The 130,668-nt window shown below is 45.9% G+C and overlaps 3 protein-coding genes across 6 annotated transcripts; 1 reads left to right on the top strand and 2 right to left on the bottom strand.

Moving 5' to 3' along the window:
- The first annotated feature begins 37,372 nt into the window (after positions 1-37,372).
- Positions 37,373-110,846, top strand: DNAJC11 (DnaJ heat shock protein family (Hsp40) member C11). 4 transcript variants are annotated; one of them, XM_072731146.1, is made up of 19 exons: positions 37,477-37,567; positions 57,357-57,387; positions 58,997-59,377; positions 60,127-60,216; positions 62,191-62,320; positions 64,400-64,473; positions 71,236-71,337; positions 92,957-93,085; positions 94,037-94,159; positions 95,722-95,795; positions 98,609-98,798; positions 99,402-99,487; positions 99,859-99,975; positions 105,899-106,054; positions 107,123-107,192; positions 107,643-107,700; positions 107,834-107,976; positions 108,762-108,891; positions 109,309-110,846. In XM_072731146.1, exons 5-19 carry the CDS (start codon positions 62,233-62,235, stop codon positions 109,332-109,334), a joined length of 1,566 nt encoding a protein of 521 aa, XP_072587247.1. In that variant the 5' UTR covers positions 37,477-37,567; positions 57,357-57,387; positions 58,997-59,377; positions 60,127-60,216; positions 62,191-62,232; the 3' UTR covers positions 109,335-110,846. The 4 variants fall into 4 exon arrangements, with proteins under 4 accessions (XP_025860890.1, XP_025860891.1, XP_072587246.1 ...); XM_072731145.1 differs by lacking the exon at positions 58,997-59,377 and having other exon boundaries at positions 37,472-37,567; XM_026005106.2 differs by lacking the exons at positions 58,997-59,377; positions 60,127-60,216 and having other exon boundaries at positions 37,399-37,567.
- Positions 110,847-111,710: 864 nt separating this feature from the next.
- On the bottom strand, positions 111,711-118,397 carry THAP3 (THAP domain containing 3). The gene is made up of 5 exons (XM_026005107.2): positions 118,249-118,397; positions 116,007-116,199; positions 113,124-113,183; positions 112,683-112,781; positions 111,711-112,382 (listed from the first exon to the last, which is right to left on the bottom strand). The coding sequence occupies exons 1-5, from the start codon at positions 118,320-118,322 to the stop codon at positions 112,137-112,139; spliced, it is 672 nt and encodes a 223-aa protein (XP_025860892.1). The 5' UTR covers positions 118,323-118,397; the 3' UTR covers positions 111,711-112,136.
- Positions 118,398-119,421: 1,024 nt separating this feature from the next.
- PHF13 (PHD finger protein 13) lies at positions 119,422-127,214 on the bottom strand. The gene is made up of 4 exons (XM_026005108.2): positions 126,789-127,214; positions 124,307-124,408; positions 122,528-123,062; positions 119,422-122,104 (listed from the first exon to the last, which is right to left on the bottom strand). The coding sequence occupies exons 1-4, from the start codon at positions 126,825-126,827 to the stop codon at positions 121,878-121,880; spliced, it is 903 nt and encodes a 300-aa protein (XP_025860893.1). The 5' UTR covers positions 126,828-127,214; the 3' UTR covers positions 119,422-121,877.
- Positions 127,215-130,668: the final 3,454 nt, after the last annotated feature.

Here is a 130,668-nt window from a genome sequence, read left to right as displayed (position 1 = left end):
ACATGTCCAGTTGCTCTGGCAAGCCTAACACAACCGGATGACGCATACAATTTCTCAAGGTAAGAATGGCAATATTGAGACCTTTTTTCCCTTGTGCCAGTTACAAAGTTTCTCTGCAGAGGAAAACAGTGGTAAAAATGTCAAATGATGTTATTTTTTAAACACTAGTCAAGTATGAGGCTCACTTTTTCAATGTTTGTGTGATCAGGATGAAACCAACTGTTCTTTTGGCTAGCATCAACTCATGTATCACTCTTTCTAAACAGGATATAGGGGAAACCCTACTAAGCTAGCCTACCTTACAGTTTGAAATGCATAAAAATTCAGTCTTTTCTCCTTGGTGTGATAAAAGTTTGAATCCTTACAGCAATCCAGCTGTCCGCTCAATGAGACACTCACTGCCAAGCTTACCAAACATGGACTCAAAACCACAAGGAGTTTCCTAACCCTCCTTACAGCCCCACAGTCTGGTGGCCCATCCATCTAACATGACTGTCTTGCCATTCACCAATACGTTCTCAGGTTTTGAAGGAAAACAGCTATGCCAAGAATTTCATATGAGCAGTCGGTGCTGAGTCAGCATTGATTTGGCATATAATATTTTCTTATTGGCCTGATGAGACAAGTCACCAGACTATTTCCCACCTTCCAGAGCCGGAAACCCTCCATGGGAGAGACAGTTTGCCTGCCCCAGTGCACACAGAGAGTCTGTGTCAAAGGCAAGGAGAAAATTCTCTCATTTCCCATGCCATTCCTCAGAGGCTACTTTCTCTGGGTAAAAATAGTCCCGAGTTATGACAGGCTCTGGGAAGAAGGAGGGAAAGCCTCTGTTGGAGCTCTCCCTCATCCAGGGGCAAGCTGAGGCTACATCTGGACACAAGATGAGGAAGGGTGGTTCAAGCATAAATAAAAAGGAGCATGTGCCCATGCAGAGGGGCAATGAGCTGCCTGGAGCCTAAAATGGTGACGCTCAGCTGAACACGACACTGCCCCTCCAGCATGCCTCCAGCATGCCTCCAGCAGCGAGTTGTATGGGCCCCAATGCCAGACCCGGTATGAGGAGGAGGCAAGAGAGGTGGCCTCGCCCCTGCACTGCATAACCTGGCAGCAAGCACCTCCTCAGTTTGCACCCAGGCCTCCCCAAAACACAAATGAAACACTACAGAGGATTATTGGACAAGACAGGCTGGAGCCAATACCAAGCACAATGCTTTGAATCATCACATAGTTAGCAGTAAATGTGCAAGATAGGAAACGGAGAGAAAATTTGAGGGAGTTTGCTTCCAAACTCTTCTTTGACCATCAGCATTGTGTATGAAGAGAAGTTCTCAGCTTCCCTCACTGTTCCCAGCACTTCTTTGTAATTTGGGAACATCTGTGAAAGGGGCTGGACCAATGGCCTGTCTCAGCCAAAATGACACAAGGGCACTGGGCATTCTGCAAGCCATGCAGCTTCTGTGATCTTTGGTTTCCTAGTCCAAAGAAGTGCATGATACCTACTGTGGCATCCCATGAGCTGTGAGTGTCAGAGAATACCTGTAAAAGCTCTTTTGAAAGGGATGCTGGGTGGTTCAATGGTTGAGCATCTGCCTTCAGCTCAGGTCATGATCCTGGGGTCCTGGAATTGAGTCCTACATCAGGTTCCCTGCAGGGAACCTGCTGCTCCCTCTGCCTATGTCTCTGCTTCTCTCTGTGTGTCTCTCATGAATAAATAAATAAAATATTTTTTAAAAAAGTTATTTTGAAAATGCAAGATATTTCGGGGGCACCTAGCTAGCTCAGGTGGTAGACCGTGCAACTCTTGACCTTCGGGTTGCAAGACTGAGCCCCATGTTGGGTGTAGATATTACTTAAAAACCAAGTCTTTGGGGATCCCTGGGTGGCTCAGTGGTTTGGCGCCTGCCTTTGGCCCAGGGCGCGATCCTGGAGTCCTGGGATCAAGTCCCGCGTCAGGCTCCCGGCATGGATCTCTGCCTCTCTTTCTCTCTATGTCTCCCTCCTGTATCTCTGCCTCTCTTTCTCTCTATGTCTATCATAAATAAATAAATAAATCTTTAAAAAAAAAGTCTTTTTTTTTAAATGCAAGGTGTTTCATAAAAATGGGAGGCGCAAAGGTTGCTATTTTCTCTCTATTTTTTACAGATCTCTGGCCAGCTAGTCATTTTCATTCCAAACTGTAGAACCCCTATTGGAGGTTACAGGAGTTTAGGGAGCAAGCCCTGGAGACTCAGATGGAGCCTTTCAAACACATTTTACTTGTTTTTTCAATATTACTTTCTATTGGTGTTTACAAAGCCTGTTTAACACCATGCTAAATGGAACCAGCCTGCCTGCCTTCTGGGCTCAGAAAACAAAGAGGCAGCACAGGCTCATATGTAGTAACCTTTGAGTAAAGGGTAGCTCAAACTAGAGCCACCAATGATATACTTATGATTCGTGAGAAGAGATGTTTTTCACAAATTCCAAACACTAAACTCCATTCATTCAGCTGTTTTTTGTTCACTCACTGACCTCCCAGAAACTCCAAAGATTGTGTGGGCCATTAGAATTAGGGAAGGAGCTCCAAGCTGCCCTCTAGAGAGGGAAATTGAAGGGTACCTGTATTAGGGTTCTCCAGAGAAACAGAACCAGGAGAGAGAGAGAGAGAGAGAGAGAGAGAGAAGGAGAGAGAGAGAAAAAAATTTATTATGGGAATTGGCTCATGTGATTGTGGAAATGAAGAAGTCCCATAATCTGCCATCCACAAGCTGGTGACCCAGGAAAGCCAGTGGTGTAATTCAGGCTGAGTCCAAAGCCCTGAGAACCAGGGATCTATGGGTTAAGTCCCAGTGCAAGTAACAGAAAAGATGAGCTAAGATGTCCCAACTGAAGCAGGCAGATAGAAGCAAAAAGGGGCAAATTCCTCCTCCCTCTGCCTTTGATTCCATTCCAGGCTTCTGTAGATGATGACACCCATCTACACTGGGAAGTGAATCCATGTTACTGAGTCTGCCCATTCAAATCCTCTTGTCACTGGGAAATACTCCCACAGACACAACCAGAAATAATGTTTAATCAGGGCATCCCCTGGCCCAGTCAAGTTGACACATAAAATTAACTATCAAAGTAGCCAAGCAGTTACATTATGAGTACTCCAAGAAATGTCACACTGAGTGCCGGGGAGAACAAAGGAGAGATTGCCTCCATTGGAAGACACCAGGGCAGCTTTACAGGAGAGGGTTGCCCAAGACGAGCCTTGAAGGCTGGATGGCATAACCATCCCATAACATTGTGATTGCCTTCAGAATGCTTGTCCCTCTCTGGATTCATTCATTGACCCCACAAATATTTGTGTTTCTATACCAGCTCAGGCCTTGATGATATGGTTCGAATGCCCTGCCCTTACAGAGCGGAAGATGGGCAAAAAAAGAGAAAACAAACAGTTACAGTTTGCAATGTGATAGGTGGTCTGAAGTCAATGACACAGGGAAATAGGACAGGGAATGCCTCACTGGGCGTGTGGGATAGCAGGTGGAGGTGCTGTTCATGCTGGAGCTGTGATCTTCTGGAGGCAATGCATACCAGGCACAAGGAATAACCTGTACTATGGCCCTGAGGATAGAATGAGCTTGGTCTGAGAAGCTGATATGAACACCAGACAGGGAAGAAAGGAGCTCGAACTCAAGGATACTTTTTGGGATCCTGATAAAGAGCTCAGATTTTATTATAAATGTAGCAGAAGTCTATTTGTAGGATTTTCAGCAGGGGAAATCATATGATCTAAACATTTAAGGAGCTAGGACTTTGTTTCTCAATGGTTTTCGACCATTTATTGAACTAAATTGAATCTCATCCACTCTCCCAATCTAGCCATAAGACCTTGACCAAATTCCTTCACTAACAATTGTCCTGCAGAATCTCCTTTGCACCTAATAGGCTTGAGCCCAGTATATGTTACATGAAGCTCTGGATTGCCTCCCTATGATAGGTAGATGACGGCTTGGGCGCTTTCTGGTTCCATGAGTTCCATGCATGAGTCTGTGACCTCAAACCACTGAAACGGTCATAGATTTACCCAAGCTTCTCCTGGTGCTCAGTTCCAATTGTATTATAACTGCTTATTTTCCTCCAGAATGACCCAGACCCCTCCCTTGACTCTCTGCCACAAAGGGAAAATTAACAGTAACATAAAAAGTTAAGAAGGTGAAAGAACATTATCACTCTTGTCAACAATAAAATCTGCTGCTGATATTCAGTTGTGAAGACAGGCACATCTATTATTTATAGAATACAGATTGTTAAATATTAAATACTTGAACCTAGGACAGTGTGAGGGTAAAACCAGGAGTGTGAACTTGTCAAAATCATAAAAATGGTAACTCTTTGCAAGGGTGGAGTGCACCTACATTTATGACCGCTTTTATTGCACTATAAATTAAGGGGGGAACCTATGATGTGTCAATTCCAAGTTCTAAGTGATATGCATTATCTTTGGGATGGCATCTGTTTAAGTCTGCTGCACAAACAGCTACTGGCCCACCTGCCTAGAACTTTTAACTATTTTGGCTGGGAAGGTGGGGAAAGATAAGGTTTTCTTCCTTACTTATCACATGAGGAATTGGCAGACAAGTAAAACATTTAATGAGTTGGCAATTTTTCTCATATTACTTGCATGTCTGATCTAATATTTGCCCAAAGGTTTGTGTTGATGAAGGCAGAAATACTTTCTTAACAATCTTAAAAGTCACGTGATGACAAATATCTTAATTTTTATATGATTTTGATGTTTTCCATTTACCCTAACTTATTTCTGGCCTGAATTTTTCATGCAAATTTTAAAAACTTGAATCACTGCCTTTTGCTTTATAATATGAAGTGAGACACAGTGAGTTCTGTCACAATCTGAGCATCCACTCAGCCTATCCCTAACGCTCATAGGTGTAAAAGCTTGAATTCTTGATTTACTGCTCATAATAAAATGATTTTTCTGTCTTCTTGCAAAGAAGATTTGCACATTCAATTTGTTTTTCCTTTTAAAAAATGTGTTGAAGTTAGCCAAAAAATTTCCAGTGAAGCACCTGATTCAAATACAAATTCTGCCCACTAAAGTAGACTGTCTTATGTTTAATAAGTACTCAGCAAGGATTATGCATTAAATTATCTTCCTCAAAAACTTGCTGATAGCCTTATCAATATTTGGCTTAATTTTAATGTTAAAGAAGCAAATTCTTAATATTTGCAGTTTAGGAGGACAGGAAACCTATGACTTAATTGTATAATAATTTTAACCTTGATTATCCCTTTTTCTGATTGAACACTATACAATGATATTAAATTCAAAAATTAATCTACCCTGCAGGATGGATAATTAGTCAAAAGCAGGGAAAAGTCACAAGAAATTAACAATGAAATCAATTCCTTGATTTTGTGTCACACCTCTTTCTCCTGGGCATTCTGAGGCAGATTTTCAATATGAGCTCATTTCCTTCTTTTAAATTCTGCTGAAGTTATATTCTAGAAAGATCTAGACTTTTCCTCTTAGAGATGGGAAAATTGAGTGAAAGCAAAGTTCCTTGGTGACAGGAGGGAAAATCAGAAGAAGAAATTATTCAGAAAGGGTTTAGCTAGGAAGGAGGGACGAGCCAGAGATTGGAAACAGCTGAAATTACTGGCAAAGAGCAGGAAGTCCAAGTGGTTAGAGGTGGAACAGAAAACTGCTTTCAAAAGCTGCTGGGAAAATAAAAAATAATAAAATAATAAAATAAAAAAACAAAAGCTGCTGGGGATCTCTCAAGCAACCATCCAGTTTATTTATTTATTTTTTTTTTATAAATTAAATCTTTATTTTTTTATTTATTTATGATAGTCACACAGAGAGAGAGAGGCAGAGACATAGGCAGAGGGAGAAGCAGGCTCCATGCACCGGGAGCGTGACGTGAGATTCGATCCCCGGTCTCCAGGATCGCGCCCTGGGCCAAAGGCAGGCGCTAAGCCGCTGCGCCACCCAGGAATCCCAACCATCCAGTTTAGAGCAGGAAAGCAGGGAGTTCCAGAAGGTGAAAATAAATGGTGTAATTGAGAGCTTGAAAAGGACTCAAGAATAGGATTAAGGCAAGTCACATACAAAGAAAGAAAGAAAGAAAGGCCATTAGACCTTCGAGGCAAAACAATAGGAAGAATATAAGAAATGATCGTCAAAAAAAGAAGCAAACAAAATGTGTCATAATTTTAAGCAGTTGATGGAATATAATAATTCTAATTTTTTTTAATATTTGGAAAAATGGCACACAGTTCACTCTTGGTATCAAACACTCCTGAGGATGTCATCATAATGTAAAGCCACTCGTTTTTTAGCTTTTCAATTCAAACTGTAGATACAGCCCCCAAGATTTGGTTGAGTTGTTAGAATGCAAATATTACCCTGTTGTTGTGAAAGTGCAGCTAATGGATATAACAAGGAAGGAGGGAGGAAAGGATGGGTATAAATATCCTTATCTGACAAAGTGAAGGATCAAGTAAAATTGTGGATGATTGATGTACAAGAAATCAAGACATAAGCCTATTATTTAAAGTTAGGAAAATGACTTTTAGAAGATTTAATAAGCATATATTTAAAGATTTTTTACTTATTTATGTGACAGAGAGAGCACAAATAGGTAGAGCAGCAGTTAGGGGGAGAGGGAGAAGCAGGCTTATCACTAGCTGAGAGCCGGACACGGGGCTCAATCTCAGGATCCTGAGATCATGACCCAAGCAGAAGACAGATGCTTAACTGACTGAGCCACCCAGGTGCTCCTGATATTTACATTATATTTTAAATCTTCTACAGGAGTACCTGGGTGACTCAGTTGGTTGGGCATCTGCCTTCTGTTTGGGTCATAATCCCCAGGTCCTGGGATAGAGCCCCCCACATACACCAACTCACCCTCCCACACAAAAGCCCAGGCCTAGATGGCTTCACTGGTGAGTTCCACCAAATGTTTAAACAAGAATTAATACCAATCCTTCCCAAACTCTTCCCAAAAATAAAGCAAGAGGAGATATTTCTCAACTCATTCTGAGACAAGCATCCCCTAATACCAAAACTGGATAAACACATAGTCCAAAAAATCAAATACCAATATCCTTGCTGAAGATAGATGTAAAAATCTTCAACAAAATATTAGCAAATAAAATCCAGCAACGTATGAAAAGGATTATATGATGAAGTGGGATTTCTCCCAGAAATGCTATGTTGGTTTAACATGTGAAAATCAACTGTATTAATAGAATAAAGGAAAAAACTACATAATCACCTCAATAGACACAGAAGAAGCATTTGACCAAATCCAACACTCCTTCTCTTAATAGCACTTAACAAACTAAGAATAGAAGGGAACGTCCTAAAAGAAGAAGAAAAGAAGAAGAAGAAGAAGAAGAAGAAGAAGAAGAAGAAGAAGAAGAAGAAGAGGAGGAGGAGGAGAAATTCCTCAAGCTGGTGAAGTCATCCATGGAAAGCCCACAGTTAACAGCATACTTCATGGTGAAAGACTGAACACTTACCCTCTATGATTAGGAGTAAGACAAGGATGGCTATTCTCACCACTTCTGTTCAACATTGAACTGGAAGTTCTAACCAGGGCAATTCTTCAAAAAAAAAAAAAAATCTAGATCAGGAAAACTATTTAGAAGTAAAACTATTCACAAATGACAAATGATATGCTCTTATATATAGGAAATCCTAAGAAAAACACACATACACACACTATTAGAACCAATAAACAAGATCAGGATATCCTGCAAGGCTGCAGGATACAAAATCAATATATAAGAATCAATTATATTTTTGTACACTAACAACAATTTGAAAATGAAATTAAGAAAACAGTTCTACTTACAACTGCATCAAAAATTGAAAGCTACAAAACATTATTAAAAGAAATTAAGGATGACTTAACTAAGTGGAATCCATGCTTATGGACTGGAAGATTTAATATCATTAAGATGGCAACTTCCTAAACTGGCCCACAGATTCAACATAATCCCCCAGAGGTCTAAATGTGAGAGCTAAGACTATAAAAATCTTAGAAGAAACCATTGAAGTACATCTTCATGACCTTGGATTAGGCAATGATTTCTTAGATATAACACTGAAAGTATGAACAGCAAAAGGAAAAATAGGTGCATTGGTCTTGGTCAATTTTAAAATATTTGTGTTTAAAAGGACACCATCAAGAAAGTTAAAAGACAACCCATAAAACGGGAAAAAAATATTTGCAAATCATATATCTGATAAAGATCTATTACTCAGAATACACAAGGAATTCTGACACCCCAACAATAAACAAGCAATCCAATTATAAAGACAAAAGACCTGCAGAGACATTTCTCCAATGAAGATCTATGAATGGCCAGTAAACTCATGAAAAAAAATGCTCAAAATCACTAGTAATTAGTGAAAATGCAAGTCAAAACCATAGTCATAAACCACTTCATATCCACTAGGATGACCATGAGAAAAAAGACAAATCTTGGGTTGGTGAGCATGCGGAAAATGAGTAGCTGCCAGGGGCTGGGAGGAGAGAAGAGTGAAGGGCTGACTGCTGATGGAGATGGAGTTCCTTGGTGGGGGCCAAAATGCATAATGTGCTGGCTTTAGACATGGTTGTGCAACTTTGTGAACATGCTGAAGAAACTACTGAATTGGGGATGCCTGGATGGCTCTGCAGCTGAGCACCTGCCTTCAGCCCAGGCCATGATTCTGGAGTCCTGGGATAGAGTCCCACATGGGACTTCCTGTGTGGAGACTGCTTCTCTCTCTGCCTTTTTTTTTTTTTTTTTATGATAGTCACACACACAGAGAGAGAGAGAGAGAGAGAGAGAGGCAAAGACACAGGCAGAGGGAGAAGCAGGCTCCATGCACCAGGAGCCCGACGTGGGATTCAATCCCAGGTCTCCAGGATCACGCCCTGGGCCAAAGGCAGGCACTAAACCGCTGCGCCACCCAGGGATCCCTCTCTCTGCCTTTCTCTATCTGTGTGTCTCTCATGAATAAATAAATAAAATCTTAAAAAAAAAAAAAAACACTGAATTGTACACTTGAACAGAGTGAATTTTTCAGTATGGGTGTGCTAGCTCAAGAAAGCAGTTATAACCATAGAAGTCAGAAGAGGGCAAAGGGGAAAGGCACCCAACTTTTGCATAGCTCTTGAACAGCCCCCCGGATGTGCCTAGAAATTGGGGTTTGCACTGTCACTAGTGATCTGTATGACTTTAATTGTAAACCACTCTTCTTCTGTGTCAGATCTGGGGGTGGGTGAGCTATAGGGTGAATGACTCCTATCTTTCTAGTTAGGAGTCAAAAGATAAGTGCCCAAAATTGATAAATCTAACAATAGAGGCGTAATCCTAGAGCAGCATGGGGAAGCTCCAGAAGAATTAAAACAAGGAACAGATGAAGTCACTTTGAGGAGAGGGCTGGGGGATGTTAGGGACAAGAGCTGCTTTTCAACATTATTTCTGTTCTACTCATCTGTTGCTACATGTGTGTGCATGTGTGTGTTATTTTGACATAATGGGGAAAATAAATTAAAAATGCAAGCATTTTGGGATCCCTGGGTGGCACCAGCGGTTTAACGCCTGCCTTTGGCCCAGGGCGCAATCCTGGAGACCCGGGATCGAGTCCCACGTCGGGCTCCCGATGCATGGAGCCTGCTTCTCCCTCTGCCTGTGTCTCTGCCTCTCTCTCTCTCTATGTGTGACTATCATAAATAATAATAATAAAAAAAATTTTTTTTTAAAATGCAAGCATTTTTTTCCCCAAAGCTCCTGGAGGTTGAGGCCAAAGAAAGGGAAGCTTTCAAAGGTACTTATGGGATACAGAGATGGAGCTTCTAGACCAAGCTTCTTCCAGGAAACTGTTCTCTGTGCTGAAATCTTGTCTGCTGCTGCTCCTCACTGCTGCCTCCCGCTGTGGCCAGATGACCCTGTCTGGGCTCCAACAAGGGTAATGACCGACAGAGACTCTTCCCAACCAGCTGAGATATCAGAGACTGACACTGTCCAAAAAAAAAAAAAAAAGGAGCAGTGAAAAGAATTAACTGTAAAATTAATTAAATGTCATGCATCAAAATCACAGCAAGATTGGAACGAGAGCATGGCTATGGTTTAAGCAGTCAGCACCCAACTTTTGCATAGCTCTTGAACAGCCCCCCGGATGTGCCAAGAAATTGGGGTTTGCACTGTCACTAGTGATCTGTATGACTTTAATTGTAAACCACTCTTCTTCTGTGTCAGATCTGTTGTTTAGCTAGTACACAGCTCAGAGAGCTCTCCATTTGATCCAACATTCAGAAGGAAAAAAAAAAAAAACAACAACAACAGCATGTAAGGTAATTTTGTCCCAGATCTTCCCCTCCAAGTCATGAACATAATAGATTTGACTTTTTACATCGTGTGCCCCCCTAAGAAGCATAAAAGAAAGGTTACACTGGCAGGCAGCTAGAAAAGAGTTTAATTAATCCCAAAGTGTGCGCTTCATTTGGAAAGTGCATCACAAAAGAATCCTGTGTTTACTGAACTAGATCCTTAGGGCCATTATCTCTCCACCAATGGTGAGATTTTTCTGAGGGAGCCTTGTCCCTTGTGGTCTGGAAGGTACTGCCATTAAAAATAAGATCCACACAGGGAACCAGAAATGAAGATGCTGAGGATGCAGGCACTTTCCCCTTGGCAGAGGTAATTGGCGTCCTGATATTTGTGGAGAGATCTAAACCCTAATCCTGGAGACTTTGATGGGGCCAAGCCAGCTTTCCCCAGACCATTCCCACGAAGAAGAAGCCGAGGGGTGGTCTATGCTTGGTTCCCTCCTCGCTTGCTATCCCTTTTTTGAAAGCAGAGCTGCCCTGTGTCACCAAACATATGGTAGGGCCGGTCAGAAACTACTTGCTTAAAACAAGAACAACAACAACAACAAAAAAATGTAGTTGTGCTTTAGTTTAACATTACTATTATTAGATGAGTGATTTATTTAAAGGCTTAGGATGCTAGACATGGATGAACCTTGAAAATATTATGCTCACTGAAATGTGCCCATTACAAGAAGATAAATCCTGCATGACTCCACTCTGTGAGGTCCCTAGTTAGACTCACAAAGACAGAAGGAAGAAAGGTAGGGGCTTAGGGGCTGGGTGGCAGAGATGGGAGGTGAGTGTTTCACAGAGACAGAGATTCAATTTGGGAAGATGAGAAAATTCTCATCTCACAGGTGGTGGCGATGAGTGCACAACACTGAATGGACTTAATGCTAACAAACTGTATACACTTAAAATGAATAAAATGGTAATTTTATGTGATATATACTGACTACAATTTTAAAAAATACATTTTTTTAAAGTTAGGGCTCATCCTATTAAAAAATAATATAAAAAATGAATAAATAATAATAATAATAATAGTAACACAGTGTTGTGCTTTAGGCTAGGTGCTTATCTTCGTGCTGATTCCAGAGGAGGCTTAGAAGCCAGGGCAGGGGACCCTCTGTGGGCATCTGAGGGCAGACCCAAACTCTCCTGGAGACTGGGAGGAAGAAATTTGCCCTCTGCTCATGAGTAATGATTGTGGTTTTCTGGCAAACATTAAGGAGGAAGGAACTACAAATACTTATCGGACACTCTGCCAAAACTCCACAGCGCTCAGAAAGTACCAGGCCAACATGCAGAAGCACTTTCAGAGTGAAAGGGATCAGACTAGACGCCAAGGTCAAAATCATTTCACACCTTCTCCTCCACTCTTGAGCAGCTGGGGCACAGGAGGAGGGACCAGGCACCCAGCGCAGCCCCGGCCAGCTGTCCAGAACCACTGCCCAGGAGAGAGGAGGCACAGAGGACTGGCAAGAGCCCCCAGGCGTGCCGGCCAGTCCCCACTCCCACCCAGCGGCAGGGCTCGCCGAGTGCTACCAGGCAGTGCCTTTTCTGCTTGCCAGCTCCCAAAAGCTAAGAGAGAAAGAGCAACATAGACATTTCCCTGATGCTTCCTCCAAGCTGCTAGAGTCAAGCCCCAGACACCTGCAGAGGGGGTGGGAGAGAAGGAGACAGAGGTGTGAGGAGGGAGCCCAAACAGGGTCTGGCCCTCCAGACCCATGCTTCTCAAACTTTGATGTGCAGGTGTTCGCCAGGGGAGCTGGTTAAACTGTGGTTTCTGGGGCACCTGGTGGCTCAGTGGTTGAGCATCTCCCTTGGGCTCAGGTCATGATCCCGGGGTCCTGGGATCAAGTCCTCATTAGGCTCTCTGCCAGGAGGCTGCTTCTCCCTCTGCCTATGTCTCCGCCTCTCTCTCTGTGTCTCTCATGAATAAATAAATAAACTCTTAAAATAAAATGTAGTGATTTTTTTGTTTGTTTTTTAATTTTAAATATGTTATTTATTTATTCAGGAGAGACACAGAGAGAGAGGCAGAGACATAGGCAGAGGGAGAAGCAGGCTCCATTCAGGGAACCTGATGCAGGACTCGATCCCTGGGACCACATCCTGAGCCGAAGGCAGACGCTCAACCACTGAGCCACCCAGGCATCCCTAAAATGTAGTTTCTGATTCAACAGGTCTGAGTAGGACTAGAGACCCTGATTTCTAACAAGTGCCCAGGTACACTGATGCTGCTGGCCCAGGGACCAAGCATGAAACAAAAGCCCACCAGGCACAGGCAGCAAACTCGTTTTGGGGTGGGGTGGGGTTGGGAGTAAAACTAATGGCAGTGGGCTATTCGGGTGTGATGAGCTCCTGGTTTGGAAGGTGAAGGCTTTCTAAATTCTGAGCTTGTCTGTGCAATTGGCACTGGAGCCAATGGCCCATGATTTTGTATCTGCCACATGTGAGAATTTTACTCAGTATAGGCAATGCGCAGGAACCCCACGGGTGTGGGGGTTAGTGGCACACACTAACCACTAGGGGAAGTGTGTCACTGCAGAGAGGGTACACACTGACCCAAATGGGTAAGTCAGGGTGTGTGACACAGGGGTTCAAGCCCCAGATATTACTAAATCATGACCACAGACACCCTGTTTCCAAGCACTTACGATGTCTAGAGGTCAGACAGGCTTGGGGGAGGGGGATCCCCAAAAAGCAAAGACTTTAGAATCACTGATGAAGCACAAACGGGACATTGGTCCTGATGATGCTAGCTGGCATCATAAATTTCCCTTTATCTAAGGATTAAAGTCCACTTTCTAGTAATTTCACAAAGAAATGCCATTTTAGGGGCAGGGAGGAAGGATTGTAAAATGGATAATGTGCAGCCTGAGTTTCAGGCTGATGGAGAATGGAGCAGACACAGCACTGAACCTCATAGGAAGAACTTGCTGATCCACACCGTGGCTACAGCCCTAACTCCACCTAAGATCTCACGCAGCTCCCAGATTACCAATCCTGGACCTGGGCCAGGGCGTAATGGATCATAACTATAGAGTAAGTTATTCAAATTATGATCATTTCAGGAACCATTTTTTATGAGAAAATAAATTTTAAATAATAGCATTTTAAACTTTTTATGGTTACATTTGTCATGTGACCTGAGACAAGGTATATTTTTGCACTAAAATGGGACACATTAATTATCTCCAAAGTAATACTCAGTAACAACATCAGCAGGATGAAAGGACAGGCTGAGCCAGGAAGCCATTCCTTCTATCTGAGAGACGTGAGTGCACACACATGTGCACACACACAAAGGATAAAGGTAGGACGGTTTGGCCCTTGGGTCCAACATAAGTCACTGGAAGGCAGAGGAAGATTGCACACGGGCAGTGGATTTAATGCGGGCCCAGCAAACCTCGTAGTGTGTGTTTGTGTGTGTGTGTGTGTGTGTGTGTGTGTGTGTGTGTGTGTTTGCTTTGCTTGCTTGCTTGCTTGCTTGCTTGCTTGCTTAGGAGTTAAACAATTAGTTAACTTTGGCCATATGATCCCCCAAACTCCTAGAAATGGAAAAGAAATTTCTATCTGCTATGATTCTCCACCTCTCTCTCCATATTCCTATGGAAGCCCAAAGGGTCTGAGCCCATCCATCTATTGTCTATGCAGGCTATTGGGGGTCTGGCCACAAACAGTTGGATTGTGTGAACAGGTTTCCTGGCAGGAAGGCACATAGGAGGTCCACACAGGAGCTTTGGGCCCTGGGAGGAAAGATAGGAGGCTTGTAAATAATAAAAATAATGTTTTGTATAGTGCTTTACAGTTTACAACTCCTTTTCCATATATTGTATCACCTGCCTGAGACTGGCTATATAATTTCTGAGGCTGGTGCAAGATGAAAATGCAGAACCGTATTTTAAAATTTTTAGGAATTTCAAGACACCAACGGCAGAGCATTAAGCCAAGCACAGGACCCTATGTGATTGCCCAGGTCAGCCGTCTGTGAAAGTGGCCCTGCTTCTGCTGAGATTCAGAATTAGCCATTTGAGGCATATGTGCTACCCATTATCTCCAATACCCCAAGACTCCTCCAACTTCCCCTCCACCTCCTATCCCTCATCCCTCCACCAGTGCTTTCAGCTGCAAAGTACAAACACCCAAAGCAAATTGGCTTCGACGACAAGGAAATGTATTGGATCACATGACTAAAAGCCAAGAGAAAGCTTGGGCTTTGGGACCTGTCTAATCTGCTGGCTCTGGCTCAGTTTCCCCACCTTGCTCTGGGTTCTGCCCTCATGGGCAATGACGTCATCCTCAGGGTGGAAGCAAGAAGGACTGTATATCTGACCTCTACCAACTGTTCACCACAGTGCTGTTCGCTGACCCAACCTTGGATTCTTAGACCAAGAACTAGCAGGAATGGGGGAAGTAAAATTACCTTAACTGATTTCAGCAGCCCCTTCACCACCCTGCTGAGGTTCACCCCTGAACCACATTGCTGTTGCACCACAATGGGTATTGTAGAGACAAACTCACACGACGCACCAGTGCCTGCCCATATGCTTGGTGAAAGCTGTCATGAGCAGCCACGTTTTCTAGCATATGGCACTGACCTCTAGCCATATTTGTTGGGGACAAGGGTACCCACACCTGACAACCAACCATCCATTGGCTACATGTTGCCCTATAGAAAGATGGGTTGGACCAGATTGTTGCTCTGGGCATTTGAAGGAAAAAACTACAGGAGCTCGAGAGAAGGGGGGCCAGTTAATGTTTAAATTGGAAGTTTAAACATTACAACATAAAAAGAAGTCAGAGAGGCCACTGTGGGTCTCGAGTAACTGAAATCATGAGCGGGAACGGACATCAGCAGAAGCCACAGAGCAGAGATGTTGAGTGAAAGGCGAGAAGCAGGAGGTCAGGAAACGGAGGCGCTGAGTAGCCTCCAGAAAGAAGGGCAGAGTGAAACCCACAAACACCTGCTCCTTAGAGCCCGAGGGCAGCCCTGCATCCAGGGGAACTCTAAGTCTGCGAGCTTCACGGGTGCTCTTTGCTATTCTTCCCTGTTCTCCCAGTGGGTTTTTCTCACAACGAAGGGAGCCCTGTCTCAAACAAGGGATCTTAGATGTATGTAACTGCACTTTTCAGCTAAGAGGAGAAACATACAAGAAAAGAGCCCTCAGAATTCAGAACTCAGAACTCGAAGGAGAGCCACTCTGCCAGGCTTTGGGGATGCTGCAATGAACATGGGACGGGGGGGGGGGGTATGGGGGGACGTTCTCCAAGACCTCACTGTGTAGCCTTGGGGGAGGGGAGGAGGCAGACAGGTAAACAAGTTATTATACTGTGGTGTGATGAGCATGACAGGGAAAGGAAGGAAATGATTAAAAGGTCCCCAAACTCTGCCATCTCTGAGGGAAATGTCCCCAAAGCTTCTACCACATTTAGAATGTGTGCTCTAAGCAAGGATGAGATGCAAATGTTGGATAATAAACAAGCATATGGCCAAATTCTTCAGTTCCCCTCCCCACTGTTTCCCCTGGATCTGTAATCCTTCCAGCTCCATGAGAAAGAATGAAAAACAAACAAATAACCAAGGTTTATCCTGAGAGCTTTGCACAGATTAGTCCTTACAGTGGGTAAAACCCACAAAGTACAGCTTGTAGTTACTGAGAACTCTGATAACCAAAAACCATATCCATGGTAACTGATCAGAAACATAGGAAATCTATGACATAGGAATCTCTGATGAAACAGAGTAATCAGATGGATGATACTGACTTATGAATCTAGTTATGGAATTTTACGAGAAAAAGCAGAGGAGGGAGAAGGAAGAGGGTTCACATCTCAACAGAACATCCATCTGCGTCAGAACAAATAACCTCACCTTGATTCCAAGGGATTTGCCTTTCTCTCTGAAAATACCCAGGGATCTGAGACTGAAGAGCTGGGCGTGTGTGGCAGGTTGGGAGGGCCACAGGAAATGAAGAAGAACTTGCATATTTCTTTTTTTTTAAGATTTTTATTTTTTAATTTATTTTTAAGATTTTATTTATTTATTTGATATAGAGAGCACAAGCAGGAGGAGCAGCAGGCAGAGGGAGAAGGAGAAGCAGATTCCCAACGGAGCAGAGAGCCCATTGGGAGTCTCGATCCCAGGACCCTAGGATCATGACCCAAGCTAAAGTCAGATGCTTAACCGACTGAGCTACCCAGGTGCCCCAAACTTGCATATTTCTAAGGGAAGTTTTTTTTTTTAGATTATTTATTTGTTTATTAATGAGACAGAGAGAGAGAGGCAGAGACACAGGCAGAAGGAGAAGCAGGCTCCCTGCGGGGAGCCCGATGCGGGACTCGATCCCAGGACCCCAGGATCACGACCTGAGCCAAAGGCAGATGCTCAACCACTGAGCCACCCAGACGCCCCTCTAAGGGAAGATTTAACCACACTTTCTTTATCCACTTATCTATCCCATGGGCATTCAGTACCCGCACTGTACATTCACAGGTGGATACTTTTTTTCTTTTAAAGATTTTATTCATTCATTCATGAGAGACACAGAGAGAGAGAGGAGAGAGGCAGAGGGAGAAACAGGCTCCATGCAGGGAGCCCGATGAGGGACTTGACCCTGGGACTCCAGGATCACGCCCTGGGCCAAAGGCAGGCACTAAACCGCTGAGCCACCCAGAGATCAAGACCCACTACAGGTGGATACTTGATATTGAAAGGCTGATTTAAGAAAGCGTTGAGTCCTACAGGTGGGAAATCCTCTGGCCAGAACTCTGCAACAAAAAGGTCCAAAGAAATTTGCTCCAAACTTTGGAGAGGGACATTCGCTTAATTATTTCAGGGACATAATTACAGACTTTCTCTCTCCTCGCCTCATTGAGACCTCGCTAACATACAAGATGTGCTGTTAAAATCTGAAAGAAATAGCACTGCATAAATCATAAAGACTGAAATTTAATTTTTAGATGACAGTAGAGAAAAGTGAGCCTGAGAAGACAGCCCTAAGGTCACCCAAAGGGGACAAGAATTGATTTCTTCATGGAGTCACTGTTCAACAAACCCCCAGCCAGATGTGGCCTGGCAAATGTCCACATCTGTATCAGGGAATCTAAAGCTATCCTTTCATACTTAGAAAATAAATTAATAACCAAGCAAGTCATGATTACATTAACAGTGCAACAGCTGCCTATCTGATGAATTGGAATGGGCAGTAGTATATGGAAGTTACATTTTCGGAGTCAATGAATGAGTTTTGAAATTGAGTTTATCCCTTGCAATGAGTACAGTTCTAGGAAATCTAGAAAAAAGTGTTACGGGCTTTGTTTGCCTAAGTGTTTCCTGGGAAGGACCATTAGCTTCATAAGACTTTTCTGGACACTTTGTGGTCATTCCATCCAGGATAGGATTTTCGGTGGTGCTTTCCAGCACCCTTTCAGCCCAAGGAACCCCTTTTTTAAATAACATATGGAAAGGCAAACAAATCACACAGAAAGAAGTCCGGCAGCTGTCTGCTTGGTGGATGGCTAGGAGGGGCTACCCCTTTTCTGTTGCTGACACCCCACATCCATCACACAGTAGCCCTAGAGGGGGTACTATGGAGCACAGTTTGAAAACCACTGCATTATCCACAATAAGTCTCTATGATTCTTTCCTAGTTAATGGCCTATGGCTAAAGCTTTAGGAGGATTTGGGCTTGGGTTGGCCTTGGTTTGGGTCTGCATTCGCAGAAAGAAGAGAGCTGTCTAGAAAGAGAAGGCATTGGGGACAAGCAGCAAGGGATGGAAGAGAATCTGGGGTAGGAGGAGCCTGGGAGTCACACAGATAGGGTACCCTGAGGGTTACCATACGATAGGAAGGAAAGAGAAGATCAGGATGAGACAAAGACATAAAGGATCTTAAAGACCGAGCTAAGAAATTTGGCCTTTGACCTGTGTCACTAGGCTCTGTGACTAGCTGATCAGATCAGTTCCCTAAGGCTCCCGTAACCAAGTGCCAGAGACTGGGGGCCTTACACCACAGGAATTTATATCCTCACAGTTCTGGAAGCTGGAAGGCTGAGAGTAAAGTGTTGGCAGGTTGATTTCTTCTGAGGCCTCTCTCCTTGGCTTCTGGATGGCCACCTTCTCCTTGCGTCTTCACATGGTCGTCCCTCTATACATCTGTGAGTGTCTCATCTCCTCTTCTTGTAAGGACACTAGTCATGTTGGATCAGGTCCCACCCTAATGACCTCATTTTGACTTAATCACCTCTTTACAGACCTTGTCTCCAGATGCAGTCACATGCTGAACTGGGGGTTAAGAGTTCAATGTATGAATTTTGGGTGACACATTTCAGCCCACAACATTTTTTTTTTGAAGATTTTATTTATTTATTCATGACAGACAGAGAGAGAGAGAGAGAGAGAGGCAGAGACACAGGCCGAGGGAGAAGCAGGCTCCATTCAGGGAGCCCGACGTGGGACTTGATCCCGGTTCTCCAGGATCACACCCCAGGCTGAAGGTGGCACCAAACCAATGGGCCATCGGGGCTGCCCAGCCCATAACATTTAGATTTATAATGTAACACACATCATTTATTTATATATATATAAACATAAATATATAATATATATAATATATATAATATATATAAATATACACTTTAGGGGGGCTTTAGAAAAATCATATAGCAATAGTGCAGAATAAACTGGCTGGCTCCAGGCATAGCACAGAAGTGGAGGGAGAAAAAGTGGGAGTGAAGTATGAAGCGCGGGCCCATGGCACTGCTGTAGAACAGCACACACACAAGAAGAGAATGGGAAGTAGTTGGAATCCAATGCTGGCTAGGATGGTGCAATCAGAGTACCACAGGGGTTTGGAGAAGAGAGAAAAACCAGTGTGGAGGGCAGAAAGTGTGGTGGGGGGCTGTGGACTGATTGCACCAGGAAGGGTGGGTAGGTTTGGGCTAGGAGAATTGAGGGGGGTTCTGTGTTAATGAAGAGGTGAAGACAGAGCCACAGGACAGGCTTTCCATCTTGGAGCTACAGTTTGCAGACCTCCACTTGTAAGACCTGGACAGGACTGCATTGCTGGGCTCTTCTTAGCCAAATTCATTAGCTTAGGAAGCTGCTGCTCAGAACACAATATTTAAATATGAAGGACTTTGCCCTTGTATCTTCATTGATCCTGAAGAAATGCCCAGAGGTAATGCTGAGAAAGAACCCCAATCCTCAGAAAGAACATTTCCTTCCTTTGGTGATTTGGTGATTTGTTTAATTTTGTTTTGGTTTTTTTTTTTTTTTTGCATTTTTATCCTGTTACAACACACTAAGGAACCTCTCATTGCCTCCAAAGTGCTCCTAGGCACTCACACCAGCTCCCCGTGGAGTATAAGGGAGGGGCACTCAAGTCACAGGGAGCCTGACATCCACCATCATGTGTGTGTTTCTTTTTTTTTTTTTTTAATATTTTTTTAAAGATTGATTTATTTATGATAGAGAGAGAGAGAGAGAGGCAGTGACACAGGCAGAGGAATAAGCAGGCTCCCGGCATGGAGACTGCGGGGCTTGATCCCGGGACTCCAGGATCGCGCCCTGGGCCAAAGGCAGGCGCTAAACCACTGAGCCACCCAGGGATCCCCCATGTGTGTTTCAATGGCACTGATTTTAAAGGAATTTTTAGAAGGGCTCAAATAACAATCTAGAAAAGCCAGACTCCAGAGAACAATGAGAAAATGTAAAGAAGCCAAATATAAAAATACTGGCACATGCAAAAGAAAAGAAAAAAAATCAATTCACTCCCCCAGATTACAACTGGAAATTCCCAGAGGAACAGGTAGATTTTGGAAGAGGAAAAGAGATTATATTTTATGGGAAGAGATACAATAACCATTCTCCTCCCATAAAGCAAGTGATGGAAGATTGTCTCTGCTCCATAGATACACACACTGCACATTTTCTGAATAATACCAACAGGAAATCAATAGGATCTTCTATATGTGAAAAGATATTATCTCTCACAAAAACTTGCCATTCACTGTTAATCTTGGTCCTGGGACAATAAGTAGACTTTAAATCCAGATCTTTGTTTATTTTCTAATTATCTTTATTATTTGTTTAGAAGTAATCATGTTCAAAGCTTCACCCTCATTAGAGCCAAAGAGCCTTCAGGTAACACTCCATGACAAGTGTCTCCACCTCAGGTCAGATCATCTCCAGAAAGCCCCCTCCCAGTTGCATCCACGCTGGGTGAACAGCCATATTGTTAGCCACCAAAAGCTTTATCAGGGCATAATTTGGCAGCTATGACAGGCTTGACAGGATTTATGGGATCTCCTGGTTTTTTGCCTCCATTGATCTGAAATAGAACCAAAGTTAATATTAGCAAAGAGCACTTTGTGCTGGGGTAATTTCCCATGAAAGGCTTTGGCTACTGTTGGCTTTGAACATCTATTATCCAAGTGCTCTTGGCCAACTCTTGGTCATGAGTTTCATAATACTCAAAAGACTAAATTTACTTGTCTCTCCTTCCATATGAGAATCTAACCACCATCCTGGTGAAATCTCCCATTTTTCCCAGACACTAATTTAATTGTCACTGGGTATAAATCTCATTAGTATCAAGTTTGGATTTAGCACTGGCTCTGTCCTTGTATTAGTTTCCTGGGGCTGCGTAACAAAGTGCCAAACACTAGATGTTTTAAAACAAGAGAAATGTACTCTCTTGCAGTCTGGAGCCCAAAGGTGTCAGCAGGCCTGAGCTCTACCTAGGACCCTAGGGGAAAGGATCCTTTCTGGAAGCTTCCAACTTCAATGGTGGACAGAAGTCCCTGGTGTCCCTGAGCTTGGAGCTACATGACTCCAGTGGCACAGCCACCCTCTCTCCATCTTCACATGCTCTTCCCTGTGTGCATGTCTACATCCAGATTTACCTTTTTTATAAGGACACCAGTCATATTGGATTAGGACCCACCTTAATGACCTCATCTCACTTGATGACCCTCTGTAAATACCCTATTTCCAAACAAAGTTACATTTGGAGTACTGAGGACTGGATTAGGACCATATTGGATTAGGACCCACCTTAATGACCTCGTCTCACTTGATGACCCTCTGTAAATACCCTATTTCCAAACAAAGTTACATTTGGAGTACTGAGGACTGGACTTCAATATATATTTTTTGGAGGACACAATTCAGCCTAAAATAGCCCTCGAGGAATTCACCTCTTATTTCACACAGCCTAGACAACACCTCATATGGTTGAACTAGGGGTTCTTGACTTTGACACAAGTGACATAGTATTGGAATAAATCTTTGTTGTGGGAAGCTGTCTTGCATATTGCAGGATGTTCAGCACAATCCCTGGCCTCTACCAACTAGAAGTACGGGGATATACCCCTCCTGCCCCTTGTGACAACCAAAACTGTCCCATGACAGGGATGTCTGGGTTGCTCAGTCAGTTAAGCATCTGACTCGTGATCTCAGGGTTGTGAGTTCAAGCCCCGCATTGGGCTCCATGCTGGGCATGGAGCCTACTTAAAATATATATATATTTAAAATAAATTAAATAAAAATGTCTCTTGACAAATGTCCCCTGAGGGGGCAACCCATCCTGAGACCCTGGACGTAGATAAAAAGTAAACCAAGTTTATAAAGATGCTTCAGGTCAACTGAATGCTGAAGAAATTAGGGTGGCTCATGTCCATCAACGAAGAGTTCCTAAAAGAGACAGACAAGTCCTGAGCAATCATCTCACTGTCTGCATTCCTTCATTAATTTAACAAATATTTATTGAGTGCCATCTACATGTTGGGTGCTGAGCTGGCCCTGGTGGGGAAAGCAGAGAATGAAAGAGATTTTAAAACCCCTGACTTAAACATCATATATTTTAGTGGGGAGGCTGAAAATAAACAAGATGAATAAAACATATGTTAGCTATTGATGAATGTGAATGAGAAAAAGACAAAACTGAGCAAAAAAGATGGGTGGAAGGGGAAAGGTGAGAGGAGGAGGAGGTATGCTGAAAGTTTTGACAGAGTGACCTGAGAAGGGCCCACTGAGACAGGGGGTACACACCTAAGGGGGAACTGGGAGTCAGGCCAAGCAGATTTGGGGCAAGGAGGGCAGCAAGCAGAGAGAACTGTAGGCAGGGACATTCTTGGGGTGTCAGAGGAATAGGAGGAGACTTGGCTGCAGCAGGACAGATAACACAGGGCCTTTGGGTCAGAACAGAGACGTGCCATCGCTCTGGTGACATGAGAAGTCAGTGGGTGTGTGTGGGAAGGGGTGATCCGTGGCCTAGTGTGTTGGGTGATGTGACATGCGGTGAGGTTCTGAACGCATGTACCTGAAGGCAGGGCTGAGAAGATGTATGCCTGTGCCAAATGTGGGCTGCAAGGGAAAGAAGAGGTCTTTGGCTTCAACAAATGGAAAAGTCGAGTTGGTATTAACTGAAATGAGAAGTCTGCAGAAGGAGCAAGCTTGAAGGAAATGTCGGGAAATTTGGGTTTTTTACATTACAGAATTTATTATTTTGACCATCTTTAACTCTGCAGCCCTGTGGCACTTAATCCAGTTGTTGTGGTGCCACCATCACCGCCATCTATCTCCAGAACTTTAACATCTTCCCCAGCTCATGCTCCTTGAACACGTGCTGCCCCCCAGCTCCTGGCAATCACCGTCCTACTCTGTCTCTAGGGCGCGACTACTCTAGAAACCTCACATAAGTGAATCTCACAATATTTGTTCTTTTGTGACTGGCTTATTCCACTTAGCATAACAGAGGAACTTCAAGGTTGATCCACATGGTAGCATGTCAAAATCTTCCTTTTTTAATGCTGAATAATATTCCACATATGCATGGACCACCTCTTGTTTACCCAGTCACCTGTTGATGGACACTTGGGCTGCTGCCACCTCTCAACCATCGTGAATGACACTGCTAAGAACATGGGTGTCCAAATGTCTGTCTGAATCCCCACTTCCAGTTCTTTGGGATAAACACCTGGGAGTAGAATCCTTCGGTTATATGGTAATCTTGTTTAAGTTTTTGAAGAACTGTCCTATCATTTTCCACAGCAGCTGCGCCATTTTACATTCCTACAGCAGGTGCGTGGGATTCCAATTTCTCCACATCCTTGCCAACACCTGCTACTTTCTGTTTGTTTTTTAATACTCATATTAATGGGTTCAAAGTGGTACCATAATGTGATCAGAAAGGTTAGTTTTGTCTACGTTAAGTTTGAAATGCCTAATTAGACAGACAAGGAAATACATCAACTTGGATACGTGGATCTGGATATTAGTGGAGAGGTTGGGGCACTTGGACAAATTTGGGAGTCAGAACTTTAGGGCGACTGGCTGAAATCATCTAGGTCTGCACTGTCCAATATAGTAGCCCCTAGCCATCTGTGGCCATTTAAATTTATATTAATTAAAATTAAATAAAATTTAGGGGTACCTGGGTGGCTCAGTCAGTTAAGGATCTGCCTTTGGCTCAGGTCATGATCCCAAAGTCCTGGGATAAAGCCCCATGTCGGGCTCCCTGCTCAGCAGAGGGTCTGCTTCTCCTCTTCCTCTGCTCCTCCCCCTGCTTGTACTCGCTCTCTCTCACTCTCTCTCTCCCTCAAATAAATAAATAAAATCTTTTTAAAAAATTAAATAAAATTTAGGTTTTATCTCCTTAGTTACACGAGCTACATTTCAAGTATTCAAAGGCTACATTTGACTAGTGGTTATTGTTTGTTATGGACAGCACAGATACAGAGCATTTCTAGCCCTGCAGATAATTCCACTGGACAGTGCTGCTGTAGGGAATATGTAAGAGTCAAAAAAAAAAAAAAAAGAAAAGAAAAGAAAAAGAAAAAAAAAAAAGAGGTCCAAGCACTGAATCATAGGGCACTTCAACACTGAGATCTTAATGGAGCAGGGTACAGGTTGACCTAAAGGTAAGGCAACCAAATGTCCCTCTTTTCCAGGGACAGTCGAGATTGTGCTTGTTAGCCTGAAATAATTAATAGCAGCCTTTTTCAAGGGCACCTGGGTGGTTCAGTCAGTTAAGCAGCTGACTCTTGATCTCAGCTCAGGTTTGGATCTCAGGGTCCTGAGTTCAGGCCCTGCGTTGGGCTCCACACTGGGCATGGAGCCTACTCAAAAAATAGCAACTCCTTTCATTCAGAAAAGCATTCCAGTTTGAGTGGTAATATGTCACCCCACCTACTCTGAAGTAAGTTACTTTACAGGTGATGTCTCCTTTAAAGCAAGGGTGAGGAGCTCCAGTGATTCAGAATCCATATCTCCTCCATCAGATGCACATCGGTTACCATGAGCCAGTTAGAGGACTGGTTACGGTCTGCTTCTCCCTGTGACTTACCCTTGGAGAAGTCTGTGCACGATGGAAGCTGTGCCTCCAGTACTGGCAGGAAGCAGGTGTTCTCACAGCACCTGTCCTCAGGGTCATGAGCACTAGCACATAGCCCTGGGTCGCCATCCCCTTCTGTTTGTTGGTTCTGATGCACTACACCGGAGATGAGTTTTGATGGGTAATGATTTGGCCGTGATGTCTCCTGCTAGGATTTCCACCTCACTTGCAGCCTACCCTGTGGGGATCAACTGGTTATTTACAGCAAATCTCACCTTCCTTGTTAACATTTACATACACGTGCAACAATAGGCGAGATCCTCAAGAGCAAGGTATGTGAAGATCTGAAGTGCTCCCATGTCACGACATGTTTCATCAGCCAGGTGGGCTGGAATATGGCAGAAAATCAGGAAGTTAGGAACACACATTCCGAAATCCCCAGGGACATCTTCAGAATGAGTGAAACCCCATGGCTGGCAGAAACAATAGCAGAATTCTGAAGTTCAGATGCACATTGGCACCATTCTATCTCAACCTTTCATTACCATGGAAACCATTCATGATGCCACAAAACGGGGATGCTGACCAGAGTTGAGAAAGGAGTAGCAGCACTGAAATGAGCTTTCAAGTGAGCTTGTGGCAGAGGGAAGGACAGGAAAAGACAAGGAACCGGACCTAGAGTGTTTTTTTAGGGATAGTGGCACTCTCGGGGTGCCCAGGAGGAGCACTGGTAACCCCCCCGTCACAGCCCACTGACCCAGAGTTGGTTCTGATGACATGGCTGGCTGCATGTTCCACCCAAAATCTGCTTTACCTTTTTCTTATGCAAAAAGTGTGCTCTTCAGTCAACAGTAAAGGGCTCTTGGCCCTATAACTCAAACACAGAAAAGCATGGGATTGGGAGGAGCAGATGTCGCCCACGATATTAGCCATAGTAACAAAGTATCACAAAGTGGAGGGCCGTAAGAACCCAAAATCTATTCTCTACAGTTCTGGAGGCCAGAAATCTCAAACCTGGTTCTTAGCAGAGCCGTGCTCCCCCTGATGACTCTTGGGGAGGACCCCTTTTCCAGCCTCTGGTGGCCACTGGCATCCCTTGGCTTACAGACACATTGCTCCAACCTCTGGCTCTGGCTTTGCAAGGACCCTCTCCCCTGTGTGTCCATGCCTCAAATCTTCCTCTGCATTTTCATGTAAGAACACCTGACTTTGGATTTAGGGCCCACCCTAAATTTGGATTTAAATTTAAATTTAGGGTGGGCCCTAAATCCAAGATAATCTCATCATGAGATCCTTAATTACATGTACAAAAGACCCTTTTTCTGGATAAGGTCACATTCACAGGATCCAGGAATTAGAATTTGGACATACCTTTCTGGGGGTCACTAATCTACCCACCACACCCTCATGACAGGACATTTTGCCCTGGGGAATGCAAAAATTCACATTCTTGGCCCTGAATAGGCATCCCTGCAGGTCTTGAGGCTTTGGCCAATTTCAGAGGAATGCCATGACCAGTTGCTATCTTTGTGAGACCCGGGCAAGGCAGGGAATCTGAGTCGTTGCCATGGTGATCCCACACCTTGAAACTTTTGTCCTTTCGTATTGTTTGCCAGGAACTAATTACTCTAAAATCACGTGAAGCACCTGAATCCAAGACGTGGGCTGTTTCTGGAGGAAACTCATTGCTCAGAGTGGGGGCCTTCCTCTTCCTTCATCAAACAAACCAAGTCTGTGACATTCTTTGGATTTTTTCCCAAACGACCATTGTATTAGGCTTAGCAACAACCTTGAAGATAATCAGACACATCTGGGAGTGAGGAGCAGAGTTTGAAGGGGAAGGAAATGCTCCTAATACCACGTTCCACCACTTGGATCCAGAAGAGATTTTGAAAACACTCGACTCAACAGAAATGCGGGTGGTAACACGGACAGGAAAGGAAAAGCCTCTGCATGAACAGCTTATCATGATTAATATGGCTCCGCCAGGCACGGGGCTGGTTACATGAGGAGCTGGAAGAGGGGCCAGGCAGCGGGTGAAAGCCTGCTCCTCTGGGAAACTGAACAAACTTGGAGAAGTTTTTGTTTACCCTTCCTGCAGTTTCCATGCAGGTGAGCGTGTACAAATGAAGATTTTGGTAAATTCATCAGAGTTTCAGCCCAGATAGAATTTTGGCTGCAGGTTCTGCGGGTAATTTCCTTTTTCATAAAATAAGGACCGGTGTGCCTGTCCTCTTGTAACTCATCCATCTCCTTCTGGGCTCAGCGTCCTGCTGGTGACCGTGGGCTGGGGCCTGAGCACATGGCCCCGCTGAGCCCCTGAGAACCCACCAGAGGGGAGAATGCAGAGGAAAACCCTCTCCTTCTTAGGGGCATTTCCCAGCGGAGACAGTTCTTACTCTTATGACACTATAATTCAGACCAAGCTCAGGGAAGAGTGGTAAGTCAGGAAGAGGAAAATAAGTTATGGTGGTCTTTCAAGTTTATCGTTATCGTTATGGAAGGAGGTTATGCATTTTTTTTTAAGTAGCAGGACAATTAAATACATCGCCCACAAAAATATGAAAATGGCCCCACCTCTGGACAAGCAAGGGATGCAGCTACCATTTATTTCCCTAAGCCTTTCCCCTTGTGCTCCAAACCTTCAAGAACAATTTTCTTTGCCCACTTCTGTCAGTTGGGACCACAGGTCTGCCCTCTGCTGGTTAAGGGACATCCAAGCAGTATTACGACTGGGAAGGGGATCACGTCAGGCCCCTTAGCCACCTGCCTCGCCAGGGATGCAAAAAAGTACTTACTCCCTGACTCATAGACGCTTCATGTTGGACTCAGAGCTGTTGAGTGGGCAACAGAACATTCGCCACCCTTGCAGGTCCCCGATAACTTCACACACCACATGTCCAAGGGAAGTATAAGATAAAGCTGACGTTACCGCACATACGGCTCAAAGGCTTCTCAAACACCATTATACAAATCAATCTAAAAGAGAAAAAAACTAAACATCAAGGCAGTCATAAGTGGAGACAGATCTGGATCTGAATCCTGGTTTCACCGTCTACAAGCTCCAAGGGCTGGGGCAAGCACCTGCCTGAGCCCAGCTTCTTTCTCTGTAAAGGGAAGCTATTAATCATTATATCAGAGAATTAAATGAGATGCATGAGTTAGCACAGTGCCTGGCACATAGTAAATATTCTATAAATAAGCTTAAATAGCTTTCTATTTCAATTCATTAAATTCTAGAAGCTAGTAATTTTTTCTCTGAGTGCCCACAGTAAGAGAAGCCAATATTGGACCAGTATCCTCACCTCTGTCTCTCCAGGGGTCTGCTGGTAACATCAGAGACATTTTTGGTGGTCCCAACTGGGAGTGGTACTACTGGCATCTGGTGGGTAGAGGTCAGGATGCTGCTAAGTAAGCTTCCTACAGTGCACAGGCCGGCCCCACAAGAAACTCATCCAGCACCAAATGTTGATAGCACTGAGGTTGGAAACCCTCTCTGACCTTTCTGTAAGTGTCTTTAGCTTTAACACTGAAGAACGAAGGCCTTGGCCAGCCACTGTCTACAACTGAAGTCATGCTTCCATCACGTTGAAAACAATTCAGAAATGCAAGCTGTAAGCCCTCACAATGTGTCAGGTTGGCCTTATGAGCAGTATTGATTCTCAGCTGAGTTCTGGAACTTTCCATCTCTGACTGACAGGCAACATTTCTGCTTACTGTTTGGCTTTCTTGATGTCAGTGACATCAGGAATAAAATCTCTGGATTTAAAAGCCACCCAAAGGACAGTCTGTGTGGTTCAGTGGTTTGGTGTTGCCTTCAGTCCAGGCTGTGATCCTGGAGACCGGGGATTGAGTCCCATACCGGGCTCCCTGCATGGAGCCTACTTCTCCCTCTGCCTGTGTCTCTGCCTCTCTCTCTGTGTGTTTCTCATGAATAAATAAATAAAATCTTAAAAATAAAATAAAATAAAATAAAAGCCACCCAAAGTCAAGAGGTCAAGACTCTCAACATATCTTTAAATTTTTTAAATTGTGATCAAACACATACAACATAAAATTTAGCACCTTAATCGTTTTTAAGTGTACAGCTCAATAGGGTTAAGTATCTTCACATCGTTGTATAACCAATCTCCCGAACTCTTTCCATCTTGCAAAACCGAAACTCAATACCCATTAAACAACTCCTCATCCCCCCTCCCTACAAGGACTCCTACTATTTTTATAAGATAAAATACTCATGTATTTTTTAATGACCTACAGCAGCCATCTAGGCACAATAAGAGGATCCAGACCAAGCAGACACAGCTTCCAAGAATGCCAGGAATAACATGGAAAGAGTCTTCTTCTTCCTCCTTGATGAACTGTAGTTGAACAGCTGATCTATCCTTAACCACCTGGCTTTGGGCCTCTGGTTAGATAATAATACTCTTATTGTTTGGGGGGGGAGAAGAAACATTTAAAAACAGATTAAAACACAATAAAATAGGGGTGCCTGGCTGGCTCAGTCAGTAGAGGATGCAGCTTTTAATCTCAGAGTCGTGAGTTCAAGCCCTGCACTGAATGTGGAGCCTAATCAACATTAAAAAACTAAAATAACCAGCCAACCAATCAAATACCCAGAGATTTTTCTTTGAAGTTGGCACTTAATTTAAAAGAAGAGATTTTTTCAAACCTGGCCTGACTCTGTAGTCAGGGCAGGTCCTACTCAACCACCCTCTGTGACCAAGTCACCTCCGCCTCTCTCTCCTTGGATTTCCAAAGAAGATGGGAAAGGGAGATAGATAGCTTACCAAACTACAGAGCTACACACTTCATGAGATCAGGGATGTTTGGGGAGAAGGCCGATCGATCCCAATCCAGAAAGACTTAGGGTTTCCCTTGGCTCAGCTGTGCTCCTGGGGTCCCTGGCACTGCAGCCTGAGCTCTGTCTCCCTGCCTAACAATGGATGAAAACACCTCTCTGCTTCTCCCTTTCCATCATTTTGCTTCCAGCTCTCTTTCCTCTTGGTTTTGGCACACATTAAATACAAGCGTGCACCTTAAGCTTTTATTATATGCCAGGCACACAATGCTGCTGGATATATAAATACAAACTATTTCAAGCACTTGCCTCAGGAGCTTACAGTCTAAAAGAGGAATAAATGTGTAGATGGTGGAAATATGTCCCTGAAATACAAGTGGTACAAATGGACATTATGTTGTACAAAGGGACTGAGATTAAAACTGACAAGACACATGTAGGAGTTTGTCTTTGCTCCCTCCACAAATCCTAATGAAAGAATAATAAAGGAATCAAACAGGTATAAATGCACATGCATGTGGACAGTGGACACAATGCATGGAAGATGGCATGGGACAAAGGATAGGACAAAAATGTGAAAGATGTAACAGACTCAGATTACAGCTTTCTCCACTTGACTAAATGCCTGTGGGGTGAGGGGAGACAATGGAAAAGTGGGTTGGTTTGTGTTACAGGATCTAGGAGTGGTTCAGGATTGGAGGCTGGGCAGGGGTATTACTAGTCTGCACACGGAATAGTTTAGAACCCCAGATATCCTTCCTCAATCTATCCAACTAGGCAACTACCCCCTCATCTGCACCCAGTAGGAGGTTTATTATCTAGTGAGGCTCAACAAGAAAGGCTCTGGAGTCTAGATATCAGAGCATAGCTAGATACTAGATATCATACTAACAGGCTACTTCCTTGCCTGCAGAGCTTTTACCTATCCCACACAGGAGAAAGTAGGACTCCTCCTCCTCCTTTCCTCCCAGGGAAAACCAGTCCATTCAAGAGAAAAGACTTACAGATCTGACATCTGGAGGACCTTACCTAACAACTCTCCAAAAATCCCACCAGAAGAGTAGTCTTGAACATGTTCGTGGAGCTCCCATGAATAGACAGCCAAGGATCACCAGAGATTTGAGAAGCACACACACACACACACACAGAGGCCAAAACAAACAGAAAAAAAATGAGCAGGAAATTAAAAAGTGAGAAGGTGGAATAAAACTTAGATACATTCTTAGAGATGTGAAAGAACATGTTGCCTATATGAAACTATTTTTAAGAAAAAATAATTAAAGAACAAGAAAGAGCTCTGGAATTTTTTTTTAAATATATTATGACACTTTAAAAAATCATCAAACTGATAGATATAGTTGGATCTCCAACAAAGACCAAAAAGATAAAAGAATAGAAATAAATACATGTCCAAGAGGTCTGACATCACAATTAACATAGATCCAATAAGAACAGACCAAGAAAACCAATTAAGCGGAATTCAGTTACCAAACAGATATACTTCTCCAGAAGTGATGGACAGAAATGAACCCACTGAATGCATACCACCATAAATTTTAGAAGACCATACAAGGTACATCATCATAGAATTTCAGAAAACCAGGAACGACAATATTTCCAAAGAAAGAAGAAAAAAACAGTCACAATGCCATAGGAATTAGAGTCTGTCATATTGTCAGCAACATCGGGAAACTGAGATTGTAGAGCAATGCCTTCAAAGTTATGAGGAAAATCATCGTTACAACCCAGACTTTTGTACCCAGTCAAACTATCTACCTAGCAAACTTGCCATCAAATATAAAGGTAACATAAGGGCACCCATGGTCTCAAAAAACTGGGAAGATTTACTCCATCAAAACCAAGGAATGAAACAAACAAATAGGAAATAAGCGTTCAGAAAGCAGGAGTGCCAACAGTGAAGACAGAGGAAGGGTCACCAGCAGTGACAGCCTAGGCAGGATGACAGCTGTGGGCAGGATGTATGTTCTATACATAAAGTTCTAGAAAATGCAGACTAATCTACAACAATAAGTAGTGGATTGGCAGTTTGACATCTCAATTATGGTAACAGATTCATGGGTGTTTACAAAACTCATAAAATTGTTCACTCTAAATATTACACTTTTTACTGCACATAAACTATACTTCAATGAAGTAGTAAAAAAATTTTAGGAAAATGAGAGAATCATAAAGAAGTGGAAGGCTGGTCATGGAGAACTATCCACAAAGAAGTCATAGAGATAAAAAGAAGGAAGATATAAAAGAGAGCACAAAAAGCATACAGAATGGGGTGTCTGGGTGGCTCAATCGTTTGGGCATCCAGCTCTTGGTTTCAGCTTAGGTGGTGATCTCGGGGTCATGGTCTTAGAATTGTGAGATCAAGCCCTGCGTCAGGCTCTGTGCTCAGCAGGGAGTCTTGCTTCTTTCTCTCTCTCTCTCTCTCTCTCTCTCTCTCTCTCTTCCATAAATAAAATCTTTTTTTAAGAAGGATACAGAATACACTGAGAGGGTCTAACATGCTTAACCCGGATCCCAAAAAGAAACAAGGACATCACTTCACAGCAGCAATTGCAGACACCTAAAAGAAGAGAAGTGATATTGGAAACAACATGCTAGAAAACAAAATAATTGCCAAACTAGATTCCTCTACCCTGAGGGGGGAAAATCCTTTCATACTAATAAATGCAGATAAACAAAAGCCGAGAGTGTTGTTCAACAGCAGACCCCCCAAAAAATTCCACAAGGTGGTTTTGGGCTGAAGGTCAATGACCCTTCCTGGAAGCCCAGAGACACAAAAAAGGATGAAGAACAAGTTGGAGAATGGTTCTTTTTTTTTTTTTTTTTTTTTTCTGATTAGAACCATAGCTCCATGAAGAAAGTCAAGAGGTGTAAGGCTGAAAGATGGGTGAACCCAGATCACAGAGGTCCTGCATGCCAGCAGGAGGAAAGAAGGGGGATGGATGCAGATAAACGTAGAGGTCAAGAGAGATAGATAGTGAAACAGTGGAAATGGAGAGCTTACAATGATGTAGGGGCAACATTGCTACACAATGCCTGAGGTCCAGGCTGTTGGCAATTAAACAGACACCACTGGCTCCAGGTGCTCAGCACTGGCGGGGCTCAGGATGTCATGGGAAACTTTGAGGAGGGAATTCTAATAAATGATGGGAGTGAGGGTCTGATTGCAAGAAGTGAAAAGAGCAGATGGAAAGGAAGCAGAGGCAGCAGGTGCCCTCTCCACAGAGAAGTCTAACAGAGACCTAGGTCTACATCTCCAAAACAGAGCTCTTTGTTTCTCCCTCCAAATTCTTCCCTAGCTTCCTCAGCAGCATCCATAGTCTCACAACCTGGCAGCTCAAACCAAAATGCAGGAGTAACCACTGATTCCCCTTTCCACCCCCCTCCACCCCATCCCCCAGACCCAACCTATCTCACCAGTTACTCTTGACTCCAGTGCAGGGAGTAGTCTCTGCCTGCCAGCCCCATGCTTCTGTCTTTCTGCAAGCCCACTCCCTTCTCTTCCTAGAACACTGCATGATCTCTAAGGGGTCAGGGTCGGGGTGAGGGACTGCTTCCATTCTTGCTCCCTCTAACCCTGTTTCCCCCCCACACACACACACACAGTAATCCTTGGGGTGAGGAGCAGGAATTGGACCATGCTACTTCCGTGCTTAAAATCCTTATATGGCTCCCCACTGTGATTGGAATAACATTTAAATTCCTGACCACTATACTCCATGAGTCTTCCCTGACTAAGCTTCCCTAACATCTTTTCCTCCTGCTCTCCCCAACTTGCATCAGCTTTGAACTCACTGGCTCACTCCCTGTTCCTGGAGCACACCAGACATCTTCTTGTCTCTGAGTCTTCACACCTTGAGGTCTTGCAAAGCTGGATTCTTCCCCTCATTCAGTTCAAAATTACCTCCTCAGATCTTTCATAACCAGCCAACCAACTTAACGTGACCTCCCTCCTTTGAGGTGTCCCACCATTGCATCACTGTGTTTAATTTTACTTATAGTACTTAGCATCTGAAATTCTTATTAATTAACTAGGTTGTTGTCTGCACCTACCCCCTGCCCCACCCTCTTAGAGTGTTAATTCCACTAAAACAGAAATCATTTCCTTCTTATGAATTGCTGAAACACCAGTGCCCATTCCTGGATGTTGTCTTCAAACTCAAAGATAAGCTGAGTAGACACTATGGGGAATTTATAGAGTGTTAATAAGAGGCGAATGTAATAGGATTGCCAAGTAACACTGGGGGCCCATTGAAGTCAGATAGCATCAACTTTGTATTTTCCAAGACTTTCCCCAGCTATTCCCGACAGCCTGGGAGGAGTGCAGAAAGGTAGATAAGGAAGAGAAACCAAACTGAGAATGGACGTGGTGGACAGAGGCAAAGGTCAAAGGATTATGATATCACTGAATGACCAAGAAAGCAGATAGGGAGGGGACCCCAGCTGGGAGCTGATGGATTAAGATGGATTAACACTTAGGAACCAAGGACCTAAAGTTGCAAACAGCAGGGGAAACCGGTACCCTTGCACCATGGAGGGATGACATTGCAGGTAAAATGCTGAGTTCCAAAGGCAGGAGCTCTGAATTGGAGATTTTGGAGATGCATGCTCTGTCAGGATGGTGAGATCTGAAACCGGTGACTTGAGAAGCCCCTAGTCCATCCGTGCACTGCTGCCAGAGCCCCTGAGGCTGGGTTCAGCTCTGCAGCTTCTCAGCAACAGTCTCTGCACAGCAGGTATGGTCCTTCCTCTGGGTGACTCAACCCTTCTGCAATTATCATCTTGGCTAAAGATATAAATGACAAGTCCCCGAAATGCTAAGGGAGGCGATACCATCAAGAAAATTTAATTCTTGAGTGCCTGCAGACTTTCCCTTCTTTTCTTCAGCTAAGGACTTTTTTTTCCCCCTAACTCCTCTTAACAGGGTTATCAGAACTCATGAGGGAAAGGAAGGACAGGCAATGAATGGCAAGCAAGCACTGAATCCCAATCTGGACTTAATGACAAGAGAATAATAAAAAGATGAGAGGTAACTTTTCCTCCTGAATTATAGAGGAGAGGTATGGATTCAGCCCAACCGTAGAAGGGGCTGAGTCAGGCTGCTTCATCTCTTATGAGTATTACTCAGGAAAAGGGGGAAGGAGTGAAGGATTTCCAGTTGGGGTTGCCAGGTGTAGCAAGTAAAAATACAGGGTGCCCGGTTAAATTTGAATTTCAGATACACAATGAATTTTTTTAGTATGTGCATATGCTCCATGCAATATTAGTATACTTATGCTAACAATTATTCATTGCATATCTGAAATTCAAATTTAAGCGAGTGTCCTGTATTTAACTCTAGAAGGGAGCCCATGCCTCTCACCACCCCACCCCACCACCCCACCACCCCTCGACCCCCACCCCCGGCACTAGATCAAGCCATTGAACAGAGAAAGCTTCCTGATGGTTGTGCTGAAAAGGCCAAATATTCTGGGGTCATTCTGAAAACAAATGGTAGTAAAGGTAAATGTCCTTATGTTTTCTTTTCTTTCTTTCTTTTTTTTAGATTTTATTTATTTATTCATGAGAGATACAGAGAAAAAGAGGCAGAGACATAGGCAGAGAGAGAAGCAGGCTCCAAGCAGGGAGCCCAATGTGGGACTCTATCCCGGGACCACATGATTACGCCCTGGGCCGAAGGCAGATGCTCAACTGTTGAGCCACCCAGACGTCCCTGTCCTTATGTTTTCTATTTACAGCTGAGAGAATTCAAAAATGACTATACATATATATAACACATACACATGTAGATATAGCTATATAAATATATATGGGTATTAGGCTTGGCTTTGCAGCTAAGTTACAAATTGCTTTGTGGCTTTACCCAATAAAGAGAAAGCAAAAATGCAAGGCAGTGAGTTATTGTGGCCGAGTTTCATCGGTTGCCCTGGCATGAGTAGTGGTTGGATGGGTGTGGCAACTCTTATCAATTTGTACTGCTCCTGGTTTCCATTATTTTGCCCATCAGAGATTAGGGTTTTGGGAAGGAGAAAGAAAACAGCCAACCTCCGAAGTAAACTTACTCTCAGGCCTGTGGTATATCTAATCTTATTTTCCATTTGTCCCAACCACTTTCCAAGTAACCATAATACAAAGTGTCATGTGTCTGAAAGAGGACAAATACAGAGCATCTCCAGGTCACTATTTATTTTGTTTGAATAGTGACAAAAACTAGGTTATTCCCAATCATAGAAACCCAGTCCTGGGCCCTCTGAAACATACGTTAGGTTCTGTTTATGTGATTCCTAGAGGCAGTGTTTTCCAAAGCAGAGGAGAGATGGCAAGAAACTCTTCTACTCAACTGAGCATTATGGCCCAATTAATGCCCACAAACCTAAGAAAAAAGGAATGTCTCAACACTGTAGTCTTCTCCTCCAGCCTCTTTGTAAGAAATTTTTAAAAGACCAGCAAATGTCAGCAAGCAGCTTAGCGCTAATCAGTGCTCTGCAAGGGAGAAAAAAGGAAAGACCATAAAAAATTGCTACATGGGGCCCCTGGGTGACTCAGTCGGTTAAGCATCTGCCTTCAGTTCAGGTCATGATCACAGGGTCTTGGGATGGAGGCCCCCCATTGGGCTCTCTCCTCAGGAGGAGCCTGCTTCTCCCTCTCCCTCTGCTACTCCCCCTGCTTGTTCTCTTTCTCTCTGGGTGAAATAAATAAAATCTTTTTTTTAAAAATGCCACAATTGCTGATGGAGCATGAGTGTCTGCAGAAGCTATTGTGGAGAAGCCTCAGCCAGCTAAAGAAACAGCTCTTCCTTTACGGCCTGGGCTGGGGTGGGCTCCAGTGCCTCAACACTCCTGGATAACCTGTCTCAGCACACCTACGTGTCTCATGCTGAAAGATCCTAAGAGGGCCGAACAACTTGGAAGGGACCATACACAGGCCCAGATGGTGAACATCTGGCCAAAAATTAGGAAGAGAAAGAAATCAACTTCTCAAATCCACAGACAGGTGTTTGGGGCTTCCCAGGAGACCTGCTTAGGAAGGGCAACAGGGATGGTTCTAAACTCATGGTTAGTTAAGGCTGAGCAAACGTTCCTGAGAAATAATGAGGAATTGGTACAGGTCAGCATGAACCAAACAGGTGGCAAGAGCATGAGAGCTCTGCTGTCCACCTTCTCTTGATAATTACATCATTTCGAAGACATTTAAATTATTTAGACGATTGTAACCGAGACATCTTTAATAATGCACCAAACAGCAGGCACCAGGTTGAAATCAATTAGACTCCATCGCTAAATTATAAGGTAGAAATTTACAAGCGGAGGGCTCAGGGGGTAGGGGCTGTAGGGGTAGGTGCCTGCCAGAGACAATTCTATTAGGAACCAAATGGGTATTGCCTTGTCAGTTAAACGGCAGAAAAATGGCCAGGTGCTCCTGAAAAACAGGGCAATAATAAAAAATGACATTGAGAGGGCTCGTGCTCTGTGCAGGGTTCCGGACGGCCAGGAGAAAGAACAATGGAGGCAGGAATAAACCCCATCCTAGAGGTTTCCAGTGCAAGGAGAAGTCGGCAAGGGGGGCGTCGAGGCGCCTCCGGCCGAGGCGGGGATGGCTGGGGCAGGACGCTCCCCGCACTGGGAGCCGGCCTAGGACACAAGCGACGTGTCGCGGGGGTCAGACGGGACGCCCCCAGCTGCGGCCGCGGCCTCCCGCCCGGCCCCGGCTGAGCCTCCCGGAGGCCGGCTGGGACAGCACGTGGCGGACCCCGGGCGCCGCGTCCCGCCCTCCGCCGCGCGGGGGCGCAGGGCGCAGGGCGCAGGGCGCAGGCGCGCTGCCGGGGGCGCGGGCGGCGGCGCCGCCCCTCCCAGCCGCCAGGGGCCGCTGTGGCGCAACCCGGCCGGCCCGCGCTGTCGGGGCCCTGGCTCGCCGGTCCTTCTTGGGCACGGCCGTGCCGGTTTGGCGGGGTGAAAGGTTGCGAAGATGGCGACGGCCTTGAACGAGGAGGAGCTGGACAATGAAGACTATTACTCGTTGCTGAACGTGCGCAGGGAGGTGAGGCCTGAGGCGGGACGCAGTCTGGGCGGAGGCCGTGCCCCGTAGTTCGGGAGGGCCGGGCTGGCGGCCACCGCTCCGGCCCCACCCGGGGCGGCCGGGACCCGGCGGGGAGGCCGCGTGACCCCGCCCGACATGCGCGACCGCCCGCCGACCGGGCGGTCCCCACCGCCTCGACCCCTGCGCGGGGGGCGTCCCGGCCGGCCTCTGCCGCTGCCCTGGGCGGCCGGGGCGCTGCGCCCTGGCAAGGCAGAGGCCCCGGACCCACAAGAGGGAACGGGTCCCTGAGGCGGAGGCCACTGGAGTGGGACTCCCGGTTCTCCAGGACCCGGTGCCTCGCCCGGCCCACAAACTTGCCTTGGCCGAGGGGCTGTGTCATCGCCCCCCGGCCGGCAGAGCGGGAAACTGAGTCCCAGGGGCCAAGGTCAAGGCCACCAGGGAGTCTCCCCACGCCGTCTGTCGGGTTCCCAAGTATTCACGGGGACGTCCCGCTTTCAAAGTGAACCCAAGCCCGGGGGCACGTGCCCTGTGCCCTGCTCTCCCCTGAGCGGCTGCCCGGGACCCGAGGGAAGAGCCTCCCGTAGCCACAGCCTCCGTTCGGGAGGCCGCAGATGGGCAAGAAGCTGCCAAGCCGGAAAAGCAGCGGTGCCGCGAGCGCGGCCTCGGCGTGTGCGCCCCTTTCCGTGCGCCGCGTGTTCGCACCCTGTTTCCTCCTCACCCGGTAAAAGGCAGAGTCTCCCGCTGTGTCTGGCACGTAAGAGGGCCCAGCAAATTCCCTTTCTCGGCAGCTCGTCCAGTTCACCGTAGCGTGAAGGGCAGGGAGGCTTCCAAGGTCAAGCCCTAAGGCGGATCGTTTCTCTCTAGGCTGCTGGGTTCCGTCCTCCCAGCCCTGCTGGAGGACCTTTAATTCTATCTGCCCGTTTTCCCAGTGATCATAAAGTTTGATTATTTTAGGCAAAGCCCGTCAAATATGTGTGGTTCACCCTGTTGGTGTGCGTGGTGTCAGTAGCAGCTAACGTTTTTATCAGTACCGCTCTGTCCAAGGCTGCAGTGCCCAGGGACACTCCCTATTCCTTACCTTAACGCTCCCCCCAGCCCCTAAGGTGAGTATTCTGATAATCCTTGATTTATAGGTGAGAAAACTGAGGCCGAGAGAGATTAGGTTACTTGGCCAAAGTGACACCAATAGCAAGTGCAAGAGCCTGAACTCAGCGCTCAGAAGTCTGACTGGAGCCTCAGCTCTTGACTTCTAAGCGCTGCTGTCATTACCAGACTACGGAGCTGCGAGCTCCCAAATGGATTAGGCAATCCGTTAAAACATTAGCTAATACATTAATACTATGTATTATGAAAATGTCTAGTGTAATATGTGGGGGAACTGCAAATCCTGTTAGGCTACCATAGGCATCTAGAGGTTCTTGTAACTAATAAACAGTAAGGCTTTGGGTAAATCACCTTTTTTAGCCTTCAATTCATTTCCCTTTGAACCAAGCTGCTTGGCTAGTTACTAAGTTATCTCCATTTCTTAGAAGCAAATTAGTAAATGAAGCCAGACTTCTTTTTTTTTAAAGATTTTATTTGAGAGAGCACACACTTGAGAGCAGAGGAGGAGGGGCAAAGGGAGAGGGAGAAGCAGTCTCCCTACTAAGCAGGTCCCTAGAATCACCACCTGAGCCAAAGGCAAATGCTAAGCCTACTAAGCCACCCAGGCACCCCTGAAGCCAACCTTTCTTACCATTTATTTATAGCCTGGGTTATCAGTAATTGAGCAGCAATTACCGGTTTATCAGGCTTGGGATCCCTGGGTGGCGCAGCGGTTTGGCGCCTGCCTTTGGCCCAGGGCGCGATCCTGGAGACCCGGGATCGAATCCCACGTCGGGCTCCCGGTGCATGGAGCCTGCTTCTCCCTCTGCCTGTGTCTCTGCCTCTCTCTCTCTCTCTCTCTCTGTGACTATCATAAATAAATTAAAAAAAAAAAATTTATCAGGCTTACTGAATCTTAGGCAGGTGCATATGATCAAAAAGATACAGAACAATAGGCTTGGCTGAAGTCCTCGATAAATGTTAGTCAAAGATATACCTTGAAACTACTGGCATCCTAAGATTTATTGTTATTGGATTGATGAGTGGGAGACAAAGATTTCTTTAAAAAAAGTCTTTTCCGGGCACCTGGGTGGCTTAGCTGTTGAGTGCCTGCCTGCAGCCTAGGGCCTGATCCTGGAGTTCTGGGATGGAGTCCCACGTTGGGCTCCCTGCATGGAGCCTGCTTCTCCCTCTGCCAGTGTCTCTGCCTCTCTCTCTCTCTCTCTCTCTCTCTCTGTGTGTGTCTCATGAATAAATAAATAAAATCTTTAAAAAAAAATAAAGTAGCAAAGGTTTAAAAAAAATCTTTTCCCAATGACTTAAGGCATTTCTCATATTTATGGCTACGGGTGAAATCCCTACAAAACATGTTCCCTCAGTGAAGTCACTTTGTGTTCTCTTGGTCAACAAACTCAGTGTAAAATGTCAGGGTATGCAGATTTTACCTCTCAAGATTCTACTGGAAGAAAAGTTCTGAAGTTGATTTCTGGACTTGGTATTTACTAGGATTTTTTTTTGGGAAATCAGAAATCATCCTGAAGTTGAAATAGCATGATTTGTTTGGAGAGTTAAAGTAGAAATAATGTTAACTCTTACACCTGTTTATGTATTTGCTGTCACTCTTGTAGCTTGATGCCATTTAAGTATATGTGTAGGAGGCAAGATTCCCTTCCCACCAGTACTTCAGAGCATCTTCAAGAGAATACCTTCAGCATTGTGTTCAGGAAGTCCAGACTTTTCCCTAAAAATCTCAAATGGCAGTAACCTAACACAAAACCAAGAAGTTCTACTTAATTTTTTTTTAACTACAAGCATAATGTCTGGTTACAATTGAAGTGATACAGAAAAGTTAAAAATCATGGCGCTGGGGTGGCTCAGTCAGTTAAGCATCTGCCTTCAGCTCAGGTCGTGATCCCAGGGTCCTAGGATCAAGCCCCAGGTCGTGCTCGCTGCTCAGTGGGGAGTATGGTTCTCCCTCTCCCTCTGATGCTCCCACTGTTTGTGCTCACTCTCTCTGTCAAATAAATAAAATTTTTGGAAAAATGTCAAAAAGCAACTTAAAAATCTCTTTTTCTAAATTTTAAACTTGAGAATATCCCCTTATGTTGTATTTCAGAGAATGAAGCAGGCAGCTAGACTTGACCAAATTCTTCTCTAAACAAGACATATGCAATCTTTAATGATTCCCCTTCTCTGCTGTTCTGAATTTCCTGTTTACAGAGGAGAGCTATTGTCACACTGAAGGGAGGGAGGAATTTATTATTAACCTGGCATATTAAAACCAGATTCTCATCTCTGGTTTACTGTAGTCAAATGTGTCATCAGGTGCCTAAAATCTAACTGTTCTGAGATTTCTGAGATCATTTTCCAAAATTTACTTGGAGAAAGGATTCCTGACCAATCAACCAGAGTGAAATTTTCTTGATCTTTATACATTTTATAGATGTTTTGACATTCTAAATTGAATTTATTCCTAATTGACTCAAATTCCTACTTTATCAATGTTGTATACCATTAAAAGAAACTTTCATTTTTATGCATGGCCTTCAGCATTGTTTACAACCCCTTTTAAGGTCTTTGGTCCCAATCAATTTATCTCTTACCAAGAACAACTTTCCCCAGAATCCCTGCACTTTGATACCTTCCCTGGTTTAGAGTATGTTGGTCTTTCCACAATTTTGGTTGTCTGGGTCTCTGGCTAGGGGTTACAGTCAGAGTGGGGCTAACCATTCAAGCTTGGACTGCAGATAGGAAGAAGGGCTAGAGCAGTAGAGGAAGGTCTACTGGCCACTGCCCAAATTGACCTAGGGGGACGTCACACAGCACAGCAACCAGGATGACTTGGATGTCTGTAGAAGTTAAGTATAGGCATTTGGCTGAGCCAGGTGCACACCTAAAGCACTGAGGTGAGGTGCTGTGTGTTTATTCATCCGTTGCTTATCTCACCTTGTGATGAGCAGGTAATTTAGTCTTAAGGAGAGATAACCAGATAGGTCTGAGAAGGTCATTCCTTTGATGAGTTTCCCATTAACTACATTATGTTCAAAGTTTGGTATTTATAAGCGTGCTTAAAATGTGTACATTCAGCAGGTAGTGTTAAGCCTTTGCTGTCCAAAAAACAAACTTAGGCAATGATCCCCGTTCCTGAGATGTCCAGTAAATGAAGAGGCTGAAGAGCAAGGTCACTCACTGGAGCAAGAGTCACAGCCCACACTGCCCCTGAGCAACAAGTCATTTAACCTCTTAAGTCTCCACTTACTTTCCTGCTACAATTCTTTCCAGGTTACGGAGAGTAGGAGGCCACATCGTGGCTTTGCAACCAGAATGTCCTGTGTTCAAATATTTACTTTGGGAGGGGGGTGTGGGTTCCTGCCCCTAGGGTAGTAGTTTACCCTTTCTTTTTCCCATTTTCTTTGACATTGAAATGTGGGGAACCGGCAATAATGGATTAGGAACTTACTGTGGGCCAGGATGTTGTATATTGCAGTGTTGCAGTGTAGTAGAGCGTATGTATACAGTGCTTTGTACAAGTAGATGCTCATTTAATATTTATTATTTCTTGAATTTTGAAAAAGCATGAGGTTTTGCTTATTTTAAATGCATGTACATAGAAAGCTTTGGTAAACTTCATCCTGGCTAAATTTGCTATCCGTCTGTTGTATTAATTAAAAAAACAAAACATAGTGCCAGAATTTATGCTAAGCATCAGGTTATGAATTCCCAAAGGTTTCTTTTCTCTTTCTGTTCGAAATAACAGAGTTTCTTATCTTCAAAAGACAGTTATCTCTCTGAACTCTGCTTCCTGCAAAGTCATGAGTTTCATGCAGAGGGCAGGAGGGGCAGCTCCCAGAAGGTGGAGCTAAGCTAGGGAGGAGAGTAGAAGGGGTGATCCGCGACAATTGCAGTCAGTGTCTGGGGTTGAAGGCAGAGTAGAAGTGTTGTGAGCTGTCAGCTTCTTAGGGCAAGGCAGGGGACGACCTCTGTGATCAGAGGTAAAACGACAGGAAGACAGCACTGGGGTCAGGAAGGTGCTCAAGTAGAGTTCAGAGAGGCCTCCAGTGATCTGTCTTGCTTCTGGGTGGGGAGGGAGCTCTTAGGATACCCACTTAGTTCCAATGTCATCTTATAATATGATTAGCAAACACCATGAGGTTAAATTTTAAAATGTGTTCTATTTAATGAACCATAAGCTAGTTATTACCTTTCTGCTTTGGGCATTTCAAACAATTGCTTCTTGAAATTTTAATGCTCTAGCTCTGCATTATCTACAAAAATACCTTTTTTTTCTTTGTTAGAAAGAATTCAATTGAAAGCTTTTATATTTGCTGTGAGTTCAGTTGTAAACAATGGATAAGAAAATGTGGGACACACATGGAACGTGCTTTGCTTGACTAGGGTATTTTAGTGTTTACTTTTATTAAACTTTCATTTTGATTTTATTTATACCCTACCTTGCTCAAGAAAGGATTTAAGATAACTAACAGGGATGAATAAAATAGCATAAAAGTTTAAAAGGGGGCATCAGGAGGGGAAAAGACCATTGGGAACATTGCTGCCTTATCACTGCCACTGTGGCCCAAACTTTATAAAGCTCTCATTCCCTTGAAGGAGCTTGGAGCCTCCTGCAAGTTCATATCCTGGTAGCTGGGTTCTGTTTGGCTCTTGGACTGTTGAAACCACTTCTGCAAGCAGAGAGTGCACAGTATCCCCTCCCTAGTTTGCAGGAGCCAGAACATTCCTCATTAATAAAATGCCAGCAGACATCAACCATGAGAAGTCTGCATGAGTGCGCAGGATATAACAGATGGACATGGACAACAGAAAGTATAAGGTCAGGATTTTCGGGAAGAATAAGCCAAGCTCTTTATGTGAAGGTAGGCTCCGAACCATCACTTCTGACCCAGAAAGGAACTAGAGCTCATTTTCCTAAGATGCTGGCCTTTTTATTTACTGTTGTGTCTCAAGGGCACCAGATACACATATGGACATGACCAGGAAGAAAAATGAAAACCAAATTGTACAATGGTCAGGAAATATCTCTTTAGCCCTTGGAATGACCTCTGCTCAGGAATCAGACTTTCTGCTCCTCTGGCTCTTTTGTTCTCACATTCTGTTGTCAGCAGAAGTGGGCGTGGAGGAAAGGATGCCCATCCCCCACCCCCCCAAATAAACCTTGAAGGTGACTGGGGCCTGCCTTTCTCTTCATTAGTATGTAGACTGCTGTCATTACTGATTGCCTAATCTCTTTTTGAATTTATATTGCCATCTTGATGGTAATGAGTTCTATAAATTTTGTTTTTTCCTTCTATATAAGACAACCGACTTAGGTTACCTCTAGTTGTAGAAACTTGGAATTGTTTAACCATCCTCCTGTTTAGCTTCTCTGACTTAATCATGATTTATTGTTTCTCTCTTAAGCCTACCTTCCCAAAGCACAGTCTAAAATGACTGTAGAGGGCGCCTGGGTGGCTCAGTCTGTTAAGTGTCTGACTTTGGCTCAGGCTGTAATCTGGGGGTCCTGGGATCAAGCTCCATGCTCAGAAGTGAGTCTGCTTGTCCCTCTCCCTTGCCCCTCCCCCACACGTGTTCTCTGTCTTTTTCTCTCAGATAGATTAAAAATAATAATAAAATGGCTGTAGGAGGTTGACTTTTCAAAATCACATGACACGTAGCGTTGTCCACCTGACCCCTGTACTCTATAAAGCTGTGGTGTGCTTAGGGGTTTTAGAGAAGGACACTGAAACCACTTAGCCCAGCACCTTCCACATGAAGCACCTGTGTACCTTTGTAGTGATCATTCGGAAAGGCAGAAATGGTGGTGGAGCTTCGGAAGGGGTCAGCAACATAAAGAGCAAAGCCCTTGAAGGCAGGTTTGAGTTTGATTTCCTGGTAGCCTGATAGGGGCAAGCCACTTAACCTCTCTGAATCCGTCTCTTCATCCATAAAATCCAGATGATAATTTCACTGTCCTGGGGCTTTGGGGAAAATTAAGCAAGAATGCATGTAAGTGCTCGGCATAGTAATTGGCATGTTATTATGTAAAGTAAATGCCAGTATATTTTTATTAGTATCATGAGCATAAAAGTTAATAAGAAATGCTCTTACTGATTTGTCAGAGTTCTTCACACAGTTTGGATGAGCCCGCTGTGTGATATATGCTTTGTAAATACCTGCTTCCTCTCTGCAGCTTTTCACTCCATGAACCACACTTTGGTCTGGGCCAGGCCACACGGGCTCCTAATAGCTAGCCAGCTTTTGGGCTGGGGCAGGGGGCATGGTCAGAGAAGTTCCTTTTCCTTCTCAGAGCAGACTTTTAATCTTTTTCATCCTCACTGTTTTACCTGTAAAATGGAAGCTCCAGCGCCAGTCTCAGGATGCTTTGTGAGTGTTAAGGCATCCAATGGGAAGATTCCAGCAGAAACATTTTGTGCAGATATATGTGCACCACTGTGGACAGCCTGAAAGCCCCTTCGGCTTTGGTTCCCACGATGCTCTCTTTGTCCTCTTTCCTTTTTTTAAGATTTTATTTATTTATTCATGTGAGACACAGAAAGAAAGAGAGGCAGAGACACAGGCAGAGAGAGAAGCAGGCTCCATGCAGGGAGCCCGATGTGGAACTTGATCCCAAGACTCCAGGATCACACCCTGAGCTAAAGGCAGGTGCTCAACCACTGGGCCACTCAGGTGTCCCTCTCTGTCCACTTTCCTTACCTTTGGAGCTCCTTCTCCATCCTCACAATCCCCCCAGGTTTGGGCCTCTTGAGCTTGGCTCTTTTTAACTTCGCTTGGTTCTGTCACATCTCCACCTGCCTTCTGGGCATCCTATTTAGGTGTTTAAATCCCCCTTTCCCTCCAAAGCCTGGTGCTTCCAGTTTCTCCCCAACCCATGTGCTGGAGCCAGATACCCTGGCTGGCATGATCTTTGGTTTGTTTTCTCCATTTGGAATTGAGCACCTTCCGATTGTTACACAGATCCACTCGGCTCACCAGGACTCTTCTTGACCCCAGCCAGCTCTGTTACTTTGTTTCCGCTAGGACTCCTGTGCCACCAACCAGCCCTCCTAACCTCAACCTTACGCTTCTGCCATAATAGTTTTCTCTAGGTCTCTCTCTGGTTTTATATTTGTCAGTTGTAGTCGAGCTAATACCAAATCAATATTAACAAACTGTACTGATCACATTATTTCCCTACCCAGAAACCGTTTGTGGCTCCTGCTGTGTATTGGGTGGGGATCAAACTCCATTATAAAGCCCCTTATAGATTAGCTGTTTTATGTATTTTCTGCCTACCGTGTGGTGATGTTCTGCTTTCATTCCCTGCAAAGTAAGCGTCATGTGGTCAGGGACTCTGGCTGGCTGATTCACCATTATATTCCTTAGTACAGGGCAGGCACATAACAGGTACTTAGCAAATGTTTACTGAATGAATGAGCAGGCAGGCGGGTGGATGTCCAAGTTAATTTCCGGCCAATGTCCCACTAAGACTCCTTTGCCCTTGTGTCACTTTTTCAGTGTTCTCTCTATCGCCAAACTGACCTGCTCCTCAGGATGTTCTTTTCCCCTGAAATGCCACAGCCCGTCTTGGATACCAAAGCAAATCAAAACCCACAATTTGGATCTCTTCATCTTCATGAAGCTTTCTTTAAACTCTGACTGCTCTGAACTTACTTCTCTACCATTAATATTAGCATTTCTGTCTTATATTGTTTAGTTAAATCAACATATGTGGGTTTTTTAAGGGAAACACACATACGCATACCTAGTTTGTAATCTCCTTAATATTATATTTCTGTTGTAGCTCCTGCAGTACTTCAAACAGGGCTGGCATTCAGTAAATGTACTGACTGGAAGATTTAAGTATTTGTTAACATCATACCCAACTTGTCCAGGCACTTTTTATGTTGGAGAATACCTGTGTTGAAGATCACATTGCAGTTTTGGCAACAGATCATTTTAGAGGAATTTATTGGAAGGAGTGTATCAATTATCAGTTTGGTAAATCTAAATTTTCACTTAGAAAATTGTTCAAAGTCAGATAGAAGAGGAAGAGAGCAAATCCAACGCATGCCTTTATGCTTGCTCCCCAAGTAAGCCAAGGCATGCAGAGACTGGGTACCATACTGGAAGAGGAACAGAGGGCTTGTTCCTCTGGGAGATATTCTGTTCGTCTTCTGCTTCCCTATTGCAGTGGGAAAAGGTTACTTGTTTATCACCTTTTGTACTAGCATCAGTAATGATAATGGTAAAAGTAAATAAATTTCAAATAGATTAGATTTTTTTGTAGTTTTCTTTTGTCAGACTGGATTTTTAGGACAAGATTACATAGGTTAGTCTCACTTGAAATCTTGTTCTACTTGAGATGCTCCTTACAACAATGGGTCAGCCAGAACGAGTCAGTACAGTCTGCACCATGCTCTAGTTTGAGGGTAAATCTGCGTACACTGTTAGAGTCTTGCTGTTTGCAGATCAACCCCAGCTTTATTTCTAGTCCCTCCAGAGATGTTCCACATGTAAATGAAAATTGTAGAAGACTGTGTGGAGCAGGGTAAATGGCATCAGAAGATGGCAGGGCTGTGTGTGAGAGTGGTTTTATTGTGTGAAGCTTCAGACTGTGTAGTGGGAACCTTTTCAAAATGAAGCAGGAAATTTTTCCAAGTGCAGTTTAGTGCCTGATGAGTACATGCCTTGGTCTCCTCAGTGACACCAAGTAATCTGTAACACCCCTCCTCTTCACGAACCAGCTCTTACTCAGCACAAAGCACCCATGCTGTCTTGGTGTTAATTAGCTCTGAAATCTGCTTTTTCCTTTAGATAGTATGAGCACCAAGTATCATAAAAAATTACAGGTTTTATTAGCTGATGCAGTTTATTTCAATCAGATTGTCATGGAACATATGGACAGTAATGAATCTTCAATTGTGGTAATTAGGCAGACTTCCCAAAATCCAATAGAACATAGTTTGTAGAGACTGCCTGAAATACAGCAGCATAGATACAGCTTGGAAGTTTGAGCTGGAAAGTTGCTTCAGCAACAAAAGACCTAGTGGCTTTCCTATTCCTAAAATGGATGTAAGTATGAGATGTGCATTGCTGCTTGCATGCTCTATTAGGTCTTCAAAGTACTGAATTAAATATCATCATTACATTAGTTTTAAGTGCTGTATACCAGATGCAGTCGGTTCTTTGGCCTGTGGTAGGACTGTACTTCCTGATCCCCCAGTGGTTGAGTGAGGCCCTATGACTAGTGCTAGCCAGTGATATAAGTGGAAGTGATATGTATCCTGCTCAGGCTGAAGCATTTAAATGCTAGTGTGAGCCAGAGGGGGTCTGTCTCCTGCCCTTCCCTCTGCCTTGGCCACTGGCAGTGGTTCAGAGGGTGGCTGCTCTTTCAAACTTGGGACCTGAGGACATTGGCAGCTGCATACCACCATGTCCTAATATGGCCATGTAAAAGGAGAAATAAACCTTTGTGAAACTTTGATGTCAAGGCCCCTTTATATTTTCAAATTATTGAGCTTTTGTTTACATGGGTTGTAGCTATTGACTTTGATTAAAAATTAAAACAGTAATTAACAAAATGTAAAACAAAACACAGAGCAGGGTATACTTGTATTTTCAGTAAGGCATAAGGAAGACTGGAGGATTTCAAAATAAATCTGTATTGAATAATAAAGTTACAGATACACAGATATCACAACAACTATAACAAATGCAAATACACAGTGAAAGAACTGAAAACCAATTGAATTAATCTCTGAAATCTCTCGTACTTATGCTATAAAACTACCACCTTAGAAATTACTAGCAAACATAATACACAAGCACGTAGTCCATTAGTCCAAAGCAGTAATGTCGTCAGGTATCCTGTAACCTTAAGAAAATCCCACTGTCTGCATTACAGAATGACAAAAAGGCAAATAGCTCAGTTTTATTAGTTTTATTAAAAATCGTTTTGACCTGTGGACCTCCTAAAAAGGTTCAGACTCCACAGGGGCCCCACACCACAGCTTGAGAACAACTGACCTTGCCAATCCTGACTAGTACAATCGCAGTTCAGACATATGGGTGTTCCTCACATGTTTTAGCTTACTTTGTTAAATGAAGATAGGAAATAAAAGCAGAGTGGCAGTATGCTCTTTGAGTGTCACATTGATTCCAGAGATGGTCTTCACTAGAATCTCAAGTGAAATGTAGTAGCTTCTTCAGTGGCTTTGTTATTTAAGCGAAGTAAATATGATAACACTGGAGTCAGATGATTTTCCAAGCATGATACCACAGCAGAGATCAGAAAAGGGACAATTTGGGGTAGATGATACCACAGCAGAGATAAAAAAAAAAGGGACAGTTTGGGGCACCTGAGACTCAGCTCGTGTCTGCCTTGGGCTCAGGTCATGATCTAGGGTCCTGGGATCAAGCCCCACATCAGGCCCTCTGCTCAGAGGGAGTTTGCTTCTCCCTCTCCCTCTCCCTCTGCCTGCCACTCTGCCTACTTGTACTCTCTCTTTGTCAAATAAATAAAATCTTGGTTTTTTTTTGTTTTTTTTTTTAAGAAAAGGGACAATTTATAGGCTTGATTTTGTAAAAATGGGAAATTTCTGTGTTTGCTCGGAGGGGGAAAAAACAAAAAAAAAATAAATACAATTTTTAAAACTCAAAAGGAATATGCAGTATATTTATTAGATAAAAGATATTTCTGATATATATATAAAGAACTCTTAAAAATTAAAAAAGAGGGCAGCCCGGGTGGCTCAGCGGTTTAGCGCCGCCTGCAGCCTGGGGCGTGATCCTGGAGACCTGGGATCGAGTTCCGCGTCGGGCTCCCTGCATGGAGCCCGCTTCTCCCTCTGCCTGTGTCTCTGCCTCTCTCTCTCTCTGTGTCTCTGAATAAATAAATAAAATCTTTAAAAAATAAAAAATAAAAGTATCACCTTATGTAAGTTCAGTTGGTTAGACAACCAACTATTTTGGCTCAAGCCATGATCTGTGTCCTGAGATGGAGTCCTACATCAGGCTCCATGCTCACCTAGGGAATAAACTTCAGGATTCTCTCTCCCCAGCCCTCCCCCTGCTTGCTTTCATGCTCTCTCTAAATAAAAAGTAAATAAATAAATCTTTAAGAATACATATATACAAAAGAAGGAGCTCTTGGAAATTAAAAAAATATAGGAATAAAAATTCTATAGAGGGGCTGGAAGAGAAAGATGAGGAAAACCCCACGAAAGTAAAATTTAAAAATTAGAAGACAGACTCTTAGGCATTAAAGTAAAATGAAGGGGAAGACATTATTAAACAATTAACATGAAAAAAGATTCAAGATTCTAGGGGAACTCAGAACTAAAAGATGCAAGACTCTAGGGGAGCCTGAGTGGCTCAGTTGGTGAAGCATCTGCCTTAGGTCAGGATCTCAGGGTCCTCGGATCTAGCCCTGCGTCGGGCTACCTGTTCTGTGGGGAGTCTGCTTCTCCCTCTCCCTCTGCCCCTCTCACCAACACCCCCACACCCACGCTTATGCTCACTTGGGTCCTCGCTCTCTTAAAATCTTAAAAAAAAAAAAAAAGATTCTAGATGGAAAGGGCCAATCAAATAACTAGCACAGTGAGTGGGGGAGAAAAGACCCATACTACAGGAATCTAGGTTAACAAGAGCATCCTAAAATTTTCAAACAGGTCACAAAGGATTGGAAGTTAGTGACATTAACTATCTTGGCAGTAGTACATAAGCTAGAAGACAAAGAAACCATACCACTACAGTAAAAATTCTGAGGAAAAAATATTTCTAAACTAGGATTATATCCTCAGCCAACTATTTGTCAAGTATAAAGGCAGAGTACAAGGATATTTTGAGGGTCACCTGGCTGGCCCAGTCAGTAGAGTATGTGAGTCTTGATCTCAGGATTGTTAGTTTGAGCCCCACAATGGGTGTAGAGGTTACTTTTTAAAAAGAAAACATTTTGAGATATGTGAAGTCTAAAAAATTTTTCCTCCTAGCTAGCCTTTGTAAAGGAAACTACTGGAGGTTGAGCTATTGAAATAAAGAAAACCAAGAAAGAGAAAAGGCATAGGATGTCAAAAAGAAGAGACTGACCTAGGAAAGATACCCTTGAGGATGGTGACAGAAAATCCTAGGATGAAGTTTGTTTAGCAGGCCTAACATCTGACACAATTCAATGATTTCTAGGAGGAAAACCTCTTAGGAAGAAAAAAAACATGGAATTGGTGAACTACTTTATATTTTTGTATTGAAAAGAATATTAGAAGTTTCTACTATGAGTCATTTACTTTGAGGAGTTGAAGAAGAATCTGCGATAGAGGGGCACCTGGGTGGCTCAGTGGTTGAGCATCTACCTTTGGCTCAGGTCGTGATCCCGGGGTCCTGGGGAACGAGTCCCACATCAGGCTCCCTGTGGAAAGCCTGCTTCTTTCTCTGCCTCTCAAGAATTTATAAATAAAATCTTTAAAAAAAAAATCTATGATAGATCCATAAAAAACTAAAGCAAATGGAAAAAGTGAGGCAATTGTTAACTCCAAGAAAAAATTAAAAATAGTTTAGGAAAGAAATATAATCACAATATACTGGTTCATTTAGCTTTGAGCTATATTTACATAGTCATAATAAAAATTAAGTGGTTTGGGGATCCCTGGGTGGCGCAGCAGTTTTGGCACCTGCCTTTGGCCCAGGGCGTGATCCTGGAGACCTGGGATCGAATCCCACGTCGGGCTCCCGGTGCATGGAGCCTGCTTCTCCCTCTGCCTGTGTCTCTGCCTCTCTCTCTCTCTCTTTGTGACTATCATAAATAAATAAATAAATAATTTTTTTTTTTAATTAAGTGTTTTTTTTTTTTTTTTTTTTTTTTTTAAGATTTATTTATCTATTCAAGAGAGAGACAGAAACACAGGTAGAGGGAGAAGCAGGCTCTCTGCAGGGAGCCCGATGCAGGACTCGATCCTGGATTCAGGAATCACAACCTGAGCCGAAGGCAGGTGCCCAACTGCTGAGCCACCCAGGAGTCCCAAAAATTAAGTTTTTAAAAAGACCTTTATTGATTTGAACCAAAATTTTGAAAACTATGTAGAAAGGAGGGGAAAGATAAACAGAAGGAAGTGAAAGAGAACTAAATGCTCATAATGAGTAGATTAAGTCTAAACTTTTAAAATTCAGGATACAAGCTTAAGCATATTATTTAGAAATATAAAGTAGGAAAAATGCTGAGAGATTTTAAAGTACTTAACATCTAAGGAGTGAGGATGAATGCTGTTTTGGTTGTAAGTCTAGTAATTCTATAAACTTTTATCTATCCAAAAAAAAAAAACTTTTATCTATCCCTTTGTTAAAATTAAGTTTTTTAATTTAAAATAATTAAATGTTAGACACTTTAGAGAGCAGTTCAGACTAAAATGGAAATCTTACACCCTTTAAGCCAACAGTTCTAGAAACTTATTTGCAAAAAGACAATCATGGATGCACACTAAGTTGTTTTTTTTTTTTTTTTTAATTTATTTATTTATGATAGTCACAGAGAGAGAGAGAGAGAGAGGCAGAGACACAGGCAGAGGGAGAGGGAGAAGCAGGCTCCATGCACCGGGAGCCCGATGTGGGTCTCCAGGATCGCGCCCTGGGCCAAAGGCAGGCGCTAAACCGCTGCGCCACCCAGGGATCCCTGCACACTAAGTTTTAGCTGTAGGGATGTCCACTCTGGCCTTTTTAAAATGAATGAAAATTGTTAATAGGAAATCCTTATATAAATTGTAATAATGCCATGTTTGAAATACTATGTATCCATTAAAATGATATGGGAAATATTTAATGACCTATAAAAACTACAAAACAAAACCTCACAAAGACCTTTAACAACAACAAAAAAATAAAATTCTATTACAAAAGAACCCCACAAATTTTTAAAATATGTTATCCATAGTTTCCATTTTATCCATGAAAAATTTGTATACTTGGAGGCACCTGGGTGGCTTAGTCAGTTAAGCATCTGCCTTCAGCTCAGGTCATGATCCCAGGGTCCTAGGATGAAGTCCCATGTTAGACTCCCGGCTCAGTGGGGAGTCTGTTTCTCCCTCTGCCCCTCCCCCTCACTCATGCTCTCTCACACTCTGTCTACAGTAAATAACATCTTTTTAAAATGTATGTGTACTTTTCTAATAAAGTAAAGGTTTTTTAAGGTAATTCAACTAGGAAAAACATAGCCATTAATTCAGTTTTTTAACCTATTTTGACCAGAAGACTTGCTGCCATTTTTGTCTCTATGCCAATGACAAAGCTTTGGTTCATATTTTTGAAAATGATGTTTATTTTGCTTCACATCCTCACCCACACTTGGTATTCTCATTCTGTCATTTTAGACATTCTAAAGGTTGTGTATTTATTTGTGTTTTTAATGCACTTCCGTAATGACTAACAATACTGAGTGTATTTGCATGTACTTATTAGGTATTCCTGTATCACCTATGGTTGAAATTTCTGTTTAAAATTTTTACTCAGAAAAAAAAAATAAATAAATAAAATTTTTACTCAGTATTTTATTGAGTTTTCTTCTTCAGTTAGAGCTCTTCATACATTCTAGATACAAGTCTATCAGATACAGGTTTTAAAATATTTTTCTTTTTTTTTTTTTTTTTTTAATTTATTTATGATAGTCACACAGAGAGAGAGAGAGAGGCAGAGGGAGAAGCAGGCTCCATGCACCGGGAGCCCGACGTGGGATTCGATCCCGGGTCTCCAGGATCGCGCCCTGGGCCAAAGGCAGGCGCCAAACCGCTGCGCCACCCAGGGATCCCTTAAAATATTTTTCTATTCTTCTATATAGGAAATCTTTAACTCGGGGTTACAAAAATTACATATTTTCTTTTAGAAGTTTTATGGTTTTAGCTTTCGTTTTGAGGTATATTTTTTTCAATTGTTTAAATTGTTAAAAACATTTACATAAAGTTTACCATCTTACCTGATTTTTAAGTATACAGTTCTGTGGCATTAAGTACATACATATTGTTGTGCAGCCATCACCATCTATCTCCTGAAGTCTTTCCATCGTGCAAAACTGAAACGCTACCCATTATATAATAATTGTCTATTTCCCCTCTCCAACTCCCTGGCAAGCATTATTCTGTTTTCTGTCTCTGATTTTTTACTACTCTAGGTACCTCATCTAAGTACAATCACATAGTATTTATCATTTTGTGACTGGCTTATTTCACTTGGTATAATATTTTCAAGGTTCATCCATGTTATAGTATGTGTCAGAATTTCCTGCCTTTCCAAGACTGAGTATCTCGTCATATGTTTGTACCACATTCTGCTGATAAGCATTCAGGATTGTTAGTTTACTAACAAACTTGCTCCCATGTTTCAGATACTGTGAATGATATTGCTGTGAACATGGGTTTACACATATCTGTTTGAGACCCTGCTTCCGATTCTTTTGGGTATATGCCCAGAAGTGGAATTGCTGAATCATATGATAAATCTGTTTTTACTTTTTTGAGGAACTACCAGTTTTCCACAAAAGCTTTATACTGTTTTACATTCCCACCAACAGTGCACATGGGTTTTAGTTTCTTCACATCCTTATCAACACTTGTTATTATCTGTTTGTTTCATAATAGCATTCTAATGGGTGTGAAGTGGTATAGGCTTTGATTTGCATTTCCCTAATGATTAGTGATAGTGAGCATCCTTTTATATGCTTATTGGCCATTCTTGTATCTTCTTTGGGGAAATGTCTAAAGTCCTTTATCAATTTTTAATTAGGTTGGTTGTTTTTGTTGAGTTTTAGGGGTTCTTTATATATTCTGAATATTAATCCCTTATTAGATACATGACTTGCAAATATTTTCTCCCATTCTACAGATAATTTTTTCACTTTCTTGATAGTATCCCTTGATTTACAAAAGTTCTTAGTTTTGAGTTCAGCTTTTCTCTATTTTCTTCTATAGCTTGTGCCTTTGATGTTATATCCAAGAAGTCATTGCCAAATCCAACGTAATGAAATTTTTGCCCTATGTTTTCTTGTAAGAGTTTTATTTACACTTTTAGCTCTTATATTTAGGTCTTTCATCCATTTTTAGTGAACAAAATTAATAATTTTAGCAAAGTTGTAGGATATGAAGTCAACGCACAAAAATCAATTGCATTAACTTTTATATATGACATTAAGTAAGGGTCCTACTTCATTCTTTTACATAAGAACATCCAGTTTTCCCAGCACCATTTATTGAAAAAAAAAAAAAACTGTCCTTTCCCTATTGAGTAGTCTTGGCACCTTACCAAAAATTATTTGCCCATATATGTGAATATATGTGTATTTCTGGACCCTCTATCTTATTCTGTTGGTCCACATGTCTGTCGTTATTCTAGTACCACACTACTTTGATTACTGTAGCTCTGTAGTAAGCTTTAACATAAGGAAATATAAATCCTCCAACTTTGTTTTTTGTTTTTTGTTTTTCACATTATTTTGGCTCTTTGGGATCCCTTGAGATTCCATGCAAATTCTAGGGTGGATTTTTCTATTTCTGCAAAAACTGTCATTGGGGTTTTGATAGGGATTGTACTGAATCTTTTAGTTGCTTTGAGTAGTAGTAACATTTTAATAATATTAAGTCTCCCAATACATTGATGTGGAATGTTGGGGGTTTTTTATGTCTTCTTTAATTCTTTCAGCAATGTTTCATAGTTCTCATAAAAAGTCTTTTATCTCGTTGGTTAGATGAATTACAAGATTCTTTTACTATTATAAGTGGAAGTGTTTTTCTTAATTTCCTTTACAGATTGATGATTTTAAGTGTATAGAAACTAGTTTGTGTGTGTTGACTTCGTATCCTGCAATGTTTAAAATCCATTAATTCTAACAGGTTATTTTGTGGGTGGGTGGAATTGTTTATTTTCTTCATATAAGATCATACAATCTGGGAACAGATTATTTTACTTCTTCCTTTCCAATTTAGATGCCATTTATTTCTTATCTAATTGCTCTGGCTAGGGCTTCCAATACTATGTTGAATAGAAGTGGTAAAAGCAGACATCTTTGCCTTGGTCCTGATGTGCACACATCCCGATGCATGTTCTGTTGTCATGAGTAGAATATTCTGTACATGTCTCATTGGCTTACTGTGTTGTCCAGGTCCCCTGGATCCTTCCTTCTGTCTGGTTATTCTCTATGTTATTGGACCAAAATATTGAAGTTTTACTCTATTTCTCCTTTAAATTCTGTCAATTTTTCATATATTTTGACTGGTAATAAATAGTTATAATTGCTTTATGTTCTTGCTATATTGAGCTTTGTATTAATATATATTGTCCTTCCTTGTTTCTTGTAACCCTTTTTGATTTGTCTATTTTGTCTGATGTTAGTAGAGCCACCCCTATCTTTTGGTTACTGATTGCAAGAAATATCTTTCCATCCTTTCACTTTTCTTTTATTTTTGTCTTTGATTCTAAAGCAAGTCTTTCTGTAGGTAGCAAACAGCTGGGTCATGATTTTTTTTTTTTTTAATTCATCCTGCTAGACTCTGTCTCTTTATTGGTGACTTTAATCCACTAACATTTAAAGTAACTGTTGAGGGACACCTGCATGGCTCAGCAGTTGGGCCTTTGGCTCAGAGCATGGTCCCAAATTCCCAGGATCGAGTCCCGTATCAGGCTCCTTGCATGGAGCCTGCTTCTCCTCCCTCTGCCTATGTCTCTGCCTCTCTCTCTCTCTCTCTCTGCGTCTCTCATGAATAAATAAATAAAATATTTAAAATAATAATAAAGTAACTATTGATAAGTAGGGTCGTATTTCTGCCGTTTTGCCATTTCCTTTCTGTGCCCTTTTTTTTGTCCTTTAATTACCAAATTGTGGTCTTTTGTGTTTAGCCAATTTTTTTTATAGTGAAACATTTTAACTCCCTTCTCTTTTCTTCTCATGTGTATTCTGTAACTGTTTTCTTTGTGGTTACATTTAACACCCTACCATTCTACTTTGAATTTATACCAGCTTAACTTCTAGAGTGTACAAAAGCTCATTTTTGTACAGCTCTGTCTCAGGTCTTTCAGTTATTGATGTCACAGAATTACATCTTTATATGTTGGGTGTCCAAAAAATAACCTAGTTTGGTTGTGGGTTTGGGTTTTTTAGGTTTGTGGGTTTTTTTTGTTATTGTTGTTGTTTTGTTTTTTGAGATTTATTTATTTTAGAGAGAGGAACAGTGAGCATGCACACGATTGGAAAGGGCAGAGGGAGAGGGAGAATCCCAAGCAGACTCCCCACTGAGTGTGGAGCCCAACCCGGGGCTCGATCTCACAATCCTGAAATCATGACCTGAGCTGAAGCCAAGAGTTGGACACCCATCCAACTGTGCCACCCAGATGCCCCATCTAGTAATTGTTTTTTATAATGCTTTAGATTCTTATGTAAAAAAAATACGAAGTTACAAGCCAAAGTTACAAAGGATCAGCCTTTAGTCTAATAATTTTTTTCATGTGTTAGTCACTTAAATTATTAAGAAAGCAAAATGTGGTGTCAGGGCCTGTTTTTACGGTAACACTAGCTTTCATAATTGCCCATGTGTTTAATCTTTAATTCTTCACATGGCTTTGAGTTACTGTCTATTGTCCTTTCATTTCAACCTGCAGAACTCCCTGGAGTATTTTCTGCAGGACGGGTGTAGTAGTAATGAACTCCCTCACCTTTTGTTTATCTGTTTTTGTTTCTCTGAAGGTCTTCATGTGTCCCCTACCTGTGACACAAGGTAAGGGCCAAGGTTCACTTTACTGTATGTGGATGTTCCCTTCTTTCAGCATCATGTATTAAAAAGACTATCTGTGCCCCATTGAACCATCTTGACATCTTTGTCAAAAATCACATGGCTATATATAGGGGGTTGATTTGTGGACTTACCTCTGTGGATTGACATTTACATCTGTTCTTTCACAAGTACCACACTGTCTTGATTCCCGTAGCCATGTAATCTTAAAATTCAGTAATGTGAGTCCACCAGTTATTTTTCAACTATTTTGGCTAATAAAATAACTAGGAAAATAAAAAAATAATAAAATTTATTTTTCTCCATGTCCTTTGTTTTTCCACATGAATTTTAGAATTAGCTTGTCTTCTTTCTACAGAAAAAGGCCTGCTGGGATTTGGGGTTGCATTGAATCTATAGCTTTGGGGAAATGTAGCATCTTAATAGTATTGACCCTTCTGATATATGAAGATGGTTTTATTCCTCCATTGTTTCTAGTCTGTAATCTCTGTTAGCAGTGTATTGGGGTTGTCCTCAGACATGTCCTCCACATGCTCATTACATCCATCCCTAAGCAATTTATGTTTGTTGATGGTGCTCTAAATGGTATTGTCTTTTTAAATTTCAGTTTTTAGGTTATAGGAATAATTGATATTTGCTTATTGACCCTGTAGCCCCATGACCTTGCTAAAACATCACTTAGTAGCTTTTTTATAGGTTATTTCCCATGTAAATGATGTCTGCAAATACGGAGTTTTAGTTTTTCCTTTCTAACCTGGAAGCCTTTTATTTTTGTGCCCTACTGCAGGAATTTCATTTTTGTGTTGTATAGCATTGAATCCAACCATTTTAACAGACCACTAAACTCTACAGTCAGGTCACAGAGGACCTTTTTACTGTGAGTTTTATGATCTCTGAGGTTAATTTATAATAGATTTACTTTACATTAAAAATAGAATCAGATGATTGAGATGACGAAACTTTTCAGACTTAAAAGCACAATACATCTCTTAATTTTATGTAGGATTTTAGAAATGAGTCTGCAACTAAAGGTTTCATTTTTAATGATATCACAGATTTTGAAATGATATCAGTGTTTTTATGATTAAGAGTTTATCATTTATGAAATATCGACCCAGTGACCTTAGCTATTCAGTTATGATGAAAGGCCCAATCTAATCTTCTATTGAATGTAATATTTATTAAAAATGAAACCTCTCATTTCTATTACTTAATCAATAGCACATTAAGCCATTTATTAATATGATTACAGAAGGCCTTGCAGATTAGATATTCCGCCCCCTTGTCATCTAGTTTTAACAACCAGGAAACAGCAGCCTAAGCTAGAAGTCAGCCAGATCTGTCTAATCGTGCACTTGTAACTTTTATGAGATGCTGGAAAGAACAATTAAAATTTGCAGAAAGAAAATAATTTATAATTGCTGTCTAGGAAGGTACAAGCCCTTTTTTACATCATTACATAGGTAAACCTACTTGGAGAAGATCTACTTTATTTAGTTAACTATTACGTATTTGCTTAAAACAATGGGGTTTGGTACAGCTGGCGTACTGGCCAGGTGTGGCAAGAAATGTATTGCATGATTGATCTTGGCAGGGAAAGAAGCCAGTTGTAGGAGAAAGAAGAAAAACCTGCAGACATCAGAATGTTGAGACACGTCTCTTCTATGGAGTCTTGTGTTCTCTATTGAAATAGAGCGTACATCTAGAAGACGGCACTCATCATAAGCTTGCAGTTCAGTGAATTTTCACAAACCAGGACCGCTTCACAAATGAGCATTCCTGCCACCCCATGCCGCAGTGACGCCTTCTCTCTGGACTGTTCCGATTTCTGCATGCAGGCCACCTCAGAGGATCAAGCTTCACTTGTGACAGTTAGGGTAGCCAGAGTGACCAGCTCCCTACTGTGTGCATAGCATGCTTGAGCACTGTACAGGTCTTTCTTCCTTTACTTCCAACAGTGACTTTGAGGAGAGAGGTACTGTCCACAATTTCAAGTTGAGAAAACAAGGAAGAGGTTTTACAAGAACCACACTTACAAGCTTGTGCTGTGTGTTGGGTACACTGTGAAGCCCTGTATGGTCACCTCTCGTTTCATTGTCTCCCCGTCCCTGAGAGTTGTCATCTCCTTTTGCCAATGAGCAAATTAAAGGTCGGAAGCTCGTTTGCCCCAAGCCTGTGTTTTTACCAGTAAACTTGGAGGTCGATGTGTCACCACAGTGGAAATTTTGTAGATGAGCAGATGGAGAGAAAGAGAAGGCAGCCAACTACAAGTTGTTCATTGTAATTCTCAGAGGTTACACCAAAGAGAAGATGGAAGAAAGACAGTGGTGCTAGCATGGGGCAGCACCTGCCTGATTCTTGGAGGCCAAGGGAGGCTCAGTCAGCAGGGTCTTTGACCCTTTCCAAGGAGCTGCTGATTTAAAGCTACATGCAGGGATCCCTGGGTGGCGCAGCGGTTTGGCGCCTGCTTTTGGCCCAGCGCGCGATCCTGGAGACCCGGGATCGAGGCCCACATCGGGCTCCCGGTGCATGGAGCCTGCTTCTCCCTCTGCCTGTGTCTCTGCCTCTCTCTCTCTCTCTCTCTCTCTCTCTATCATAAATAAATAAAAATAAATAAAACTACATGCAGATGAGCCTCTGTCCAAATAAGCAGTAAAGGTCCATGTCTGGTTTAAAGCACAGGCTGAGGGGCTCAAGGATAGCTCTTTCTTTTCTGGATAACAGATCATGTGAAGTCAGAGCTGGAAAGGCTCAGAGAAGTCAGTCAGCCGGCCACCTCCTCCCCAGACGAAGAAGCCATGGGCTTGCTTAGAGGTAAAGACACTGTCCTGAGGGCACCAACGGGCACTGGGCACATGCAACTGACATATCTTACCAGTCATGGTGCTATCTTCTTTTGGAGTTCTTTCCTTGTTTAAAACCTCTGGTAGGGGTGCCTGGAGGGGTTCGGTTGGTGAAGTGTCTGCCTTTGGCTCAGGTCATCTTCTTGGGGTCCTGGGGTGGAGTCCCAAGCTGCTCCCCGCTCAACCAGGGAGTCTTCTTGTCCCTCTTCCCCTCCCCCCGGCCCCGCATGCTTTCATGTGCTCTTTCACACTCTCCCAAAAAAAACGAAAATCCATGGGAATCCCTGGGTGGCTCAGTGGTTTAGCGCCTGCCTTTGGCCCAGGGCATGATCCTGAAGCCCCAGGATCAGGTCCTGCAGTGGGCTTCCTGCGTGGAGCCTGCTTCTCCCTCTGCCTGTATCTCTGCCTCTTTCTCTCTCTCTCTCTCTCTCTCTCTCTCTCTCCTCTCTCTCTCTCTCTTTCTCTCTCTGTTTCTCATGAATGAATAAATAAAATCCTTAAAAACAAAAGCAAAAAAAAAAAACAAAAATCTTTTTTAAAAATTTTTAAAAACTTTTTGTAAACTTGTACAACGTTGCTGGTTTTCTAGCATCTGAATACCTTAGTCTCATATAAAGTATTTACATTTTGTGCCAGAAATTACTACTAGAATATAATAAAGTTTTGGGTTTTTTTCCCTTAGTGGAAAAAACCCATGAGTCCTGAATTGGAAGATACCAAAAAGTTGTGGAAATTATTGAAAAATAGGCTCTAATGTTTTCCCTTGTACCCTTGATCACTTGATTAGACCCTATAAGCTTCTCCTTACAGATGCTTGTTCTGAGACCTGCTCCTAGGGCACCGTTGGTCCTAGCATTGTCACCCTGGACCTGGTGGGTGGCCAGATGGCTGGTTTTTCAGGCCTCCTTGGCATGTTGGCAACCCAAAAATGGACTCCCTCAAATGTGAGGGAGTTGTCTCCCAAAATAAAATGTTCTTTACCTGACCATCATCTGTATAGAGCTGCCTATTGAGCATCATCTCTGATAGATCAGCATAGTCCCTGAGGCTGATACAAAATCAGACATAATACTTACCAAAAACAGGCCAAAGGAGCTAGCAGATAGGTGGCTCAGTGTTCCTAGGGCCCCTGAGGGGTCTGTTTCTGAGAACTACTCAGCTGTGTGGCAGGTAAAGTAGAATGTGGGTCCTCACCACCACCCCTCCACCCAGTCCTCCCCTGCCGTCCCTTCTGTGTGGCTAAAACACATGCAGAGTCCATTCTACTTACTTCGTGTCATCTGTTCTTCACATAGTCCATGTTCTCCCTCAGACTGAGGATGTGTGAGGACTGGGGGCTGTATTCATTGGAGAGGGGTATTCTGGGTTTGGGAGGAAGGGCATTTGTTCCTGTTATAGGATAGTAAAGCATTTTTGCCTGCTTTCTGTGCTACCTTTTAGAATTAGAGGTTGAACCAGAGGCGTGTGTTAGTTTTACAATTTGTCTTTGATTTTTGAGGGTAAATATTCTGAATTTCCTTTATCAGAAAACCACATAAAATGCATGCCATTTCCTGTATAGTGGTCTACAGCTTTTTTCCTGTCTACACCAATTTTCTGTTAAGAGTACCTTGGCATGATTTATCTCAAATAACAAGTTAAAAAGTAAGCGGGTCTCTGACGTTTTTAGTTTCAGCTCAGAGCACATTGAAACCGTATAGAGACGCATCTGATAGCATTTCCCAGCAAAACACAGTTGATATTGACGTCCATAATTGATCACTTTATTAACTGAAAAAAAAAAAAAGCCTCATTGAAGCAATAAAGCATAACTTCATTATGTCCTGTGTGCAGAGAACAGACATGTTGGAAAGTGGCTGACAGGCTCCCATTTCAAGGCTGATTCTGATAATGATAATATTTAAAGAGCATCGATTGTACTCTAATTGGATTTTTCTTTCTGTAGGCCTCTTCTGAAGAGCTGAAAGCTGCCTACCGGAGGCTGTGTATGCTCTACCATCCCGACAAGCACCGAGATCCAGAGCTCAAATCACAAGCAGAACGACTGTTTAACCTTGTCCACCAGGCTTATGAAGGTCAGTGGAGGGCTTGGCTTCATGCAGACGCCCTGGAAACAGCGGTTCAATTTTTAAGAGACTTGATTTGTAGAGGACAGAAAGAGAGTCCTTAGAGGTGTATAAGAGAGGAGGTTAGGTTAGTGCTTTTTTACTGACAGGGGCCTTTGAAAGAGTAGTATTTTGCTTTAGAAATCAATGTGTCCAGTAAGTGGGAAATGAGAGTGCAGGTAGAGCAGCACACAGGGTCTGGGCTGCAGGGAGCACTCGGGCTCTAAATCGCTCACTGGTTTTCTTCTAAAGGGAACTCTTAGAGGTAAAAGGCTGATCGCTACAGACAAGCCTTCTTTGTTCTCTTTTTTATGAGAAGATGTACAGGAATGTTTTTTTTTTTTTCATCTGACGCTGATTTTATTGGCTCTGGAGCATTCAGTTAAGGAAAGGTTCTAACAAAGGGAGGAAAATGATGTTAGGAAGGCCAACAGGAAGTAGAATCAAGTAATTCTGGTTTTTGTGCTTACTACATGTTAGGTGCTTCAGAAAGAGAATTTTGTGATGGAGTTGTGCATAACGTGTTCAAATCACTGATAGGTCCAGAGTTGCCGTTGGAGATGGTGGGAAAGCTCTAGCGATGTAGTGGCGGTGGACACACAGCAATGTGAATGTCCTTATGCCACTGAATCATTGGCTGAAATTGATTCTGTGTTATGCATATGTTGCCAGTTTTAAAAACAAAAATTAAAAAATATTAATTCATTCTTAGGATACACACTAAGTAAAATAAGTTGTTTATTCCAGAGCCATTTGGTGATTTGGTCCTTAGTTAGACCAAAAATTAGAAAAGTGTTTCTTTACAGAAATCAGAAATCAGAAAGACTTCTGATTGCAGACACAAAAGCATATGCTATATTTCACTTTATGGTTTTACCAAATAATTAGATTTTACTGAGGAGTAAAACTTGGGCTATGGCGTGTGGCACATGTCTGAGGTCAGCAGTGGGTCTTCAACGGACTTAACTCCATTCAGACCACTTCTGCGGCGGTCCTGACCAGAAGCTTGGTCCTTCTCTCGTACTCTGTTGCCTGCATAGCTGCATTGATTTTACTGATGTCTAAATTGCCCATGTAGCCAGTTCGTGTGGTTTTGGAAATTCAGGGAAGAGTTAACAGAAAACCCTAGCAGAGCTTGTGGAAGTGCTGCGGCAGCAGACCTGGCCCCAGTGTTCATCCTAACGGGGAGACCAAAGTAAAGCTGTGAATAAATAATTCCCTGTGAAATCCTACAGATTAGCACGAGAAGTCTGCATCCCACGTTTTCCAGTGGTCAGCATTTCTTTCTTCCCCATTAGATTTGAATATGGATGGAATCATTTACATCGTTTTTTAAATTAGGCCTAAAAATATATGGGAAGTCTCAAGGGAGAAAAGATTCAAAGGTCTGGAAGAGAAGCTGGCAGAGGAGAAGAGCAAGGACCATTGGCTTTCCTGACACTTATGTTCAGTTTGGATGCCCTCTCAGTAACTCTGCCCCTTGCTGAGAAATCTTTTTCTGATGTACTTACTTAAGTGATGTGGCCACCACCATAGTGACAGGTGTTTGTGTTTTCAAATGGTGTACAAAAAAGAAGAAAAGCGGGAAAGGAAAAAAAAACTCACTGTCTTAGAAGGTAGTGAAACGCTATAATAGAGTAAGTAGTAAATCATCTTTTTTTACAATCAGAGCCTGTCTGAATAAGCTTTAGAAACTGGAATTAACTCTTTCAGCCTGGGTCCATTTTAGGCTGTGGCAGAAACTTAATTCTGTTAAAAATAACGTTCTTTACTGATACTAGGGTACAGCTTCCTATAAGGTGCATCTCACAATTAAGAGTAGCTTGAACATGAAAAATCCAATATTTTTCCTTTATGTCCACCTTTAAGCACATCCTAGATCAGATCTGAGAGGCAGCTAGGAGGAAAAATGCACAGGGGATGAAGAGAGCCTCTTGGTGAAATTGTGGCTGGACAGGGAAGAAGAAGAGTTGGACATACTTGATGATGTTGCCAGGTCTGGAAGGAGAATTGTGTGCTTTGTAAACATGTGTGATTTTTAATTTGCAGTGCTTAGCGACCCCCAGACCAGGGCCATCTATGATATATATGGGAAGAGAGGACTGGAAATGGAAGGATGGGAGGTAAGAAAAACCGCGTGTCAGTGTCCCAGAAGATTCCTCACACATCTACAAAACAACAGCCCCCCCTCACCCCCCCAGTCCTACAACCCAGATCACTGGGAAATACTGGGAAATGCTGGCGTACCTTCTTCACTTTGTATTCTGGTCTCAGAGACTGAGTTCTAGGCTAGGCTGTGCCTCCGTGTACCTCTGTGTGCTTGGGCATGCAGTGATCTAGCTGATCCTTAGTGTCCTAACCTGTCCTGTAAAAAGCAAAGGGCATAGATGATGCCAGTCATTTCTAACCCAAGAGAGGGCACAGGCTGGTTAGGGAGCTGATGGAAGACCATTTCTTCAGGGCCCAGCTCTGTCTCCACATGCATTTCCTGCCATCCGGCATAGTTTTGTGCCCCTCTCTGCCCCAGCTTACACGTAACCGGATCTGAGATGTGTTTGTGTTGGTCATGTGTTGTGTGTGGGAACAAAATGGAAGCCTGGAATAGTTGAGAACTACAGCATGAAAGTGCCCATAATGAAATAAGTTTCCCTGGCAGCCCTGCTGCATGAAAACAATCACTAAAATTCACAAGATTCTCTTTTCCCTCAACGCTGCTGCCTCTCTCAGAGCCTCAAGCATGTCCATGTTACTGTCTACAGTAGGAAGGCATGAGGATCAAGTGGGAAAATGAATATGAAAATTAGTGATAAAACTCTTAAGTTGCTATAAGAACATGTAGGTGTTATGATTTAATTTCATTAAGGAAACTTGGTTCTGATGCCCAAGAAATTGTGGGAGGCTGTTAGTGTTAAGTTGGGCATTGCTGACTTCTTTCTTGTCACTGTATAAATTACCCTTGAAGTTCTTTTGGTATTTAATCTCAGGCCAGTAAGTCTGTCTCCTCTAACTAGTATTAAAGCCTCCTACAGGCTTTCAGATGAGGAGTACAAGAGAAGCGAGACAGGTTCTACTTGCCTTTCCGCTGTTGCTTAATATTGGTGGCTTATGGGCCATATTCTACCTGTGGCCATGTTTTGGGTGCCCACATGTAAACTGTAGTTGCTAATATTTAAAAATGGGAAGTTTTGCATAAAAATCCAGTTGTCTTTCTTCTCTTGAAAAAATTAGAAAATCTGGGAGCAACATACCTGAATTGCCCTGTGAAGGGCAGTCCACCATATTTCAGGAGCCTCTTCCCCGTGGGTAGGGCTGTGCCGTGACCTTCCCCAGTGCTCACCACTTGCTGTCTTCTTACAGCTGACCTGCCCTTCATCCGCGTGTCCCACCTGGCTCCAGTAGGCATTTGATTTCTAGCCTTTGGCTTGATGGAAACAGCAGTGCTTCACGTCACATTAGTTCATTGTGGCAGAGCCTTGGGTCTAATAGCTTAGCATTTCTCCATCCTAAAAGGAAAATAGAATCCCATTTTATTTATTGACTTTCTCCTCAACCTTTGTACACCATGTTCAGACTCCATTGTTTTTTGAAGACGTAGGTTGGCTACAGTTTTTCATGGGTGCAGTCAGGGCCACTGAAAGGCTGGAGCCTCTCTTACATGTCCCTCCTTCAGAGTCTAGGTTGTTAATTCCCAGCAGCATTAGCCCAGCTAATGGAGCCAGCAGGGTAACATTTTCCTGGCAAAATGCTGCGTGGCTTCCTCTCGCCAAACCAGATTATCTCCCCATTAGAAACAAAGCAAAACCACACACACAGTAATGATTATAAAAGTATGTAGACTGTCACAGATGGTGAATGGATAAGCTTTTATATTCATATATTTTTGTAAGCTACTTTATAAGGAAATCAAGTTCTCATCGATCAGAATTAGCTTGTGTGTGTGTGTTTGTGTGTGTGTGTGTGTGTGTGTGTGTGTGTGTGTGTGAGAGAGAGAGAGAGAGAGAGAGAGATACTAAGCCTTCACTGAAGATAAAAATGCTTTCAAGGAAGAGCACATGAAAATACCTCCCCACATATTTACTAAGAAATGTATTGGTGCCTAGCATACGGTGGGCAATTAAGCCCATTGTTATGGGCGGTAAAGGAGTCTCACTGAACTGGAGCATTTTGTGGGGCTGGCATCGTCACTGCTCCAGGCAGAGCTTCCTCCCCAGGGAGAAGCTGAGTTCACGTCATGCTGCTGCTAATATTCTTTGACTCTTAAACTTTGCTGATTGCTGATGATCTCCACTTGCCACCTATCTCTTAGTCTGAACACACGGGCAGTGGCTGAAAAAGGAAATGCACCGTCAGAACCATAGCTCCGGAGACACCTTCGTCAGGGCCCTCCACAGGCGTATTGGCCTCTCCCTGTCTCGGGGGTGGGGGTCACCCCCTTCTGTTGGTTGGCACTGGGGAGGAAATGTGAGCTTGCAGGCTGCAAAAGATACCGGCCCTGCTTTCAGCCATTAGTAAGTTTTCAGTCTCTTTTTTTTTTTTTTTTTAAAGAGAGAGCAAGAATAAGGAGGGTGGGTAGGGACAGAGGTAGAGAGAGAATCCCCAGGAGACTCCACACTTGGTGCAGAGCCCCACAGGGGGCTCGATCCCACAACCCTGAGATCATGACCTGAGCCAAAATCAGGAGCAGACACACTTAATTGACTGAGCTACCCGAGTGCCCCCCACTTTATTTTCTTTTAACCTTTAAGAGACTTTGTCGTTCTCTGGCAGGATTCCAAAGGAAGGAGATGCAGAGGTGCAAGCATTCCCCACTTGTGAAACCAGTCATTTTAGTTACCCAGGCTAATTAGTGGTGTTTGTGGGGATACTCGGGGTGAAAATGAAATTGACTTCAGAATGGCAAGTCTCAGCTTTGAGCTGGGAGTGCTTGATGGTGTTGAAGCTGGTAACAGCAGCCAATGTAGTAGAGTGCACAACTCAGTAGCACTGGCAGGTGTTAGATCACGTCCTGTGGCCCCGACCGTCCATGGTCTAGATTCCGTCTGCAGCCCCATAGGTGATCTGTGTCTCACTCTGCTCTGTCTCTGACCTCAATCTTACGGTGTCTAGGAAAGTAACCTGCATTAGTAGGAGCTACAATCTGGTCAACATCATGAAAACAAAGACTTAGAAGCTCTCACAGACTAAGGAGACTAGATGACGAAATGCAAGCCGAGAGCCTAGACCAGATCCCAGAACATACCAGGGATGTTAGTGGAAAATCTAGTGAAATCCAGAAAGTCTGGGTTCAGTTCCTTGGAGTGCTCTAGGGTTGGTGTTAAATTTGGCAACTGTCCCTTGTTAACAGTAGGGAAAGCAGAGTGAAAGGTGTACAAGAACTTTCTGTATTGTCTGTAATTTTTCCAAAGTTCTAAGTAATTTTCTAAAATTGTTCCAAAACTAAAGTCAAGGAGCACCTGGGTGGCTCAGTAGTTGAGTGCCTGCCTTTGGCCCGGGGTGTGATCCTGGAGTCCCAGGGTCGAGTCCTGCATCGGGCTCCCTGCATGGAACCTGCTTTTCTCTCTGCCTGTTTCTCTGCCTCTTGCTGTCTCTCATGAATAAATAAATAAAAATCTTTAAAAAATAAAAAAATAAAAACTTTAAAAAATAAAAATAAATAAAACCAAAGTCAAGTAGCTAGAATCAGAAGTTTCAGACCAGACAGTATCTCGGGAAACCTGTAATTTAACCCCTCATCCATAGCTGCGATCTGAAGCTTAGAGAAGCGAAGTAACCCCCACACACACCTGATGCCACCAGGAGGTTAGAGGCAGTGTGGGTGAGTCTGCCCTCTGTCCTCCTACCACACAGCCTTGCTTTTAGGGACCCCTGCTCCCTCCTCCACTGGGTAAATCACTCTTCCTGGTTAGCACAGGGATGGGCCTAGTTTGTAAATGGACAGTTAAGGCAAATGATACAGGTGTGTAGAATCATGGGCTGCATGTGATCCTCTCTGTTATGGAACATGTCTGGTATTTACCAGCTAGCACAGGGTTCCAGGTGCTGTGTGACTTGTAGCTGGCTCAGTCTCCTACCCTTCTCTGCCATGGCACACTGTATGCGATGGGCAGAAAGAACAGAGGATGTTAGGGAAGCAGGACTCTGCCCTGCCCTGCCCAGCTCTTCCCTGCTCTGGAGGTGCCAACCATCCTGACTTCGCAGTTAGCTTTGATTATGTACCAGCTGTTTGCCAAACCTATGTAAAATCGGCTAGAAATGGAATGACCTCACACCTTTGGAGTATTTGCATCTTCAGCTCATCACAGTGTGGCAGAGAGAAAGGAATGTGCAGCTATTAATTCAGTCTGCAAAGGTCAGGCAGCTATAGAATTTCTGAAAACAAATCTTGTTCTGCTTTGGCCTCTGCAGAACCTGACACTTTCCAGTCTTTTAATTCCTGGAATCTTACAAATCTGTATATTTTAAAAATCTCAGGAACTCGTGGAGTCTGTGTCATTGGTTAAAGTTTGGCTAGTCAGACTTGTGCATAATTTGCATTCTCAACACCAGTGTCCTGCTGGACAGAATATTCAGTGTGAAACCTTTTCATCCAAGTAGAAGAGCTGGATTACTCTGTGACCCTTTGGAGCAGGTGCTTCCCATCCAGACCCTGCTTGGCCTTGGTAATGCATCACTTAGGTCACCACTGGCGGGTCCATAGTCACAGGCTTACCAAGTTAGGGTTCAGAGGTCACAATTTCTAAAATATTTTAAATCCTTTTTTCCTGATCTTTCTATATGTTCATGGTTAAATGGAGTAATTACTTATATTTCCCTGAAGCTCTTTTGTTTTTGTTCTCTGTACTGGAGGGAGAGGCTGATGGGAGACAAGGGAAGGTGATGAAAGTTGAAGCATCAAGCCTTCCTCCTGCTCTGTCCAAGGTCAGGACATAGGGTGGAAGCCCATGTCCTCAACTTCAGAGAAATAGCAGGGCGAGCCTCCATATCAGTTCAGTACAATGGAGGATGTTGCTGTGAGGCCACAAAGCAATCAGTGACATGCCATTGAGGATTTTGATTTGTTTTGGGGTAATTTTTGTGTCTTCATTATAAAACTTGCTTTAGGGACACCTGAGTGGCTCAGTGGTTGAGCATCTGCCTTTGGCTCAGGGTATGATCCCAGAGTCCTGGGATCGAGTCCAACAGGGGGCCTGCTTCTCCCTCTGCCTGTATCTCTGCCTTTCTCTGTGTGTCTCTCGGGAATAAATAAAAATCTTAAAAAAAAAAAAAAGAAAAGAAAAGAAAACTTCCTTTAAAAGAACCACTGCCGCTTTTTAGTAATTATTGATTATAAGGGTTATTAGAGCCAAAAATGTGTTCTTTATTTTTTCTCTTTACATCCTAAAAGCAGTAGTGAACAAATTTCTCAGTGTTTTTTGAATAAGCCAGTTTTTATATTAATTTTTCTATATTGCTGAATAATAAAATCAAGGTGCACAAAACCTGGAGTATGACCCCATTTCTGTTAGAATGTACATGCACACGTGTGCACAGAGGGTGTCTAGGAAGATACATAAAAACTAGATGCTAGCCCTGAGAAGGACGGCGGAGAAGAGAGGGTGCTATAGGCAAATTGTACTGTATCCTTTATATCCTTCTGTACTATTTTGATTTTTTGCTGTGAGCGTGTATTTTTTTAAACAATTTTTTAAACTTGTGATTTCCAGGATTGCTTCTTCTCACATCACCTCCCTTTTTAGCTGTTCTGTGAGCAGCCTCTCAAGGCTCCTCTGTATTTCTCCCACTGATACAGGGAATGTGCTCTCTGGGTTTTCATGACTGTCCCACCCCCACTCTCAGTGTTCCTCACAGGCCGTGGAATCTTAGACCCTAGAAATCACGGGGTGCGGTTTCCTCTTTCACAGATGTGGGGCCTGAGATGGCCTGAGGTCCAAGGTGGCATTTCCTTGCCTCTTTGAAATCTCTACTTTATGACAAACTAAGAAAAAAGCCAAGTTGGAATGCCTAATATTCTCCATATTTGACATCATTGTGTAACCCCGAGCGTTCATGTGGTCTGCCCTTTGGTACTTGAGTACTGTTTATGCTAAAGTACATCTGACATTATACATTCTCAGGGGTATCCTAGTGTAGGGGGAAGAGTCCCACTGTTGTAAAGATGCCCAGGCCTGAAGGCCAAAGACCACTTGGTCCAAGCTGGAAAGCTTCTCTAGTGATGGCCCCAGCATACTGGGAAGAGACAGCAGGGCTACGGTGGGCACGTTTGCCCTTTGCTTTCATCTTTAACATTTATTATCTGTGCTGGGATTCATTAGGAAATTTAGACTGTGAAACTTAAGGTGGTTTGTTCTTGGGGCTCCGTCGTGGCTCAGTTGTTTGAGCATCCGACTCTTGATTTCACTTCAGGTCATGATCTCAGGGTTGTGAGATCCAACCACACATCCACACTCAGTGTGGATCCTGCTTAAGATTCTCTCCCTCTTACCCTCTGCCACTTCCCACCCCACCCTCGAGCATGACCTCTCACTCTGTCTCTAAAAAAAATTAAAATTAAAAAATAAGGTGATGTGTTCTTTGTAAGGTCCTGCAGCCTCAGAGATCAGTTACTGAAATCAAGGATGCTTCTCTCGCTGGAGAGCTGAGGAAAAGCATGGCCCTGGGGATGATCAGGGAAGAGCTGAGTGGGTGTAAGTGTGAGCCTCACCTCATCAGAGACTGTGTCCACAGGAAAAACTCATTGGGGTGTCACTGCCATTCATAAAGTCCCGGGGAAAGGACTGGCCAGCCCAGGCCAGGTGGACACACCTCAGTTAATGATGTCCGCTCTTTGTGTGTTTTCTTTGCTTTCTGGGTCCTTAACTGTCTCCTCCTCCTGACTGTGTCCGCAGGTGGTGGAAAGGAGGAGAACACCAGCTGAAATCAGGGAAGAGTTTGAGCGGCTGCAGAGAGAGAGGGAGGAGAGGAGGCTGCAGCAGCGCACCAACCCCAAGGTGAGCCAGGCATGCTGTGGGGACAGTTTAGGGCATTGGTGGGCCCAGGATCCTTGTTGCTGGTGAGATTTTTTTTTTTTTTTTTTAAGTAATTATATACCAAATTGGTAGAACAAAATTTTGTTTATCTGAATGGCATCTTTCTGGAAAGCAGCTTCCAGTGACTTTCAGCAAAGCTGCTGCTCAGGTCTTGAAGAAATGTGCCTTCAACCATGTGCACAGAAGACAAAACCAGTTCCAGATTTCTGGCCCAGACAGCAGCACAGCCCAAATCTTGAGACCCTTCCCTGCAGTCGAGCTGCCCAAGCCCTTGATAGGTTCCAGTCAGGGGATGCTATCAGGGAGAGGGCAGCCACCAGACTACACCACTTAGGCTTGAGATATTTCCAGACTGCCTTAGGCGGGGGCCCAGGCTTTTATCCTCCCAGGATAGCAGTGCCATAAACACCAGTCCCCAGGTTCTTTAGGCAGCAATAAGATGACCCCCCTTTGACTCAGTCAGGTCCCCAGGGGAGCTTGAGTCCTGTGACCCTGAGTCTGAGAGTGACTTTTCAGTCCCACATATGGTATTTCGTCCTTTGATTTGTTAGGGAAGCACATTGTTCTGAGTGCGTGCCCAGCCCTATGGCAGATAGGATAGCTCAGTTGATTTAAGATACCAGATGTATGAATGGCTAACCAAATGTGGCCCAGTATTCCTGTTCAACTTTGCTTGGTAAGGGGACCCAGCAGCCGGACTTCCATCAGTGTGGCCAGGATGGCCTGGCAGGCAGCCTGAAAATCTCCTAAAGAAAAAGAACAGATGCTAGCATACAACTGGGAAGTGTGATAATATGAACTTCTGATCACATATATTCCCGAAAGTGGATTTTTTTTAAAGACTCCTACAACAGTTAGAGGACCGTAAATTCAGAATGCTCCCATCTATTTGAGGCCTGCATTTCAAAGTATATCTACAAATACCAACACCTCTCCTTTCTACTCAGCCTCCCTGCCACAGATGATGGCGTCAGTGATGCAGAGCGGCTTTTGGTCCTAGGCAGGTAGAGAACTGAAACACCAGCCAAATCAACCTGGGGCATAGTTAGGAGTGCTAAAGTTTCTGAGGCATCCTGAACCATGTTTGTGGGTTCCCTTCAAGGGGCCAGTGGTCAGGGCCACGCACTGTGGGGAGGTCTGGTTTGAAAGGTCGGTGTCGGCAGATGGAGTGAGGGTTGAGAAGATGGGGTGGAAGCCTGGCAGGAGCAAGCTGTTGCTTTGGTATCTTTGCTGTTCTGGCTGGAGTTTTGCTGCATTCAGAGCAATGAAGGGGAAAGAGAACGTCACAGTAGCCTGAGCCTCTGTGTCCTGCAATAAAATTGGCCATCTGGGTGTGCGCAGTGATTGCTTATTGGGATTCTGTGAAAATGTGTCTCCAGGCCATGTTTCTGTGGAATGAGGGAGCACAGCTGTGACCATTTCACACAAGCATGCAAGTTATTGTAAAATTCCTAATACTTTGCTACTTGCATAAACTGCTTCCAAATAAATAAGGCATTTTCTAACCAGAAATAGTAAGTGATAACCAGATGTTGGCTGTGCAGCATTTTGAGGAGAGGTTTTGAGCTAGGTCTTTTATTCTGTTTCAGGGGAGTTTGTTTTTCATGATGAGTGGTAAGGGTTTGGAATGTTCTCATCCAAAGAAAGACAGGGGCAATCTTCTCCTTTTAAGAAAACCACAGGAGAAGGATACTTCTGATGACAATCGGGCTCAGCACTGACCTATCCCAAGGTATAGGCAGGCTAGGTACCATTATGGTACTGCTATTTGAAATTTGGATGGGCATTTCTCTCTATTGTTACTAGTAAGCTTATTGGGCAGGGATTTTCCAGTAGGATGTATATACCAAGAACAGGCAAAGAGGTCAAATGGGAAAAATCATAGATTGGAAATACTGACTCTGACACAGTGATGTGTTTAGTTTTCTTGTCTGTAAAATGAAGCCATCTAGGGGTGCCTGAGTAGCTCGGCCAGTTGAATATCCAACTCTTGGTTTCAGCTCAGGTGGTCATCTCAGAGTCATGGGATTGGGCTCTGTGTCAGGCTCCATGTTCTCAGCACAGAGTCTGCTTGTCCCTCTCCCTCCTCCTCAGCCCCTCCCCCTGCTCGAGTATATGTGCACGCACACTCTCAAACAAATAAAATATTTTTTTAAAAAGTAGGAAATAGGTGTTAATTTATTCAGACCAAGTTAATTTAACAGACCAAGTTTGTTGAGTAAATGCACAGTGATACTGTGCATAGGTCCTAGTGAAGTTAAGAACTCAGTGTCGTGTCCATGTTTCCTCCAGCACTGCATGGGAAATACTTGGCTTGGTCAGGCAGTTCTGGGCCTGTGGTGAGTGGGCTTGAATGGGGTCTGGCCATTGGGATTTCAAAATGGCCATCTGACAACACCATTCAGCCTTCTCCTGTGGCCTTGGCCCAGTGGTGTTTCAGTGTGGCCAGCTACCTATGAATCTTGGTTTATGTGAAATAAGCTTTGGGAAACACTGTGGGGCTTAGAAATAAATGAGCGCAATCTCCAACTCTAGAGTGCAAGCCACCAGTGGAATGCGTGTGCAGACACGCTCACACGCACAGGTGCCAGAGACAGCATGGTGGTGTTTTCCGCTTGGAGTCAGGAGCCCTGTACAGGGATTCAGATTCCACCCTCCCATTATGGGCTCTGAGTCAGGCCACTTTTCCTGTCTTAGTTCAGTTTCCCCTTGTGTGAAATGGAAGGTTTGCAACCAAACCCACTATGGGGGGTCGGAAGACCCCAAAGTCCTTAGTTTAATTGCCTCTGTTCTGTCTTTGTCGTGTGAGAGAAAAGTCCTCTGTGTTTCCTGCTGGAAAACCTCAAGCTCAGGTTGCTGGCGTCTCAGGATCTCCCGGGCCCTCATATGGAGCAGGTCTGGGAGGGAATTTATGGCTGGGACAGACCAATGAGACTCATCGGCATCTGGAGCACCACGTGTGACTGGACTCTAACTGGACTGCCCTGGCCACCCTACCACTGTCTTCAAGATGTCTGTTTCATTGGCTTAGTCCATCTACATTTCTTGCCTTTTTAAAGACTTAAGGTCATACAATAGGGTTGCTGTGCCATGTTCATTCATATTGATTATTTTGATTCCTTTCTTTGTTAAAACCCATAAGCCTTCTATTATCCCTCTGATGGCAGCCACTCTATGAGTCTAAGGATGTCAGATCTCGGACAGCACTGTGGGACTTTATTACTGCCTTCTAATGAACTTGTTCACATCCCATGTGAAGCAGAGCCTTAAGTCAAAGACTGCTTGGGAGGTGTCAGGGTCTGCCCCTGAGGGTGTGCACTGTCTGCTTTCAGACCCTGTTATATTACAGTTCAGGGGGTACGCTGCATTCTTTCCTGGACCTTCTATTTCCTTTCTCCATACAGAGGTCAACATAAACTCCCTGGCAAGGCCTTCTTTCTGATTTTAGAAAGGCCAGCTTATCAGTTTGGTTCCTGTAATAGCTTAAAAATATGATTCAGCTTTATCAGGAAAAAAATCTAAATAACGTATCAAGGATCCATATAACAGTAAAAATATTTTTAAATCCCAAAATGTTTTCATAAAGATGCAAGATTACATTACTCAATTATTTTTAAAGGGTTTTTTAAAAAGCTATGTATCGGCTGCCGTGGCTAATGATTGCAGGCATTCGAATGAGCCCATGGCTACGACTTCAGTCTGTTCTCTGGAAATGGCTCTGATGTCATAAACTGCCTCGGCTCCACTGACAGGAACATCTTGCAGAAGAAAAGCTGTTTGAACCCATATGTTTGTTGTGCTCAATGGCAGGAGGGGGCGATTCAGCGGATGCAGAAACAGGCAGCTATTGAAAGGGAAGAAATTGGGAAGTGTCATGGACAGGCCAAGTCCAAGGAGGCTGTTGTTTACAGCAGAGTCTGCAGAAGAGGACAAGTGATGGCTACAGGAGGCCGTTCCTACCATCCTGACAGCATAGCTGCTCAGAAACAAGATGTCAGAATAGACACTGCTATTTATGTAGGGGGGAGGTGGGCAGTGGGAAACTCTGGTAAATTTGTGTTTAATCCTCTGTGATGTCAGACAACAAAGGTTCCAACTTTGATCTCAGAATGAATCTGCAAAGACAGTCTCAAGAGCCAACCCTAGGCTCATCAACTCTAAAACAGGCAAACTGCACATTGCCTCTTAACGCAATTGCCTCTTTTGGTGGAATTTTCAATTAGTAATTAAGAATGCGTTTGACAGAAATTTCTCACATTATCCTTATGGCCAGATAAAATATAAACATGAAAATAATTCAGAACGGAACATTCCTGGCTGAATGAACAACTGATTCTACTCAAAGAGGGTTGATTAATGCATCATCTCTAGCCTGGTGAGAAGCTTCTCATCGTGGGAGAAAGGCTGTCACTTGGCATGCTCAGAATTTCTATGAATGATGTCAATGAAGATATGTCTATCATATTCTCAGGTGACCCAAAGACAGAGGACAAAACCACAATTCTAAAAGATCCCAGTGACCTAGAATGTGAAGGTGAAACGTTCTAGAAGGGGAGACGGGAAAATGGTGGTCTTTAACTGACTGGGCTTAATGTTAACAACAATTTAGAATATTTGTAGGTTGGGGATGGGTAAGGTAAAGATGATTCATGTATTCACAAGGCAGTTTATATTGGGTGCCTGTAAGGAGCCAGGCCCTGTTTCAGATGTAAATGTGCAGCAGAGAATAACAGACAAGACCCTGCCCTCTTGGATTCTAATTGAGAGAGAGATGCAATAAACACAATACATGGGCAGCCCTGGTGGCGCAGCGGTTTGGCGCCGCCTGCAGCCTGGGGCGTGATCCTGGAGACCCTGGATCGAGTCCCACATCGGGCTCCCTGCGTGGAGCCTGCTTCTCCCTCTGCCTGTGTCTCTGCCTCTCTCTCTTTCTGTGTCTCTATGAATAAATAAACTTTAAAAAAAAAAAACACACAATACGTAAATTATATAATATGTTAGAAGGTGAGGTGATAATGCTATAGCCAGAAGATAGATCAAGGTAAGGGGGGAGGACCACAATTTTAAATAGGGTGCTCAAGCCTTGTTGAGAAAGTGATAATTGGAACAAAGACAAGAAGGAGAGAAGAGTTATCCATGTGGATATCGGGAAGAGCCTTCTAGATGGAGGGAGCAGCTAGTGGAAAAGGATAATGGGTCTGGTGTGTTCGAGGAATAGCAAAGACACCAGTGTGTCTGGAACAGTGGTGGGGGAATTAGTAGCAGCTGAGGTCAAAGAAACACATCTTCTCCTCTGTGGAGAAGCAGCAACTGCTCTTTTTTTTTTATGATTTTTTAATTTATTTATTTATGAGAGACACAGAGAGAGAGAAGCAGAGACACAGGCAGAGGGAGAAGCGGGCTCCATGCAGGGAGCCCGATGTGGGACTCGATCCCAGGACTCCAGGATCACGTCCTGGGCCTAAGGCAGGCGCTAAACCACTGAGCCACCGAGGGATCCCCCAGCAACTGTTATTAATTCATGACAGTTTGAGAGAACAGAACCAACAGCACGAAGACGATTTTGGCTTGGTGTAAGGAACACTGAACAAAGCAGGCTGCTGGGGACCAAAGGAATCGCACTTTTATCCACCATCTCATCCTGAACACAGAGCAGCAAGGACCTACATCTTCGGGGGGAGGGGGGGAGAGTTATATAATTAAGATAAAAATAAGTTTTCCCGGCTGTTCGCAGAGTCAGTGTGGGAGTGGATTCCAGGCCGGCAGGTGGTGCTCCCATCCTGGCTGGGTGGAGTTCCTTTGATGACCTCTGGAGGAGGGAGGGCTGCCCCCAACTCTCCCCCTCTAAGCCCTGCCTGTGAGCAATGGTGTCATTTGGTTCTGTTGGTTCTTCCTGAAAACTTCTGACATTCATGGGCACGAGAAGTCTACTAATTTTTAAATATGCATATAAGGCCTTTCCGAGATTTTACTCGTTTTTAAGGTTTTTTTATTTGAGAGAGAAAAAGAGAGAGCACAAGCTTGCACAAGTGAGGGTAGGGGCAGAGGGAGAAGCAGACTCCCCTCTGAGCAGAGAGCCCCACATGGGACTCCATCCCAGGACCCCAAGATCCTGACCTGAGCTGAAAGCAGATGGTTAACTGACTGAGCCACCCAGGTGCCCCAAGATTTTAATTGTTTTTAAGGAAACTTGTTTTGAAGTCTGAAGTGTGGGGAAATTTTTTCAGTTTTTGTGGTCAAAGTCATATTCATAAGCAGTTTAGTAGGTGACTAGGGACGCCTGGGTGGCTCAGTGGTTGAGCCTCTGACTTTGGCTCAGGGTATGATCCTGGGATCTAGGATCGAGTTCCGCATAGGGCTGCATGTGGGGAGCCTACTTCTCCCTCTGAAGGTGTCTCTGCCTCTCTTTCTCTGTCTCTCATGAATAAATAAATCTTTAAAAAAAAAAAAAAAAGTAGGTGACTAGACAGACACAAGCAGTTGCCTCCTCCCACCCGTCTCTCTAGGCCTGACTCCAGCCCCCCACCCCAGAGGCGCCACTTCCAGCACTCTGAGCTCTTGCTTGGGACATTTCTATGTCCCTGAGTTGTGTGTTTATAATGTTCTCTGTTTTTTTCAATCTTAGCAATTATGTGTTGACCTCCCGCCAGGAAAGATAAGGATGCAGTTCCCCAGCACACACACGTTTGCCATTTCACCCAGTGTGGTTATAACCCCCTTTTGAGTTAAGTGAATGTTCACTGAATAAATGCTTGGCCAAGCCAGGTGATGTACCATGACTGCCTGACTTTTTTTTTTTTTTTAATAAGTTTATTTATTTATTTTAGAGAGGGCGTGTGGGGCTGAGGGGTGAGGGGAGTGGACAGAGGGTGAGGGAGAGGCAAATTCCTTGCTGAAAAGGGAGCCTGACACGGGGCTCAATCTCACAACCCTGAGATTATGACCTGAGCCAAAATCAGAGCCCAATGCTTAACCAACCGAGCTACCCAAGGGCCCTCACCTGAACTCTCTTTTTTTTTTTTTTTTTTTTTTTTAAGATTTTTTATTTATTCATGAGAGACACAGAGAGAGAGATGGAGAGAGAGAGAGAGGTAGAGACACAGGCAGAGAGAGAAACAGGCTTCATGCAGGGAGCCCGATGTGGGACTCGATTCCAGGACTCCAGGATCAGGCCCTGGGCTGAAGGTGGCACTAAACTGCTGAGCCACCCGGGCTGCCCCTGACCTCTCTTAAAACACTTTTCCCTCCACAGTGTTATAATTGTCTCCTTTGGTTTCTTTGATGAACTTTCTATAAATCTGTCACTAATTTGTTTCCAGACTGTCAGGACTGAACATGTCCCCCTCAGTGCCATCGGACTCCTTAGGTATGCTGTCATTCTCACTGATTCTGGTGGCACCCCTTGAAGCCCCGTGCTTTCTGGCCTGCTGTACAGCTGGGGCCCAAGGATGTCCCTCACTGGCTTCCTTGGAATGCCTTTCTCTTCCTTCAGTGAACACCTTCTTCCTTTCCAAGGAGCAGCCCCAGGAAGCACTGCCAGACCCTGAGACACACTGAACAGCACCTCCCTCCCTTGGATGGGTTCCCACACCTCCCTCCTTTTTTGATATATCCCTTTCTGTGGAGAAAACCCATCTTCCAGTACCTTCATTAAAGAAAATCCCTGAGGGGTATCCCTGGGTGGCTTAGTGGTTTAGCGAAACCTTCGGCCCAGGGCGTGATCCAGGAGTCCCAGAATCAAGTCCCACGTCGGGCTCCCTGCATGGAGCCTGCTTCTCCCTCTGCCTGTGTCTCTGCCTCTCTCTCTCTCTCTCTCTCTCTCTCTCTCTGTCTCTCATGAATAAATAAACAAAATCTTTTTTTAAAAAAAAAAAGAAAATCCTTGGAAGGCAAATTTCTTTGTCCTTCCCATACACACATACTTTGTTGTCTTTATTTATTTGTTTGTTTGTTTGTTTGTTTATTTATTTATTTATTTATGATAGTCACACAGAGAGAGAGAGAGGCAGAGACACAGGCAGAGGGAGAAGCAGGCTCCATGCACCAGGAGCCCGACGTGGGATTCGATCCCGGGTCTCCAGGATCGCGCCCTGGGCCAAAGGCAGGCACCAAACCGCTGCGCCACCCAGGGATCCCCTTTGTTGTCTTTTAAAGGAAAAATTAATAACATATTTATACACACACATACTTAGAAAGGATTACATGTAAGACGTAAACCTTAACAGTAATAACAGATGTGGAGGAACCCACCGCCTGACCTTGGGACAAGGATATTGCCCACACCTTGCATCCACTTCCATGGCCCCCTCCTGCCCCATCTCCCTGCTGGAAGGAAGCACGATCTGAAGGGAGTCATCCTTCTGTTGCTTTTTAAAATTTTGTCACAAATTGGATGTATGCTTAAGTAATCCACTGTTTGGTTTTTATTGTTTTCGAGCTTTATAAAGATGGTACCACGCTATAGGTGGTCCTCTGGGACTTGTTTTCTACCCACACCTCCTACTGTTTCAAAAGTCTGTGTGTCTCATGAAGTCGTGACTCATTCATTTTCGTTGCTGTATCCCACAATTTATCCATTCTCCAGCCAGTGGGTGTTGAGATTGTTTCCGGGTTTTTGCGATTATGAACATTGCTGTTGTGAATGTTCTTGTGCTTGTCTCCTAGTGCACGTGTGCGAGAGTGTCCACAAGCACCTGGATATAAATTGGTGGGTCATTGGATATGCAAATGTTCAGCTGTAAGAGATGTTGCCACTTGTTTTCCAGAGGTCAAATGTGGACCTTGCGTAACTCAGAATGTCTTTTTGTTGTTGTTGTTAAGTTTTTATTTATTCATAAGAGACAGAGAGAGAGAGAGAGAGGCAGAGACACAGGCAGAGGGAGAAGCAGGCTCCATGCAGGGAGCCTGACATGAGACTCAATCCCTGGTCTCCAGGATCAGACCCTGGGATGAAGGCGGTGCTAATCCGCTGAGCCACCCAGGCTGCCCCCAGAATGTCTTGATTGTATCTTTATACTTAACTAAGTGTAAGTCATGTATCTGCATACTTTTTACAGTTTGTGTATAGATAGATGCACACATGTTAGGAAGTGTGTCTCAGTTTTTAGTTATAGCTTTATATTTAATGTTAGAAATGGCTGCTTTTTATCTGTTTTAGACCCAAAAAATAATGGTTTTATATAATTCAGCTTACTAATTCGACTGGTAATTAAGTTCCAGTTTGGAAGTCATTTTTCCTCTGAACTTGGAAGACCTGGTTCCAGTGTCTTCTAGCTTCTGGGACAGGTGTTGAGAAGACCCATCCAAGTTTCTGATTCTTGTGTATGCTGTTCTTTTCCCCCTTTGGAAACCTGTGGGGTCTTCCTGTCTGGGCTCGTGCAGCTGCAAGTGGGAGGCCTCAGGTGAGCTGCTCACTAATGCCAGGTGCATTCAGTGGCCCCCCAACACACCCCCTCTCCCACTTCTCCCAGCTCAGGGTGCCCCAGCCCTGGGGTATTTTCACACATTGTCCACATTCCTTCCATTTCACATATTGGACCCACTGGATTCATTGTCTCACTTGCTAATTTTTTCCTCTCCATTTTGCATATTTTTGGTTTAGTTCTACTTGTTTGAGAGTTTCTTTTTCTAGGTTATATTCCAGCCTTCCTACCCGTGTGAAAATTCCTGCCGTATTTTTTAATATCCAAGAACTTTGTTCTTCTCAATTTGTCGTTGTTTTTGTAATTCATGAGGAGGTAAAAGGTAGGGCTTTGGTTCTTGAGCCATGGGGATAGATGCCTGCATTTGAGTTCTGTCTCACACCTCCCAGCTGTGTGGCACTTGGCCTCTTTGTTCTTGGTATCTTCATCTGTAAAATGGAGACAGTAACAATACTCATATTGTTAATGAAAAGATTAAATGGAATAATACATTCAAATACTTAGAGAGTCCCCGACACAGTAAGCATTCATAAATGCTTTTTTTTTTTACGATTAATGTAATATCTTTTATTTTTCTAAGGATATTACCTAGGCATTTCTTGCCCTTTTTTTTTTTTTTTTTTTTTTACGTTTGTATTCTCTGATTCTTCCTGGTTCCTTTTGATCTTTACTTGGTTTCAGACTTCTATGTTGGATCTTTCCCTCAAAGTTCTGGTAATCTCTTGCTGGCTGCCCTTAAGGAGTGAGTGAGGCTCAGGGGATGTGCCATGTGCTCGACAGGACTTGTCACTGACAGCCTAAACTCTGGGCTGTTTGGATGGAGACTCCCACCCCCGACACCCAAAGGTTAGTGTTAAAAGGCTTCTTCTCCTTAGCAGATGATGCTTCTGTGGACAGGAAACCCCAGCCTCTCGGTCTTGCTGCTGATGCCCCCATAGTAGTAGTCGGGAGATGACCATGCCATGTCTCACTTGGCCCTTGTTTCCAGTGCCTGCCCTCATCCCCCCCCAGCTGGATCTGGCATGCCTTCCCTTCATTTCTTCAAAGAGCAAAGCCTCTGTCACTTGTCTCCTTAGTGAGCTGGCAACTCCGGAGGCACTCTTAGTGCCTGGTCCCTCTGGTTCCTGAGCCAGCTTTCTCTGCTCCATCAGTGAGTGCCTCCATACTTTTCCAGTTTCTAGGGATCGGTTAGCGCCTCCTACGGGTCACCTCTGTTATTCCTTGAGTGTCACTTTGGGAGAAAGGAGGGCTTCAAGAGAACAATCCTATTGGCTTAACCAAAAATCCATATTTATTTATTGGAGATAATTGCACCGGAAGTTATTTGCCCATAATCCTTGAGATAGAGGAACAATATAAAGTGGCCACAACTCTGTCAAAATGCAGCTTCTTCATTTAAAAGACCGGTGGGGAGGGGCACTTGGGTGGCTCAGGGGTTGAGCATCTGCCTTTGGCTCCAGGCGTGATCCCAGGGTCCTGGGATCGAGTTCCACATCGGGCTCCCCACAGGGAGCCTGCTTCTCTCTCTGCCTATGTCTCTGCCTCTCTCTGTGTGTCTCTCATGAATAAATAAATAAGATCTTCAAAAGACAAAAAGACTGTGGGGAGATAAGGGTGGGCACCTGAGTGGCACAATCCGTTAAGGTTAAGCGTCTGACTCTTTTTTTTTTTTTAAGCGTCTGACTCTTGATTTTGACTCAGGGTTGTGGGATTGAGGCCCAAGTAGGTTCCATGGTCAGTGGGGAGTCTGTTTGAGATTTTCTCTCTCCTTTTTCTGCCCCTCCCCTCACTCGCCTCTCCCTCTTTCAATCTCTAGCAATCAATCAATCAGTCTTTAAAAGACCATGGAGATGAAGAGCAGGCCCCAGGTCAAAAGGGCTTGGGCAGAGAGGTGGTGGAGGTGGGTGTGGCTATAAACAGCCAATACAAGGATCCCTGTGGTGGTGGTAATATTCAGTATGTTGACTGTATTCCGAGATGCAGGAATGCAAGTAGGCGATCAAATTGTGTAGAATTAAATGTATGTGCCACAAATGAAAAAGTAAACAGGAAATCTAAACAAGAACGTTAGATTGTATCAAGGTCAATATCCTGGTTGTGATATTGTACTCTAGTTTTTCAAGATGTTACAATTGGAAGAAAAATGATGCATCGGATCTCTCTTATTTCTTACAACTGCCTGTGAATCTACAATTATCTCAATAAAATTTTCAGTTTAAAAATAAAGAACTAGATAATGGTTCCCAAAACCAGTAGGTTAACTCAACTATATCACAGAAACATTTGTTTATTAAAAGTGTAAATTCTGGGGATCCCTGGGTGGCTCAGCGGTTTAGCGCCTGCCTTTGGCCCGGGGCACGATCCTGGAATCCCAGGATCGAGTCCCACATCAGGCTCCTGGCATGGAGCCTGCTTCTCCCTCCTCCTGTTTCTCTGCCTCTCTCTCTCTCTCTCTCTCTCTCTATCATGAATAAATAAATAAATCTTTTTTAAAAAAAAGTGTAGATTCTGGGGGTGCCTGGGTGGCTCAGTGGGTTAAGGTCATGAATCTCAGGGTCCTGGAATCCAGCCCTGTGTAAGGCTCCCTGCTCAGTGGGGAATCTGCTTCTTCCTCTCCATCTCCTTCTGCCCCTCCCCCAACTCGTGCTCACACTGTCAAATAAATAAAGTCTTCTTTTAAAAAGTGCAGATTCTCGGACCAGCTGAATAGGAGTCTGTCAGGCTGCTACCTGGGAATGTGTATTTGAACAAACTTCAGATGGCGGCTGAATTGGAACTGCTGCAGTAATCTGCAGATGAGAGAGTAAAAAAAAATATCTTTTTTATGGTGCTTGTTTTTATTCACTGGTTAAAGAAAAAAAGTTGACTTATGACTGGTTCATTGGGAAGTCCAGGAAGATGGTGATCCATTGAGGTTATAGTTTATAGGTTGGGATAGATGCCTAAAAGGTGATCTCTCCAGCTACTTCCTCTTATATTTAGCTCCTTAAACCTTTGAATCTTATCAGTTGGTGATTTTTACTGAGTAGCTCAAAGCCTGAGACACTAAGTAAATCATACTCACTTGACAGGTTGTGTTACATTATTATTGTCATGACCTGGTTGTTTGAAGATAGTTTGAGGGCAGTCCAGGTGGCTCAGCAGTTTAGCGTCACCTTCAGCCCAGGGCGTGATCCTGGAGACCCGGGATCAAGTCCCATGTCGGGCTTCCTGCATGGAGCCTGCTTCTCCCTCTGCCTCTGCCTCTGTCTCTGCCTCTCTCTCTCTGTGTCTCTCATGAATAAATAAATAAATAAAATATTTTTAAAAAAGAAGAAGAAGATAGTTTTAAACTGTGCGATGTGTTCCCCATAGAGTCCAGGCACTTCTAATCTGGGGGAGCAGAAACTGGCCTGTATGATAGATTGAATCTTCCAGCTCCTAAACAAGTCACAAAGATCTCAATTGGGAATCTATAGCTGTCACATGTCCCATTGACAGTTTTTCAGTAGTATTATGATTGTATGTAAAGGAGTTCATAATTGTCATCATTGTCACCTTTTTATACATTGATGGCAGAGTACCCTAGAATAAGGATCAGCTAACTGTGGCCTGCTGTCTAGTTTTCTTCAGCCCATGAGCTGAGAATTGTTTTTATTACATCTTTAATGGTTTTTATGAAATCATACAATAATTTGTGACACATAAAAATAATATTAAACTCAAATTTCAGTCTTCTTAAAGTTTTATTGGAACACAGCAATGCTCATTCTTTTAAGTATTACCTGTGGCTCTGTGGTGCATCCAGTAACAGCACAGACTGGAGTAGTTCAACCATAGTTGTCCACAGAGCCTTTTAAAATACTGTCTGGTGCGCAGCCCCTGTGGCTCAGTGGTTTAGTGCCACCTTTGGCCCAGGGCGTGATCCTGGAGAACCGGAATCGAGTCCTGCACCAAGCTCCCTACATGGAGCCAGCTTCTCCCTCTGCCTCTCTCTCTCTCTCTCTCTCTCTCTCTCTCGTAAATAAATAAATAAAATCTTAAAAAAAAAATACTGTCTGGCCCTTGACAGAAAAAATTTGATGATTCTGCTCTAGAAAAATAAGGTGAAATATGCAAGTATTTTCCTTTGTAAACTTTTTTTTCTGAAAAGTGTGATTTAATAGCAATAATAAAAGAAAACAAGCCTGTATATATTCAATTAGAAGTTGTTGGGAAAGCTCTGGTTCATTAATTTATCCAGCATTAGATTTGTTTTATCTTTTTCTTTTTCCTTGATCTTTTTGACCTGTCAGAATTCAGGAATTCAGAATCTGACTTTCATCCCTCAAAGTTGTAACTTCTCCTATAAAAGCATATTGTCTTGAAAGATTTTGAAAATGAGTTCTAAGTTGCAGCCAAACACCTGGTTAGCATGTAGAGAAGAAAGCTGCCCGGTTCTGGTGCTATAACCAGTCCATTTTCAAAAGGTTATTTCCTTGAAATGGAAGAACAGCAGAAGGCAGGCATCCAAACCACTCCTTAAAATATTAAAAGCTGTGTCCTTGTGAACTCACAGTGACATGATCACTCATTCTCTAGGACAGTCCATTTCATCAGCCATGGCTGGCACTTGAGCCTAACATTCTGTGCAGCGGCTCCCTTGACCTTTCTGGGTTAGTCCTTTTCCATTGACTTGGATCAGCACCAAAGACTGTTGAGTCTCAAAAGTTACCGGCTCATTGGAGTATGTGGTTATTTTGGCCTTGTTTTTTTTTTTTTTTTTCCTAAAAACTTTATTTATTCATGAGAGACACAGGGAGAGAGAGGCAGAGATACAGGCAGAGGGAGAAGCAGGCTCCATGCAGGGAGCCCGAAGTGGGACTCGATCCCGGGTCTCCAGGATCACGCCCTGGGCTGAAGGTGGCACTAAACCGCCAAGCCACCCAGGCTGCCCTATTTTGGCCTTGTTTAAAGAAACAACCAAATGATTGTAAAAGTCATGACTTAAACAATATTTTTTAACTTTTAAAGGCTGTTCCACCTGCTGGTGAGTCAGTTGATTGTCAGTTGTGGAGCTAACACAAATACCTATCATTTTTTAAAGTTTTCTTTGCAAAAGGAAATAAACCATATTTAGCATTATTTTGAAAGTTTTAAGCCAATGCAATTAAACAAATAAAAGATAAAATATCTAAAAAAAAAAAAAAAGATAGGGGATCCTTGGGTGGCTCGGCAGTTTAGCACCTGCCTTTGGCCCAGGGTACGATCCTGGAGTCCTGGGATCGAGTCCCGCGTCTGGCTCCCAGCATGGAGCCTGCTTCTTCCTCCTGTGTCTCTGCCTCTCTCTCTCTCTCTCTCTCTCTCTCTGACTGTCATAAATAAATTAATAAATAAATCTTTAAAAAAAAAAAGATAAAATATTGTAAGGGCTGTAATTTTCAGCATAGGATATGATTGCCTGTCCTTAGAGAACCAGCTGAAAACTATCAGGACTAACACATTGAATGAGGCAGCCAGTCATGAAACTCACATATACTAACAGAGGGTCTCTGTGTTCCTGCATCGACACCTCACAGATTACAGAATAGCCTCCATCCTTCCCCCAACATGGCAGCCAGAGTGAGCCTACAAAAGTCAGGTGAGACCAGGTCATCCTGCTTGAAGAGCTAGATGGCTGGCCTCATTCACTGTCAGCCAGTATGCTCTCAGTGGCTGCAGATGCAGTTACCATTGTGCATTGTCCAAGCAAGGACATTTTTGAGAGTGAAAAGAGGTGCTTAAAATAATTAAAAGTGCATTTAGTCTTTTGAAATGTTTATTGACCAACATTGGTTTTATTATATTAGAGAATCTATAATATGATTTATTCAAAAACTACTTCAAAAATATTTCCTTTAAAAAATATACCTGTGTATATTAAAGCAAGTTTTAGAAATCATATTGATTATATGAACATTAAAGGTAGTAGAATCAGTAGCTGGTTGTCAGTAGAGCATGCAGCTCTTGATCTCAGGGTTGTGAGTTCAAGCCCAATATCAAGCCTACTTAGAATTATTTTTGGCATACATTCAAATACTTTTAATCAATTTGTAAGTGTCTCTGATATTCTGTGTTCTGGTTATGTATAACCAACCACACCAAAATTTAGTGGCTTACACAATTTGATTTTCTTATGGTCCCGTGGGTCTACCGGACTCAAGTGGATGCTCCTCACTGGGGGGTCTCCTCATGCGGTGTAGTCCAGTGGCATCTGGGTCATGTTGAAGATGGCATCTGCATTCCTTGCGCCTTCCATGTGGCTCTCCTTGCCTTAGCTGGCTTGACCTTCCTCAGAACATAGCAGTCTCAGGGGAGGTGGATTGTTCTGGTAGCTTGCTTCCCCAGAAAGCACCTCCAGAGGCCTAGAAGGAAGCTGCAAGGCTTCCTATGGCTTCCTGTGACCTAACTCTGAAGGCTGTGTTCTCATACCCACTGCACTCCGTTGGACGAGAGTAAGGCACCATCCTGGGCAGAAACAAGGAAAGGGCTCTGTGCAAAGGTCAGAGGCCAGCAGGCAGGGCTCACCAGGAGGCCCTCTCTGGATCTTCATTCCTGCATTGCAGCACCACTATTTTCCCAAAGAATGTACCTTCAGTGTGGTGGATTTTCTTTTCAGTAACATAGCCTACCGTCTCAATACATTTGTATTTAGCATATTTGAAGTTTTTAACGTGTTTGATTCTTTTCTGCCTACTGTAATATCTTAATTGAGAAAACTCTCAATTCTAAATCTCTTTTTTGTGGGACATATACTTTAGCCCAAGTATTTTCATAGAGGTATTGTCTTTTTGCTTCCACTCAGAATATTTTTGGTACTTTTTTTTTAATTGTCTTCATTTATGGTCTTTGCTTCATCAGATTTACATGCCAGTCATAAAACTGCAGTCAGGCCTTTTCAATTTAATTCCATTCGAAGATAGAATATAAATTTAACTGAAGGGCAGCCCAGGTGGCTCAGCGGTTTAGCGCCACCTTCAGCCCAGGGCCTGATCCTGGAGACCCGGGATCCCTGCATGGGGCCTGCCCCTCTCTCTCTCTCTCTCTCTCTCTCTCTCTCTCTCTCTCTCTCTCTCTCATGAATAAATAAATAAAATCTTTTTTTAAATAAATAAATTTAACTAAAGATGACAGTTCCACCAAAAGAGTCTTACCAAAATTGAGATACTTCAAAATACTATTATGAGATTTCAAAATGAAATAAACTGAGCTATTATCTCGTTTGTTCAGTTGTCCTTCCTTGAGAGCTCAATTTCAGAGTTACCTGCTTTATTTTCAGTGATTATAATTTCTGAAATATTTTAAAAACTACAGGCTTATTATGCCATTTTAAAGAGGAGTTCTTTAAAGGCTCAGCAATTCCTAATATTCAATTTGTAATAAACGGACATACTGCAGATTCTCTTCATACTGCAGATATTCAGAATCAGCTTTGCGGTGCCTGGGGGACTCAGTCGGGAAAGCATCTGACCCTTGAGCTCAGCTGAGGTCGTAATCTCAGGGTTGTGAGTTCTGTTTTGTTTTTTTTTTTAATCAATCAGCCCCACAAAAGATTATTGTTTCTCTAAACACTCAAAAATATTTTTACATTTTGACAGCTTTAGCTTTGTTTTCCTTGCATAGAATACCACAGTTTGTTTTGACACAATTATGCATCTGTGTGCAGTGTAACTAATCCTTAGGCTATATCTGCTCCGTAGGCTTCTTGGCTTTGACAAGACACTTTTACCAAACATTGTAATTTACCAAAATGGATATCTGAGTATCACCAGAAAAACAAAATGTTATGTTCATAGTGGAATTTTTTGACTAGAGTTTACAGTAACATTTTCTCTTAGGGTTTCCACCCAATCCCAGCATGGAGGATGGGGGCACATGTAGCAGGCAATAATTCAGCTCAGTTCTAGGGACGCCTGGGTGGCTCAGTCATTTGAGCATCCAGTTCTTGATTTCAGCTCAGGCCTTGATCTCAGAGTCGAGATTTCGAGCCCCATGTTGGGCTCCATACTAGGTGTGAACCTACTTAAAAATATTAAAAATCAATTCTGTTCTGACACTATACCCGGAGACAGCATCAGATCCCACAGGTTAAGGGTTCAATCCTATAACACTGCCGCCACCCCCTACTTCAGAGGTCAGTCACAAGCCCAAGGCTCCTGACCAAGGGCTACAGATTCCAACATCCTCCTCCTTAGGTTCTTTTAATTCACCAGAGGGGCTTGTGGAACTCAGGAAAGCACTTTACTCATCAACAGGCAGGTGGAAATACATAAAGCGAAGTCTGGGGAAAGGGTATAGGACTTCCATGCTCTGTTTAGACACCCTCCTCTCCCTGCACTTCCACTGTACCCACCAACCCCGAAGCTCTCAGAACCCAGTCCTTTGGGATTTTTATGAAAGTTTCCTTGCATAGTCACATGACTGAGTCATTGGCCATTAGCTGATTGAACCTCTGGCTCCTCTCCCTTACCTGGAGGCTAGGGGTAGAACTGAAGGTTACAGCCCCCTAGTCACTTGGTTGGTCCTCCTGGCAACCAGCCCCCGGCCCTTGGGTAGAGACCAAAAGTCACCTTCATTAATGTGACAGAAGATCTATTTATCACCCTTATCACCAGAAAGTTCAAAGTTTTAGGAGCTATGAGCCAGGAGCCCTGTGGATGAAGACCAAATATGAATAAGAAATATATATTTGGTCATCTGAATTACTAAATATATATTTTTTATTCATCACTATATTGCACATCTATAATTCAAATCAAACGATTATTAGGATTAACACAACTGATTTTCTCTTTGAAGCATCTGGTTAACACTGACAAACTGGCATCTTTAGCAGCTGTGAGGTTCTTTTGCTAATAGAACTGCTGTTGCTTTATCTTTCATATGTGTAGTACAAACCTTAGAATGGAAAAATGAGTGAAATTAACAGAGGAACTACCATTTGAGTTATATAACGTCGTTTTTTAGTTATCTGTAAATCCCTGCTGCTGTGCCTCACTTTTAGGCATGGTCTTTAAAGAATGACACTGGAGTTTGTTTAGCAGATGTATGACTTTTTATTTTTATATGGTCTGAATTAGCACTATGGGTGAATGACTAGTGAATTGAATTTCATACAAGTACAAATTCATCAGCTTTCTGAGAAAATAGAAATTGCTTATTTTTATTGTTAAACATACACTATGTTTAATTTTATTGTTGCCTGAAGAATTTATCAAAAAAGAAAGTATTACCCCCCCCAAAAAAAAAAAACAACTAAAACACAAAAGCCCTACAGATTTACATCAGGAGTTGCAAATTTGGCCTACTGCCAGATTTTATATGACTTACAAACTAAGAATGGTTTTCACATTTTTTAATGGTCGAAAATATCAAAAGGGAGCACCTGGGTGGCTCAGTGGGTTAAGCGTTCGACTCTATCTTGGCTCAGGTCTTGATCTCAGGGTCATGAGTTTAATCCCCACAGTGGGCTTTACACTGGAGCTTTTTTTTTTTTTTTTTCTTTAAAAGAAAAGTAAGGGATCCCTGGGTGGCGCAGCAGTTTAGCGCCTGCCTTTGGCCCAGGGCACGATCCTGGAGACCCTGGATTGAATCCCACGTTGGGCTCCCGGTGCATGGAGCCTGCTTCTCCCTCTGCCTGTGTCTCTGCCTCTCTCTCTCTCTCTCTCTCTCTCTCTCTGATGACTATCATAAATAATAATTTAAAAAAATTTTTTTAAATAAAAGTAATATTTTGAGACATGAAAATTGTATGAAATTCAGATTTCGAAGTGAGTGAACAGTTTTACTGAAACTGGAACATAGCCAGGGTCAGGCCCTTGCTGGGTATTTGGGCTGCTTTCCCATACACCAAAAGAATCGAACTGTGGCAGAACCCACACCACCTAAAATAGTTACTGCGGCCCTTCGCAGAAAGTATGCCACCTCCTGATTATACCATTCAGTAGAAGAGGAACACTATGACAAGAGTATTGGGACTGCTCTCTGCTACCTTCTCCTACAGGACTGGCCCACCTCTGTTTCCCACACATGTTCACATACACTGCAGTTTCCTGTGCACATGGCTGACCACAACTTCATACATGTCCTGGGCCAAGGCACCGGCCACCTGCCTGATGGCACCAAATGGGCAAGAGCACCTCATACTTCTCACATCAGCTGAGACAGAGATGACTGCCCGGCCACCACACCAGCAAGCACCTGGGATGGGCTGAGGGTGGAGGGCTGCTCTCATTTCACCTGGAAAGAGAGGAGAGCGGTGGTGGCACCCCACACACCGCTGGATGAGACCGCATCAGATGCTGGAAGTACCAAGTGAAGGCCCAGCGCCAAACCAGTCTGGCTTCTTAGGTTTTTTTTGTTTGTTTGTTTGTTTTTAATTTTTTTAATTTTTATTTATTTATGATAGTCACAGAGAGAGAGAGAGAGAGAGAGAGAGGCAGAGACACAGGCAGAGGGAGAAGCAGGCTCCATGCACCGGAAGCCCGATGTGGGTGGGATTCGATCCCGGGTCTCCAGGATCGCGCCCTGGGCCAAAGGCAGGCACCAAACCGCTGCGCCACCCAGGGATCCCTGGTTTCTTAGTTTTGTTTAGTTTTAAGATTTTATTTATTCATTCATGAAAGACAGAGAGGCAGGGACCTAGACAGAGGGAGAAGTAGGCTCCCCTCAGGGTGCTCAATGGGACTCAATTCCTGGACTCCAGGATCAGCCCTAAGCCAAAGGCAGATGCACAACTCCTGAGCCGCCCAGGGGTCCCTGGCTTCTTAGTTTAAGACAGCTCTTGATGACGATGGTAATACTTGGTTTAAAAATGAAAATCTGGAATAATTGCTAAACCAACCACAACAACAGGCTTCAACTGGTCATCTCAGATAAACCCCTGCCCATCACCCCCTCCTCCCCTGCCATGGACCACCCTCGCACAACAGCCCACAGTCTGCTCATCTGCCTTGTGCTCCCTCTGCACCAGCCCCGGCGGCCTCCCCCTGGTTTTCCACTCACGTCTTTGTTAGCGTGTCCCCTTCTCAGGGGAAAAAAACACATGCCCCCACACTATTTTTGGGGCGATAGAAATGTTCTGTGTCGTGATTGTGGAGGTGGTTTCACGAGTCTACATGTCTGTCAGAACTCACCGAATTGTGCACTTTACGTGGGTGCAGTTTGTGTTATTATATGTAAATTCAACCTCAGTAAAGTTTTTTTAAATGGGCACAGGGAATTGAGTATAGAAAGGTGTGTTTGGTCAGATTTTTATATGTAGGATTAAAATATATGCCCATTTGAAAAATCTTACCATGATAACAATAATAATAAACATTGATTTTTCTGAGCATGGAGCATTTTATATGTCAGCAAATTTTAGCTTCGCATTTCTTGAGAGAATATGGTGTTCCGTTTCTCATAGCTTAATTCTCAATTTTAGAAGGTGAGACGATTTTTCAATCTCCCATTCATTCATAATTGATTTTGTTTGTACTTCTTTATCCTTGAAGTTATTTTTATATTTTAAAAAGTTTTAAGGTAGTTTTGTGGTATAAGAGTGTTTAAAATCCAACATTAGAATGTTTAATTCACGTGGTGCATGGCTAGGTGGTTTCTGCATTCCTGGCTTAAATCTGGAGGTCACCGGGGCAGCCCTGGTGGTGCAGCAGTTTAGTGCTGCCTGCAGCCTGGGGTGTGATCCTGTAGTCCCGCGATCGAGTCCCACGTCAGCCTCCCTGCGTGGATCCTGCTTCTCCCTTGCCTGTGTCTCTGCCTCTGTGTGTGTGTCTGTGTGTGTGTGTGTGTGTGTGTGTGTGTGTGTGTCTATGAATAAATAAATGAAAAATCTTTAAAAAAAAAAAAAAGAAAAAAATCTGGAGGTGACCTATTTAGAGCCATAAAGTGGGTCTTGTTTGGGCTTTAAAAATCAAATTGTGTGGGTGTTTTTCGCTTCCTGACACTTACCTTGTCATCAGCCTCCTGATAGGACCAGTTTTCTGACCCTAGCAGTCGGTGGTACTCTGCTGCTGTTTGGTGTGAATTGTGACCTTCATGCTCCGTGGACCTCGTGGTGGAGTTCTACCCACACCCAGTGAACCACCGGCTGCCAAAGTGTAGATTGTCTTTCATTCCACAAATACCACCCCTGCTGCTGACTCCTGGTTTTTCTGCCCCAGGGGACCATCAGTGTTGGCATCGATGCCACTGACCTTTTTGATCGCTATGAGGAGGAGTACGAAGATGTGTCCGGAAGTGGCTTTCCACAGATTGAAATTAACAAAATGCATATATCTCAGTCCATTGAGGTAAGGCCCAGACTCCCCCTGAGTGCAGTGAGGCTCAGGTTAACGAGGCGCAGCACACCGAGCAGCTGTGGTTTTTCTCATCTTTATTTATGAAAGGATGCAATTAGCCACTTAGGGGGAAAAAAACGTTCCAGGCACAACCTTGTTTGTTACTGCGTTGCTGATGTGTTAGCAGCATGAGTGCCAGGGGGTGCTTAGCTTCCATGGTCGCAGGGCTCCCCCAGCAGAAGTACAAGTGGTCTGAGAGAAGTAGAGGCCAAGGTCAGGAAGATTTGGGTTGAGAAAGCAGACTCCGCCCATGAGTGAGTCCAAGAACCAGTCTTAGCTTTAAGGTACACTCTGTCATGTGCAGAAAACACAATATTCAGCTGAACCTGGGGTCACTGAAATGTCACCTTTCTGCCCATGGTTTGGATATAGCACTGGCGGGCCCGTCTGCTTAAGCTGACAGTAGGTCTCTGCCTCCTCAATTCTGTGTATTCTCAAGTACATCAACCCAGAGTATGGAGTCCTACCTCTGGGAAACTTGCCCCTCTGGTGGAACTTCCAGTGTTGATTAGTAGAGCCACGGATTTAGTCCCTTCCCAGAGCTGGTGGTGAACAAGGACTAGAGAGTCCCAGACATCTACAGTGGGCAGGAAGGCATGTAATGAAGTCACTGTGCAATCTGATGGTATCAGTGCACTAAGAACCAGCATTCAGCCCTGTCTTTCCCGTTTTTTTAAATTTGCACAGTAAAGCTTTTGCAAAATATTACCTTGGTGGTCACATGCAGTATAGAGGGCAAAGTGGGAGAAGAGTGAACTAGTTGAGGTCATCATGCATCCCTGTACACTGGAGCCATGGTCACCTGCACTTTTGAGTGGACACTTTGAACATCTTCATTAGGCCGCTATCCTTGTACTTCCTCATGCGTTGATTCATTCCTTAACAGCAAATATCATTTCCTAGGCACCCCTAACAGCTACAGACACAGCCATCCTCTCTGGAAGCCTCTCAACCCAGAATGGGAATGGAGGAGGTTCCATTAACTTCGCGCTTAGACGAGTCACTTCTGCAAAGGGATGGGGAGAGGTAAGAATGCCAGCTGGCAGGATCATGTTGTCCACTGTGAAGCCTTAATTTCTGAACATTTACACTCTAAAAGCCTCAAAAAGACCTAGGTTGGCCACATCATTGTATAACAGGGTACCAGATGTCAAACTTGCACTAGGTGACGCTCCCCAAGAGAAAAATATGTCTCATACCTGAGATGGAATCCCCCATCTGCTGGACAGTTCAGAGGTAAGATAGAGCAGTGAGATTTCCCTTGAGGTGCCAACTTACAGAAATCCAACCACGAAAAATTCAGCTTCTTTTTGCCCTCTCAGCAGAAACCTGTAGGCTCTTCCCTTTCCCTGCCCAATGCGGAAGGCAGGTGCCGTGTCAATGCTCTGGTCCACTGATTGGTGGCTGTTTAACAGTCAGTTCTGCTGAGCAAATTGAACTGCGCCAAATTAACATTAAAGAGTAGCCTTGAAAGTCACCCAGACTAGTAAATGAGGCAGTCATAACTGGCTGGAATTCCAGGGCTGAGTGTAGGACTGCTGATGGGTTAACTCCAGACCCCAGAGGACCATCTCCAGTCACCTGTGAAAGCTGGGGGCAATGAAGCACAGTAGAGAGCAGAACAAGAACACTGGGAAGTCGGCACTGCGGGGGGAGGGGGGGGCTGTGCCTGACTGCAGCAGGAAGCTCTGCAGATAGCAGGACACAGAGAGCCAGTCCCTCCTCACTTGAGCAAGGAAGACCATAGGAGGCCAGCAGTGTTTTCTTTGGAGGGACTCCTTTCTGAAACACCTCCTTGAAAACTGCCACCTTTGCATCTCTGGAAACAGTCTTCCATTTGGCCAAGGTTAGGATGAGGTTTTAAGAATCTTCCAGGGCACCTGGATGGCTCAATGGGTTAAGTGTCTGATCCTTGATCCCACTTCAGGTCTTAATCTCAGGGTCATGAGTTCAGGCCCCATGTTGGGCTCCATGCTGGGTATGGAGCCTACTGAAAAAAAAAAGTCTTCCAGGGATGCCTGGGTGGTTCAGTGGTTTAGCACCTGCCTTCGGCCCGGAGCACGATCCTAGAGTCCCGGGATTGAGTCCCACATTGGGCTCCCTGCATGGAGCCTGCTTCTCCCTCTGCCTCTCTCTCTCTGTGTTTCTCATGAATAAATAAATAAAATTAAAAAAAAAAAAATATCTTCCAGCCCGTACTCTTAGAGCCCTGGCAAACGCCAATGGCATTGAATTAAAAGAAGGAATTTTTTTTTTAATTTAAATTCAATTTGCCAACATACAGTATTATACCCAGTGCTTGTCTTATCACGTGCCCTCCTTAGTGCCTGTCACTCAGTGACCCATCCTGCCACCCCCTCCCCCCTGCAGCCCTTTTTTCCCAGAGTTTAGGAGTCTCCTGTGATTTATCTTCCTCTAATTTTTCCCCACTCAGTTTCCCCTCCTTCCCTTATGGTCCCTTTCAGTATTTTAAAAGAAGGAATCATAACCAGAGGTGTTCCCCTGAGACATGCGTTGCTGCTATGAAAGTAAACAAACAAAAAAAGAAAGTAAACACCACTAACACTCTCTTTTTCTCTTTTGAACAGTTAGAATTTGGAGCCGGGGATCTGCAGGGACCTTTATTTGGTCTGAAGCTCTTCCGTAATCTCACACCAAGATGGTAAATATAGAGAAATCCTCTCTGATGGTCTTTGTGGATTTAGCAGACTAGAAGCTTTGTATTCTTTTTGTCACGATCATCTGGAGTTACCTTTTCTGCCCTACAAGGTCACCAGGGGCAGACCCTGCGGCACTGGCAGAGCCGGGGCAGGGTGTACATAGCGCAGAGAGAGTGGGCTCAGGAAGGAGTCATCTGCTGCCTGTCCCTGCCCTGGTCCCAGCTCCTACTCTGCAGGCCAGTCTCCTCCTTTGTGGGGCTGTGAACACCAGGAGAAACTAGAGACAAAACTGGTCAGTGTCCTGAATGATTGATGAACTTGTGGATCATTTCTTTATCTCCGAGAATGTGTGTCAAGTTCTAGAAAGGGTCTGTATTAAATAGTGAGGCACTTGTCAGACTGCCTGGTCATCAGAGAGATGTGCAGACGCTGGAGTAATAATGCCCCCGGCCAGCTCTCCTTCATCTTTGCTGTTACAGTGATATCTTGCTCCTACAACTGTACAAGGCTGCCCTTCTAGAACCACAGGCATGTCCTTAGTTCCCATGTTGGGTTACCTGTGTGAGCTCAGATAAAAGAACTGGGTAGAAGGTAAAATAAAATCTCGTTCCTCTGGGGAGGAAATATAGTTAAAGGAGTCCTAGGATGGAGTGCACATGGCATCACAGGCCTCTGCTCCAGGACCTGGTTCAGTGGGTCTGGGAAGGGACGAGGATTTGCACTTTTTTTTCTTTTCTTTTTTCTTTTTTTTTTTTCTTTTTTTTTTTTTTTAATTCATGAGAGACACAGAGAGAGAGAGGGAGGCAGAGACACAAGCAGAGGGAGAAGCAGGCTCCATGCAGGGGCCCCAATGTGGGGCTCAATCCTGGGCCACCAGGGCTACCCAGTTTGCACTTTTAACCACGACTTTAGGCAAAGAGTAGACATGCATGTTGTCGTAAGCTTGTCTCCATAGGTCTGTCACTCCTGGTGCCAACTGAGTGCATAGATTCCTGCCCCTACTTCCCACACCAGCTGAGTCGGGTCTCCTACGAGGCCCAGGAATCTGTACTTCTGTCAAGCACCTCGGTCATTCTTAGATCAGGCACATTTAGGAGACGCTTGACCAAGGGAAAGCTGTTGGCCTTTTGTTCTTTTATTTTTTTTTTTATGTATTTATTCATAGAGACACAGCTAGAAAAAAAAAAAAAAAGAGACACAGCTAGAGAGAGAGGCAGAGACACAGGCAGAGGGAGAAGCAGGCACCATGCAGGGACCCCAATGTGGGACTCGATCCCGGGTCTCCAGGATCACGCCCCGGGCTGCAGGCAGTGCCAAACCACTGCGCCACCGGGGCTGCCCACCTTTTGTTCTGATTGAACCTCAGTGCCCATCTGTTGAGTGGCCCCAGAGGACACAGACTAGGGTGTCCTGTTCATCGGCCTTTACAGGTTTGAGAATTGAGTGTTGTCATTGTGCCCAGAGTTTATCAGACTTGAGAACACAGATGTATAAACTGGGATATCAGTCTGTTGACATAGTGTCTTTTCTTCAAGGCCCTGGTCCTGTGGTCAGGCTATTTATGAGTCCAGACTGGTGGTCATGGGGTTGGTTGGGAGTGTAGTGTCAGCCCCGAAGATGCAGACAGCCTGCAGAATGTTCTTGGTCTCCCGGGCCAGTGCCTCCCTCTCTCTCTCTCTCTTCCACCGCCCCCCCCCCCCCCCCCCCCGTCAGTCTCTCTCTAGGACATGCTGGATAAAAAGACTAAACCTTACTACTTCAGTTAAACAAGGATCCCAGTGTTTATCTTTTGATTCTTTTAAGTGCCACCATCTGTCTTGAAATTCTGGGATGACTTTGGTGTCTCTCCTCCCTGCTTGCCTCCCCTGACCCCAGTGTGGTGGAAGCAGAAACAAGCAGCTGGTCTCCAGTGTGATGAGAGAAACAAGGAAAAGTTTGGGTTGGGGACCCTGTGGAGAGGAGGAGTAACTTGTTCATCCATTTAGCCGTGAGGAGCTACTGGAAGCTTGCAAGAGCAGTTATGATCAGAGCTCTCATAGTTATTATTACTTAATGGCAGAAGTATTACTTCTTGAGCTTAGGAAAGAGAAAGAAACCAGACTTTGGCAGTCTGGTAAATGTTGGGCTGTTTGCTCACCTTTTAACACTTTGGGTATAGTGGTGTGAATTCCTCTGTTGTTGAAATGAAATACCCCTTTTTAGCCAGAAGGTGGGGCTGACTCCCTTGGTAACAAACTTGAGATGCCTTTCAGTTTTACTGAAAGGTTTACTATACTGGCTTTCTGCATACACAGCCATGGGTGGACACCAGAATCACGTGGGTGGTCCTAGAGAAATAGATGATGCCTGGCCCCCAGCCCAAAACTCTGACTTAACTGGTCTGGGGTGGTCTCCAGATAAGGGGTCCCCAGTTTTGCTACACATTAGAATCACCTGGCAAGCTTTAACACTCAAGCCTGTACGTCAGAATCCCAGCGTGTGGGAACTGACCATGAGTGTTTTTTAGAGTAGCCGGGTGATTCCAGTCTGCAGCCTTCCCCCACCCAGAGGTGATTCTAACCTGCAGTAGGATAGGACCTACTGGTTTTCAAAACAGACATTCAGTTATATCTAAAGTTAGAATGGGATGAGTGGGCAGTGCACATCAGCAAGGGGGCCACTAGGAAGACTCACCAGGACACCCTCTCTCTTCCTCCCAAAGAGAAAGGCTCAACGTCCCATTTTCCCAGTGGGGCTCAGGGATTCACAGAAGGGAGAGGGAGTAGCTGAGAACCAGGTGTCACCCAGGACCCTTTCCATCTGTGTGTCCCCACAGCTTTGTGACGACAAACTGTGCTCTGCAGTTTTCATCCCGTGGAATCCGGCCTGGCCTCACCACAGTCCTGGCTCGAAACCTGGACAAGAACACCGTGGGCTACCTGCAGTGGCGGTGGGGCATCCAGTCAGCCATGAACACTAGCATCGTTCGGGACACCAAGACCAGCCACTTCACAGTGGCCCTGCAGGTGAGGACAGAGCTGCACCTTCGTGTGCCCATTGTACCTCTTACCCTGGTCACCCTCCCTGAGTCTGAGTGCCAGGAGACGCCCTAAAGGGCCAGTTTGGCTCACACACATTCAGGAGTGTTGAAATCCTGTTGTTTCAGGCTTCCAAGGGTAGCTGTGCTCCAGTTACCCTAAAGCAAAATGTCCTTTGTACATCTTATAGTAGAAGTACACAGAATAAGGTTGGGAAAATGCCCAGGTTAGTAAGTGATCCCAGAGTAGAGTCAGGCACTCGGGTCCCACCATGGCGGGCAGGGACACAGAGAATGAGACACACCCCACTTCAAAGGGCAGCTACTCCTCAGCACTCAGCACCTGCTGCCATATAAGAACACAGCTCCTTGACACAGAATGTTCTATTTTCATGAGACATGAGGAAACTGGGGTTTTATGTGAGCTCTCCCGGGTTGCAAATACTGGCCACTAGTAAATCTCCACACACAGATCATGGCCCGTGCCCAAGAGGCCCTCCCACAACGAGCGCCCACAGGCAGTGTGCACTCGGTGGCCACCTTCCTGCAGAGTCCCGGGCACTAGTGCCTTTTCTTCTCGCTGTCTCCCCAGCTTGGAATCCCTCACTCCTTTGCACTAATCAGCTATCAGCACAAATTCCAGGACGATGACCAGACGCGCGTGAAAGGGTCCCTGAAGTAAGTCCTGACCTGGCTGCAAATCAGGTAGGGGGTTCTGATTGCAGAGCCTGGTGTCAGTGGCCCACTCGAGCCGGCCACATTTCTCAAGAGCCCCTGTTGCGAGGGCATGGGGTTTACCACCCTCCAGTCCCTGCCTCGAGGACATTAAAGCTGATAGAAGAACTGCACCACTAGCATGCTGACTTGCTTCTGCTCACTGACCAGAAGTGTCCGTCAAGACCGACTCCTGGGGCTGAGGATGGGGGTAGTGTGGGGAGCTGAGAGGGAGGGACAGAATAGGGGGGCCCAGCCTCTGTTCTGAGTGACAGGTGCCTGTGGGGACCGGGAGAGATGGAAAGCCACTTGCTCAGGCCTTGCACTCCCTGCAGGGCAGGCTTCTTTGGGACGGTGGTGGAGTACGGAGCAGAAAGGAAAATCTCCAGGCACAGCGTCCTAGGCGCAGCTGTCAGCGTTGGAGTCCCTCAGGGCGTTTCTCTCAAAGTCAAGTAAGTTGAACTGGCCAAGAATTATCTGGCAACTTGTCACTCACCCAGGCTTCAACCACTTTAAGGACGAAATAGACTTTGATTTGTAATTTTGTTCTTAAAAAATAAAGCTGCCCCTGTCTTAAGCGTATACGCCAACGTCAAGAAGTCCTAGAGCCCACTGTTCACTCAGGGTCTGAGTCTCTCAGGGAGTTGCCACCTGCTCTGCTGGCCCATCCTCCAAGCCAATTGCATCTCTCCCTTCCTGGGGGGTCCCGGTACCGGTCCTGCACACCCGCTCATCAGCACTGCCTTTCCCATGCATGACATGTGCAGGGCCTCCACCAGCCTATGCAGCGTCTGTTTATCCCTCCATAGCAGACCGTTCCCATCCACACAGAGACTCCTCCCTGCTCCAGTGCTGAGCCTTCCTGCCTTCCGGCCTCTCAGTATGGTCTCTGTTACATGATAGTCGGTTGCTTCTATGTGGCGACGTCACAGTGGGACCCAGTCCTTGTCTGTGTAGACTCCCTCCCCAGATGGCCCCATCCAGCCTGCTGGCTTGAAGTACCTTCCTGCACTGACAACTCTCACAGTTACAGCTCTACCCTATTTCTCTTTCTTCTTCTTTCTATATATTCATATTGCCGCTTTTTCTAGCTTTTTAAAGCCCAGCCTTAGGTTAATTTAAAACCTTTTTTCTTGGGGCACCTGGGTGGCTCAGCAGCTGAGAGTCTGCCTTCAGCTCAGGGCATGATCCTGGAGTCCCGAGTTGAGTCCCACATCAGGCTCCCTGCATGGAGCCTGCTTCTCCCTCTGCCTATGTCTCTGCCTCTCTCTCTCTCTCTCTCTCTCTCTCTCTGTGTGTGTGTGTGTGTGTGTCTCATGAGTAAATAAATAAAATCTTAAAAATGTATAAATTAAAAAATACATATAAATAAAACCTTTCTTTTCTAATATAAACAAACATTTAAGGCTTTAAACACTGTTTCACCCCATCCCACAAATTTGGATGTTATTTTTTTGTTTTGTTTCTTAAAGATTTTATTTATTTATTCATGAGAGACACACAGAGAGAGGCAGAGACACAGGCAGAGGGAGAAGAAGCAGGTTCCATGCAGGAGCCCGATGCGAGACTCGATCCCAGGACCCCAGGATCATGACCTAAGCCCAACGCAGACACTCAACCACTGAGCCAGCCAGTTATCCTTTGGATATGTTATATCATTATTATTCAATTCAAACTGTTTTCTAGGTTCACTTATGGAAATGTATTGCTTAATTTCTAAATATTTGGGTTTTTCTCTATAATTGATTAGTGATTTCAATTTAATTTCATTTTGGTCAGAAAACATATTATGTATGATTCCAGCCTTTTTAAATATATTGACACTTGTTTTAGAGCCCACCATGTAATCGACCTGGGTGATCATGTGCACTTGAGAAGAACATGTATTCTATAGTTTTTGGGCATAGTGTTCTATAAATACCAGTAGGTCAAGGTGGTTGACAACATTCATCAGAAACCAGAAGTTCTATGACTTTACCGACTTGGGGCCGTTTTCTTTAAGTTGCTGAGAAAGTAGTATTAAAATCTCCTGCTGAGTGTAAAATTCTGTTTCTTCCTTTGTCAGTTTTGCCTTCGTGAATTTCATCTCTAGCAGCGCTCTTTGATTTGAAATCTGCTTTATCTGATGTTCGTATAGCTACTCCAGGCTTCTTATGCTTACTGTTTATGTGACTTATCTTTTTCTGTCCCTGCTCCAGTGCTGAGCCTGGAGCACTTTACCTTAACCTATCTTCTGTGTTCATATATACAGTGTGTCTCATAGACAGCATGCATCCATTCATTTGGTTTCTTTTTCTTTTTCTTTTTTTAAGATTTTATATATTTATTCATGAGAAACAGAGAGAGGCAGAGACACAGGCAGAGGGAGAAGCAGGCTCCATGCAGGGAGCCCGATGTGGGACTCGATCCCGGGACTCCAGGGTCACGCCCTGGGCGGAAGGCAGGCGCTAAACCGCTGAGCCACCCAGGGATCCCCAGTTTCTTACTTAATTGAAGTGTTTAGTCCAGTAATATTTAATGTAATTGTTGGTATGGTTGGTTTTAGGCCTGTTATTTATTATTTGTCTTCTTTTCTTCCCTTCTGATTTCTTGTTCTTCTAATCGTCCTTACTAAATATTTTTAGCATTCCATTTTGATTTATCTATTGACTTTTTAGCTATACCTCTTTGCACTTTTTTTTTCCTTAGTGGTTGCTCTAGTGATTACACATTGTTAACCTTTTATCATCTGTTTAGACTTAATATTGTATACTTGATGTAAAATGAAAGAACCTTGAAAACTTTTAGGGCCATTTCCCATCCCTGTGTTCTTTATGCTGTACTTGTCACATGTGTTATAATTACACACATTATAGTCTCCACAAGAATATGTTAATTGTGGCTTTCAGTAGTTTTATATGTATATATTTGTACATTTATATGTGTTAAATCAAAAAGGGGGGGAGTCATCTTTGCCCATTTTTTTTTTTTAACCATTTCTAGTGTTCCTTATTCCTTCCTAAGAATCTGATTTTCCTTCAGATACTCATTTCTTTGGCTGAAGAACTTTGTTCAGCTTTTCTTATACGGTTGTAAGTCTACCAGTGATGACCTCTTAGTATTCTTTATCAAGAAAATGTCTCTATTTTTTATTTATTCTGCTTTTATATTTTATTATTACATTCTATCTAGATATATCACTTTAATTTTAAAGGTTTTATTTATTTATTCACGAGAGACAGAGGCAGAGGGAGAAGCAGGCTACCTGCAAGGAGCCTGATGTGGGACTTGATCCCAGGACCCTGGGATTATGACCTGAGCCAAAGGCAGACACTTGACCACCGAGCCACCCAGGTGCCCCTGCCATAATTTTGAAAGTCAAGCTTCATTGATGTTAAATTTACAGAAATTAAAATTCATCTGTCTTATTATACAGTTCTGGGAGTTTTGACAATCACATAAGTCGTGTAACCACCATCACAATCAAGATAGAGCACATTTCCATTGTCCCCAAAAATTGTCTCATGGCCTTTGTGTGGTCTCCCAGGCCCTTGGCGACTGGCCTGTTTTCATTCCCTATATTTTTGCCTGTTTCAAAAAGTCATGTAATTGGAATCATAGAGTTGTGAGGCCTTTTGTGCTTCTTTCATGAGCATAATGCATTTAAGATATGTCCTTATGGCTGCATACATCAGTAGTGTGTCCCTTTTTATTGCTGTTTGGCATTATGTTGTGTTGATCTACCACGGTTTATCTGCTTATCCGTTTAAGGACATTTCAGTTTCCAATTTTTAGCAATTACAGATAAAGCCAGTAAACATTCACATATAAGTTTTGTGTGAACATAAGTTTTTATTTATCTTGGGTAAATAAATACCTAGGAGCAGGCATGCTGAGCTGAATGGTAGGTGTGTGTTCCACTTGATAGGAAAGTACTAAGCCGCCTTCCAGGTGATGGCTTCCTGTTTTTTCTACCCCAACCCGTAGCCTGTGAGAGCCCCATTGGCTCCACATCCTCGACAGCCCTTGCTTGGAATGGTCATCTTGTTCACTTTGGCTGTTTCTCTGCAGGTATGTGAGTACATCCGTTGTGATTTTGATTTGTGTCTCCCTGACATCTAGGATGTTGAACATCTTTCCGTGCGCTTATTTGCCATCCAGATCTTTTGTTTGTTTTTTTAGTGAAGTCTTCAAATCTTTTGTCTGTTTTATTATTGGGTGGTTTGGTTTCTTTTCTTTTTTTTTTTTTTTAATATTTGATTTATTTATTCATGAGAGACAGAAAGAGAGAGAGGCAGAGACACAGGCAGAGGGAGAAGCAGGCTCCACGTAGAGAGCCTGACATGGGACTCTATCCCGGGTCTCCAGGATCACACCCTGAGCTGAAAGCAGCGCTAAACTGCTGAGCCACCCGAGCTGCCCTGGTTTCTTATTTTTTGAGTGTTCTTTGCCAATTCTGGAGTTGCATTTATTCTGAAGGATATTGTCCCTGAATGTAGAATTCAGCGTTAACAGATTTATTCTTTCAGTGCTCCCAGGATGTTACTCTCCTGGCTTCTGGCTGCCATTCTTTCTGGTAACACATCAATGGTCATTTGAATCATTATCCCCCTGAATCTGATGTCTTTTTTTGTTTGTTTTCCTGACTAATTTTCCATTTTCTTTTTTTAAGCTTTTTTTTCCAGCAGTTTGTACCTGCAGTTTACATACATGTGGTTTCTGTTGTATTTGTGCTGCTTGGGGTTTGCTAAACTCCTCGCATCTGTAAGTTTAGGTCCTACCTCAAATTTGGAATTTTTAGGCCATTAATTCTTCAAATCTTAGTTCCTGCCCTCTCTCTCCTCTTTGGGACCCTAATTACTTATACACTAAATCTCTTAGTGTTCCACAAGTTTCTGAGGCTCTGCCCATTTGCCTTCAGTTTTTTTTTCTTGGTTCTTCATATTGGGTAATTTCTGTTGCTCTGTCTACAAGTTCACTGCTCTCATCTCCGGTCTGCTATTTAGCCCATGCATTGTATGTTGTCTTGGACATAAAGTAGCACTCTAAAATCCCTTCCAGTCTGGGTCATCTGGGGTTGGTCACAGTTATCTTTTTCTCTTGTATATCTTGGTATATAGAGTCATTTGTATCATATCTTGGGTGTTCTGAATAATATAGCATAGAGGGTCTATATTCTGTTATGATCCCCAAAAAAGTGTTGATTTTTCCTTTTTGAAGGTAATTGGCAAAAATCAGACTGTGAACTGGGGCTCACTCGTGTGTGGCAGCAGCTAGAACCACACAATTATTTCACTTGTAGCCAAGGCCGCCAAGAGACTGGGGATCTGTGCGGTGTTTACATAAAGAACTTGGGGCTGGGACGCCTGGGTGGCTCAGCGGTTGAGTACCTGCCTTCAGCCCAGAGTGTGATCCTGGAGTTTGAGGATCGAGTCCCACATCAGGCTCTCTACATGGAGCCTGCTTCTACATGGAGCCTGCTTCTCTCTCTGCCTGTGTCTCTGCCTCTCTCTTTGTGTGTCTCTCATGAATAAATATATAAGGGCAGCCCAGGTGGCTCAGTGGTTTAGCTGGAGACCCAGGATCGAGTCTCACATCGGGCTCCCTGCATGGAGCCTACTTCTCCCTCGGCCTGTGTCCCCTGCCTCTCTCTCTCTCTTTATCTCATGAATAAATAAATAAAATCTTTAAATAAATAAACAAACAAATAAATAAAATCTTTTATAAAAAAAGAACTTGGGGTTGCCCATCTCTGATTTCCCTTGTTGGGGGACCCCGCCACTTCCCAGCTGCTGTGGTTGCTTCAGACTCTGAGCTCTGGGCCTTCAGTCTCACAGGACTGCAGATTTCCTCCCCATGTTTGCCAGCCACACAGTAGCAGCTAGACTTGCCCTCCTGTGCACTTGCCAGCCTCTTGTCACTCCCCAGTACCCGAGAGTCTTTGTAGTTTGTGGTCAGGGTTTACAGCGCTTACCTGTTGGATGACTGGTGCAATAGGAGCTACTGGGCCATTACCAGAAGCAGAATCTCCTCAATCTGCCAGCTTTGGAGATGATCACCCACTACTTTCAACAGGATAGGTTGAGGGCAGAGAGGTCTCTGTCTCTGTGTCCAGGGCCTCGGGAGGTGCCCACTCCTGTTCTCTAAAGCCACTGTCACTCTGGTAAAGCAGTGGTCGCTGCTTTGCCCAGAATTAGCAGGCAGTGGGATCTTTCTTCTGTCACAGACATGAAATCCAGCAGCTCAGCTTTGGAATGGGGACTAGAAGGTGTAGAGATAATGAAACCAGCTGGAACTGGTGGTGTGTGTATCTAGAGTTCTCGCCCTGTGGCTGAGACCTCCATCACCCTTCCCTGGAAACCTATCTTGGGTGTTCTGTTTCATCTTTGTTTTCAGGTTAAACAGGGCCAGTCAAACCTACTTCTTCCCTATTCACTTGACGGACCAGCTTCTTCCCAGCGCCGTGTTCTATGCCACCGTGGGGCCGCTCGTGGTCTACTTCGCTCTTCATCGTCTGGTCATCAAACCGTACCTCAGGGCTCAAAAAGAGAAGTGAGTTCCTAACATGTCCCAGGGTTTCACTAAACAACTCTGTGCCTCAGTTTCCTTGTCTTTAAGACGGGTATGATCATGATAGAAGCTACTCAGAGGGCTCCTAGGGAAATTAATGCATACCTGTGAAGCTGGGCACAGCATCCAGCCTGTAGTAAGTGCCCAGTGGGTGCTGACTGTTCCCACTGGCAGCAGTGCTACTGCGCCCCCTTCACTTGCCCTTCTGACTCCCAGAAGGGGTTAGAGCTAGTTCACAAAATTGTGCAGACTCTACACCATGACCACAAGAAATAGAAAGTCCCCTGTTCTTACTCTGACCATTTATTTTCCTCGCACTGAGTCCAGTAGGGGTACATTTGAGTTCTTACAGAGGCGTGTATTAAGTGTAGTCTTGAAAGCTATAGAAACGTTCGTGTATTTTTACAGTTTCTTGTAGATAACCCACTGGAGCATAGCATTCCATCTGAGAGGTAGTTTAGATTCATTACCTCTAATGCTAATAGAATAAGTCACCAAGCTGAGGGAATCTCATTTTTTGGGCCCCTCCAGCGTTCAGAACCCGGCAGTTTAGAGCCCTGGTTCCCTAGGAGGCTTGAGGCTTAAAAGAAGAATGTGTGGGGTCAGGTCTTCTGACAGGATGGGTGTTTGCTGTCTCTGTTCTTCGCTAGGTAAGAAAAAAGTATACTTTGTACCTAAAGCAGTAAGCATTGTCCCTCCCAGAAGTATTCTAGAATCACCCCCAGAAGGTGGCTTTCCCTGTGGCCCTCACCTCTCCTCCAGCTGCTCACCATGCTGAGATTCTCATCAGGCAGGGGCTTGATTCCCCAGCAGTGGGCTTCCTGTGTGCTCTGGTGAGGAGTGGGGGAAAGCCATCCAGGGACAAAAGAAAGGGAAGCTGCAGAGGCCTAAAAGGAACAGATTTGCTTGAAATTGTCTTGGAAATATTTTCTAAAGCTGCAGAACCAGGAATGCAGTAAGAGCTCACACTGTTTGCCAGGCGCAGGTCCAACGAGGGGCTCTGTTGCCTCACTCCTCGCTAACATGTGGCTTGTGTTCTTCTCGCTTAAGGGAGTTGGAAAAGCAAAGGGAAAGCACAGCCACTGACATTCTGCAAAAGAAGCAAGAGGCAGAAGCTGCCGTAAGTGCTGCAGAGATGCACCCCTGGAAGTCCTTTTGCTCTGTGTGGCTCTGAGTATCACCATGCTGCCACACAGAGCAGACTGTGGGGGGTGGGAGGGTGCTCCTCACCCTCTGCGAACGATACACCTCTGACCGGGCTCGGGGAGCACGTCACACTCCACCTCTCTAATCCCTATGGGATACAATTCCGCGAACTCCATTCGCTGTCCTAAAGATTAGATACAGTTACCCTCAAAAGGCATAACAGGATTTTCCAAGAATTGGAGGGTACTGTCCTCTTTTCTTCCCTGTAAGTGAACTGGTGTTAGGTGACAGAACAGACATATCCAGCATACATGCAGGGGTACCGTTGGGTTTTCTGTGAACAGAGGAGGAGCTAAAATGCACCCAAGCACGAGAGGCAGAGCCCAGGAAGGGCCCTGATAGGTGCCCTCCTTGTTCTTCGCAGGTTCGGTTGATGCAGGAATCTGTCCGAAGAATAATTGAGGCAGAAGAGTCCAGAATGGGTGAGAAGGCATGGCCTCCCTCGGGGTAGGGTGGGCGCTGGGGGTCTCAAAGGAGCACAGCACTCCTGCAGCCCAGGCTCCAAGAAGGGTGCCCCACTGAGCCCCGCCCCTGCTTAGACCAAGCCATCCTCAGGGCTTATCATTGTCAACGCCTGGTACGGGAAGTTCGTCAATGACAAGAGCAAGAAGAGCGAGAAAGTGAAGGTGATTGACGTGACCGTGCCCCTGCAGTGCCTGGTGAAAGACTCGAAGCTCATCCTCACGGAGGCCTCTAAGGTAGAGCACACAACCCATGGGATTCAGACATGAAAGGCCTGTGGGCCATGGGGATAGCCTGGCGCCTTGGAATGGCCGTTCCATCGAAGTGGAATCTCTTCTGTTTGGCGTGCTGCCCAGCACCCAAGTTACGGTCACACTGGAGCTGTCACTTCATCCATTCGTTCACACACCAAGTATTTACTGAGCTCCGACTGTGTGCCAGGTAGAGCAGCGAACAAAATATAAATGTCCAGTGTTCGTGGAGCTTATATTCTCTTCCTTGCTTGCCTTGTTCTAGAAAGTGTGGGATCTCCCATTTGAAGTTCACACTGGAGCCCAGGGGTGGGAACGCTAAAGGCAAATTAAAGCACAGATTCACTCAGGCCAGATACCTTGTTCTCTCAGGATTCAGGATGGGGCTTCCGTGAATTCCGGGGGCTCTAGCATGGCAGGGTTTTGTTGTTGTTGTTGTTGTTTTAAGATTTTGTTTATTCATGAGAGACAGAGAGAGAGGCAGAGATATAGGCAGAGGGAGAAGCAGGCTCCATGCAGGGAGCCCGATGTGGGACTCGACCCGCGTCTCCAGAATCAGGCCCTGGGCTGAAGGCGGCGCTAAACCACTGAGCTGAGCCACCCGGGCTGCCCAGTAGGCAACTTTCTGACATTCTCAGGCTCATGGTGTGCATCTCTCGAGGGCAGCTCCTGAGGGAAAGTCAGGGCCTGCCCACACTGACCACATTTGGGAGCAGACAGCAGTGGTGCTGGGCCTGAAGCCCCATGGAGTAAGACCGTGTTTGTTACAGGCCGGACTGCCAGGGTTCTACGACCCGTGTGTGGGTGAGGAAAAGAACCTGAAAGTGCTTTACCAGTTCCGAGGCGTCCTGCACCAGGTGATGGCACTGGACAACGAGGCCCTTAGGATACCAAAGCAGTGTGAGTAGCTGCCCCTCTGCAGTCACCTGCCCTGTGTACCAATGTGGGGAGGCCCTCAGCCACAGATGGGGACTGGGGACATCAGTGTGAGGTGACAGCCACCTAACCCTGTGTTATCTGCCTGGGAGCAAGGGACTTGCTCAGAGCCTGTGATGGGCTGCCCCGAGGAGGGGTGGTGGTCCTTCCCAGGTGGAATTTCACTGAGCTCTTTGCTTGCAAACTGCAGCATGGGTGGCTGGGCAGGAGGCAAACCCAGCTGCTCCTATATGTTCTAGAACCAGTTGATTCTCCACAGCCTGTTCTGTGCTCCACTCTAGACCAGGCAGTCTCTGGTCAGGTGATGGCTAAACCCCTCAGTGGAGAGAGGCATGGAAAGAGTTGCCTTTTGGGACACTCAGTTTGTCTTGTCTTTCACAGCTCATAGGATTGATACAGACGGATAAGCTGCTTGAGAAACCAGATTTACAAAAGGCTGCAAAAAATCTTCCTGAGAATCTACAAATCCAGAAGCAGGGAAAAAACCCAGACATCAGATGTGTTTATTTTATATTATTCCTATAGAGAAGGTGGTACCGTATCAATGATGTGGAGGGACACAGACACCCCGCGTTTACGGGTGCTGGAGGGAGGACTGAGGCAGCCCCACCCAAACCAGAACTGCAGCACAGCCTGTGGCTGTTTACCCAAGGATCGAGTCCCTGGAGGGGAGGCCCCAGCCCCTGGGCCCCTAGGCTCCTGAGCCCGGGTGCTGACTGCAGCCACCCAGTAGTGCTCAGTCTATTTGAGGTATTTATGGAACATCCTGCCCTCACACATAGGACTGTGAACTACTTTTCCTAAAATCCACACCGAGCATGGAAAACAAAATGGAAAGGAAGTTCTCTTGAGCAGAGGTCTCCAGAACAAGTGAACATCTGTTCAGTCAACTTCCCAAAACTACTTTTTCCTGCTGAAATATTATCCAGTGAATCTGGAGAGGATTGTGTGGGTTTATAAATCGGCTTTTTATCTGAGAACAAATGGCTTTGGAAATTAGTGTCTTTTTTCCCCCTCCCAGAACTTCTTGAATCATTCCACTGGCATGTGGCTTAGACTGGAGAGGTGTAACCCCCGGTCCCAAGGCCCAGCCCTGTCACAGGTCCCTTCCTCCCAGGAGCCACCCATGTCCTGGGGGCAAAAGGCCGGTGTGAGCCAATCCACCTTCACGTCCCTCACAGCCCGCCCCCCCCACGGCTCAGCTGACGTGCCTCTGCCCCCAATACTGGAGCACAGGACAGGGGAGAGGACCGGAGGAGGGGGAAGCACGGGGCAGGGCCGGGCAGAGTGGAAAGGACCCTGGACCCTGGCTCAGGTACTTGCCAAATCCCCAGTGCTGGGAGAGCAAGGCGGCCTGAGCCTCGCTTGCTTGTGCGCGGCTGGCAGGTGGCGCTGCTGCTCCCACACCTCCTCTAGTCCCAACTCCCTCCTCTAAGGGGACTGTGGTGTCTGCTCCCCAGACCCTCTTCCTTCACTTGCCTCTTCTGGGGATGCAGAGCCCTTAGGAGCTAGAATGCTCCTGAACCGCCTGCTCTGTCTGGTGACTGCGAGTCACTGATGAGCAAAGAGGCCCTGGCTCTTTGGTAGTGGTTCTGACAGCCCCCTGCAGCTGTTGCTAAAATCAGGCTTCACTCCTGGAGGTGGTCCCGGAGTCGTCGCTAATACTCTCTTCCTCCAGTTTTCAAAACAGTTCAGGTTGTTCAATTCTGTAATATTTATCTCCATTTAAAGAAGTTTCTCTACGAGCTGCTGCTCTGAATGTAAATCGTGCAATAAGCGTGGCGTGAACTGCCTTTGGACGCAGCCATGTGTTCCCTCCATGGCAGGTGGCTCTTTGGGGCACTGATTCTCTTAATTTTGTCTGAAATGGACTGTACAGAAGGCACTCTTATCACAATAAACCTTTCCTGAAAACTGGGGATGGTATTTTAATGCATCTATATGTTCATTTTCAAGGGTGAGCAAAGTAAGGACATGCCCCCTCCTCTTGCCCTCACGCCCTCCCACCTTCTCCCTGGCCTTCACTATCGAAACCATGGGCTGAACCTGAGGCTGTGGTTTCCACATGAGACCTCTGCCTGAGAAACAGAGTCCAGGGTCAGGAGATCATTTAGGCGAGGATCCTTGTTTTCCTGGGGGTGGTTTCATTTAGGAGCTTTTTGTTGTTGCTATTTTAAGTCAAGTCACCTTTTTTTTGTAGTCTGAGGTGGTCATGCCCTGCCCGCTCTCCAAGAGGACACATGAAGTCCATCTTCTTGGCAGCCACAAAGTAGGGAGGAGAAAGACCTTCAAATTAGCCTTCAGCCCCCTTCCCCCATTCTGAACACAGAGCACTCCTGTGGAAACTTTCATAAGCCGAAATGGCTTAAAGCAAAGAAACAATTACCATTAATTTTTAGGGGAAAAAATTAATGCTCAGAAAAAAATCTGAGCATTCCCAGATCCAATAAATCACCTTTTGGGTTTTTTGGATACCTTAGGACACATCTTACTAATGGCTGCATGAAACAGAGTGGAACTCTCAGCCCAGCGCTCTGGGGGCTCGGGGGCTCGAGGCTGAGTCTAGTTCCCGGGGAGGGACGGGCAGTGCCCTGGTTCCCTCTCAGCCACTGCAAAACACACACTCGTTGCTTTTTTTGCCTGTGCCTTTTGCCATAAAAATGAAAATCCTCAAATTTCTTTAGGTTAGCAAAAACAGGTACTAATGCAGGTCTGTTGTAAAAACAAACTCTTGAGAAATGGGAGACACGTGTACTAGTTTTTAAATAAAGGAGGAGACCCTGCAGCATAGAAAGACACTTTATTCTGTTGCTCTGTCACACCAGGCCAGGAACGGAGGCCAGTCTCAGCCACTCAGAGCCAGCGCCCAGGCGATGGGGGCCACACTGCCCCCTCTCGTGTCCTACCCCGGGCCCAGCCACCCCTCAAGGGGATGCACTTCTCCCCACTGGGGGAGTGTGTGCCACATGGCCTCCAGGCCCGCTTCATCCTGCGGTTCTCAAGACACACACCCCCCACCATCCAGCTTTTGTTGAAAGGACAGCAGGCTCGGTCCCCTTGCTCGAGGTCCACCCTGTCCCGGGCTGCTGCAACTACTCTTCCCCTGAGGTGGCCTGGGCTCCTTGCCGCATGGCCCACCCGGCATGGCATTCCTGTCACTTGACATCAGCGGCAAGGCTCGGGGTCCACGGCCCCCACCTGCCAGGGGCTCAGCTCTGTGGCTCTGGCGGAGGCCCAGCCCTGTGTGCGCGGAGGCGGCTGGACATCCTCCGAATCACCAGCCTCTGGGCCTTCAAGCGCTTCCGGAGCTTTTCATTTTCCTTCAGAGTCAGGAAGAGTTTCTTTTTTAGGGCATCTAAGTCCAAAAGGGCGTAGCTGTGGTCGGAGGTCTGTGCAGGACTGGGGCTGGCCTGCTGGGCAGGGGCCTGAGTTCCCTGCAGTCTCCGTGGCACGACCTAATGACAGAGGCGACCCAAGGACAGAGGCACATGAAAGCAAAGTGGAGCCCAGGTGACAGGTGGGTGACAGGTGGGGGGCCAGGGAGGCCTCCCTTCCCACAGCACTCCTGAGAGCCTCATCTGCCCAAACTGTGGCTGTCCTGTTACTGGGGAGCTCTGAACTCAGGGCCACAAGCCACGGAGCTCCGGCCTGGGCACCAGTTCACTTCAGGCGGTGTGAAGCGAATCGGCCTGCAGAGGCCACCAGCCCGCACACCCCCTAGGGCCCGGCCCAGCACCTTATCGCTCCACCCTTACCTGCTCTGCAGGGCCGCTGGCCATCGGGGGCAGCACTTCCAGGGCAGCCTCCAGCTTCCTCCCCCAGCCACACTCTGCAGGCACCACCTCGGAGGCCACCTGGGGATGGCAGGGCAGAAGTGGGTAAAGCCCCCGGAAGCCCTTTGTGCTGTCCCAGGATGGCCAGGGCCAGGGTTGCCCCACAGCCAGCCTCCCCCTCACAGGCTGGGGGTCAGACCCCGAGGAATCGGGCGCCAGCCACACCGCCTGCCAACTGGGACTGGCTGGTGTTACTGGGAAGCAGGCACAGGAGGCTCTGCTTTCCCTTCTCCAGGGAGACACAGGATCCCAAACCTGGTTTATGAGGTGGGGCATAACCGCAGAAAGGGCGGGGCGGGGCGGGCGCTGCAGCTCTGTGTCCCCACCAAGCCTCAGTCCTGGCAGGGCAGCACTGGCACTCACCTCCTTGTGAGAGTCCGCGTTTGTGTCCCCGCCGGCCGGGTCCGCGTTCTCCCTCGCCAGCTGCAGGGGGCACAGAGCACTGTACACAGATGGGCCCTGGGGCTCGGCTCCCCAGGGCTCGAGCGGATCACCCCGAGATCCCCCACCAGGTGCCCGGCCACATGCATGTCTGACTCCCCCGCTCAGCCCATGTCAAGCCCAGCCCAGCTCTGGTCACCAACCACTGGCCCGCTCTCCCGAAAGCTGTCCCCAGATCGTAGGCCCCCTGAAGCCAGGGACCTCATTCATATGTGTTACCCCACAGCCTGACATTCTGGGCACATAGGTGACTCAAATTTGGCTCAAAGACTGGCAGCCACATAGGAGAGAACATCGACTGGGTTCCCGGGCATCCCCAGAGCTGCCACCAGCTCCAGGGCCCCGGGGTAGTGACAGCACCCAGGGGCAGGCTTGCAGATGCCGCCCCACGTTGTTAAACTGTGAGCTCCCTTCAAATCTCACCACAAAGGTGTGAGAATCAATCAAAGTCCTTTAGCCACAGGCACAGACAGAGGAGGTAGTTAACCCAGGCACGGGGTTCAGACCAGCAGGATGGCGACGTCTAGCCAGGCTGCACACCGCGCCTGTGGTCTCCAGCATTGTGCGGGACACTCAGACGTCTGCCGGGAGGGCAGGTCTCACGGTAAGTGTTCTTACCGCAACAAAATAAAAGTGAGCAATATATATCAAATAAAAAAGGGTCTTCCATATTGAAATAACAACAAAACCTTCTAGGTGTTGGGAATAAGCCATGAAACAAACCCCTGCCCTCAGGGAGCGAACCAAAGAGAGAAGCTGAATCAGAACAAATGCAAAGGAACGCAAAGGAGCCGGGAAGAACCAGCACGAAGGGAAGGCAGGTGGGGGGAGGGGGGTGGCGGCCTCCTCCAGATGACGTGGTGACCGTAGACTTGGAGAAAGTGAGGCTGCAAGCCTGCAGGTGTGTGCAAAGCTCAGATGGAGGGCAGGCGCCCCAATGCACAAGTCCCCACACCCTTAATTCCCTTCCCTCTCTCTCCCAGGACAATCAAGCACAGCTACCTGTTGGCCCTGGTTTGCTCCACCACTGCTTTGCCTTCCAGGTTCAAAGAGGTGCCCGCTGTGAGGCCCACCACCTGGGACTCAGTACACCTTTGGGATTTATGAAATTCAGTATCATTCCCCTTGGGGCCTCTGCACCCAACCGTGCATGAGCTCTCTCCTGAGCCAAACCTGCACATCCCACCCCACAGACTTGGCCCCCTCAATGTCCTGTTGGGAAATCTAACTCCACAGGCACAGAGCCAAATTCAGAGGATCTAGGAACCACACCCTCTGGGGGCTCAGCAAGCCCACCCAGACCACCTCAGTCTCAGCCCATTAGATCTGAAAAGGCCCTCTGCTCTGACATCCACGCATGCTTCAGCTCAGGCCACCAGGACTGCACTTATCTGTGACACCAATGGCTCTAGCCAGAGGGAGCCTTCCAAAGCGATGTCCCCACTCACCTCCCCCGAAAAACCACAGCCCACCCAAGCCTGCCACCCTCTGGGCCCTGCAACCCTCCAACCAGCCAGAGGTCCCTTTCATGTCCAAGTCCCCTCCACGCTGTCCCCAGACTCCCTCCATCTGCACCAGCCATCTCTGCCCAGGCCAGAGCTCCTGGGAGCACGGGGTGGCACATGCTGGAGGGCAGCAGTACAGCCTGCAGCTTACTGACCCCTGCCTGGCCCCGCCTGTCCACTCAGAAAGAAAGGGTCTGAGTTCAACACAGTTGCCAGATCTTCACTGTGTGGCCTCGTGCCCACGTGACGCCAGCAAAAATGAAATGCGCAGAGACACCTGGGTGGCTCGGACAGTGAAGCATCACCTTCAACCTTCAGCTCAGGTCATGATCCCAGGGTCCTAGGATGGAGGCCCACATCGGGCTCCCTGCTCAGCAGGGAACCTGCTTCTCTCTCTCTCCCTCTGCCTGCCACTTTCCCTGCTTGTGCACACTCCACCCTCCCACCATGTCAAATAAATAAATACAATCCTCAGCAGCTTTTGGTTGTAAAGTGTGATGGGGGCGGCGCACAGAGGGAAGGAAGTAAAGGTGGAGGAAGAGAGGGAGAGAAAGAGAGAGAGAAAGAGAAAGAGGCTCCACACTCAACAGAGCCCCACTTGGGGCTTGATTCCACAATACTGAGGTCATGACCTGAGCCGAAACCAAGAGCCGATGCCTAACAGACTGAGCCACCCAGGCACCCCATGCCTGATACTTTTTTTTTTTTTAAGATTTTATTTATTTATGAGAGAGAGAGGCAGAAACACAGGCAGAGGGAGAAGGAGAGAAGCAGGCTCCACGCAAGGAGCCTGATGTGGGACTCGATCCCAGGCCTCCAGGATCACACCCTGGGCCGAAGGCGGTGCTAAACCACTGAGCCACCCAGGCTGCCCGCCTGATACTTTTTTTTTTTTTTTTTTTTTCTGATACATTTTTAAAGGGGCTTTAGGGCAGCCCGGATGGCTTAGCGGTTTAGCGCCGCCTTCAACCCAGGGCCTGATCTTGGGAATCCGGGATCGAGTTCTACATCAGGCTCCCTGCATGGAGCCTGCTTCTCCCTCTGCCTGTGTCTCTGCCTCTCTCTCACTCATAAATAAATAAAAAGTCTTTAAAAAAAATAAATAAAGGGGCTTTAAATTATAAGTTACCTAAAGCAAAGGTCACAGCCAGCAGGACCACCGGACTCTGGACCCCAGGGGCCTGACAGCGCTGCCCTCCCTGCACTCGTCAGCCTCCGCCCCCACTGCCCCTGCAAACACCTGCACTGCACGGGCGCTCTGGAGGCCTGAGTGGAGATGTAACGACAGTGGTGTGTTCACCTGCGTGACGTCCTGAAAGGCAAACACGGTGGGCACAGCATTCTGCTTCAGGTTTTTGCGGTTTCCAAAGGCGCTGAAGCACTCGGGCCGGAAGTGCTCTGAGCAGATGACCGTGTGCTGCTTGGGCTTGAAGTTGGCCCGGCCGATGTTCAGCACCCATTCCTTCAGCAGCTCCGGGCGGCTGAATGGGAACCTGGGAAGCAAAGGAGGGAGACATAGAGGAATCTGCGAAGCTCAAGTCAACACCGTGGGATTCGCTGCAATTCTGAAATGGTATTTTACCGGACAGCTTGGAAAATTGAGTAACTCTGTTAAACTACATCCTATTTCTGGAAGCTTCTGTCATGCCAGTTTACAGTATCCTTAGTGTGCAATATGAGGCCATGAACGTGGCCAGAAAGCCTTCCAAAGGTTTTGGTCCATTAGTCTTTGAGTACTCAAAGGGTGAGCCAGTGTCCGTTCCCCCGGGGATGGCCCTGTCCCAGGCACTGGGATGTGGGAAGGAACAAACAGCCCCACCCTCAGAGAGCCTACATTCTAGAACAGGAAAACAGCAGACCCAACAGATACAGAACTGTGTAGGAATGAAGAGCAGGGGGCACCTCGGTGACTCAGTGCTTGAGCATCTGCCTTTGGCTCAGGTCATGATCCCGGGGTCCTGGGATGGAGTCCCACATCGGACTCCTCACGGGGAGCCTGCTTCTCCCTCTGCCTGTGTCTCTGCCTCTCCTCTGTGTCTCTCATGAATAAATACATAAATGATCTTTTAAAAACAAATGAATAGGGCAGCCCCGGTGGCACCGCCTGCAGCCCAGGGTGTGATCCTGGAGACCTGGGATCGAGTCCCACATCGGGCTCCCTGCATGGTGCCTGCTTCTCCCTCTGCCTATGTCTCTGCCTCTTTCTCTCTAGCTGTGTCTCTATGAATAGATAAATAAAATCTTTTAAAAAAAAATGAATAAAGGGTAGGAAGTGGTCACGAAGGCCTCTTGGGAAGTGACATCTGAGCAGAGACTGCAAGAAGCAGGAGAGCCAGCCGACGTTGTCGTCGTCTTATCAGAAGGAAGAGCAAGAGCAAAGGCACTGGGATGCACCCAGCATGTTGGGGGCACAGCCAAAGGTGGGTTTGGCTGAGAGGGCTGAGCAGGAGGAGTCATGGGCCTGTCATGGCCAAAATATGGGAACACCCAAATGCCCTTTCCTTCTAGAACAAGTCAATTCTGGCATATTCATTCAGCGGAGGACCTCGAGAGATGGGGAGGAAGGCAGGGCAGCCACCCCAAGTGCAGGTGACTTCATAAACATGACCAAAAGACACAAGAAAGCACAGCATAGGATTTGGTGTGTCAAGTTCAACCCAGGCCAGAGCACCGGGCTCGGACAGAAGGCGGGATGCGGGCCACTGGGGGGGGGGGGGGGGGGGGGGGGCCAGGGGCTGGTGATGTTCTGGTTCACAGTCACACAGGTGTTCACTTTGTGGAATGGCCTGGGTCATGGAATTATCATTTGTGTGCTTTTCAATAAAAACCTTCACTTGGGAGAAGGAAAATGGTGATGGGAGGGGCGGTGGAGACAGTGCAGCTGGCCTTGGGGGCCGCGCTCTAGGAGGCAGTGGCTGGAAGCTGCGTTCTCCCAGGCGGGGGCCGGGCCCGGGACCGGGACAGGGGCCCAGGGCCGACACGCTGGGAGCGCCGGGAGCGCGAGGACAGGCTCCAAGCCTCCCGCCCGGGCTGCAGGGCTGCAGGGCCGGCCGCGCTCCCCAATACCCTGGAACGTTCTCAGGGCTCCGCTCCCCCTCTAGCTTCCTGACCCGAGGCCTGGCCGGAGCGAGCCCCCGGCGTCACCACCACTCATTCATTCGGAGACGCATTCAGCCCGTACGCACGGAGCACCAGCCACGTTCCAGGCTGCATCTGAGAACAAGATCAGGTCTCGGGGAGGGACTGACACCCCAGGACTGCGGACCCGGCGACCCACCCCGGCCTCCTCCGCAAGCGACCGCCCCAGCCGACGTGGGGGTAAGGCTGTGCGCCTTGGGCAGGTGGCTGGCCTCTCCGATCGTCTCCCCACGCGCCCAGGCCGCGGGGCATCCCGCCTGTCCCCGGGCCGCCGGCCCCTCCGCGGAGGACCCGGCTGCACGCCCTTGGCCGTCCCCGCCCGGCGCGCCAGGCCTCGGGCTCCCAGGGGCGCCAGGCGGGTCGGCAGCCGGGCCCCCGCGCCCCACGGCGCCCCTGCCCCTCACCGGTGGAAGGTGAGCTGCTTCCTGCGGCTGCTGTAGCGGTTGCAGCACTGCCGGGCCGCGCACGACTTCGGCATCTCCGGACGCCAGGCCCAGCTGCCCCTATCAAAGATGGCGGCGGCGGGCCGGCGGACCCGAGCGGGAGCTGCGGGGGCGGGGCCAGCGAGCGGGGCGGGGCCAGCAGGGCAAGGCGGGGCCTGCGGACCCGAGCGGGGCTACCCGGGACCGGGCTAGCGGGCGGGGCGGAGCCTGCCAGGGCACAGCCAGGCCTGCGGACTGGAGCGGGGTCGCGGGGGGCGGGGTCCGGCGAGCGAGGCGGGGCCAGCAGGCCCGCTGGGGCCTGCCTGGGCACTGGAGGCCTGAAGACCCGAGCGGGGCCACGGGGGGCGGGGCCAGCAGGGCCAGGCCCGGGCCTGCGGGCGGGGCGGGAGGGGCGGGGAGGGGCGGAAGGCGGGCTGCCTCCGCTCTGCTCCTGGGTCATCTCCCCAGGCGCTCCCTGCGGATCCGCAAGGCCCAAGTCAGGTGGACTCCGGAGTATCACGACTAGAGGTGCTCCCGGGCCCCACCCAGGCCCGACGCCCCCAACAGCGCCTCCGGCGCAAGCTCCACCCGTTCGCGAAGCCCGCGGCCCTCACCTCCTTGCTTTGAGGAGAAGACACACCCACCAACAGCCTTGAACACCTGGAAACCACAGATGGCTCACAGCCCAACCTGGCCAGGATCTCCGAGGTTTTAAGAGGTGTTGATACGTAGGTTTTGGCTGCTCAGAAAGGAGGTACTAGGTGACCACTAGTAGGTCCCAGATTAGAGGCGGGCAGACACAGCTCATTCAAAGAAAAGGCAGGGGCAATGGGGACCCCCAAGTGTAAAGGGACAGAATGAGCACCTCTGGGAGACTGCAAACCTGCTTGCAGAACCTCGGAGGAGACTGCAGCTTTTAACAAAGCAGGTAACTACTCACTGGGATTTAAGCCAATCCACAGCATGATGAAACTGTGAAAGCGATTCATGTCTATTCATACTGCGGTTTGATCCTAGAGAATTTACTAGAAAAGTAAATGAAGAGTTGTGGGCACTTTATCTCCCCAGGTCTCTGTCATCACGGTTTGGGGGTGATGAAGGGAGGAGAAAAACCATTGTCCACCCCCACAGAAAACAAACACCTGAAGCTAGGCATGAACCTCAAAGTAGCAATATATTTATTTACAAAATATACAGTTTCACAGAAACAGCTTCGCTTTATACACATAAACTTTATAATTACACAGAACCATGTAAACGATGTTAAGTGTCTGGCCTGGCCAATGCCAATGAGAGGTGCTTACTTTTGGGGTGACATCTTTCCCTCTCCTCACTTTATTAGCCACCAACCAGGAGCCCCTAGATGGGCCATGCCTAATTTGCATAAAGCTGATTGCAGCTGCCCAGCTCAAGTGAACACAAAAACCAAGGTGTCTTGACTTCCTAGACACCACCCACAGGGATAGATAGATCTGTTAAAAGAACAAAAAGGAAATGAAGGAAACAGATCGAAATGACTATCAAGTACCTTCCAGAGGTGTCACCAGGCATAGAACCTTCTAAAAGCAATACAGCAATCGCCAGGGCTGGCAGTTCCACTCTAAAATCACATGTATTCTTAAATGCACTTTTAAAACTTAGTGGAGGTTTTTTGTTTTTTTTAAAAGAAAAACACTTTGGAACTTTGGCTATTCTCATGGTGAAGACACTGGACAGGCAATGTCATGGGGCAGATCTTTGGCAAATTCCTCTCCAACTTTTCCTGGACGTTTGCCCTCATCCGAGCCAGACAGTTGTCTGGGGAGAAGGTGGTTTCTAAGCCCGCTTCTTACTATTTTTCTCTACAGCAGAACTTCTCCCTTGGGGATCTTCACGATAAACTGGGTTTCAGAAAATATCTCTATTTCTGTGTTAATATAAGCAACAGAATTAAAAGCAAAACAAAACAAAAAGCAGTTGGCTGGTGAAGCATGAAAGACACTAGCACAGAAAATGGGCTCTGATCGGCCAATTAAGAGTTCAAACCCCCTTTGGGCCTAAGGGAGAGAATACGAACAGAGCCCCCCTGGTGGCCCTGCAAGAGGATGCCACATCAAGGCCCCCCGCAGAGAGACAGGAGTCCACCCTACTGTAAATAAATATGACCAACTTGGGCCTTCTTCCCTTTTCATGCTTCACAAGAAACGTGTATGAAGACACACCCGTCCACTTACCAAAAAAAAAAAAAAAAAAAACACCACACTTTTGAGAGAGTATTTGAACTGTTAAAGAGCACTGTCAGCCTCAGAAAAGGTGGGAGCCTTCCTCTCCCTCCAGGCCCAAGCCACCTGAAGTCCAGGGTACCAGGCCCTCGGACAGTGCCCTGCAGGAACTACAAACACAAAGTGCTGGGGTTCTCCAGGGCTGGCCTGCTCAGGGGGCTCCCAGTCCAGGGTCCTAGTTCAGATCTAAGGAGGTCTGCACAGTTCAGTGCATATTCCTGGAGCCCAATGTTACCCTATAGCTCACTCACCAATTTCAGACCAAAAAAGGGGGGAGGGGGCTTCATATCCTACCCTTGCCCCGTGAAACCAGCAGGCCAGCCTGTAAGAAGGCATACGACCACAGGAGAGGCCTTCAAGTCTTCTCTACTTCCTTATGTAGAGGAACGCCGTTCCCCAGTGACTGCCTAAATTTTACGTCGCTCCTGGAATACAGTGAGGGAAAGAGAGGAGGACAGGTGAACCTAAGTGCCCTCTCACTTGAAAACAGCTCGCCTGGGCACCCCGAGGACCTCACACACCAACTGGAATGGGCACCCCGGCAGAAAACTGCCAATACTTTTGGCTATATCGTGCAAAAAGACAGGTTTTTTTTTTTGTTTTTTTTTTGTTTTTTTTACATCGTGCAAAACAGGAAACTGAGTTATGAACATTGGCCACCTCGACCGACCCCCCCAACCAAACCCCTTTCCACCGGGAAGTGGCTGCACACTGTCCCTTTTAACAAATAGAAAGAAACCGAGGGATCAATGGCCTCTGCCGCCCCAGGGTTCCTCTCAGTGAGACCAGAGGACTCTCGCCTGCAGCCCAAGGGGACCCACAGGCACCAGCCAAGGCAGGGAGAAGGCAGGCCACGAAGGTAGGGGCAGCTCGATGGTTGCTGTACAGACACTTATGGTCAAAGACTTACACTTGAGAAAAAGCTTACACGTATGGCTGTTCGTTAACAGGCCTGGGAAACTGAACATCTCCTCTCCCAAGACAGCGGAAGCAGGAAAACAGCTAGCACGGGTTCCAACCAGCGGGAGTTTGTTAACAATGATAGCAAAGAATTCACAACTACCATGTACCCTCATTTTCAGCTGAACCGAACCCACTGTACTTGGGTGGCTAGTCCACCTCCACTGCAGAGAACACAGCTCTAGCAGCAGCTTTGGCCAACGAGGATTTTATTCAGTCACTGGCTATATACAGGTTATACCTTGGACAGCCTGTCCTTTTGCTTAGGCACCTGAATGGCAGGGGTCTGCCCGCACCAGAGCTGAGAGTCCTGTGCTCAACTAAGGGAGGGGCTGAGAGGCCCCTCATCCTTTCCGATTCCTCACCCATGCTCTCCTCGCTCACCAACAGTCAGTCCAGAAACAGTTTCCGTGAGCCCATCCGGGACCGGTTGGAGCGGCGGATGTCAAACTTGGAGTCCCGGCACTTTTGGCAGACAAACACTTCCGGAACATTGGATTTCCGTATTTTCGCACAGGACAGGTGAATCCAGGTATGGCACTCGTTGCACTCTATCATAGGGCGGCCAGCAAACGGCTTCATGCAGAAGCAGGTGACGAGGTCCCAGGAGTCATCATCTGCACAGAGAGAAACAGGTGAGGAGAAAGCACTTCCTGCACTCCCTCCCCTGCGGTTCCCTCCCCCACCAGCCCGTGGATAAGGGGGATGCAGAACAGCTGAGCTACAGGGAAGCTCAATCAGGTGTCAACTTTCACTGAAGTTGAGGGCAGCCCTCCCCTCTCAGAGTGGAGTAACCGAAGAGTATGGCACCAGGAATTAACCGTGACAGGTTTACTTTAGGAGCTACATTTATTTTCATGTTTTGAGGCCTGTCCTGGAATCTCAGCTGTTTCTAGCTGCCACCACCCCCTTCCTAAATGTCTTGATGTCCACCTTCCTTCCTAGAGATGGCGGGGCACACTCTGCTGTCACACTCCAAGGAAGGGACCGCTCTTTGGACCACCAGCCACCACCATGGCAGTCCTTCAAGGGCCACTCACCCGAGTCTACCATTATGTCCTCATCATTGCCAGTGCTGTCCTCGTCCCGGAACACCACCTGCTTTCCCTGCCGGACAATAGTCCGTTTGCCTTCAGTTTTTATTTCTTTGACCTGATCAGGTGACACGGTGACACATGATCCACTGGAAGGCGTATCAGAGTCCCAGCCTGAGCAGGAGTCGCCGGGAGCCTGGGGGATATCCTGCAGGGCGGGACTCGTGGGGGTCTCTACGTAGGGATCAGTGGCTTCCAGCTTCAACAGGCTCCCCATGTACCCCTCCTTCCCTGGCGCGTCACTGTCCCTTCGCTTCCTCTTCTTCTTCTTCTTCAGCTTGTCTGTCTTCTTTCTGTCCAGCAAAAAGTTACTGGGCTTGGCTCGCTGCAGAAGGGTGGGCTGCAGGTGGCCAAAGCAGCGGTCAGAGACTGGCAGGGGCACGGTGGAAGCGATATCAGTGAACCCAGCATCCCAGCCATCGCTGTCAATGGTGCCAGCCGTGCTATTGGCAGGGCTGGGGCTGCTCCTCAAAGGGAGTTCCTGAAAAGACAGAAGCAGAGGTAGCAGGGGGCCCAAGTGTTTTGACTGGTTCCCAGCAATAAGAGCTAGCCCCAAGCAGAGCCTCCCCAGGCACCCCCAGCCAGGTCAGGCCTACAGACGAGGGCTATCAGAAACAGGCCTTCTTGGCTCTCATAAGCAGGACTCTTTAGGAATGGTGTCATGAGTACTTTACTGTGACCTTCCAGATAGAATGTTAACCCACCAGGAGGAAGACCTTCCTTTGCTGAACCTTTAGCCCCTGTTCCAGAGCCAGGAAACTTATTCGATGCCTAGTAAATATCTAGAAGGGTGCCAAGGATATCTTTTCATACCCACTTATCTTTCTTGGATTGTAGAATCTCTCCTTTCCGTTTGCCCTCCCAAGGGGCGTTATTTTTTGTTTAATTAAATGAATTTAAAATAGTTTTGAGGATTTCCTGATACTCTTTTTTTTTTTAAATGGAGATACCCCCAAATATTGTGAAATCAAACTAGGTGATTACTGCCCCAAAGCAGTGAGCTAATCCCTACAGTTCCTCAGACCATTCAAGCATTTATTTGCTAATAGTGGCAACATTCTGCTGGGCACAAAGGACACATTTATCTACGTACACAGCAAAAGAAACGATAAAGCAATACTGGGGTTTGGTCTCTTAGAAATACCATATTCCTTTCTTTTTAGCCCTGTACAATACGAGTTTGAGCACCGTGACAAAGTGGTCTTCAGACCTGCCCACTACTTAACAAGGAAAAAGAAATATCCTTACAATACACGGGATTTGGGCCAAAGTTCTCTGAAGATTCTGCAACATGATGTGCATCAGGGAAACTGCTCAGCAGGAAAGACAGTGTGGACCAGGCCTAACTATCCAGTTGAATCCCAGGCCTGTGCCCCAGTGTCCTAATCTCTAAAATGGGGAGAAGTAACAGCACCTCTCTCCTGTTCTGAGGGCCAAGAACACTGGCCGGCCACTGCAGCCGCCCAGTAAGCACTGGAGATTCAGAGCAGATGGACATCAGACATGCTATTTGCAAATCAACACTCCAAGTTTATTAAATAATTTACAGACAAGCCTGCATTGTCCAGCAGACTTTTAGGAACCACCTCCCAGGCTGGGCTAAGTTTTTAAGAAAGATTTCTACCCGACCGCTCTCTGGAGTCCTCCCAAACAGCCCCTTCCAGACCTCCAACCCACCACTGGTTTCCCTGCCAGCAGGAAGGGGGCAGAAACACTGAAGGTTACCTCCTTTGGATAAGGAATGTAGCCAGCATAGGCCAAAACAAAGGTGCAGAATTTGTTGAAATCCTCCACAGTCCTGCGCCTCTTGTAACTGGGGGAGCACTCCTGTGAGCAGGCGAGAAAATGGGGTGTATTTCAGAGTAGGCACTTGTAGGTGGAGTCGCAGAAACAAAACTAAGCCAGCTGGAGCTTTTATTGTCAACCACTCGAAAATACACTGCTAGATTTACAAACACTCTAGAAACAAGATAAGGTAGGTTTGGGTCAAGAAATAACACTGTACTCAGAAGGCTGAAAGGGGGGTATTGTGATGTTATGCCAAGCACACTGGGAAACTGGGCAGGAGATAAAAACATGTACAAGAGTCTGCTTTCTGGTGTTCCGGCCGCATTTTCCGACATTATATATCGCTGTCTGCAGGCCTATCAGGAGCTCTAATAACTACTTTTTTGCTACAGATTTTCCATTTTGAAAATAAACTCCAGCTGCAGCTGTAATCAAAGTATTTTAAATGACTTCAGAAGTCAACTGCTCCTTATCCTAGAAAGCTCACTGAGGCCTGACCCCTCCCCAGCCTAGGCTGTGGGTGGACCCCTCCTCCTAGCCCTGCTCACTTTTCCCTGCCCTGCCAGCACCCCACATTCAGGAGGCCAGCACCCAAACGTTCTCTGACTCAGAAAATGAACCAGAAACGTTGGGTTGGGTTTACTTGTGCCTGGAAGACGAAACACGAGAGGGATTTTGGCTTGTGGGTCCTGTCTCCATTCAATCTAGAAATGCCCTCAACAAGAAGGGTTTTTCTCCTTGAGGAAGAACAGCTCTGGGAGAAAGAACCTTATTTGCTACTAAGCAAAACCACTCTACTCTATTTTGGTTTATTCGACTGGCGTATTTACTGAGGTGTGCTTAATGCACTTTACCACCCACCCAACCCCATCCTTACGTGCTCCGCTGCCACTGCCAGGGCCCAAGGACCCACTACCCAGCTGGGACCAAAGGGACAGGAAACCGGGGGGTGGGTTCCCGGCCCCTCCCCGCCCCTGCCCGCCCCTCCCCGGGTCGGAGGGCCAAGAAAGCGGCCCGGCCCCGGCGTGCTGCCCGCAGGTTTCCTTCCAAGGGCTCCACTTATTTTCTCCAGTCGGTTCTAGCCGACCCTCCGCCCCCCACCCCCGGCCGCTCGGACGCCGAGGGGGGCGCAGGCTGGCGGGGCTCCGACCCCGGCGCGGTCCCCGGCATTTCCTGCGTCGGAGAGACCCTGCCCCCATCCCGGGAAGCACTGACCGCCGCGCTCCGGCCGCGATGGGAGGGCCGCAGCCCTCGGGCCTCAAACTCTCGGGGAGAACTTTTATTTCGGCGGGGAACACGCACGAGTGGGCCGGGGGCCTGGCCTCCGAGGGGAAGGCGGCGGCGCCCGGGGGCCGGGGGCGGAGGGACCCGCGCCACCCCCGCCCGGCCCGCTCGCCCGCTCGCCCGCTCGCCTCGCCGCCTTTAGGAAAAGCAGATGGCGGTGCGGCCCCCTCCCCGCCCTCCGCGGAAGCCGCCCCCCGCCGACACTCGGCCCCGGAAGGTGCGGGGCCCATCCCGCGGAGGAGGGGGCGCGGGAAGCCGGGCAGGATTCGGGGTCCGGGGCCGCTGGGCCCCGCGAACCCCCGAGGCGGCAAGGCGGCCGGCGAACGCGCCCCGCGCCGCCTCCCCCACCCGCGCGCTGCCGGACCCGCACCCGGGCCCCGGGGGCCTCGGGAGGAGAGAGGGGACCGCGGCTGGCGCGCCGGAGGGGCCGCCCGGGAGAACCGAGGGCCGATCCCCGGAAGGAGGGGGAGCCGGGGCGGGGCGAGAGAGCCCGCGGCCGGGGGGCGGGGGGCGGGGGCCCCGCAGGGGGAGGAGAGCGCGCCGGGGGTGGGGGGCTCCACTCGGGTGTTTGCGGGGGTGGGGACCCGGCAGGACTAGGCCCCCGGCGCCGGAGGGGGCGGGGGCCGCGCGGGAGTCAGGGGGCGGGGCGCGGACTACCGGGCCCGGGGGATTAAGGGAGCCGGCGGGGGCGCGCGGAGCGGAGTCCCCGTCCGAGGGGGACCGCGAGCCCCTCCGGGAGGGGGGAGGGGGGCCCGCGGAGAAGCGGGAACGCGAGGAGGCGGCGGCTGTGCCCGAGTCCCCGGGGGCGGGGAAGGAGTAAGCCAAGCCGGCGGGGAGGGGCCGGGGGCGCAGACAGGTCCCGGGGCTACGCGAGGCCGGGGAGGGGTGGGCGCGGCGGCCCGAGGGACGGGGCGCCGGGAGGACGGGGACCACCGTAGTAGGGGCGCCGAGGCGAGGGCGGGCGGGGAGGACCGGGCGCGGGCCCGAGTGGGGGGCGGGGTTGGGCGCCCAAGGGGGCGGCGAGGGAAGGCTGGGGGAGGGGAGGGCGGCGCTCGGCCGGCGGGGGTCCGGCTGCGGGGAGCACGGGACGGGAGTGGGGGTGGTCAGGGGCGGTCGGGACGCAGCCCTCACTCACCTCCGGGTGGAAGGCGGCGGCGCAAGAGTCGGAGTCCATGTTCAGGGTGGGGGGCGGCGGCCACAGGAGTGCAGGGGCCGGGGATGCGGGCGCCGGGCCGCGGAGCCGCTCAGGGCCGGGGGCTCCGGCGGCCGCGCAGAGCGAAGGCGGACCCGGGAGGGGTCGCCCGGGCTGGAGGTGATGAGGGGCTCGGCGCGTTGCGTCCCGGGCTCTGTGCTCCGGGGCCGGCGGCTCCACGGCCGAGCAGAGTTGGCGATGCAGCTCCTGCGGCCGGCGCGGTGGGAGAGGCGGGAGAGTCGCTGCGGGGGGCGGCGGCGGCGGCGAGCGGGAACCCGACCCGCTCCCCGACCTGACGCCCAGTTCGGCTCGTGTCTCGGGAGGGAGGGCGGGAGAGCCGCGAGCGCTGTCGGGAAATGTAGTCTGTGGGCGACGGGAAGCCGAAGGCGCGGGGGCGGGCGCGGAGCATTGTGGGAGTCGTAGTCCCAGCTCCGCCTCCGAGGCGCACAAAGGCCGCCTCGCGGACTCCAGCCCCCATAGAGCTCCGCGGCGGCTGCCCGGTTTGTGGGGGCGGTGTCTCCGGGACCTGAGGCTGCCGGAGCGGGGGAGGTGCGGAGGCTCGCGCCGGCTCTGCTGTGGGGGAGGGGCGGCGCGAGCGGTAGCTCCGCGGTCTCCGCGGGGGCGAGGGGCGGGGGTACTCCCGGCGGGTGGGGGCGGGGCCGACGGCCTCGGGCGAGGAGGGCGGCGGAGGCTTGGCGTCTCCCTCTGGACTTGGGGGTCCGTGCCCCTTTGTGGGGCCTTGGTCCTCGCGGCGGGGGCGACCGGCGCTGACGTCGCGGACGCCCCCTGGGCTCGGACCCCGAGGGGCGAACTTGTTTTCGCGGCCGGCTGTTCTGGCCGGTCCTCCAGTCCCGGGGGTCCTGGGACGGGGGACCGAGGACCTCCTGGTCCTGTGGGATCTCTATGGGATCCACGTTGGGGTGTCGAGTTAACTGCGTCCTAAAAACTCTGTGCCAGGGTTATCAGTGTTTTGTAAGATATTAGCCTTAAATTCGCCTTTTTCCCCCCTCTTCTCTGCCTGATGTTGGGACCGCCCCTGTTTTCTTTCATTGAATTACCTTCCGAATGTATTCCTCACGGGATTTAGAGCAGCAGGGAGAGGGGGGAAAGTGGTTGGGAGGCTTGGTATTGACCCTGATCTTACACATGTAGGTGATTGAGTCTGCGGTGTTTACCTGCGGACCGCGGGGTATTTGACAACTTCAGGCTGGAGGTTGATTGACTCTGAACACCTAGTTGAAGATTATCCGCTCTGGTGAAATTACCAGACGAGGCCTGACGTTTGTGAACATTTCTGATAACCGCTGGAAAGGGAAAAAACATGTTTTAGACGGTTCAAGAGCATGTTGGGTGGCTTCGAAGACAAAGGAACTGCGTTACAGAGGACAGATGTAAAATCTTAAATTCGAATCAGAAAACTGACTCTTGGAACCACCAAATCAAGAAAGATGATTGGAAGGACCTCTAGGAGATGATTTCTGAGGCAGTGAATACCTCCTTGGTTGACTTGCTGTTTAGACGGAGATAATTCTGAAGGAACCGGGTGGTTAGGGGTCTGGGTTTATCTCAGATATACTTTTCTGAACTTAAATTTCCTAAACTATGGAGGATCCTGGGGTGGCTCAGAGGTTTAGCCCCTGCCTTTGGCCCAGGGCCTGATCCTGGAGACCCAGGATCAAGTCCCACATCGGGCTCCCTGCATGGAGCCTGCTTCTCCCTCTGTCTGTGTCTCTGCTTCTCTCTCTCTCTCTGTGTGTCTTTCATGAATGAATGAATAAATAAATAAAATCTTAAAAAAAATTCCTAAACTATGAAGCTACTTTATCCTAGTTCCTTTCTCCATAAATGATAGTTTATTGTTATTGCTGTTATGTTCTAACGTTATCTCAGCAATGCCTTCCCGCACTGAAGGGCTCCCCAGCGTGGGTAACAAATTGAGGTGCTCTAAAAAGTTAGTAAGATTAAAAACAGACCTTGGCCTTGGCCTGCAGAAACATCACCAACAGCTTCTTACAGTTGTCACATCCAGGTGGTTTAGCCAGATTTAGAAAATTTCCCCATCACTGTAGCCAGAGCAAATGTCCTGAGGTTAGCCCATGTTGCCCAGGATCAGATTATCTGGAGCAATTTTTTTTTTTTTTCCCAGAATAAGAAAGGGCTATCACAAAGGATATCATCCTAATTGTTAGTTTAAAGGTATAAATGCCAGGGGCACCTGGGTGGCTCAGTGGCTGAGCTTCTGCCTTTGGCTCAAGTCATGATCTCAGGGTCCTGGAATAGAGTCCCACATGAGGCTCCGCAGGGAGCCTGCTTCTCCCTCTGCCTGTCTCTGCCTCCCTCTGTGTCTTTCATGAATAGTAAATAAAATTTAAAAATAAAGGTATAAATGCCAAAAAGAATATTGATTGGAGGTGAAGTACAAATAAGAGGGATTTTTTTAACTGCTATATGTTGCCTATGATGTAGTTTTTCACACAGTAAATATTAAAAGCACCCTCCCATTGAGAAAGTGAAATAAAGAATTTGTCCATGATAATAATCTACTTGATGATGAAACCCTAGAATTTAAGGATCTATATCAAATGGGAACCACAAACATTGAGGAAAGAACATTCCAAACCTGGTTTGTATCATGTAACTATAACTCTTACTCAGAATAGGTATTCAATATATATTTCTCAAATAAGTTATTTATTAACAGTAGTTCTTAGCACACAGATGTGACTAGTACTACCTGATATAGTTTGCTTGTTTGTCTGCCTGCCACTGCAACATTTTCATGGAGGACCTTCTTGGTCTCTTTCCTTTGACCTCCCTTAGAAATTTAGCCCTTTGGAGGAGATTTAGACATTACATCCCATCCCTAGGTTCAAGGAAGGACTATAATACCAATAATTGACCCAGATGCAATAGCCTAATACAGACATGTGGGGGATATAGTTGGTCTAGCTAGTCTATTTCTCAGGTGTCCTGAATTACACCTGGGGTCCCAGGGGCAAATTTGGAATTTAAGGATTAATGCAAGAGCATTAGCCACAGGGCACCTGGGTGGCTCAATGCTTGAGCATCTGCCGTTGGTCTGCCTTTGGCTTGGTTGTGGTCCTGCCTGGGGTTCTGGGATGGAGTCCCACATTGGGCTCTCCGCAGGAAGCCTACTTCTCTCTCTCTCTCTGCCTGTGTGTCTCTCATGAAAAAACAAAAATCTTAAAAATAAAGCAAAACATTAGCCACAAAAGCCAGATTCTTGGAGTCTGTGAGTCCTTGTTTTCTGCTTTAAAAAACAAAACAAAACAAAAAAAATCTGATGATTATAGTTATTTGGAAAAGAGGAAGACAAAAAGCCAATGTTAGCACAGGTTGTGACAAGTTTTAAAATACTAAGAATACCATAAGTTTCCCAGTAAGTAACCTGAGAAGGTAGTTATTTTAATTGGGTTACCAAATATAGCTTCACCTTTCTAAATCTCACCGGCTACACTACATTCATTTGGGGAAACATTCAGAAAAGCTTTCTGCCTACCATTATAACTCAGTGCTTGAGTGTGGCTATGAATATAACCAGAGGTTTGTTTTTCCCAGAAATACTTGGTGGTTCAGCTTTTTGTTCAGCTTTAATAGTATGGAATTCATAAGGATCTTTCCCATCCTGTTTTCTGACGTTTCTACTTCCATCTCCAGGAGCAGGGGAAAAAAGTCAAAATTTTCCCAAATTGCTTTGTTTTCAACTTTTAGTATCTTGACCACTGTATGAATATGTATATATGAATAGTTTTAAGTCAATAAATAATTTTTAAACCATGTATTATCAACTTTTATATAACAA

The sequence above is a fragment of the Vulpes vulpes genome, chromosome 12 (genome assembly GCF_048418805.1).
Source record: "Vulpes vulpes isolate BD-2025 chromosome 12, VulVul3, whole genome shotgun sequence".
Classification (NCBI taxonomy): Eukaryota; Metazoa; Chordata; class Mammalia; order Carnivora; family Canidae; genus Vulpes; species Vulpes vulpes.
This window is presented reverse-complemented; position numbering and strand designations above follow the sequence as displayed.

Excerpts from the sequence above, each read along its gene's own strand:
- DNAJC11 (XM_026005105.2), top strand. The coding sequence starts at position 37,496 with ATGGCGACGGCCTTGAACGAGGAGGAGCTGGACAATGAAGACTATTAC. Across the intron at positions 71,338-92,956 it reads AGCAGCGCACCAACCCCAAG|GGGACCATCAGTGTTGGCAT; the intron begins GTGAGCCAGGCA and ends TTTCTGCCCCAG. Across the intron at positions 107,977-108,761 it reads TCCTCACGGAGGCCTCTAAG|GCCGGACTGCCAGGGTTCTA; the intron begins GTAGAGCACACA and ends TGTTTGTTACAG.
- THAP3 (XM_026005107.2), bottom strand. The coding sequence starts at position 118,322 with ATGCCGAAGTCGTGCGCGGCCCGGCAGTGCTGCAACCGCTACAGCAGC. Across the intron at positions 116,200-118,248 it reads AAGCAGCTCACCTTCCACCG|GTTCCCATTCAGCCGCCCGG; the intron begins GTGAGGGGCAGG and ends TTTGCTTCCCAG. Across the intron at positions 113,184-116,006 it reads CCTTTCAGGACGTCACGCAG|CTGGCGAGGGAGAACGCGGA; the intron begins GTGAACACACCA and ends TGCCCCCTGCAG.
- PHF13 (XM_026005108.2), bottom strand. The coding sequence starts at position 126,827 with ATGGACTCCGACTCTTGCGCCGCCGCCTTCCACCCGGAG. Across the intron at positions 123,063-124,306 it reads ACATTCCTTATCCAAAGGAG|GAACTCCCTTTGAGGAGCAG; the intron begins GTAACCTTCAGT and ends CTGTCTTTTCAG. Across the intron at positions 122,105-122,527 it reads GGACATAATGGTAGACTCGG|ATGATGACTCCTGGGACCTC; the intron begins GTGAGTGGCCCT and ends CTCTCTGTGCAG.